Genomic DNA, 118,483 nt, shown 5'->3' with positions numbered 1-118,483 from the left:
TCAGGGTGCTTTGGAAAGTAGTAAGTTTATTTTTAATACCTGTAGATGAACAGATGGTATCCTCTCCCTATCCAACAGTGCAGAGTTCCTCACAGTTAGGATCCCAGCTTCGCTTAGCTGGAAGGGACTGTCAGCTGGAGTGAGAATGAACGTTCCCTGGAAGCCTCCCTGCAAATGGTAATGATATTTGTTATGAGATAGGGCAGTCACTGAGCTAGTCACTTAGGATGTTTTCTTCTTGATTTTCAAGTGGAGCAAACAAGGAAGAAGTATATCCCGCAGACTGATGGTGATTGGCAGCTTTGTGCACATTTTGTACTTCTGCACTTTCAAATTTGGGACCTTATGCAAACCAGAGGAATTTCAGAGCCAAAATTTATTCTTTGGCTGCAGTATTCTACCCCTTAAAAAAGTGAAATTAAGTTTGTTTTGCTTAAGCCTATTTAGATGGTCAGGGAAAAAAAAAATCCAGTGCTATTCACTATACCTCTATAATGCAAATGCATTCTATATTCTATTTCAGAAGTGCAGTATTTGTAGCAACCATAACAACATTGTCATTTTACCTCATCTCTGTCAGTAGCTGTTACTTGAAGAACTTCCATCCCATTTGGGAAATTTTCTGGAATTGAGACATTGTAACTTGATTGTGACAATACCGGAGGATTGTCATTCACATCTTCGATGGTAACCAGTACTGTCGCATCAGCTGTTTTGAAAACATTGTCTTGCTGAGCTGCCTAGAAAACAGAGTTTGTAGCTGTAAGTTCCACATCCTGATAACATTGAGCTATTCCATCTTAACAGGACATGACTGCATATATTCAATGAATTAAGTTTTCCTGTATTTTACATTTGAAATGGCATGCACGATGGAGCCTTGATACTAAAACATTACAATGACAAATACTATTAACAGCAACATGGATTCACACAGTTTACGAACTTAAGGCTTCAGTGTTAACACAGTGAACTGTAAAACAATCACTACCTGAATGCCCACAACAAGGGATGCACATTCCTCTCTGTCAACTGCAGTCTTGACTTCCAACACTCCAGTGTCTGCATTTATTAAAAAGCTGTCGCTATAGGCTGCAGGTTTCACTGAAAAGCAAGAAATTGCAAAGGGTGAATGAGAATGAACCAGAACGGTAAGTCTGATCTGTCCTTTTTATGACAGTTATTTCCTCAGCCATAGCAAAAATGAACAGACATTCCAGATAAAAGGCTTTTTTTTTTTTTTTTCAAATGCTCTATCCTGAAAACAATTATTAGGAAATTCACTTACACTTCAAGTGTATCAAATTATGCATCTCATGAGCTTTTAGCAATTTTCTCATGGGGAGGAAAAACTCTTGATGGAATTGATCTCTCTAGGTGGTCCTGAATGGAAATCCTTCAATCAAATGGAAGCTTCTAAACTGACTCACACTTCAGGAATTGTTCATTGAAGGGAGGTTAAGAACAACTAAAGTTTTTAAAAATAGTTGGACCCTGCTATAAAGACTGAAATCAAGCTGATTTAGCTCATGAGGCAGCACTGTAGTGAAGATGCATGCGGTTAGGACACCTGACTGTATATTGCATTCCCTATTCTCTTCAGTAATACAGACATCATGAATTACTGTGTGAATGTCTACAAGAAAATAAAGGCTCTTACCTAGTTTGATGCTGTAAACGACTTTTTCATTTATACCTGTGTCTCCATCTTGAGCCAATATGTTCTCTGGGAGAATAGCCAGCGGGCCCAACTAGAAAATATATATTAACTTGATTAACTTGAAAAAAAAGACATATAAACTTAAAATTCTTCATTAAGTCACAATTTTGATTAAAGAAACATGTATCTAATCATTGGGATCCAGAAAAAATTCTGTCATACGTGCTTTACAGAGGAAAATGATTGCAAAAATACATGATGGATACACCATGAGAAACAGCAGACTATGAAGAAGTGGTCACTGATGGAATTCATGTTAAGAACATTAAATATTTCAGCTACTTTCCTCTCCTGGAAAACAATACGCAAGTATACACTGCAGCCCTAATGAAAACAGCAATTCGTTGAAAAGATACAAATGTTTTAGAAGATCTGAAATTATTTCTCTCGAACAATTAAAGACAAACTTCTAACAGAAGGGACACCAAAGGTATTACGCCAAAAGATTACGTGGTTTAAAATATGTTAATATGAAGGTAAATAAGTAGGCATAATAAAGAAGGTTGTTAACTATTTTATTTTTAATGGATTACTGTTACAATAATATATAGTGATTTTTTTTTGGTCAATAAATATAGAACCCTGAGTCAACAAAATACATTCCACCCAGAAATTTTCATCCTATATAGAAAAAAAATTACAATATAGCATAAACCACAGTTTACCACTCAGTTTCTTATTTTGCTTACCTGATTATAATGAAGTATGGAGGAATTACACTATTTAAAACCGAAACCAGGCAGCTGACTCCAGGGCTGACGGACAGTCAACTGCCCTTTCAAGTTCACAGTAAAAGCCCTGTTACAACACTTGTTTAAGCCTTTTTTGTTTTCATCAAACACAAAATAATCTGTTTCTGTGGCAGAAAGTTTTATGCTTCATATCATATGTAAACTGTTTAGCTGGTACCTGGATGTCCACAGCTGATAACTTTACAGTTCACCAGTTAGCACAAAAAAACCCCAGCTCTCCATCTTAAGCTGCTCAATATGAAAAACAGTTGAAAGAAAAGCACTTTGGACAGGATTAACCTATATGCATTTGCAGCATTTTACCTGGTTTTCACTGATTTTTCCATCGTACACTGCTTGACTGAAATAGGGGTTCAACGTATCGTAATCTTGTACATTAATTAGCAATGATGCAGTATCACTGTTGTTTCCAAGTCGTTCCTACACCCCAAAAGAAGGAAGGAAATAGAAAACATTGTAATGAAAGAGCTATTTCTCAGTGGAAAATACAGCAGAATATTATTATATGTGCTTTGTAGCATCTAAGCATTTTTAACTGGAGAACTCTCACCCGGTTGGATTTTTCCATTTCTAGAAATCCAGTTCTAGGAATAATACTATCAAATGGTGATTGTTCTTAGCTATTAATTTTATATCAGGCAGGTGATACACAATAGCATGTAGTAAAGGTACATTAGCTGCAGCTGTACTGTTTGCTAGGTACTACAATAAATGTGGTAAATTACTTTTTCTTAGTTCTAAAAGGAATTGAAGGCAAATACATTTCCAGTCTCAAAAAGTGACACATAAGACGACTGCAGGTGGCAAGCTGCAGCAAAAATATGCGAGATTTGCCAGAATGAATAGGTGAATATATATTGCAATGGTGGAGAAAAAAATATGTACAATACAAATACTTAAAGAAATATACACAGAAAGAAACTTGGGCTGGTATTTGAGGGGAAACTTGAACAATAGTTCAAATACTAAGAATGTGCTACTTTATCAAAGTGGTTCCAAAGCATGTTTATTGATATAGTGATAGGTGCTTTATATATATATATATATATATATATGTATTTATATTTATATTTTTATATGTGTGTATATATATTTATCTGTTGTAAATTTGTAGAAACTGGGATGTTACAACGATTGAAGTATTGTAGAACTATGGTGGTTCTCATTCCTCTTTTAATTTATGTTATACCTTTGCTTGGACTGTTAAATTGAAAACGTTGACCTTGTTGTAATCCAATGTTTTATTCACCATGATGTTTCCATCTCCTTCTCTTATGTAGAAGTAATCGGAGTTTGGACCCTATTAAATGAATAAATCACATATTTTTACGTTGTTAACGACGGAATACATTTTCTTTTCTCTTGCCACCTTTATTATTGGACTGTTCTTCATAAAGAACCAAGAATGTCCCAAACACCACTGCAAAGGAAAATGCTGATCCTCTTCTACACATTCTATTGCTTCTCCCATCAGTGCCATTAGATTTTCTGTCTGATTTATCTCAAGCTATGGTCAATAATTAAAGCCTATGGGATGAATGGCATCAGCTTCCCTTTACCAGCTATAAAAGCAGCACAGGCAGCAAGCCCAGATGTAAAGATCTCCACTGCAGACATCTAAAGTTAGTTGAAATGATCTTACTTCAGGTGGTTTATCTATACATCCCTGCAGGACCAGAGATCAACAGCAAATCTTTGTGATATGAACTTTAAAAACAAAGGCCACTCACCCAAAGACTGTAAGTAATGAGGCTAAAGAAAGGTGAAAAGTCATTATCCACTGCTTCCACTTTTATAACTGTGAAATTTATTGCTGATACCTAGAAAAAAAATCAAGATCATCAAATGCTCAGTCACAAGTCCCTTTTGCTGTTGCTCCTAACTTGTGGCAGGAAGGTTGTGCCACCTCTTTAGCATATGCAAATTACTTCTAATTTCCATTTTATGTCAGAGAGATGGATGTTCCTTCTTCACCCCATGCCTGCAGCTGTACGAGCAGCCCAGCCATCACTGCACCCATGCAAAGGTGGAGAAAAGTGCCGTAAAAGTGCATGTACCAACCAAATGAGTGTGGTCACAATAGAACCTCATGTGCTTTGTCCCCCAAAAGTAATTTAAAAATGTCAGAAGAAAAAAAAATATTAATGTTTGCCATAACCCACCTCTGACACTGTAGTGTTATAGTGACTTTGTAGAAATTGCGGAGAATTGTCATTTACATCTTCTAAGATTAAGTCCCGTGGATTCTCTATCTCACTCGTCTTCATAATGGAAGCAAAAGGCAATTAGAAATTAAAGCAGTGAGGTAGCAGCATACTGCTAAACTTTTAATTTCATCAAATAAAATGAAATCTTAAAGAGATACCCCTTCACTTCTAAAAACTATAATGAGAGAGCTAGACTACTGCTTCTAATAATGGAGTAGAAAGTTTTTGAAAATATTCCAAAATTAACTTTTTAAAAATTTACCTTAGGTTTTCTGTGAATAAAACATTTATTTCATTTAGCACATTTAAAATAATATACCTTCCACAAGGTGGTCTTAACTTCCTGCATCTGTAAATTAAATACTATTTCAGAAAACAGTGATTTGTGTTAAACAGACAAAAAAACCACCGTTGCTAAAAACTGCCTTTTACTTACTGTTCCAATCCTTTGGCAAGCAACAGCGTAAAAGAGATGATCACTCTAAAAAATAAATAATATTATCTATGAAGGCCTGATATGGTTGTTAAAGAATGTTTATGTCAAAATTATACAAAACAACTTCTAGCACTTGAATCCTCAGGAGTGCTGTACTAAGTTGACAGTGAGTTGTTCCTTTGATTTAATTACAAGAACACATTTCAGCTATTTCTGTCATTTCAATATGTTGTACCAAAACACACAGTTTATAATAATGTTATAGCAAAGCGATTATAGATTATTCATTGCAAAGTTTATTTGGCTGCCGTTCATCTGCTGCTGGTATCCACCAACCCATCCATGTACCCAACTGTTTTCACCAATGTAAAATTGACAGAGAATGGGAGAATATGTGTAAGAAGCCCAAGAAGTGTTTTAAGCCTTTTGGAAAATATCCCAATGAGAAATGCAAATGTAAAAGTTGTAAATACATTTTCATCAATTCGAAATCTTGATGGTAACGGTGTCTTTTAAAAAATACGCGCGGTTGAATTCTGTCAAGTAGAGTGCTACTCTGAAATAGTACTTGCATAAAAAATAACTTCCATTTAGTCTCTGGAACTTCACCATTTTCATATTCAGGGGCAAATACAGTCAGGAAAAAATATTAGTATTGCTGAATGGCCTAGGAAGAAGGACCTGTCCTTCTGTGCATAAACCACCAGAGCCCAATAGATCTATTCGTGTGTGAAGTTGAACACTTGTATAAATGTTCATATGATTAAGGATTGCCTTCTACCAAATTATATCTGATCAGTCTCACTTTGATGAAATAATTCACGTTTCTGAGAGATGAGCTTTAAGAAAAGTGACAGCTGTCATAACTATGTATTTACAACTTTCATTACAAGTGACAATTAGGAAAGAATCTGACTGTCAGATACGGGATAAGTTTACAGTTGTAGGAAAATGAAGACATTTAACAGATATTACTCAGAGGTAGGTACTGAAGTCTATGCTGCTCTTTCACGAGTCATTTGTATCATGAGAGAACGAGCAATTAAAATTTATGTGTTAGTGCTACTCTTTTTACCTGTCAATAAAACCCATTTATATCTAGGTTTTACATACAGGGGAAAAAATACCTCAATAGAATCAACATCCAGTGGCTTACGAGTCCTCACTGTCGCATTATTAGATCCAGTATCATAAACTAGCTCCACGTATTCTAAGTGTTCAGGGATCAGATATTCTTTTAATCTCAAATTTACATTGGGTGGGATGTTTGTAATCCATTCTATATCACCTGTAAGAGAAAGCGTAATAAATTAGATTGCTTTATGGAAAAGAAATATGGAGGTTCATTTCACAGGTATTTACACCTAGATTGCTGGTTACCTTTTGGTTACTTTTTACATTATTTTGGCATTTTGAGGTAAACAGGGAGATCTGTTAAAGTCTGCTTGAGTACTACGCACAAGTGTACTGATATGTTTTTAAATCACACAAACACACTTTTGCCAATATGTCCACACTGCAACAATATGTCGAGAATTAAAAAACCTGGCATAATTTACATCATTTTCTTGAAATGGCTTTATGCTGCAAAACTTTTATTCACATTTAATGTGAAAATGTAATCAAAGCGTAATCAAAGTCAAGGAACGGAATAAAAATCAGCAAGAGGCTAGTGAGGGTTGCATGGGACGAGTTTCAGTATTTTCCAAACACAAAGGCATTTCATATTTCTAGTTGAATCCATCAATGAGGTAGAATCTGGTGTGAATCTGGATTCAGGCTTGTGGTTGCTTAAATTTTGATTTTGGCACAGAATGGCAAGTGTACGGCCCCTCCTTTAATCTGTTCCTATATGTATAGAACACTAAACTACAAACCAATGTACCCTTTGAAACAATTTGAATATGGATTTCTATAACCCTGCATATAGGAACTATTGTCTTGAAAATATTAAAACTTATTTGTAATTATCATGATTCATATTAGACTCACTATAATTGCAGTACTGAATATATTACTTGCTTGGTTAAACACCAAATCTGTGTTTGAAAGGTGTCATTTTAAACCACCCAGTGTGGCGCCATTAGCGATTTTATTAAATAAAGTTACCTTGGTCATATTATCAAGATATTTGTGTTTATGAAATAATTCTTATCTTCTCATGGCACACATTGTCTGGATTGCAAACACAGTCCCCTTTTCCCCCTAAAATCTTTCCTGAACATCCTAAATATCTTCATGACCTTCAGCTAACTTGCTGGCTGTGTTTCCTCCTTATTCCATCATGTTTGTACTGCACCACTGCTAATTTAGGCCAGTAAAACCTTTCCTAATGGCCCCATCTCTAATCTCCACCCACAAACTTTGTGGTCTTGGTTTCTTGAGCTCTTAAAGGAAGGGAATCTCATCTTCTTCCAAGTGCAGGGAGTGTCTGGAATGTCGTCAGCTACCAGCCCAAAGATACTGGATTGTAATTGCATGTGAGGAGAAAGTCCAGATGCCAGTGAGCACAGAACAACCGGGGCACAGGGCTGTGCGGTGTTATTACATTATTTAGTGTGTGGTGTTGAAGCTGTTGGAAGAAAACATTCTAGGGGAAAAAAAAAGAAAATCGAAAACCCCTCTCTTTGCCTGCTGATAAACTGGATAATCTTCCATCCAGAGCTGGATATATTCAGACAAGAAATATAAAGCAGCTGCATAGAGAATAGTATTGTGTCCAGTGGGGAGAACCTGACAAAAAGGAAGTGCTTGGAAAAATTGAAGCTGGTTGGCCCTCTTGCTTGTTCATTACAGGCAGGTCAGAGGGTACACTCATTTATGTGACGCACGCTTTGTGATAGTCACTCAAAAATTAAATGAAGAAGAATCGGGGTGAAAGGCAATTTTTTTCCTTTCTATCTCCATGCAAGAGTCAGACACAGCAGCTCTGCCCTGTTTCCTTTGCTTGCTCTGTCTATTCAGCCAGTTGGATCAGGGAATTTTGGTTTTTATATTTATTTATTCTACTAAGCAGTATGTCATACATGCAGCTGCTGCATCCAGCCACGAAGACTATTGAAAATCAATTAATAACATGGATTCATTATAAAATACAATGACTATGTGAAGCATTAAAGTTCTATGTGCATTAGGGAGCAAAACAGACAATTCTAAGATAGAATCATGATTTTTACCTGCGTATTCATCCAAAAAGCGTGACAGCGTGACTGTGTTTGGCGTTGTGTCACAATTTATACTTGTGGTTTCTAAAAAGAAATGAAAAGTCATATACAAGTGGCAGATAGGGACTATTTCCAGAAATAGCACAAGGTAGAAAAGCTTACGCTATATAAAACCCAATGCACACACTAGTTCAAATTAAGCTGAAAGACATTTATCGCAGTGGCACCTCGACTTAATTTTCAGGGTTTAAAATAATACAACATTATATTAATACAGAGGAGGCGAACATTGGTGTCTTGCCTCAAAAAAATTCAACGGTGAAGGACTTCACAACTTAAAAAGCAACTACTGAGGTAGGATGTGAAAATGTCTAGCTACAGAATTCTTCCTTTGCACCCTGACCAGACCGAAACTTGGGCTTTATTGCCTGACAATAATGAATCACTATGTGTTAATTTCCTGCTGAAACATTTGTGGAAATCGTAACCGAAACTACCTGCGTGCCCTGGCCTTGGATATGTTTTCTGCTCCCAAGAAAACTGTCAACACAGAGCTATTCACCACTGAAACATTAGCAAGAATCCAAGAGCTGAGGGTAAAGGCACATTGGCAGATCTACCTGGAATTTATTCTCCTTAAACTTTTGTAGAAGTTGGCACTATTGAAGTGCAGCTTTTTCCCTGAGAAGTGGCTTACATTAAGTGGTTTACTGTACCTCAGAGCCCTCTCACTGCATTTTCTCTCTGTGATAAAAAGTGACAGACTTTTTTTTCGTAGATCTGCATATTTTACACACAGAAATCCACCAGATTTTTTCCTCCTTCCCTGACCAGAATCACTCAGCAAAGCTGCCATAGTGCAGTCTATGCTCTTACGGATACCTGTGCAACTTTTGTGGCCTTAGGTGGGTTTGCACCAATGCTAAAGTGTCCCCACTCTTCTCTTTGCCATCCTTATCATCTATTCCAAGTGACAGTTGGGTAAAAGAAGGAGTGGGATATTTTTGCCTGGCTATGCAGATACCTTTGTACTTGCACCCCTGTGCAGGATCCCATTTATAAGTGAGCAACAGACAGATTTCCACACAAGTAGCTGAAGAAACCCTAGAGAATAATTCCGCAATCAGCGGCTGCTTGTTATGGGTCTAATTTGCTGCCTCTGAGTATTCAAAAGCCTATTTTGGAAAGCAGGGCTCTGGGCTACTGAAAAAGATCAAAAAACTGGAAGCTTGGAGGTGGTTGGAATGTTACATCACAGGTGAATAAATGAAATTCAATAATTAAATAAAACCTCTTGTTGCTTTTTCCAAAAGAAAAAACAAATCCCACAGCCCTTCCTGGTGATTCTCCATCAGAGATTCAGCTGTCAGAAGCAAAGGAAAGACACTTGAGCATATTCACCATTGTGAGGATTTTTTAGGAAGGCTGAAGGACCAAAATCATATTAAACCCTCAAATTTCAGCACGCAGACACTGCTCCTACTCACGGATTCAGCTAATGGATGGCACAGTTTGCACTTTCTGGAAGCCCACTCCACAAGCCAACTTTTAATATACTCCTTAGCACTACAACAAATACCACACGTAAATACGTTTAACTCTTCCAATCTAATTTACTAGAATAACAACAGCAAGGAATTCAACTGATCCCAAGTTCAAAACTGTACATCCTCAGACTGAGCTTCAGCCCAGGTGTTTTATTTAATGGCTACTGCAAATATGAAATAACCAAACCCCAAAAAGTTGAAAGAGAACTTGTAAAAACCCACAAGGTCTTCAACTTGTGATCACTGAGCCCTTGAAAGTTCACAGACCACTGCCATAGGCACCAAGAAGATTGAAGATTGCTCATTTAGATGTTGTTTTATCAGGCAACAGATCCATGTATTTTAAACTTCTAGGATTGTGAATTATATGAATTGAATAAACTTAATTTTGTTCAGTTTCTATAAAAGCAGGAACAAACTCACAAGTGTTTATGAAAATAACACTACTTACGTTGTGCATCAAGACGGATGATGGTAACCCAACCGATCAGCGCAAAAACCAGAGATCTAGAAAGCGCCATGGGCACTGCAGAAAAAATACTCCACCGAAGGCAAAAGCAGGTGGTCGTTTCTTATGTACTGTATTTGTAAAGAATCATTTCATTTGTCATAAGTCAGTTGTTATCTTGACAAACGCTTCAGTGACAATGAGTCAAAAGACTGGAATAAGCCTTGGAGAGCGATCCACAAACTATATAACATGCTTATCATTTTCAGCTTGTGAGATCAAAGTCCCCTTTGGGCAATAAACATAACACAAAAAGTGATATTTCCTTGTTGGTTTACAGCACAAATAACAAAGTCTATTTTTATTTTATTACTCAACATAGATATAAGAATAAATAAACTAGCAAGATATCCTGACCAATATAAGAAATATCTACGTATTCCCTGGGAAAGAAAACTAAATTGGGTGTCAAAAGGCAAAGGAACCTGCATAGCTCGTTTTGATCTCATAATGATGCCAGAGTATCTTCTCAGAACCCTGTTCCACAAGGAATAAATACAAAATTCCTATTGCAAAAAACAGTAGCTACAGTTTGACGCGATGAAAGCCGACACCTCTGAAGCATGCCTAGTATTTTACAGATAGTATACACAGAAAATAGGTTTAGCGGGCAGTTAAAACATTTTACTTTAATGAAATTTTCTCCAAAAAACCCCACAAAAGGACACTAAAAGCTTGTAGAGAACTTTCAAAGACTACAAATGAGACAGCTAATTGTGCAGTTTGTTTCAGTCATTTGGAGGTAAATATACCTTTAATTCAAAGCAGGAACTTATTACGCAGTACGGAAACTGCTGCCAGACCAAGGTCTTTTCATGTTTGTGCTGACATGTTTTGTCACCATGGATACTGCAGTAATTACTATAGCTTGAACAGAAATACAAAACATAATAAAACTGCACATAATAACTAGAATTATAATTGCGCTTTCCTAGTCTTAAATAATTGAAATGGAAATGTGGGAGCATTTCAAGTAGAAGTGTTTAAAAAAAAAAACATTAAAAGAAGTTCAAACATGGGTACCACCTCTTTTGAACAAAGGCCACATCCAGCCATGATTACGCACTCAGCGGCATTAGTACTAGAGCCAATCTCAGGGAGCTATTTTTCCTCCCCTGCCTGATTGTTCCCTGTGCCACGATGGCTAGGCCTTAGAAAAGTTATGTGGCAAAATGCAGTTTTCCAGATCTGTGCATAAAATATCTCCTAGAAAGAAAAAAGGAAGAGTTTCCTGATCTTGTCGACTGAACAACATCACATACATTTGAGCTACGTAGCCTCCAGACTGGCTATGATAAGCTGATATTTGTACCAAAAAAGTTGTTCTAGCAACCAATCTTTTTGACTACTGGAAATATTGACATGCTGGAATCTTAATCCACTAATGAAGGTCTACTTTTGGATATTCCAAATTGCAGAGAAGGCAAAACAGCTTCAACCTTTTCTGGGACCTCTGTTAGCAAGAGGCATCCCAGAGGGCTTCAAGGTTAATGATGAGAAGTGGCACAAGACCTGAGAGGATAAAACTCCACAAGGGTCTCCCGCATTATTGATGGTGGGGCAGCCTAGGAGCTGGAAGAGGCTGACCATTTGTGTACACAAATCCAGTGCAAAACCAAATGTCAGTTAAATGTCAATGTCAGGTGTAGAATGAAAACTGCTGCTGGGATGCAGCACAACGCTGTTATCCACTCTAGAAGCTGCAACAGCTGTTTATTTTTATATGTTTTTAGCTGAGAGGGTCCTAGTCCAAGGCTGCTTTGCAGGATGGAGACACACATTGAAGGTGAAATGCTTTGTAACATCAAACAAGCTATAGAACAGGCAAGAATACAACCTGCCAGGAGTGAGGTGGTTGAAACTAACAGCACCTAAAAAATGAGAATTGAAAGCCCTCACAATTCCCAAAGTAAAGAGGCTCACAGAGTCCTGCGCAACTTTGTGTCAGTCGCTGTGGCCTTAGATGGGCTGATGGTTTCATCAACCTCCACCAGCATGATGCTCACAGACGGGATGAGACGGTAACCTCAGGACACAGCCCTTCCGCGCTGTCACTTGGCTCAAGACTGGAAAAGCCTTTGGCTGGTTTTATTTATAGACATAGCCAAGAAGGGATTCAACAGTAAATCTGTTCCTGCAATAAGATAAATTTAACTTGAGTGCAGTAGCCTTTACTTCACAGTTATTAGGAAATAGAGAACAAACTCAGAACACAGTGGTGCAGTTCATGCAGATTAGATTTCACCAAGAACAGCTGCAGGAGGAATGACTGCAGTATATGTCCATGTATACTGCTCTCTTGAATGTCAATAATAACTTAAGGTTTTACATTTGCCCAGGGTGAGAGGGAGGTGCCTAAACGGAAGAAGGGAAATTCAGGTAATGGCTCAAGCGAGCATCTTATGCACAGGAGCAGTTTCCCAAATCAATACAGTATGTTCATGCACTCAACAAGAACAGGATATAATGCTTTTAAAAATAATAGTAATTAAAAAAATCAATGCCCTTCTGGCAAAGAGAAGCATCCTCTCAGTCACGTCAAATATGCCCACACTATTAATAGTTCTGTGTTTATAGACTGGGGCAACCATTTGTCCACGTTTCACCTAACACGTCGTCTTTTTCTCTCGGAGCCATTACTGTGGCTGAATTTAAAATTCTGGCCCTTTCTCCAGGATTTCCAAAGATCAAGCAAATAGGCACAGCGAGTTTAAACACATGTGATAGTAGGACGTCCACTGTAGCCTTCCCAGTATACCAACTACACATATAGAGGTTTATCCATTTAGCAATTTCTAGAAACAGAGTCATGGAAACTCATCTTATTCATAGATTTAACAAACTGTTTAAATTCTATTATCAGCACTGTGGCAGTGGAAGGCAAAGCTAAACATGTTTTTAACATAGCTTAGTTTGACATTTTGCATACTTGGGTCATTTGTAGGGCAGCTCACTCAGGAACTTTTACTGCAGCTTCAAAACTCAATGCAGATAAAACCTCTTTTAAGTTCTCGTAGATTTGGAGTAGCTCTGCATTCAACCATATGCTGTTCTTGACAGATAAAAAGCCTGTACCACAATGCTGCAATTTAATCACAAATACACAAGCGTGATTCAGACCATCAAATAACATTTATGCACTTACTCAGTTCTTACAAGCATCTATAAAAAGAACTCACACGCTTCTTAAATCAATAACATTTATTTCCATTAAACCAAGACAAATTTTCAAAATTAATACAAGATAAAAATTCAAGCTGGTTGGCAAAGGGAAAAAGAAAAGATAGACTGCACATCATGTATGTTATTTTTATATGGTCAAAAATATTTTCAAATAAAATAATACTGGCACGTAGAACTGGCACCTTCCCACAGAACAAAACCAGCAGCATTATCCCCTCTCTTCTAGTCAGTAGTTCTATGAAAACTAAACACACACACATGCAGCCTGCAACTTTCATAGCAACATTTGCCATGGGAATTTGGAACAATCCTCTATCAGAACTCACAAAATTATAGCAAAACACTTATTCAACTGCATTTTCATACCTGGTGAGTTTTATAATACTTCCTCTTTCAACAAAAAGCAATCAGTTTTCCAGTGTTTGCTATAAGTGTTTAAAACTGCATTACTGCTTGCAAACAGGCCTGAGGCATTAATAAAGCCTTATTTATTTTATATAGATTAAAGCACTCCAGCCCAAAATCAAAGCCCTTGAAATCCACAGTTTTGCCTGTTGGTTTCACTTGGCTCCAGAAATTGCTGTAGCATTGGACAAAACACACAATAAACATAATTCACTCTTAATTGTTTCAGTAAAAATCTTTTACCTTGAAAGCAGTTTTTTCAAGTATTGCTATCCTAGTCTTCTAACGCCTACTGAAAATCCTCTAGAAACATGACAAACCCAAAAAAAAGCCTGAATGGAGAGGAGAGTGCATTTAAACAACGATCTCCCTCTCCTTACCCCACCCTCCCACCCAGGATCTTGCTGATTTGATTCCAAACTCACAATTTATTGTACAGCTGTGGCCTGGAATAAGCTTTCCCTGAGCGCTCTTCTCTACCTGTTTCAAAAAGTCAGAATGAGTTTACTTGAAATCAGCCATTATTATTGTCATTATTGCCATTTTCTTTGCTAGTATGCATCATATTTTTCTAGGCATGTTATCACATTTTGCTAGCCCTGGATTTTACACATAGACAAACTTTTATTATATTGCTCCAAATACAGAACTTGAAAGTGCATCTGACTTCTAAACGGTATTATTGAGGCAGGTTTCAGAAAGTAACTAGACCCAAAAGATCTACATGCGCAAATCTTCATAATGACACATCTCTGTTGAAAGATGCAGAATTAACAGCGCATCTGCTCAGAAATTTAGCGGTATAGCAGCATTAAGAGATAGAACTGCTTTGCCTCCTAAGGCCCGGATATTAGAAGGGAACAAAACATTGCATTGTGTAAGAGAAGTAAGATACGGAAAGGGAATTAACACTAATTTTACAGCCAAGTAAAGCAAGCGTTTCACGTGCAAGATGCAATACTGCATCATTCTGACATTTAGAAAATCTTTGGAGGTCTAGTCTCTACCTGCTACCCACCTTCACACGCATGGGAGTTGTGTGATACACAGAAGGAAGCCTCGAAACCGCATTAAAGTTGCCATTAAACTAGTCTAAAGTCACAGGTATTGTCAGATTTTAAATGCAAATCCCCAGAGAAGTGACTTGAAATGTACCATCAAATACTACACGATACAAATACGCTCGGCAACTTGTGTTAATGCTGCCGATCGTATTCAGAATTCAGTAGTTTTGCTTTTTCTTTTTCAGTATTTCTAGCATACTAAAAGGCATATTAATATCTTTCCTCATAAATAAAGTTAGTCTGATAATTTAACTGTGTAGTTTTATAAAATATTTTCTATGCAACTTAACACAATAGCCTAAAAAAAGCAATTAAATTTAAATTTAAGAAACAGTATATTTACAATTAAAATAAGTACAGACCTGATTGGATTTGCATTCGTTTATCGCACAAAATAATTTACAAGGCTTAAAGTAATAAATAAGTCACTGGAAAGCTTTCAGAGATGTGCATTCTCTGTATGCCAGAGTGCAGTACAGTTTCAGGAAGCAGTAATGTATGGATTCTGGCTAAAGTCTTTTCGTGAGTCCTTATGTTGGACGGCCTTGACCAAAACGGGACTTTGACCTGGATTGAGAACACATAAGAGACATATGTACCTTATTTTGAAATCACTAATTCTACAGAAAGTCATGTGCATTTTTGGACAGAAATAAGACCTGTGAGAAATTCCTTTGATGACATATTTGAAGCTTTCAGCCCATCTTTTTAAAGTTTGCCAGTAATTCCAAATTACGACCAGTTCCAGGCTCTACAACCGCACACAGCAGGCAGCTTCTCAGTTCTTTTTTTCATTTTATCCACTTAAGGTGTAGAACACCAATATACGCAGCAATGAAGATTTTTGGTGTGTGTTTTTCTGTTTGTTTTGTTTTTGGAAGAAGGCCAAAGAACAAGCTAAAGAATTGTGGATAACAGTCTTCCAGTTATCCATAATTTCACAGAAAATTACATTGGAGCAGCAACCAGCCTTCCAACATGAAAGCTATAAAGTTGCTCTTCCAACATGGGAACAAGAGTTTCATTCTCTTAGCTCTAGTTTAATTTGACGAAGGAAGCTTTCACATCATGTAAGGTAAACCTGTGAGAAGGGATGTTGATGCAAAAAAAGTGCATGAATCACCGAATCACAGAATTGACTGGGTTGGAAAAGACCTCAGAGATCATCAAGTCCAACCCTTGGTCCAACTCCAGTCCATTGACTAGATCATGGCACTAAGTGCCATGTCCAATCTCAGTTTAAAAACCTCCAGGGACGGTGAGTCCACCACCTCCCTGGGCAGCCATTCCAATGTCTGATCACTCTCTCTGCAAAGAATTGCTTTCTAATATCCAGCCTAAATTTCCCCTGGCAGAGTTGAAGCCCATGCCCCCTTGTCCTATTGCTGACTGCCTGGGAGAAGAGACCAATCCCCACCTGGCTATAACTTCAGGTAGTTATAGAGAGTGATGAGTTCACCTCTAAGCCTCCTCTTCTCCAGACTAAACAACCCCAGGCTGAAACAAGGTGCGTTGTCCTTTAAACACAACCCACCCATCCCCAAACTCCACATCCTGCTTTTTCCTTTTAATATCTTACCTGGCATTCTTCTCAGTGTTGTTTTGTCGTGCGCTGACCTGCGCTGAGGCCCTTATCTGAGCTTCAAGTCTAGAATAAATGCCTCCTGCATACTGGAATCCAGAAAAAAAAATTCTTAAAAAAAAAATCAAGGTTTGACATTATTCCAATTTAATCAGTGACTTTTCAGAAAAATCACTAATATTCAGCAGAACCTATGGAATACTTTGTTTCATTATCACAACCCAGTATTGAAACCTTTTAAACTCATCCTATTTACCATGTCCAGTTTTTAAAGACAGTGAACTTTAAATATTATTTTAAATTATTTTCCTAAAAAAAAAATCATGCTTGGAACAAAATGAAGATTGATAAAATGCAGTTCTTTAAAGTATTGAATATATGGTATTTTCATTTGTGTAAGGTATTTTTATTACCAAGGCTCACTTCCATTCTGTAAATACTACATTGTGACAGGACAAGTCTTACTTCTTTGCTGTCTTTTGACTTGATTCGATCAAGGTCTCCCAGTCTCATTTTTATTAAGTGCCCTGTAATCTCAGACATTCTTCTCTGATCTGTCAGAAATAAGAAAGAATATTTAGAACAAACATTTTCTTTGCTACTGAATACAAAGCAGAATTAGATGCACATTTTAGTGATGTTCTGTTTGTGAAATTAGATTCCAGCTCATAGAAAAAGTCTTCAACCAAGATTCTAGATCCTAGTGCATAATGCAGCTTCAGCAGCATCCTTGGCAGATACCAGGATCAGCCTGAGGCATGACACAAAGATCAAAACCTATGGGAATGGTTTTGAGAAAGAGGTTTTCAAAGCAGCAAAAATGCACAAGAATCTCAGGAGAGATTAAAAAAGATGCAACAAACTAATACAGTTCTGAATATTTCTATTCATTTATTATCCCAGAAAGACTGGGAAAGAGATAGAAGTGAATATTTATCTCTGTTTATCTGCACAACCAATGTGGCACAGGGGATGCAAGAAAAATTATTCACATACTTACACAGTCATCAGATGACACAACTATAATCTCTGTAGGTTATGTACTGACATTCCAAATAAAGAATGTAAACCACACTAACATAGAGTTATAATGCTTTCTTTCTCTGTTTCTCTTGCAAACTTTGAACTCCTTTCCAATATTTTCCAAGACAGCAGGCCCAGTGCTGCCCATTTCTTTTTCAATCTGCATGCAAGACTACAATGTATTGGTTTATATGGTGGATTTTCTTTCCATTTTCCTACCACAAACTTTTTTTCTTGTGTAGAATAGAAGAGATTGCTAATAAATGCCAATCAAATCCTAAAGTAACATTTTCAGAAGGAGTTTTCCTGGCTGTATTAATATTTTTGTACAGGTTAAGAGAGTCTGAGATTGCTGTGTGGTTTGGATACAGCTGATTACCAACAATTAACCCAGTTGAAATCTGTTCTCTTCCAGATGAGGAGCAGCTATTAAAAAAACCAAACTGTAACCAACCAAAAACAAAACACACACCACGGCTACAGCTGAAATTAAACTAAACCTAAAGGCTTTTAAGTAGCTATATTTTAGGACATTAGCCACTTATATGAAAGAATGATTTTATTTGCAAAATATTGACTTTTAAAGTTAAACTCCTGCAAGAACAGACCGTCTTCTCTTTGAGCATCTTGGTTGAATCTCAGTGACCGGGAGGCATCCCACTTGTTCTGCTGCATACTCACACTGGGCGGAAAAGAAAGATGCACACAGCGTCACTGGTAACAGGTTACAACAAGGGATATACCACAATATGTTCTCAAGGACTTCGAAAATGACTCACGTGAACGGAGATGCATCTCGGGAACTTGACTATCAAAGAAAGAAAACCACATTAAGTATGTTTTAAGATCTAGTCTAAAACTTAAGAGAATTCCACATTATTCAACCCAATCAGAAACGTTGGCTTCGCAGCTCTGATTTTACCTTGTCAGATGGCTTCTCCTTTTTCTGAATACTGGGTGAAGAAATCACTTTCTTTGGGTGCTTGTAGGATTTCTTTAATTTCTCCTTTCTCCCTGCTAATGGAAGAAACATCTACTAACACCATCACAGATACTTGGAATTTCTACACAGCTACAAAAGAACTTTTTCCCTTTATTCTTTTACAAAGGGAGTAAACGAACAGGCGGTTTTCCCTTTGTTAGTGTTGAAGACATGCTAATACATGCAGATTACTCAAATGCTTTTCTATTACATGCATACAGGAACTCAAGTATGTATTTAAAATGCAGAGTGGTTACATGTAACAGCACAAGTTTTCTGTTGTAAAATTAAAAGCAAGCTCGCATAAAAGCTAAATCTTCAACCATACGAATTCAATCAACAAGTTCTGAATGATATCAGACCAAACAAGTTTAAAATGTCAAAGTACAAAAATTTTCATTCCGTTTTTCCTTTAAATGTACTGGTGCACTCCAGTCCCTTTGAGCCAAGGCAAAAAGAACAAAGAATTGGCTCTGTGCAAATGGCTCATTACTGGGGTGGAAAGGAGAAGCTGCTTTTTGGCTTCCCATGTCCCTAAATCCCTTATCATATTAAAAAAAATCCTTTCAGATCATATAGAGCTTATCTCTATGCAGACACAATTCTGAGCAGGTTTACTAGTCATTCTACTATGTAAGCAGAAAAATATTCTGAAAAAAAACAACTTGCAAAAATATAGAGTGCAGGTTTGGCTGGGACAGAGTTAGTTTTCATCATAGTAACCAGTGTGGGGCTTTGTTTGGGATTTGTGCTGAAAACAATGAGAGGATGCTCGGAGTGATGGTGTTTGTCTCCCCAAGTTAACCCTGCTGTCCCGGAGATGGCTGAACACCTCCCCACCTATGGGAAGCGGTGAATTATTTTGCCTTTCTTGTGCATGTGGCTTTTGCTTTACCTGTTAAACCGTCTTTATCTCACCCCACAATTTTTTTCACTTTTGCTCTTCTGCTTCTCTCCCCCATCCCACAGAGGCAGGGGAGCGAGCAAAAGGCTGTGTTGTGTTTAGTTGCTGGCTGGGGTTACATCACAACATATGGTCACGTAGCTACTGCCTTTTATTCCAACATTTATCTACGAGAAACTCCATAAAAGTAATTTGATAGTCTTCCCTGCAAAATACACCCTCGATCAACTTTGAGGACATCTCAGGCATGACTAGGTGCAGCTTTCCTCATTTGCCAGTGATTTTTGATGGCACTCAACAGCAGGGTGATTTGCATCTAAACACAGGAAAACTAGAGATAAAATTCAAGTAACATTAATTTTCATTTTCAAAATTCCTGCTGTTTAAAATTCGCTTACAGAAAAATTCTGCTGCCTTGAATCCCTATCTCTAAATTCCAGGGAGGATGACTGTAGAGACTTGTACCTGGTTTCCTGCATACTTCTTCTTCATCTCCCACTTCATCCTCAGTGACCTCTGAGCCAGTGGTATATTCCTCTTCTTCAGATAACAACGACTGCTGTTTCTAATCAAGAGGAGAATGCCACAGATTGTGAGGCTTAATTGCTATTAAATGATACATTAAATCTCGTTCCGTATCTTAGTGGCCTAACTGTGCACACAGGTCTGAAAACATGATTCTCAAATGCTGAGAAAGCAATTTCAAATCTTTGCTTAGAATCTTTTGATAAAGATTGTTATTTATGTTTTTTCCAAGCGGTCTAACATTGTGAGAGGCTGGATATGAACCTGAGCAAAGCGATATATATAGCTTTGAAGTTGAATCTAACTTTGAAGTTAATCCTGCTTTGAGAGCGTGAGGAAATATATAAAATGACCAGAGATCACTTCCATCATATATCATTGTATGATTCAGTGTTCAGTATTCAATGTACTGCTGGCTATATTATTTTTGTAATTAATAGAAGAATTTATGCTACGGTAGCAAATGCTTAAGCTAGCTACGTAATGACAGAATACAGGAATCTACAAGTTTATTTACAGCTCTGTTGAGGCTTGCTGCATCTTGCAAACTGCTTGAAATTGCTGAGATACTCGCTAATTAAATACCACAAAGCACACATATTCCAATGCACTACAAATACATGTAGATGGGCTAACTGCATTAATAACTTATTGCAAGTTGGCCTGGAATATCTGTTTGGCGCTTTTTTTTTTTGTAAACTCACCATAATACTTCATTTTCCAGTCCCCCCCAATCACTTGTACATCATAAATAAACCACCGGCTCCAATATCACAATAGACGGCATCACAGTGAATCGTTCCTAACTAGCAGCACAGGATAATGACAATATTAAGGAAAGTGATGCTTACATTGTTTGAATTTACATGTATCTCTTTTGAAGTGAGGGATAATGGATGCCTTATAATCCCTGAGAAATGCTGAAGCCCAAAGTGGACCGCAAGTTCAAAGAGTTTGCAAAAGGAACAGTCTTACTATAGGACACTAAGGAACATCAGACTCCAAGACAAATCATCAAGAGTGATGGAAGTAAAGTGCTGCTCTCTAGCATTTTCATTTAAAAAAAATAGCAAATCATGGGACATCCTTTGCTTTGGAAGAACAGCTCCCCATCCTCTGCACTTGACTGGGTCCTAAACCCTGAGAAAAACTTTCTGCAATGAAGCAGCAGCATAAAGATGACATGAAGCATCTCAGAGAAGCTGTGAAAGAGACAGACACTCAAAAACACTGACTTTGATGATTTACATTACTGTCAGCCTAATGAACTATTAAGAACTGATGTGTGCATTGCTGGCCTATTGTTTGTCATTTATAAAAACATTATAAAAGGAATTTTTAATGTTTATTCAAGCCAAAGTAGTACTTCATGCATACTTCATACTTTACTGTAAAAAAACTGTTGCTGTACTGCAAGATCCAAAGCAAAGCAAAAGAAAATGCATTTTCCTCCAAATTAGTTAGAATATAAGACAAAAATCAAAGATGTATCTGCCAGCGCAGAAGAGCAGATATTTAAAATTATGAACAAAATATTTTACTAACCAGTTGTAAAGCCCAGTTCTTCAGAGAAAGAAACTGTAGTCAAAAAAAGAAAGACATAAGTTAAAGAACTCATAATAATTAGAAGAAAAAAACCCAAACATCTGAATGGAATTTTAGAAAAGGAGTGGTAAGTTATAGTACATCAGGCTACACTAGTAACTCCTCAAAGGCCTTCTCTCATCTTTAACTAGAAATTTTGATGGAACCACTAAGTGTGCAAACAGGCTGGGAACTACCAATCAATTCAATGCAGTGAATTCATAACCATATTTTAACTTGCCTAACCTTGCCATTATGAATATTTACAGCTTATTTTAATCACAAAAGCAGTCAGGGTGGGGCAGCTATGTACCAGGTGGTTATGGAGTTGAAGTTTAATAGCCTCTCACATTTGTTGTGAAAGAGCTTCTGACAGTGTTTGAAATTCTCACAGAATCAGCAGCATCACGTTATCATCAGGATCGTTGAGTTGCCAGAAGCTCCGCGATGGGTGCAGAACTTCAAAAATGCACCTTTGCGTGAAAGTTCTTTTTAAACTGGAGGTAGTATTATAAACAGTCTATAAACTTGGCTTAGAAAGTATCTCTGTTGACCTGACATATTAACACACATAGTAACGTACACGCCTCACAGTTCAGGAAAGTAACATCCTCCATGTCTTGGGGAAAAATTAAAAGAAAGAAAAAACAAACCAAAGCAAACCTAAACCTCCACAAAAAAAACCCCCACAACCAATCAACACACACACACACACACACACACACACACACACAAAAAAAAACCAAACAACCCAAGTTACTATTCTTCATTTATGGGCTTGCAAAAGTCACATGGACATACCCAGACACATCAGCAGACAAAATGAAAGCAGGAATTATTTACATATTTGCCACATGATGTATTTTAAACTGTGACTGGATCCTTAAATAGCATCAGTTTAAGAATGGAGCGGAAAGCACAGACATATGAGGAATTGCCTGATATACAGAAATATTTCTGGCAGACATGGTATAAGTTTTGCCCCTGTGCTACCCTGCAATGATCAGCAGTAACTTCTTCCTCCTAAAAGGTGGGGGGGGGGCGTGTTGTTTTTATTAAAAGTTGACTAATGAATTCTTCAAAGTACCCTAGTAAGAATCTTCATCAGAAAGAAGGGGCAGAAAAACATTAGCAGTCACTCACAGCATTGATTTCTCCAGTTTTGGGACCCCAAGGCGTGTTTGGTTCTACAAGCACATCACATTCGATGCCTTTTTCATCACAGAGCCCAATGCCAGAATCACTGAAAGAGATCGATGTGAAGGAAAAATAAATTTTACTATTTCATAACTTCAGAATCAGTCTCTATTCATCACGTACCAAGAGATGACAGACATCCGAGTCAGCCACATAGTGCTTTGATAACAACGCATTTAAAATATAAAGATAGGGGTGAATGCTTATGGGGGTGAATGACTAAATGTCTGCTTGAAATAGAAAAGGAAAAAGTACTTGTTCTTCTCATTTTCCAAATAAACAATAAAAAATAAGTTACCTTTAAAAAGGCCTGTGTCATCTGTTTTAAGATGACAGAGAAATCAAACAGAATGTGTACATGTATTAAGCGTCGAAGGTTAAGTTATTTCAGTAACACAATATGATGTTCTTACCTATTCTCATCCTTAGTGAAAGGAACAACAATAACATCTCTATGATGGAGCAGATCATTCAATATTTTAGTAGTCTGAGATGGCAAAGCATCCCCATCTTCATTTCCTGAAGGTAAATCAACCGTGTGATCCCTCACTTTGCAGCCCTACGATACATACACACAACAGATCAAATACTTGAGTTAACGGGAAGAACAGATTTCAGTAAGTACAATAACACAAGTTCAGTTTTGTGTCCCTGGGTGCCCTGGGACACCGCAAAAATTTACAGTCCTTATTTCATAACACTGTCATCTCTCCCACCATGTATTGTGCTCTTTTAAAAGAAGTGAGCTAGTCTTGAAGTACCTTTGGGAGGGTCGTAGGATCAAATCGAAGCACTTTTTGGTTACAGCAGGGATATACTCCTGTCGCAGTTGAGCCCAGAGCACTTGCTACACCTGGATAAAGAACTGACTGCGAATGGTACTGGCAGTGGGAGAATTCAGTACACAGGAAAGACTGCATTAGAATAAAAAGAGAGATAACGAGAGGTGAGATTACCTATAGACATCAAAATTTTGCACTATGAAGAACGTATACCCAGCTTTATCGCCATATATTTTCCAAACTGCTTTCATCCCTGCCTCACCCCTCAAAAGTCACCCACAGACAAACTAGTGAAAGGGAAAAATCTACTAACTTGGTTACATCTTGAGCAGGTCAACCAATTGACGGTCCCCCAAAGACGCCAATAAACATCCCGCCAAGATTTCAGTTCCTCGTGAAGGCCGATTAAGTACTCGTGGACTTCCCAGGTTTTGTCTCTGAAAAAGCAAAAGGTCCAGTTGCAGACAGAGTTGTAACTCAGTTTGGATCCTGCCACCAGAAAGGTGAAGTGGAGAAGGAGCAGAACAACATATGCTCCACTGCTGAAAAGCCTCCAGGAGAGTTTAGAACAGGAAAGACACAACGAGGGACAATCGTTACTGAATTTAGAGCATGACAGAAGAGTCTATAATCCTTCACAACATCCTAATAACAAAGAATTACAGCTTGATTGATCTCAAGCGCCATATACTGCAAATCTGAAAGCTAAGGTAAATATCAAGCCTTTTGGAAAGCAGGAAAACCACAAAGCAGAGGAAAACCCAGTACACAGACCAGAAGAAATCAAAATACGCACATGCAAACAAGTTCAGTCATATTGCAGTTTTCTGTCTGTAAAGTAATATGTTGTGCAACAGAAGTGAAATGCTGTCATTCTATTTTATTTATTTTAAAAGCCAACATAACATGTTTCTTAGGTATTTGCAATGCACCAGCAATTAATCAGTTAAGAATTAAATTTTGAAAACATCAGACCACAGTTTTTTGATGAATATATGTATCTGAGACTTCTAGTCTTAAAAATGTAGATTTGTTACTTCCTAGTGCTAAAATGACACATGCCTCTTCAGAATTTGAAAGAAAATACACAACTTACACTAACGCATGTTATTTTCAGAAAAAAAGTAGATACGGTTTTCCCACAATTCTAAGCCCTGGCATGAACCGTTTTATATTATATACATGTCTAACCTAGACTAAGCAAGCAGTACTTCCAACTGGAATTTACTTCTAGGCACCACCAGAGGACCAATAAATATAAACCTATTTTTAAATCATTAAAGATAGGTTCGTATTAGCTCCTAAGCCTGAACTCATTAGTGGCCAGCGTCACTTCACCTAAGGAACAGTAAACGGATTCTGTGTAGAAAAGCAGTCACAAGTACAACCAGGCAAATAATCAGAACCTAAATAATCCTCTGAGAAACTTTAAAACCGTGTGTATTTATATGTTAGGAATTGCACAGCAGCTACATACAGCCAGCTTAAGCGAAGTAATACAATTAATGAATTTTATGTGGCTAATCACCTAATCCTAATAGGTCAGGACAGGGTCACAAGGTTTGGTTCTATTTAGGCTGTAAGGCAGAACCTGATCCACGCCTTGGAATTACTCATGGCAGGTAACACTACACAAGTGTTACCTTTGGAGTTGACAATGAACCATATTTCGGTTGTTCTAAACCTATTAGATCTGATGAGAGAGGTCTCCTGTCACTAATTTACCACCACCTTCATTAAAGGCGGCACGTAGAGAGGGAGGGAACTGCAGCTGATCCCGCACCGACCTCCATTAAGAAGAGAATCCAGCTGTTCACAAACACGGATCACACAGACAGACTTGAATTAAACATTTGTGCCAAAAGAATAAGGCCTACATACAGAAAAGGTCCCAGAGGCTCCACTGACAAATGCTTGAGAACAGAAAAACAACTGGCAAAGTCTATTTATAGCAGTCCTTATGCAGCCTGAGTATTTGATTTGTCAGTATAAAATCAGTCTGGAAAATAATCTTTAGCGTTTCTCTGCTGGCAGAGGCAAATCTCTCACTCCCTAACAAACCCTGTAGAAATGCGACCTTTAAATTAATTTGTCATCGACTACACATATCTTAAAACCATTTGATGAAAGAATTAGCTGAAAAGTTTCTATTTAAGGCAGCACAACCCAGAATAGCCCTCCCAGTAACTGTGGCTGTAGTATTTCCACTTCCATTCAGCAGCAGCACTGCTGAATCCATTTCAGAAGCACATCATCATAATCACTCTTTTTTTTTTTAAATTGGTAATATAAGAAGTTGAGATGATTCACACTGCTCTTCACCTACGGCTTTGTCTTGTAATGTAAGTACCTGATAATTCCTAAAAATGTATTCTGTAAAATCACCCAAAATCATGTAGTTCAAGGAATATTTTTAAATACATAAATTAACTACCTTATATGAACGTAGACAATATTTCCATGTTGATCTATGTTGATTTTTCCCGGTACACAAGGAATTCTTCTTTCAGTTTCTTTAGTTAGCAGCTTTTTACATAAACAACACCTGAACATATTAAAAAAGGGGGAAAAAAAGAGAAAAAAAACACAGAAAAAAATTAAAAAGAAAAAAAAAAGAAAGTACTGGAGTCAGAGCAGGACTTTGACCCACAGGAACCGTCCTTGCAACTGAAGCGGTAATATAAAAGGACCTTACCTGTACAATGTTGCTGCATTTCCTCGAGAATCTGGATTTAGATGCTCTGGATCAAACAGTCTCTCAATCTTCTTGCAGAAAAGTTTACTATTAATGACAGCAACACAGCTTACCCATTAGAAAAAACTGACAATTTTTTAATGTATAGTGAGACTAACAATGATATTTTGATTATACCCATAGACACCATATTTCTTTCAGAATCCAGCTTTTAAATGTGATTTTCCTTTAAAATAATCTGTTTGGATAACTGATTCCTGACTTGGTCATCTCTTATTTTTACAAAGATTTAAGGAAAAAGATCTCTCTGTTTTTCTTCTCTTTATGTTTTTTGTTTGTCAATATAAACTGCCAGCTTCTAATTTGACTAAAAGATGTTTTATTAATCAATACTTTAACTTCCATTCTAAAAATTGCATGTCTTAATTCCTACTGATTAAAATACCCTCTTAGTCCATCAGTCTTCTCTCCAATAACTGGCCCTTATCTTGATACAGACTAAACTGGAGTCTTTTTGCATGAAACATTATTCCATCACAACTATTCAGCCTTCCAGCCATCCCAAATTCTATGTCTAAACAGAGTTCACAGGATGCTGAAACTGAACTATTCTCTACGGATTAGGAGCATGTCATCCCATAAAAGATTCCTTACCCTAATGCTGGCTCCCATTTGAGAATTCATGAATAATCTGTCCATGTTAGACTCCTACTGTGGCCTTTCCTTTTGCCCATCTCCTATAAAAAGCTCTTTCCTTTTGCTCATAATTTTAATATAAAATTCTGAAGTCACTTCATGATATTCTGTGGTAAAGATACATTATTTGAGAATGTAAATTGTGTGTGTGTGTATCTATCTCTCTCTCTCACTTCAAACCACTAGTACCTTAGCTGTTGTGAGAAATAATCCAAAAGCCCTACAGCACTTCAGTGATTTATTATAGAGCAAAAAGTTACCTCTTAAATTTGTCTCTTTTGTCCTTCAGCTCTTCCACTTCATTGTGCGTGAAGAGATCGGCAATGTGCGTGACCAGATTAGCATTGATGCAATTCATGTTACATGGCGTGGCTACAATAGCATTCATATTTTTGTGGCAATAATGAATGCATTTTTCTACCTAAGAAAAACAGAAATGTTAAAATAACTTAAGGAATTCTAGGCAAAGACATCTCAAAAGATGTACTAAATGCTTCAAGATCTTTATTTATTTCTTTTTTTTTTTTTTTTAAGTGTGGTGCTTTGGAAAACTATTTCAGATCAACTTAAGAATAAAACACAACAAGTCTCAGATTTCTCTAAAGCAGACTCTGAATTAACGTGACTCTGAGTTAGTTTGTGTTCTCCTCCAAAAGGTTTCTACGGACTAGAAAACAGCTCCACAAATGTTACATCTTCAACCTTCCAATTGCTTGTAAAAAGAGAACCACAGTACACATTACCCATAATGCCTGGATCTCAACTTAAACAGCTACGTTTACTGTGTATTTAATTGCGGGTCAGCCCAACAGCAGAACTTTCGACAAACCTTTTATCAAATGAGTCAGTAGATATTACTTACACAGAGGTGGAGAACCAGATCCTAAATTGCAGAAGTGTTATTCGTGTAAAAAGGATATAAACCAAGGGTATGCATTGATTTAATAATCCTTTCTGATAGAGCCCATCAGAAGTCAGATACTCATATTACTCTAGATCAGTCACGAGAAGGCAAATCCAAGATCCCACTATCACACTTAGAAATAACTTAGAGTAAGTTTTCTTGCACTGAGTTTCTGCAAATATTAGATTACTGCATTGAATAAAAAAGGTGCTAAAAATCTCAAAATGTTCTCACCGTATCAGCTGTTTATGTAACAAACAAGCTGTTAGAAAATCTCTGCCATAAGGGCATAGTTAATTACCAGGTGTCTTTCTTAATACTTACTAATGAATCCATCTTCAAAAACTCAGAAGAAATAAGAATTGATATGACATTTGATGGTTCTAAAAGGCAACAAAAAAAAGGTTTGTTTTTACATTAAATCTTTTGATATTTTCATTTCACATCCCTCCCTCTGCATATTTAGTATGTTTTAGTCACTATTTTGCCAATCAACCTGTCATTCCATCTTCCAATACGCAGAGCAATTTCCATCTTAATAAATAAATTTCTGTTTTATCATTTAGGTGACCGGAGAACAACTATAACAAACTGGCATTTATAAAAGCTGGAAAAGGTGGATTCATAGGGATACAATGACTAAACAATTACACAAGATTAACTTCCATCTGCAGGCATCACGCCCAGCTGAGATTTTGCTTAATATAACTCTATTCTCTTGGTTTGTTTATATTTTTAAAATGGTAGCAAAGGCTCATAAAAAGATTAGAAACCTGCCTCAAATTCATGAAGGCAAAAGTTGTTCTACCATTATATCAGAGTACATAGAAATTTTACAAAATACTGCAAATGTACCGATGGGGAGCAGAGGGGAAGCAAAACAAAACCCAACAATCATCAGTATTTTAAAATGACCACTCTGCTCTTGTTCAGAAGAAGCTTGAAGAATCTTAATTAAAAACACCAGATCCCAAAATATATTAGACCTTTTTCACTGCTTCGCCTCTCAGGATGTTTCCTCAAAACTGTCAGCGCTGACAAATCAGAGACATCTTCTATAATGACCAGAGGCAAAGTTTTTTCTAACAAATGACAACAGATTGGAGCTGAACTGTATCAAAAGCATTTGCCGTCCATCAGTACAGAACAGAAAGAATATACAATAAATAACCTACACACTTTCTTTTACCTAAAGTGGGCATTTCATTAGCTTCAGAATCTTTAGCGTTCCTTTTAACGTATCTTATGAGCCAGTCAAAGATGTGAACGTCACAGTGCACTGAAATGTCCACCTCTTCCCAGCGCTGGGCATCCACTGACAGATATTCCGCAAAGTATTTCATTTCTGAAATCAAAAGGTCTCGCGGACACACAAAATCTTCTTTGAGGTTTTTGGCTTCGTCGCACACGTGGATCACCATGTTTGGCCTCAAAAAGAAAACAAGCCACAAACCAAATTAGGACCATAAGCCAATTAGAACATCGAAACCAATCAACAAAGATCTCCTCTTCAAGTCTGGATCACACACTGCAACACTATGTCAACAACAGGTTTTACTAACAGAAAGAAAACAAATTGAAGTTATTAGCTATTAACACAAACTATTAATATAAGTTATTGTCTGGTGAAGAACAGAAATGCATATTCTCTGACACATAATCAGCCTGAATTGCTAAGTTAAGGGACTGAAGAAAGAAAATTTCCAGCTTAAGTCACCAATTTTGTCTCCAGTTTGTTCTGGGATTCTACCTGAATTACAGAGAGAACTTATTTGTTCTCTCTTTATAATTTTATTGATAAAATAGGCAGAGATATATGCCTAAGTCACTGAGGTGCCAAGGACAATAGCGCACAACAGCAATTTTCATCTGTGGAAATTAAAATTGTTTTATTGTATATTAAAACGTCTATTTCTGAAGAAAAGGTGAAAGTTAGAATCAGTAAATGCTGGCTCTACAAAAAGATGGTTACCATTAGGTTTCAAACGCACACATTCTTCTACGTGCACTTGTCTACTACAGAAAACAGGGATGTGATAGCACGAAAAACAGTGACACGCATAGCTATTTGAACTCAGTAAAATTTTTATTTGCACTTTTCATTTAGGGCTTTCTTTTCCCATTTTTACATAGGATAAATCTATGTTCACAGAATGTTTGGGGTTTGGTGATTTTTTTTTTTTTTTTTTTTTTTTTTTAATTAAAGTGCTATTGAGCATCAATCTTGTTCCATTCCTTTTTAAAAAGAGGTTACGTCTCCCGTTCTCACCACAACAGTGATCAGTCACTCAGAGGAACACTATGGACAGATTTATAAATAAGTTATCCCTGTTGCACAGAAGAAAATCTCAAACCAACCCCTTGTATTTCTATAGCAATGTAAGGTTTTAAAACTTTTTTATTCGGATGTTCTCAGCTGTTTTCTTTCTGATAGTAGAAAGCTATGAGCAATTTAGACGTCTTTCTGCTGGTTCTATAATCCCCTAGATGACAAACACACAAAGATCTTACCCCTGGCTTTCATCAGTGCCTTCTCCACCTTTGTGTGCAGGACCTTCAGATTCTGAAGAACTCCTTGTGGAGGTTGTGCTGGGCCTTCCTTAAATGTAAAAAAAAAAAAGCTGCATTAGAGCAAAAATGCCTGACCTTTTGCTCTTCAGCATCTTGGAAACGCAGCTGAAGTATAGATGGAACAACATTACACTTCTAGGAACAAATCTGTGCTACCATTAGGGCTACTATATATACTAATATATTAGTATACAAATATACCAATGGCAACTCCTGCTCTGAATGCCATGCACTGGAAACTCAGCCCAGCAGCATTGCTGGGTTGCTCAGACACTTGGCTGCAGACCCAGATTAGTCTTTTCTCAATATTAATATAAAGCAGTAGGATTAATGCATTATCGAGTCCTCAGCAATCCCATTCCTCTGGCTCTCCTTGTCTGCGCTGTGGGATGTGGGTCTTATGACTCTGTCACGTCAAAACTCCTGTTTTCAGGAAGCTTTGCTGCCAGGATATGACACCTTGAGATTGAAGTCACTTCTCATCCATAACTTGTTTGCCCTGGAAATAAGGTGCTTCCAAACAGAAGTCTCTTAAACTGTGTTTTTGCCAAGTTTCTCAAACTCACGGCTTAAAGGAACGGACTGATGGTCTGCTTTCTTTGAGCACTGTTTTACACAGATCGCCTAGTCCTAGAACATATAGCTTATTCCAGGAATAAAGAACAGCTGCACTTTAACTCAAATAGGTTTCCTTCACCAATGCACTACAAGCAGTGAAACCTGGACACAAAACCCAGTGAAGCCCAGGAGGTCTTGTCATCAAATCCAATTTTGGGTCAAGGGTTAAGACAACCCCAGCACTGAGACATCAAATAACTTCTTCAACTGTGATGAATAGATCACTACAATCTGAAACTTCAATAATCTTGTTTATAAGTCAAAGATTTTTTTTTTTTAATAATGGAAGGGCACGTGTCTGTCTTTCACTGATGAAAACCCATAAGGTTGTGATTTTCCATAACTGCTCCCTACTCTCAGGAAAAAATAGTTCTAGAAGCCTCTTCTCCCTCTTGTGTAATATAAGAGGCTGTACTCTTCTAACGAAGACTAAAGATAGACCTTTTCATCTTGTGGCTAAATAACCATAGCAGACTCACACCAAAAATGATGTGGAAGCTCTGTGCAGTTCAGAACACAGCAGTTAATGTCCTTCAGGAAAGTAAACAAAACTTTCGCCAAAGATAAAGCCTAAGGCCTTGCACAGTTAAGCCCTAGTAAGGCCATACTAGGAGGCACATAGTTAATGAAAGGGGAATATTTACCAGACAGACCTGAGTAAAACCAAGGAAAGGGCTGGGTCAGCCACAGCCTCAGGGTTTTTTCTTCCTGTTACTCATGTCTACAAACAAATCGAAACAATCCTAACAATAAGCAGATGTGAATAAATCCACTAGAGAGTAATTTAAAAAAATCCAAACATTTACAAATTCCCAATCCTGAAATATACAAGCACCTCACAAATATTAAGGTGAGCATGCTACAAGCCTGTGAGAGAAACATTAATTATCCTCATTTCATATCAACAAATTATATACAAACAGGGAAAATTATTTATCCGAAGTCACAAAGGTAAGAGATAAAAATCTTGGGCTACAATCTTGTACTAGGAAAATTAGAGTACTTAACTGCATTAATACTTATTACATGTGTTACATTGTTAAAAAGAAAACATGCACTAATTGTCTAAAGAGTTTTACAAGCAGAGTTAGCTTGTTAACTGCCTACTGGGAAGCTACTAATCTTATAAGTAGCCACCTGTGGGTGCAAGAAGCATTTATTCCACATCATGCATACATGCAACAAGTACATAATTGAAAGCTGACTAGAAGCATTTTCAGCCTAGATACTCCATATACAGTTTTCAAACATTATACCTTGTTTAGAGTTATTAAAAGCATTTTATTTGTTCTCCGGCAAAGGTCAAACAGCTATTTGTCTTTTGCAAAGAGAACAGTGACCGGAAAGCTGCAGCTCAGAACTGTGAAGAACATTGTAACAGAGATCATTTTGTTTAAACACTTCACTGTCTTAATTTTTAACACAGAAACTGTTTACTCTTTACTGTAGCAAATTTCTCATGCCACACATCTACCAAGTCCTATGAGGTGCTGAAATCATCTCAGTCTACAATGAAAACTACAAAATAACGATCATACAGTTAATTACAACTTCTTACATGAGAAATAGTTAAAGAGAGGTTGACAATATTTAATTGAGCTGTGATTGAAATACAACTATTAAGACCATTTTTCTTCTGCCAAATTACTACTGGGATACACAATTGACTAAGACACACCACATGTCAAGACTGTCTTGCATTAAGAAGTCGCTAGATCATGCTCCAAGTCCTATGTAGCCATCTTGCCACCGAGCAGCACGACAATCACGGGGCTTTTTTGCTGAGAGAGAAAGGTCTGACCTCAAGGGATCACCTTCTCAGCTTTTCTACAAAAAATTTCTGGTTATTTTAATAATGCAACTTAAGGTGATTGCAAATAGCTGTAGGTTTAACAGTTCAACGCTAGGGATACAGAACAGGAGAGTAATCCTCTCCCCACCAAAAATCCTAAACAGAAGATTTAGCGTAGGGATTTATGTGCCTTTTGGAAGGACAAGCTATTAAAAATACCCAAACAAACATCAATTCTTAATCTAAACTTATTGCAAGTGACTTCACGTATGTGTTATATTTATACTTAAATTTATTTTTCAAAGATGAACAAGTCCTGTTCCTGGATGGACTTACCACTCAGGACAGGCAAGCATGCACATGCTGATTATAAGCAAAGCCAATATATTTCAGAATGACTAAAAACATACCAGTTATAGTAATGGAATCCTGCCCAATAGCAGGCTCCTGAAACTCTGTCTGTGTATCGAGCAAGGAGGATTTGATGTACGTAGCTAAAGTTTCCACAGGACTCCCACCAGCGGCCATCAGGGGATTATACTGGTTGTCAACAGGTGAACTTCCACTGCTTTTTAGTTCATCAAACCTTTTTGCACACTGTCACAAGATTAAACAATAGGACAATGAAGCAGGAGCTTTCAGTACATTTTTAATAGCTATAATTTGAGATGGATATTGTATTTCATTGTATCTTCTGCATGTGAACAGTTAGTTATAGTAAACTTATAATGCTTCCTATTTAGTTAGCGGTATCAGGAAAATACATAAATATACAGTAAAATAATAACACCTACCATAATTAAACACTAACAGAAAGAGAAAAATAAGATGGAACCTGTTTCAACCTTTCTTTCCTTAAACCCCATGATTTTAAGCCTGATCTTCAAAAGGGAAAGTTATGGAGTTTAAGTTTTCTTTCTGTAACTAGCTCTTTTACCATAAACATTGTGAAATATTATTAGACGTAGCTGTAGTTATTGGTGCATAATTATTATTCTTTTACTTTATGGCTGCCATTCTGACTTGGACAGAAGCGACTGGTGAATTCCACTGCAGTTCTATTAACTTCCCATTCTATGTTTTGATGAACTAGAAAGTGTTTCCATTTGGTAAACTTGTACTAATACAGTGACAATTACAGGATTGGTTCAGTAGAATCCTACACACAGGTAATTTACACATACAAAATAAATCTACTTAATTCTATAGGTGATCCTCTCGTGACACAGCTCATCAGGCTCTATTTGAGCAGCTGTTTTTATTTATTGATGTTGGATTGAGTTAACTGAAAACTGCTGCTTGCCACCTGCCCATTGGGAGAGGTGCACACAGCTACATCTTTCTGATAGCGATGTAGTGTTTCAAATCTGTAAGGATGCCAAGCTAATATATACAACAGATACATAAAAGCACAGGTATGCATTTACTTAATTGCCTTAAACAGGGACTCCACCTATTTGAGGCACTTTGTTCTTTTAAAACAGAGTAACCAGGCATGTATCAGTTAATCATATCTTAATTAATGAGGAGAGAGCTCACCAATACTTTAATAATTATTTTATTTGCTTAATGTGCACAGTACTGTCTGCAACTTGAAAGGTAAACAAGTTGGGACCCCCCCACAAGTGCTTTGCCAAGCACTTGAAAGGCAGCAAAGTTCCACAGAAGCTTCTACTCCCAATCATTCACTGTTATGTTCTAAATACAAGGTTACAGGGATGCCCAATAGCAACACTATCAATGTTAGCTGACACATTTGATTAAGTTTCCAAGAAAATAAAGACGGGTGTTTTTTTTCCAGCTTTGCTGAATCATAAGGGCAAAAGATATTTTCCTCTTTTAGTTTACTTCCCCTCAGAGCTGGAAAATTCAAAATTATTATTAGAAAAACGCATTTCAACAGGATATCCAGCAATCCAGAGAGATTAAGTATATGGAGGTACTAAGTTCTTCCAACTTTATTCCAATCAAAGACAGAAAACTCCACATCTGTAGGATGAAGGCAATTAATTACCTTCTCTCTTAATTAGCTAATGGCAATGTGTAACTCATAATGCCTTAGAATTGTAATGACAAGCATAGGAAGTCATCCGGTTTGCTAGTAAGTACCTACAACCTACACAAGGTTAGTGGGTACTGCCATCCTTTCCATTAAAATCTTAGTTATGTAATTTGAAATATATTAGCACAACACTTCCTTTTTTAATTCAATTTTCAAATTTTTTCTTTCCAGTAACTTTTGTTCTTATTCTATATGAGCTCTCACTTAACATTTTTGATTCTTCAGGTATAAATTACTTCAGGAAAAAAAAAAAAAATCAATTCACTTAAATTCCACCCACCCCCCAGATGTTTTCTTCTTCATAAAATACTGCTTAAAGTATACGAATTCTTTTATTAGTGAATTCACCTCTTTGGATGTATATCCTGGAACCAGCCTTGCCACGCTGTCCCAGTTGATAGGCTGAGGCACACCAATCAGGGAACACAGGATCATATCCAAAACCATTTGATTGTTATCATAAGGAAAGTTATTGTTTTCTGAAAATCCACGACTCATCTTCAGCTATGTTAAGCCTAGAAGAGGAAAAGGTTATTTAGCAAGTCTCACTGCATGGTTTGCTAAAGCTTGATCTACGTTAACTGTATCACTCCACAAGTTATCACAGTGTTACAGTCAAATATTAATGCTTTATTTGACAAAGTTTACATATTCATATCTGCAACCTCAAAACCTTGGAGGGAGAAGCAGATGTGCAAAACCCACCAAAACCAACCCAAAAGCAGCCAGCACGATCCACCATCCCTTTGAGACGTCCGTTTCCAGGAAGGATTCACACCACTGATCCCTCCAACAGAAAAAAAAGCCTCCTACAAACTCAGAATAAACAGCCTAAGCAACAGAAAGACATGTTAATTTAAATTTACTTACATTGAAAAACACTTGCCTGTTCCCCCACACTTTCTAGTGCTTAACCTCAGCCTCCTCTTGTTCTGCACACCTGAGCTTCATTATATAGGAGCCAACCCAGGGCAGCAGGCTGAGGGCAATCAATAAGAATTCAGAGCCAGGAAACACAACACCTGGATGTCTTTCAGCTCTCATTCTGAAAACCTGACTTTTGAGTTGTCCTAAGGCATTCGTAACTCCTGACGAGCTGGGATTATCAGGGCCAAGGAACCTCGTTCCTTCAGCTTCAGGCTGAATAGAACAAAGCATATAAGGACAGCACCAAACACTTTAAAAAGGCGGCTATAATTAGGAAAAAAAAGTGTACATTTAGGGTATATTTTTCCAAATTAATTTTATGTATAGTACCAGGGAACATAGTAAAAGTTCAAAGCACTGTTTTAGCATATGCTGGGAGAAATCTGTAGGCATTAATCAAGACTTTCATATTCAAGGAACGCACAGCCAAAGAGCTTAGTAAGGACTCATATTTGGAAAGCACTTTGGACCTTTTCCAAAGTACCTTAAACACATCACATAAATAACAGAACTCATGAGTCAGAATTCTGTATGTGACTGTTAAAGCAAGGATTACAGAGATTATCAGAGAGGCAGTAGATTTAACTGATCACTTGTTACTAAAAGTACACTACACATAGATGTTTCTTTTGCATCACCCTCTTTCCATGCAGCTAAAAGAAAAGATGCTTAAAATATACAAAATAGCACTGATTTTCTTTCTGACTCTAGAAGCTATTCCAGCACTTTTTGTTTGTTTTGTTGGTAGAAACCAAAAACACAATAGAAGGTAACTATCAGCTTTCCTCCTCTCAAAAAAGCAGCTGAACAAAATCATCAGAAAGAAAAAAAAAGCCAGAACCTACCAAGATAATTCTTAGGTTTCATGTATTAATGAGATTTAAATTGGAAAAAAAAAAAAAGCCACAAACACAACACAAAACATAAATCCAATAGGAAGAGTCATAGCAGTTTAGGAATTCTATCTAAATGGAATCTATTGCCAAATAACCAGTTTTAAAGGACAAACGTCCTTCACAGGTTAAATGAACCCAAACTTTCCAACTAAGATGCCCCGAAAGGTAAAGGTAGATCCGTCCCTTCAGTCATTGAGTCCTTATCCCTCATCCTGATAGTACTACCAACTGGTGTCAACTGTGGTAATTCTACAGTGGAGACTTCTCGCTGTCAGTGCACAGACAGATGTCAGTATCAATTGTATTTAAGCCAGTGAGCATGTACCATATCTGCTATTATAAAAGAAATAACTGGGCCAGAACAGGTCAGCACCAGTGGCAAACCTGGGTGGTTATAAAATATAAAGCTGACTTCTTGTGCTACCTTGTACACACGTAGCAGTAGGTTTAAAATCATATTTGAATAAGGTAAGTAAATGATGGAGTATCAGGATGCCTTAGTCTTGAGCTATAAAACGTGCTTAATGAAAGTAAAATTACTAGCAGCATCAATATTCCATAAATCACCGTTTTAAGGACTAGTTCTATGGTATGATTACACTGGGTAATCAAACAAAGGAAAGCAGTTATTTTGAAATAGTTGGAGTCTATAATTGAAAGTAAAAAAAATGTTGAGTATTGCTGGTCACAAGTTAACATTCACATCAGCACTGCGCTGTGGAACACGAAGCAACCCGACCATGAAGGGATGACAGGTACTCTGAAATGTAATGACACATTCAGAAGGGATGAAGCCTTTTCCCCTCAAATACTTTTTATTCATTTATTCTGTACACTGAAATCACAGGTTTGTATATGCTCATTACTGCAAAGATAAATGAAAGAGCATCCGTAATTACAAGCATACAGAAGTTAAGTCTTTTCTGGAAAGAGCACGGGACTCCTCTTTGTGGCTTAACACATGATATTTAACATTTGACTTTCTGCCCTTTAGGAAATCCTGTCAGTAGTTAAAGACATGCCCAAGATTCCACCTCATGCAAGAATGGTGCACTCCCTACAACGAGCAACAGAAAGCCTGTAACAAATAATATTTTAAGAGAGAAAAGGCGACTCTCTCCAGGTTGTTACTGCAAGTAAAGCTCAAGTTAACCCTCCCCTCAACCGTGGAAACTGGGAAAAAAGTTTCAGAATTATTTAATTCTGACCAACTCACTTGATGTGCAAAATATAGAAAGACATGCGACAAAAGGAATTTTTAGTCCAACTTAGAATTTTAAATTAAATGGTGCAAAGGATTCCAGACATTTCATATTTCATAAAACGGATATGATTTGAAAAATTAATTACACAGGAAGTTGGTTTACATTATGGAAATGTACACCCTCACTTAAGCCTGATTTTTTTCTTTAATTTAAAGCAAAGAATCAATCTAGAAATGAATAATTACCACCCCCTTACACGTGCATGACCCTCAGGAAGGTGAAGATGGTGGGATGGGCGTGAGGTCTCACACAGAACCTTAAATGCCACCAAGTGATGGTGCAGGATGAGACGGGTGACAGAAATAACCGCAACTCTCCTTGCCGTTCGCCCACATTCCAGTCAAAATAAAATACCGAATTACCTGGCGGGCTCCCAGGCGAGCGGTCGGCGGGACGGGGCGGGTAGTGACTCCTCCTGAGGGGACGAGCGGAGCCGAGGAGCTCAGTAAAGCCACCCCAGGGCTCCCCAGCGCGGCGGGACCCGCGGGTCGTCCCCGTCGCCACCTGCCGTGCCCGAAGCGCGGGAGCCCGGCGCCCTCACACACCGGCTCCCTCACACACACACAGCGGCACCGCCCGGCCACACCCTCTCGAGGCGGGGGAGCCCCGTGAGGGGCGTGGCAGCCCGCCAATCAGCGCCGGGCGTGGGGTGAGACCCCGCCCCCTCCCGCCAGCGCTAGCCAATAGGATGGCCGAACGGGAAAAAATGCGCCGTGTTGCGGCGCTCCCGCCCGCCCCGCCTTGTCGCAGTGCAGCGGCGGCGGCAGCGCCCCCTCCCGCCGCGCCACCGGCGTCGGGTCGCCAAGCAACACGCCGCCAAGGGGGGGTGGGGGGGTGCGGCTCTCCCCCCTCCGAGTGACGTAGCCGTGACGTCAGACTGCGCCTCCACGTCGTCATCGTGTAATCCACGATGACGTTCCCATGTACAAAAATGAGAATGGGAAAGAAAAGCGCGCGCAGCCCTGGCACATGGAATTCTTAGCACCTGACAAAATAATGCACCGGATATAGCAATTAACCAGACAGCAAGCAAATTAATTAAGCCGGAATTTGTGTTAAAGCACTCTATTAAAGACTGCATGGTACCCACAAAAAGGCTGACCAAAGATAAACACCAGAATTTGAACCTTACCCAGGTTTTGAGCTGAATAAATATTTGATACACTTGAAACTCTAATTAAAAAACCCACATAATTTAGAGCTAATTACATAGCCCAATCACTCGGTGCCATTCCAGGCTCCTCTTAGGCCAGGTATTCTGCAAATCCAGCTATTTCATCCATTGTTGCTTTGTTTCCTACTGCGTGTCTGCTACTACATCAAATCTTCCCAAACATTTTATTTCCCTGATACTCTTTTCCTATGTGCAACATACAATAATCCTTCCCCAAAATCCCACTTTTCTCCCTGCCTCTAATACCCACTGTATCATGTTGTGCAACTTCTGTTCCTCCTCAGCATTTTTTAGCAGGAATCACTGAGAGAATCATGGCCACACAGATATTAAGCGTTTTCTTCCAAAAAAACCCCACCCCTAAACCCTGAAATAAGACACTAAGGACACAGAATGAAATAAAAGGCACAGAAAAATTCAGGTAAAGGATTGTAGCCATCTAGGAAAGTATATGAAATCGGAATTCTTTAAGTCAGTGTGAAGCTTCCTTTGGGTTTTGGCTAAAGTAGAAAACACTCATTTCACATGGTCGCCCAGCAATCCATAGAATGAGCTAATGCTGCTATATTGCTATATTATTATGACATTACTTTATGACATTATAAATGCAGGCTTGATGGTATGTCAGAGAACAGGCAACACACTTTTTGAATTAACATGTGCTGTTAGGCAGAGCTTCAGTCCCTCCTTTTTGTTTTTGATAGGGAAAAAAACACCAATAGCAGTATTTGAGAAAAAAAAACCCTCAATATCACAAATTTTACTCATTTGATAGTCTAGAGACTATGCATGTTCAGTACCAATAATACAAAGACAGTGGAACTAGCGGTTTGCACTTAAAGCATTTTCACTTCTAAAATACACAAAAACCTGCAAAGATCCCCTTTTACAGTATAAATAAAACATGTCATTTGCTCAAGGCTTAGAGTTTTGTAGCTACTGTGAAATTTAGGGAACATTAGGATCACAAACTAGCATTAAAAATTGCAGATAAGAAAAATCCAGGGGTGCCTCGCAATGACATCATTCCTATATTACCAGTTAAACCAGTTACACCAGTACGTTTGTTTCAAGGAGGGATTATCCAGCTACTTAAAGGCTTTTCCACATGCACACAGAACCCAGGAAACAGATTTATCGTCCCAAACCTGCCTCAAATCAGGCTGCAGAAGAACCAGTCCCAGGATGCAAGGGTGGAAATAAATAAGTGTATTACCAGTGGACACACACAATTACTACCTGTCATTACAGGTCAAAAACGTTGCCCAATTCCAACATACGACCACACCTGCATAGATAAAAAACTACTTAAAAACATCTGTGTTTCGTAAAATAAGTGCAGTTGCACTCCTGTTGCGGACCAGATTGTTTCTACAATGGCTGTGGTGCACCAAGAAAATCACTGTTAGTTTCTCAGTTTGTACTTCTGGAAAATTTTCATTGTGAACAGATCATATTTATAAGAAACTGCATTTCCTTTGCACTTGCCTGACTGGCAAATTTCACCAAGATCTCACCAAATAAGTGAGAACAATCTTCCTAGCTCAGTTGCAGTCTAGCTCCACAGAAAGAAAAGGTTTTGAACCTGTGCAAAAGAAGCAGAGAATTTGATTAAGTACTACTAGGCAAAAAGAGGGTTTTAACTTTATTTTTCAGAAACCTGAATGCGGGCATGTTCATGTACTGCTAGCACCCAGAGAACCAGGCAAATCTGCCATCTGTCATTACTTTGGAGATTACTCAAGCATAAAACGGTTGGTGTACTGCACAGTATCAAAAAGATTAAAGTAAGATCAATCTAAAGTCTCATATAAACAAATGTCATGGGTCTGTTACAGACTTCTAGGTCTGCTACAGGTGTACAAGCAGCTTCAGAGAACAACATAAAAGTAACCCAGTATGTACAGATATTGAAATAAGAGTTAATTGCCTATATGCAGAAGTTTAGCAGTATTTCAGCAGCATCTTTTCTGACCTCCTCTTCTACACACTCCAGTTGCAGCCACACCTGCTCCTTTCGGTCTTGTCACCTTTCCAAAGTTGTGCACGTCTCAAGCAGCCTGTCAACCAGCCTCCCTTTATCAATCAGATGATGTTTTTCCTGACAGAAACATAGACAACGAAATTGCAGGACTCACATTTTTTCCTGATGCTAGTTCGTGCATTAAAAGAAAAAAAAAATCAAAATCTTAAAGCACAGTAGAATTTTTCTTCATTAAATTTTAATACCCTTCTGCAATCAGTACAATTAATTGTGAGTTAAGTAACTTCATTTCCTCAGAGCCTTCTTTTCCCATTAATGTAATCACAAGATTGAAAGGATCAAAATTCTTGTCAAGATTCAGCAGACACAGTTATGACAGTTAGCAACTGGTAGACTAAGTCAAACTACCATAAAGACAAGCCTGTTATTAATAACCTATCTTCCTACAAAAAGAATTATTTTCAAAATAGTATGACCTGAAAGTAAAATTAAACTCCTCTTTCTAAAAATTAGGAGGATTTAAAGATTCTAACAAACATCATGGTACCGTCTTCCCAACTTGTGCTGAGCAGGAAAATAGAAATCTACTTGAATGGATACTCTACAAAAAGTTTGGGGTTTATTTACTCACTAACTTAAGAGACTATTCCTCTGATTGAAATCTTTCACTGACAGAAGAGAAGGTGAAAGTCCATTAATTAGATCTCACATAGTAAATTAATTCCCTCTATGAACACACACTGTAAGTAGAACTGTACACTTGATACCTCCTCTCCTTTTTTCCTCTCTATATTTTATATTTCAGGATTGTTTGCTATTTTGATTTCAACAACAGATGTCATTTCCAAATACAGATAATTTTCTTCAATGCCCTGGTACACAGGGAAACGTCTCAAGAACCTGTTCTGCTTTAAACATAGCAAGCCTTGTTTCAAGTTTCTCATTTGCCCTTTAAGTACTCCCTCCTTTTCCTCTGCACTTCAAGATCTAACAATCCAGTAAAATTATTCTTTGCACCATGTCCCAATACCTGAGCACCACCACTCAAATTCTTGCTCTAATTATCTACCACAGGCATTCAGAGATTACTTTAAAATCCAAGGTTCCAGAATAATATCCGTCTTTTCAGCCACTCTACCTCAAAAAAACTGTGCTCACTTCATTTTTTCTTTTCAGAGTTTTGATGTGGCGAGCAGAATTCTAAGAGCTCAAGGTCAGCAAATGCAATTAAAGTAAAAATACTGAAAGCTTTGCTAACACATAATGGGTGTTGAAGATCTCTGTAGAAACACTCAAACTGAAACTACTGCATCAATTAAGCAAAGGCACATGCTCTACTTTTACTAATACTTTTCAATACCTTTAAAATAAAAAAGAAAAGCTATTTTAATCAATAAGACAAGCTTTAGTTATTTTACCCATTGCTCTAACCTTCAGAAGCTCAACATGTTATACATATATACTACAAGGAAGAAAGTTTTCATTATCTTTGCTTCATTAAAAAAAACAAACAGAAACAAAAACCCAAATAGTACTTCAATATAGAACTCTCGAACACCAATATGAAGAAAATACTAAATACTCTGAACAGTCTTAATGTTTTTATGGCTTTTGATAAACCAGAGCCCTCCAATTTTATGGACAGGTGCAAAGTTTACCACCTGAAAGGCAGTATAAAGAGGTAACTCCAAGACCTCTGCTGAGACAATTAAGCAAGAAATGTTACTTTTTCGTTGCCACTCAAATGAGGTTAAACTGCCCCCAGGCCATCGCTTTCCTACTGCACTAAAAGGCAGGATAGATATTTTGACATTCATATAATAACAATAAAGAACAGAAGTACGTTGAGATGCAGACGGGAGTTGGTAAACTATTGATAGGCAGTTAACGAGCTACAATAACAAAATAGCTAGGAGTGACGCAAAATTATGTGACCACGGAAGAAAACAGCAATTGATAAGTGTGCTGGAAAAGTGCCTGACTGCAGGATACCCTTTATTCAAATGTTGTTTTAATAAACAAAAGAGAATTGGTTAGAACTACTGCTGAAGCCTCACTGCTCTTCCTTTGTAAACTGTATTTCTTTCCTCTTTCTTGCAAGTCCTATTTTTGTAAGAGCTAAGGTCTTTTTGACAGAAGCCCTACTTCTCACAAAAAGCAAGCAACAGTTTATCTCCTTAACAAACACAGGTTGGCAGCCCCTATTCACTTTTGTTTGCTTTGTTATAAATGCCTCAATTCTTCTCATCTTGGGATCTTAGAGCTGCTGCCAGGTGGTTGGGTAGAGTCACTAATGTACAGCCTCAGGTAGGTCAAAAATAAATACTACAAATTTGAGCAATCATTTCTTCATCCCTTCACCAGTCAGGAGCAGCAAGAACTGGTACAGACCCATCAGTGTTCCACTACAACACAGATTTTCAACAAACCCTAAGTTTTATCAATAAAGCAGAGTTCAGTTGCTTTGTTGATCAAAGTGCATTAGAGTTCCTGTTTCTCTCCACTAACCACGGTGGAGTCAGATGCAACAGGAACTTTACTACTTGCAGCAAAAACAGAATCAAAAGCAGCTTCCTGCTCCTCTAACGTCGCAGCAGCGGTGGATCCTCTAGCAGACGTGCTGGTAAACGCTGGCGGTTGCTCTGTAATCCTTTCCAGATCCACTGTTTTCCTACCTCTTCTTTTGCCCAGGATTTTGATGTAATTAGCTGGCACGAGTCCTGTTGTCTGGCCGTCGTAACTGGCCAAAAGCCAACCACGGATTTTGGGTTGTTGTTCTGAAGAAGAAAAGGCCAATGCGTTAAGTTACAAAACAATTCAAAACACATTGCAGTTGAGGCACAGAAACACCAGTAGGCAGATAAAGAACAGCTCATCAGGCAGAGAAAATAACCCTGTAATAAAAGGCGAAAACAAATTACTCCACAAGAGAAATGACTCAGCTCACATGAGGAAAAGGTAACCACAAAGCACTCCCTGAGTAACTTTAGGATGGTCATATCTCAGGGAAATTGAACAAACCTACTCAATAAGTTTTATTACAACACAAGTAATAACTTATGGAAAAAAAAAATCAGTGTGGATGAGGAGTTTGGTCAAATAAGGTATAGCATTCTTTTTGTTTTCATTTTCAGACTCTAACAATACAACTACACATGTGATTAGAAAATAAATACAAAATCAAAAGTTTACCTTTGGGTGCTAATTTTAGCATGTCACCAGCACGGAAAGAAATTTCTTCTTCGGAGAGAGCACTGAAATCATATTCTGCTCTTCCAACTACGTGATCGTCTTCTCCACTCGCCCAGTTACTAGATACTGTTTCCAAAAAGAAATTAAAAGTTTATCTGCTTTGAATTATAAAGTTGCTTGTTTTTTTCAAAAGGAAAATGAAGAAAACACTTTGTCGTCCTTGCTAAAACTTTTCCAATAGCGCACTCACAAGAGTAACACACAAAGCATGATTTGTTGAGTCATTCCAACCCATACTTTATCCCCCATCCCAACTGCCACAGCTACTAGAAAGGAGAAATAGAAAGCAACCATGATTTTGGAATCACACAAAGCTTACCATGAAACTACAACCTAATTCAACAACAGGATACTTAAACAGGCTGATACTTTTATCACATGCCTAAAATTTAGTATTCTACCTCAGTATCTATTAACTTCTATTACTGTAGTATAATATTAATCGTTGCACATTGATAACAAAAGGAACAATATATGCTGCACTTCTCTTGTGCTGCAGACCATCTTTACCTGTTTCTTCATCGCTGTACGTAGAAAGCAGTTTCCAAATCAGATAGGGACCTCCCATTATAACAGCAAAGAACAAGAAAATGGGCCAAGACTTTGCAGAGTTGGCCGCCTTGTCTTCAAGGCCAACACGAGCTACCGTCCCCTCACTTTCAGCCCACAAATCCTCATTCTCAGAGCTCTTCCGCAGACCTAGTAATTGTTGTAGGCGCTGGTAGAGAAACCTTATAGTTCTCACTAAAGCAAAAGCTGAAAACACCTTTGTGAAGTGTACTTTGAGGCGGGAGAAGTGATTCGCTACATCCAACACAGCTCTGAAACTGTTGTACACCGCTGAAAAGGTGGCATCCATCATCATGCTGACCGAGGCAAACGCGTGCACGATACTCTCAATGGACTGAAATGCTCCTCTGCTGCTCTCTTCAGCCTGCTGAACAAACCTGCTGGGAGGAATATCATCCGTACGAAAGCGGTTATAACCCAAACCGCCGTATCCGTAACTGTAAGGACTATAGCTTCCATAAAAAGAGGTTCCATATGAACCATAGCCCGGAGAAAACGAACTACTATATGCTGGCCTGAAAGTGCTCAGGCTACTGCTTCCCGTTTGGTGGGATGGTCTTGGCAAAATAGGTGGAGGTATCCGTGCAACTGTGGGTTGTCCAGGCCTGGTCAGTACGTTGTCACCCAAGTCAGGAGACCTAAACAAGTTCAGACAAACAAGATCAGTACTCAAAAAGGAATAGATCTTTGCATTTCCCCAGAGTTCTTGGCTAACTATATAAATATGACAGTGTGTTTCAGTAGGGAACCTGGTAGCCAATCGCTCAGTACCTTGCACAATGTTTGTGAAAAGTAAAAATTCTAGTCAGGAAATACAGGTCTTTTGAGGAAAAAAAAAAAATGAACACCATAATGGGATATTCAGTGTAAATGTGGAACCACAGCATATCCGAAACATATACCTGGAAAAATGTTCAGTTTATTTATTGTATTGACCAAGAAAGCATCAAACACTACATCCATGCTGGATCCATCAAACCTGAGCTTCTCATGTGCACGACCAAGAATATCTACGAACTTTGCAATCTGAAGTATTTATTTCCAATATTTGTTCTCAGCTCTTCTATATAACGAGCCAATGCTACAGCAGGACAGAAGCCTGAGAGCTCCTTTGAATCCACCCTTAGAGAAAAGAGTGAGCGACCTATTTGAGAATCCAAGGAATTACACAGCAACATATGCAAGGGCTTTGGGTCCCCTAATTTCCCCTCTCCCCAAAGTATCTAATTACCTTTACATAGCACATCTAGGGATAGAATCTATTACCATTAATAGTTGGAAGAAAGAGGCATTGTGAGTCAACTATTTGTTTTCAATTTAGTGAACTTTTATTCCTTCATATGCCTGAAGGTTTAAGTCATTTTACCTATGCTCGTCGTAATAACACCCTTCAAGTACTGAAATTTTAATTCTGACAAGTAGCTGTCCAACGTTTGCTGTTTCATTAATAATCTAATCACATATTATCATCCTAAAAGCCAAACATTTTGGTCATTTCCCATGCTTACTGCCTCATCCCATGACTTCCCACTCTGTAGTCCATTAAATTCACAGGAAAAAAAACCAAAACCAGAAGAAGTCAGGTTTGAATTGCTACAGAGCTGCTGCTTTCTGCTCTGCTTTCAATGTGAAGGATCCCTGCTATACTAGTTCTGTATAAGGGAGGGAACGAATGCCTCTTAGCAAAACAGGTTTCCACAGTAAAGAATAATATTTACATCTTTACACTGTTCATTTTTTCCATCATAGCCTTTAACTTTTAGCAGTTAAAAACAGAAGCAAAAAAAAATTGTTATCACAGAAAATAGAGGTACCATAACATATTAAGTTGCACTACACTTCCATCCCCAATAGACAACTTAGGACACCTCACTTTAAAGCTGCTTGAAGCAATTTAAAATGAGCCAGAAACCCCACCAAGAAGAATTAACATCAGACTTCTTGCTCTGTCAGCTTCATCCTGCAGCGAAAGCTGCAAAGTTTCCGATGAATGCTGAGTCTCGGGCCAACCTTTTGCCCAGTTTCAGCTCGGTCTAATTGCAATCGCAAGCACCAAGCGAAAAACAAGAGCAATCATCAACCACCACGCTTTCCTCTTTCTCTGGTAAAAAAGAAGGAGCTCACAAACGCTTTCTGTACCACATCAGGTTGGATTTTCTGGAAAAAGCGACACACACATGTAGCTTTTCCAGTTCCTGGGGAGGTCACACAGCTTCTCCCCCACTCACACACCTACACCACCCCTAGGAACGGGCATTCCACCGCATTAAACACGAGCTTTCCACAGACACACGCAGGTGGGTTTCCAGAAGCCTCTCACTCCCTCTCCTCACTGAGAAGGGGAATTACCACAAATCCCCCAACAAGGCAATTCAGACAATTAAATTAGACAGTATTCCCTAAAAATAAAACAAACAGCTTCAGAACAACTATGAGGCCTTGGTAGTTATTTTTAAAATGTTCTTTAAGCTCCAACGATTGTTTGCTGCTACCTTAACTACAGTCATGCTGAACAAAGCTATAGCTAAATGGAAAGTTAAATGTATTCACGAGGTGTCAATGTCTACATCTTGTTGTTTGCAGTCTCTCAGAGAAAGCCAAAGTAACTACAAATAGCGCGATGCCAGAAACTGGCCACAAACCACCCCAGGAATAACCCACCCCCCTGGGCCACCCAAACCAACCCCCCCCCGGCTCCGCTCGGCCCCGGCGCTGCCCGGCCGGGCCCGACCTTTGAGCTCGCCTCAGGGGAGCAGGCCCGGGCGGGAGGCCCGGCCGCCCTGAGCGGGGCGAACACCCAAGCCCGCCACAGAGACTCACTGGAAGGCCGGCGCCACGGTGCCCGCCATCCGCCGGTTCTCCCAGGGCTTGGGAGGCGGCGGCTGCGACGCCATGTCCGCCTGGCTGCGGGCCCCGCTGTGCCCGGCCCGGCCCGGCCCGGCCCGGCCCGCCGCGCTCCTCCGCCCGCCCGCCCACCGGCAGGCGCGACACGGGAGCGCCGAGCTATCCAATCACGCGGCGCTGGGGCACGGCTGCGCGCCGCGCCCCCTCATCGATGCGCTCCGCCTCGCCGCTGAGCGCGTCTGTGCCGGCTCCGCACGCCGCTCGGGACGGGGGGCGAGGCCCCGAGTGCGCGCCGTGAGGTGATCGCGGCTCCCGGGGAGCGGGGCGGGGGAGGGGCGGCATCCCGGGGCCCATCCGCGGCGCCTCCGCTCTCCTGCGGGAGGGCAGCGCTGTGCTTGAGCGATCCCCGTTCTCCCCTCCCGATCTCCCCGGTTCATCCCGCGCGCGGCGCCTCAGTGAGGGGCCGTAACGGTTCTAACGGTCGCGGCGCAAGTTTGTGTGTGTGGGGGGGTATGGGGTTCCCTCCCCGAGACCTGAGGTGGCCGGGCCGGGAGCGGGGGTGCTGAGCTCCCCCTGCGCGCCGGGCCGGGCAGCGCTGCCCCGTGGCTGTCGCGACATGACGTGCCTGTTGTCGCGACATGACGTGCCTGTTGTCGCGACATGACGTGCCCGTTGTCGCGACATGACGTGCCCGTTGTCGCGGGGGTGGCGGGAATCGCGTCACCTCCCGGGGAAGCGGCTCCGTGGGCACCGGTGCCGTCCCGGCCGGGCTGCGGGCGTTCAGCGCCCCGGAACCGGCCTTAAATCCGTTTTCTTAAGAGTTTTTTTAATTATGCTTTTTTTTCCTTAAATCTCTTGGCTCAGACCATGGTACCGTGAAACATCTTGGCAATATTTAAGTCTCCTGAAGCCGAATCGAGCTAACAGTGACTTAAAATTACATTTATCTGTTTGCAGGAGCTAAGCCCCAAACAATATCAAGTGGTTCATCCGTCATTGGTAGGTGTTTTGGAATTCTGTGTGGAGTTCCTTACCGAAGGATGTAAAGGCAAAAGAATTTTCAAAGAGACACTGGAGAAGGATTGGAGGAAAGATCTGTCAAGTTTTACCTGACACAAAAACCACACCTGGTCAAAGAAATCCCCCAAACCAGAAATAACTGGAGACAGAAAGGTATATGTCCCGCACACACTTATTTTCCTGTGTATCCCCGCTTTGGGTGACAGTAGAATAGTGGAACCTTTGTTATGAAGAGCTGTGGTTATTCCTATGTGCCTCCTAAATTTTGCCAGAGCACCTCTCTCTTTTTCCGTATTTTTTAAAAATTCAGGAACTTAAGTTTGTTGAGAGTTCATTATTAAATTTCAGCCAAATAAATTAGTCTCCTCGAAAGTTCTGGGCAGAGAGAGCAACAGGAAACCAAATGAGCCATAATCTTTTGTGAAAACAAACAAACAAACCAACCAAAAACCCCCACATTATGAGATCTCTCAGTCCTATATTTGAGATAGGAAGTAAGAAATCTCAAAAAAATGAAGGGGCCAAGGGATAGAAGAGAATTAGTTTGTCTATAGGGCTTCGTATGACAAAAGAAGACGGCATCTGGGTTTTTGTTTTGGTTTGTTTTTTTCCTGTGATTTTAACAGATTGATTTATTTAGTTGCTGCAATATTGGAAGGAATTTCCATTTTACGTTGAGATTGCTACATTTTAGCTCCACCCACATTCTCCATTCGGCAAAAAATAACATGGCATGTAATGCACTTTATCTAAGATAAAACTCTGGGTAAAAGCTGAGCATACCTTTGCGGAACTCTTGACCTCAGCTTTTTCTAAGAAGTACAGAAGTCAGTGGTCTTTTTAGGTTGGTCTGCCAATTCTGTTGTGCTTTTCATCTATGACAAACACATATCCTAAACTTTCTCTGGAGGACAAAACTGAATCCAGTGATTCTAAATACGGCACAGTTGAGTGAGTTCTTTTATTGTGGAATTGCTGAGTTCTGTCTATTCTAAGCAATTTTTTCTTTTAATTTTAGAGCTATCCAGCATGTCTTCGCTAACAGAAAAGGACAGACCCATTGTTCAGCTGTTACTGAACACTGGCACTTGCCCACGATGTATTTTGAGGTTCTGCTGCGTGGGATCACAGATGCTGTATAGACGTCCATACAAGGTTTGTTCTTTGTATTTGTATTAGAATGTGTGAACATATGGATGCAGTGTGGTTTGTGCTACCTTGGAGGAGAAGGTTGTTGCATTCTTGTGCTCTTTGCTTGGGAGGAAAATGCTTTGCAAAATGAGTTATGAAAAATGCTGCCACACTGTGCAATGTTGAGAAGCTGCAAGAATTATATAATATAGCAATTGTGAGTTAAATGTTAAGTTTGACTGCAAAAGTTGCTATGTATTCCCTGAAAACACCAGAATGCGTTAGCTTTCTGCACATGGCTCTATCACTTTTGAAGCAGAGCAGCTATGATTATTTCTTCCGTTCTTTTTCCTTTAATGTAATAAGTAGTAAAGGGGTGCAGGCAGTGCAGCTCTTGCAAGGGAGGAACCATCTATGCTACAACATTTTGCCTTATCCTTCTTTCAGTAGGGTTGGCAGGGGAACATAACTGAAGAATTACGGAGCACATGTTGAGGATAAATCTTCCTTTTTCAATCAGTCAAACACAGTGCTATTAAGCATCCTTCTTACCTGACTTTAGTGCTGAAATTCAGTGTTCTTCAAACTTTTCCTAGCTGTGCACAATCATTCTTGCCTTTGTTCTTGTATTTGATACTCCTCTCATTGTGTAGGTTAAACAAACATCCCCATTTACCTGGTCTAACTCCTTCTCTTTATTCTTGCATCTTCTGGTGTCTGTCCCAATTGTTTCAACTTCGTTCCAGTTTAGACTCTCCCAAATTAATTTTTAATATCTTTGTTCTTGATCCTTTTCCGTTTGCTGTCAATCATTTGAGAAGTGTTCATTCTGCATGCCATTTTTTATTCTTTTGCATCTCTACCTAATTTTCCTCTGAGTTGCAACAACACAGCAACTGCTGTCTTTGTGACCAAAGACCTTTTAATAAATCTTTCTTTCTGAACTATGTCTAGCTTTTGTCCCTCATCCATCCTAAAATTCAGAGATGTGCAATTAATTCTTCTCTTTCCTCACCAGCACATCCTTTAATTTTTGTAGGCTTCTCTTTTTATATGAAGTTCTTCCTTTATATATTCAATTTCACTGTCAATTGTATCTGCTCTCATTTTCTTCTCATAGTACACTAGCCAAATTTCTTCCTAGTTGTCTGGGATAACAGAGTTGGAGGAATTAAATTCTAACCATCTAAATGACAAAAAGACAATAAACATATTTTCATTGAATAGTAATGGGGTCAAAGATAAATGCATTTCTGCAAATCAGGTCTGTAAAATGTTTTCACTATTCTGGAGTGTCAAAGCAGTCTGTTCAGCAAAATTCAGTTTCTCTGGATAGTATTTTGAGAGAAATACAGCTTGGAGCTTTTTAATTGTGTAGATGTCTTTTGGCAGAAACTCCAGGTTATTAATTACATAAACTAAGGCTAAACTGGAATGGTTAGTACTGCCTTTTAGAATGGCGTTCGGAAGTGCTAGTTACAGCGTTAGAGAAAGAAGCAGTAACAGTATGATTCCTCTGTTTGTGTTAGGATTTGATGAAGGATTTAAAAGAATTTCTGAAAAATAGTCAAGAAAAAGAAGATACAGTTTGTTTTGACGCAGTTGACCCACCTTGTAAGAGAATCAGACTTGAACACGCGAAAGAAGGGCCTGACGATCTGAACAACAATGGAGCACTCCGGCAGATTCCTTCGGGTAACGGTGACAATAACGCAACGGAGAACTCGGCTGTGAAGGTTTGCAATGTGTGTTTGGGAATTCTTCAGGAGTTCTGTGAGGCTGACTTTGTTAAAAAGGTAACTAACCAGTATTTAAGCTTTATGTGTACTTTTGTCGGAGATCGTGTATGTTGGGGCCTCAGATTAAAAAACACTATGCAGTTAAACAATTGAAAGAGACTGGAAAACAAAAGGAAAAAAATACCTATTTTGAATATTTGAAATGTAGATGGCGCCACTCAACTACATACTGCTCCTTCACAATGTGCAGGTACCTCCTGTGCAGCTGGAAAAAACATTTGTCAGTGTCACCATATTCTCCCCAGGCCTTGTCATAATGTAACTTTTTAAAAAAGAGCAGTACAGGTGCAATGGAATGACTGCTAGGAGCACATTTTCCAAAGGAAAGGTCTACCTGATACGTAGTTACGTGAATTTAGGAGATAACCTGAGGTTCAGCTGCTTAGATGACCAGGAAAACCTCACTGTAAATGGTGACTTTTTCTAGATGAAGGGAAAAGAAGGAGGCATCAAATGCTGTGCTCCTCAGCTTAACTACACGTTGCTAATATAGCATGAGTCTTTACCGTGTGCTACTGAGAAAGCCACAGGGGAAGAAAATGTTTTTGATACAACAGACTGTAAATAATGGAGAATATACGACTTAGGAGAGAATATGGGCATAATGAGTGTTGCAAATATAATCTCTGAGCAATAAAATTGCTTATGTGACAAGCTGAAATATCGGCTGCAAAAATCACGCTTGTGTTTGAGATGTTTAACAGAATTGGTTTAATAGTGTGAATATATTTAAAAATGGGACTAAACAAAGCATAGTATATAGTTTCTGCGTTGTGGTGCATGAGGTTTCTTTTTTGTTTCTGTTAGCAGAGTATATAAATCTTTGCAGAATCCACTTGTAAGACTTGTTTCAGAGTTACATTCTTGAGTAGCAATGGAAAATCTGACAGCGTTTGTTAAGGCACCACAAAAAAGTGCTTATTTTATAAAGAAATTTCATTATCTGAGATGCTGATTTCACCTCAAAAGCTCAGAGTCAGGCTTTGTTAACATTCACATGGATTTGCAGTGATAACACTAGAATGAAGAATATCCTAAAAGGTTATCGACTCAGTTCCATTGCTTTGTTTTAATATATAATATTTAATATTAATTTCTCTTACAGGTGTGCCAAAAGGTTACATCTGCTGACTACCAGTTCACTAGTTTTGTATTTTCTGTGTCACTACCCCCACAGCTGTCTGTCAGGGAGGTAAGTGTTTACAGATATTTCTTCATACCTTAAATGCTTATTATAGAAAATAACTGTGGAATTTACAAGCTGGAGGTGGTTTGATTTTTAATTACTATTGTTTAAAAAAGCCAAAACCACGTGCCAGAAGCGAAATCTCCTTTTTGGTATTATTTTAATTAATAAAGTGTCTGAGTCACTTCAGTTTTCAGTTAGCCCAGGAGTTACTTTACATCTGAAATTCTAAAAGGAGTTTCTTTAAACCCTCGGTGTATTGTTCCCTTTGGTACAGATGCCAGCTCTGCTTTGTGGATCTTCTCGGAGAGGAAACTGCACAGCTGGTGCCTTTCCTGAAATAAATGATAATTGGTAGTGCAGAATACAAATGAAGGAATTTGAAGATGAACTCTTTAACTGTTCAGCATTTTAAATGAGGTGAAAATATACATTTTAATAGTCACCTGTCTTGGGCGTTGTTGAAAGTCTAGAATTGTAAAACTAGAGTTCATAGCAGTTGTAAAACCAGTGATTTTGACAGCAATTTTAATCAAACTTAAATTGTTTACATTTCGGTCGTTTAATTACAGAGGATAATGATAATATGGAGGAGTGTATAACCCTGTTTTTTTTAATGGAGGGAGAATACTAAGCATAGTGTAACTTGATCAATGAAATGACAATTTTTGCTTAGTTGTGAGATGTTTTACGATGTTCCCCTGCCTTCTGATATAAAGTAATGCAAAAATACTATTTTCAAGTGCAATGTGTAAGTCTTTACGATAGATGCCTACTATGGTAAGATGTAGAATCTTCACTGAACGTGGCAGAAACAAGTGTAGGTCTTCTTGGATTTATATATAGACCTATGATGTGGTCTGTTCTCATCTCACGTGGTTTGGTTGTTAAATAAGCTACTACACTTTTAGTGTTGATTTGTACTGTTAGTTCTGGCATCTTGAGCAAATGCGTTACGCTAACTTATATCCTTCTTCTAAGTCTTCTCCAAAGTAAGATTCTCTACTTCCCATCTGAAATTAAGCATAGTCAGTGTGTTTGCTTCAGCTGCCACTATGTCTGGTAAAATAATATCAGAACAAATTTTTTGTTGTCATCCAAAAAATGATATATGTCAAAAAACACGCTTTCAGGCTAGGTGAAGTATATAGATGCATGCATGTGTGCCCATAATGTTCTGTAAAACTCCAAATGTAGGTCAGACTTACTCCAACTTTATGCCTGGTATAAGCTTAGATGCTTTAAAAAAAGAGGATTCACCTTATTTTTAGGGTACTATTGATCAGTTCTTCTCTTTTGCCAGTCTACCTTTGCTCGTCATTACTGAGACCTCCCCTACTCCATTCATTAGAGCCTCGATGAGCAAAACCAGAGTCACGCACGGAATCTTTTGGCTCGAGTCCCAGCTGCAATTCCCATGTTATCAGGCTCTTAATACATTTCCATTATGCATCTTTAGCTTGACAGCTATAGTTTATCTAGCTTAAAAATATCTTTTTTTTTTTCCCATAGTACAGCTATATAACAATGAAGATGAGGAAAGAAAAATTGGATGCTACTGTTCTTTCTTACTCTCCTTGTGGGTCTTTGCCAGAAAGCCTCGGTAGAGGGTGTTATTGCATTGCAGTTCTAACTCAGCTACGTTCTCACACTAATCTGAGCAAGCAGGACAAGTGGTGCTGTCTGCTTTTGAGGCAGCCTTGGCTATAAATGGAAGCAAAAATAATAGTTTGCTTCAGAGAGTTCCTCTTGCTGATTGAAATATTGATGGTACACTGAGACTGTGTGGCCTGGGAAAACTGACTCGGCAAATGCAGTTGGTAGAAACCCAGATTTATTACTTTATAGTAATGTTGTCTTCTGAGTGCAATAAATTATTCGTTTGGTAAGAGGGATGAGATGTAGCTTTTAACCTGTCCATCTGCTTCATTCAAACTATCTTGTCCTTATGTTAAAGCAAACAAACAATATTACACTGCTTGGTACAAGCAAGGGAATAAAAGTTGTGGTGTGGGTCCAGAAACAAATAGGTGGAATGAGGTGAATGAGCAGGAAGCTCCAAAAACAAATCTGTTCTCTTTGGAAAGAGTTTTAGTTCGTCTGGGGAGCAGGTCTGCATTAGGAAATTCCTGCCGTCCCTTCTATTCCATCCCTTCAGTCTTGCCAAATGCTAAACCAGCTGTTTTGAAGAGGTGAAAATGGGTGATAGTGGAGAAAGCAGCTCTTATAAATCATGGGGGTTTATTTACCACCTACCCGTTGATCACTTCAGAAAATAATTGGTAAAAAGAGGTCCTGTTTTACAGTTACAGAAAGGCAGCAAGTAATATAGTATGTCAAAACATCTCCGATATCCCAAAACGCTTGGTGTTGAAAAGATGTCTTGTTAAATTCTGCTTTTAATTCTTTGAACTGCACTGTACAAGACCATATGTAATTTTTTCATAAAAGGACACCCCAAAGACAGCTTCCCTTCCATTGACCTTTTGTAGGACACACAGATTTCCTCCGACTTCTTTTTAACAAAAAAATCGGAAACTGCCTCTTAATATTTCCTTCAACTAATTTAATTATGACAGTTGTCATCCTGCCAAGTCTAAAATGTACGGTAGGAGCTGAAGAAGAGTGGGATATAAAATTTACATTTGCCTAGTATTTGTATCTGTGATGCAAAGAAGCTATCGCCTCTTTCCACAAGTAGGATATTTGATTAAAATAAATCATAAATACAGGAGTCCCAAGTTTATGTCAGACAGCTATATTAGAATATGAAGTGAGTCGTGCCCTTCAAAAGGGTGAGTGTTAGCTCTGTCTCTAGTCTCAGTTGTGATCCATCATCCTGGTACTTGCTACAAGGACATTGATGCAAATAGCATCTGTAGTCATTACTCCCTGTAGGACTGTGTACACCTCATCATGGAATTCCCCATCTCGAAGCTCTTTTCTAATACAGTGAAAAAATGCTGTGGCTGGGATTGCACATGGTGCTTCAACTGTTGCCACTGTGAGATCCCTCAGATAGCATTAGAATAATATCCTGCAGCTTGTAATCAATATAGTGCCTGAGCTAGTGTATTTCGGAAATATATTTGCTGTTAAGCATTGCCCTGCAGGCTTGAGCTCTGTAATGAGCATTTTTCATTTTCAAAGCACTTCACAAACATAAAGTAATTACGAAGTAGAGGGATCTGATCCCCTGCTTCACATACAGCTGGGAGAGATTAGAGCAGGGGAATGGAGGCCTAGGAGTAGAGGGGTTTGGCTGGCTTGGTGGTTGAATGTGATTTGGAATTTGGGATCTTTTGGCTTCTGTGCTCACAGTACCCTAATCTATTGTTTCCTCTTAATTGAAGGGGGAAAGTAATTTCTTTAGTTCTCTTTCAATTTTGAGGTCAAGAGAGAGGAGACAAAATTTGACCTGTGGTCTCATTTTAGCATAGTTACTTGCATGCAGAAGTTTTTCTGTATTCTGTAATTGTACCCCCATAAATCAGGGGAAAGGAGTGAGGTTCGCCAGCCACCCGAGTACCCAACCTACATGTGCTTTAAATCAAGGCATATGAGATTTTTTGAATTGGCATTTGTCAAATGCAGATTTCGAGACCTGGTTCCATAGTTGTCATATTCTCTAGTTCAGAATTATGTTCAAGGAATTTCAATTGGAAACTATTTTTATTTATGATTTTATCTGGGTTATTATGCAAACAAGATTACAATATCCTTCATGGTGTTTTGTGAAGCAGTCTTACTCATACTGTCGACATATGCAGTATAATGAATCACAGTGAATTTGAGTAAACAGTATTCTGTCAATACAACTGTATTTATTTTGTTCAGTAGTGTGCTGTATCGTGTATCTAACAAAGTTTGTGTTCTCTCTCTGCCATCCCTCTTTCCCATTAGTACATCTAGCACTTTTTTTAGGTCTCCCTCATTCTTTAGATTTGCCTAAGAAAGGATAATAGACTTTTTTGATGGAGTTCCTCTGTCAGTATGTAAAAGAGATCTATGATGTGGTTCCTCCTGATATCAATGAAAAGGCGACACGATACTGGCTCTGCTCCTTTAAGTTTGATACATGTTTTCAAACCTCTTCATTAGAATTATTTCCTTGAGATGAGATAGTTGTTCTTTCAACAGGGTTTGGGGGGAGGTCATTCTTAAAGCACCATTTATGAAGAATTAAAGACGTGTAAGGGGTCTAAAATTCTGAAGAATTTAGATCAGTAGTGTTCACTGCTTTTGAGACACCAGCTCTTCGGGACATTGCATGTGTGTATATGGTTGTATGACAAGCGTATGGAGCCACTTTTTTCTGCCACTTTACTAATAATCTGCAGTCCGCAGATTAAAAACTACTAATTTTTACTTTTTTCATTGCAGTTTTTTTGAGGGGCTTTTCTTATTCATTGCTTTTGCACTGATAGGCATTCTGTTGAAATGGAAATTGTACACGTCTTCTGAATGCCTGTATTCCAACATCACTTTTTTTTCCCCTCTTAATTAAAGACCTAATAGAAAGGCTGTTTGAGGTCAAAGTTAAAATTCTGGTTAACTGTAATGCGCTTTAGTTTAGTGAGGTGTGTTTTCATTGTGGTGCAGAGAATGGCAGTCACATGGAGGCAAAATTTAAAGCCTAAAGCACTGAACAATTACCACACTGAAGTAATGGATCATCTTGAAGAATCTGTCTGTCAGTACAAAGAGAAGTGAGACTGCAGAGAGATGCGCCTCTCAAATGTTTGGCTGCTCAGAGCAGAGTGTGGGAAAGATGCTTTTGGAAGCTTTTGACATCGCAATGTTGTTTGGAAGTCTACAGTTTCTTGATCCCTTTAAATTTGGTTCAAGTCTGTTAGTGTTGTGCTGTTTTGATGGCCGTTGCTCCTTTGTGCTTACTTTTGTATTTTTCTATTGTCCATTCATACCACTGGTAATTTTAATTCTGCTTTTCATCTTTGTTATAACCATTGTTAATTCTTCTACTGCTGCGTTCCATCTTTTTTTTTTTAAGGCCAGATAGAATTTGAGGTGAATTGCAAAATGATGTCTTACAAATAAAACCAAACACTGGTTCTATCTTTCCACTTCTAGAGCAACAGCTAAATTAAAATCCTAACGCTTCCTTTTTGTCCTGAGTTTTGAAATGGTCTCTCAAATTGTTGGAGTTTTGAGCCTTAATTTCACTTGCTTTTTTTCTTTCTCTTCTTCCTGGGCACGGCTGGTGACCTATAGTGTGCTGCTTGGCTGCTGGTAAAGCAGGAAATGGGGTGAGTAATTTATTTTGGCAACCATCATACCGCTGCTACTAGAGATTCCTCCAGATTTAGAGAAAGGCAGGACACTCTTACTATAACTTTCTTCCAGCATAGTAGAAATGAGAAACCACATAATGCAGTGGACCTGCTGAGACAGGCACGTTAGGAGAAAATTTTAACCAGGCAATTAATGCTGTATTTTCAAGGTCAAGGCAGTTGCTTTCATATAATGTTATTTATGCTAACAGTTGTGGAATATGTAGACGCACTTCCTAGTCTTTGACCAAGATTTTAAATTACTTTATACCTTCAAAATTAATCATAAGGAAATTCAGAACTGAGATGTGCTGTCATTTTTGTTTGTTTTGTTTTGGTTGGTTGGTTGTTTATTTTTAATTATTATTTTTTATTGTCCATAGCATTTACTATCTGCCCGACAAGAACTCTTTTATATAGACACCATTTGTCTATATAAAAGTTGAGCAGGCAAGAAGATAATTTCATAGTCTTGTCCAGTTTACTTGATGCTTATGAAGGATAAGATGGCAGCTGGTTTTACTATTTGTGGGGGTTTTTGTTTGTTTTTACCTGGTTTAGGGGTTTATTATTGGGGTTTATTATCTCTTTTGCCTCATAGTGTGATTATAGCTAGGACATGGCATTTCAACCTGGAGTGCAGGCAGTCTGTCCAGCTGTACAGCTTTCAGTTAGTGTAATGGTCCTGAGAGGTGCCACGATGCCATCTGTGAGCCAGAATCTTCTTGTACATGGAAGACAAAATGAAATACAGACCTTTTCATTTTGCCTGCAGATCAGGTTTAGTTTACATGAATAATAACTGAAAATTGTTACTCAGATGATGGTGAAAAGTTAGTAGTGTAGTGAGAAATATATTAGAGCAGTGGGTGCAAGTTGGATTTGACTCCTCTTTTTTATACCTCAGTGTTTTGAAATCAATTTAAACATTTGATTCTTTGTGTGCCCCAGGACACTACCTCTCCAGCCCCAAAAAAAAACAGAAAAGAAGCATCTATTTTTAAATGTTAGTGAAAAAGAACACTAGAGAATAGAAACTGGGCAGAACAAGATGTTTCTTAGGGTGGAAGCTGGACAGGAGGCTCTTAGCAAGTACCAGAGATGCTGCCCTGCAGGATCCAGATACTCAGTTTGTTGATTTACTATCAGAAGGATCTTGCCCCTATTTGCATGTACCTTCTGTCTTTCTTGTCTTAACGTAAATGCTTATGTGACCACCCGCAGAGCCGATCATCTCACTGATCTGGCTGAAAAACAAAGCTTTTTTTGGTGGAGTAGGGTTTGCTTTAAATGGGCTCAACGGGCTGGTGTTACTCAGCATGCTGTGCAGCGTCAGCATGCAAGTGCTGGCAAGAAAGTGTGGCCAGAGGCAGGGAGGAGGCAACAGAGTCCTAAATTGGTTCGAGCTGACTGTAGTTACACCTTTAGCTACTCCCTGCCAAACCCTTATGTGTTTATTGAGAAGCATCTTATCTAAAACCCTAGTCTGGCCTTCATGTTTCCTCAGCACTTTGTTAATTCAATACAAAGATTCAGTGCAATTACAGGAAGCCTTGGAACAGCCTTCCATTCTTTCATGCCATGGTCTGTATGCTTAATACTCTTGTCCTTTTTCATTCGTGCGTTGTCTGTTTACTTGGGACTAGTTACTGAAGTTTGTCTTGAAATACTATCTGTCATGTATCTGTCTTTGACAGACTCCTGTGCAAGTTATTATTTCTTTGTGTATGTGATTCAGAAAACTGGGCCTTTCCTTGGCAAAGGATGACATTGTTCAGCTGAAAGAAGCTTATAAGTGGATTATTCATCCCCAGTTGTCGGAAGAATTGGGTGTTCCTGCTGATGGAAAGGTGTTGTATAAATAAGAAAACACTTCTTTTCTCTGGGTGTTTTTTATATATATATATATATATATAGTTTGTGTGTGTATATATATAGTTATACGCTTCTATGTATTGGGGGAAAATATATATACTATTTTTCCCCTATTAAGAGATAAACAAATTATACTGCTCATATATTCATTATAGAGAAGAGCAAGGGGAAGTTTTAACCAGAAATCTCCAAGTCTCAATACTGACAGGTCCAGTCTTCATTTGTGTACACACAGATCATTGCGTCTTCTGAAACCATCGTAGTCTTTTGCTGAATCTCTTGTGCTTGGGTTGCCATCCTTTTATCAATGAGACTTTTTCAGTTTTCTCGTTTTCCAGGATCTCTCTTTTCCAAAGCCTGAGGAATGCTCACACATTCCTCCTTTGCTCTCCTATTACTGCCAACACAGTTACTGCTCTGTGAAATAAATTGTTCAGGTTGTTAGCATGTTAAATTCTATGGATAAAATACATTTCTGACATGTTCTGAAAGAGGAAAGACTGGTCCTTGTTCACTTCAATGAATGCTAAAGATAGGCATGCTGGAACCTGTAATACCTGTAAGTAGGCGATAGAATTGTTTTTTCAAACCCCGTTTTCAGCTTTCAGATTCTGACTAACATTCTTAAAATGTTTCTGAAATGCATTGACTGAACATGACATTCAGGTGTTGCCAGACAGATTCAGAAACACCATCACCTTGAATGGAAAATCTCTGCAAACATGGCTACAGTTCATGCTGAGGACAAAGCAATCTGCAGTTTTGACTCAGAAACAGCGACAGGACTGACCCCAGGACTAGACTCACTTAGTCTGTACTTTGGTTTCTCAGCTTCCGTAATAATTACAGCTTGTCTTTTCCCAGGGGAGCTAATTGAAAACATCCCCTTTGTCTTCATGAAGAAAGAAATGCTCAGCTACTCTGAAGATGATCCAAGAACAAACAAACTTCTTACATACCAAGTTAGCAAAAGCTCTACAAGCACTGAGCCACTCCAGACATCATTGTACCATAAAGTTCCTTGTCTAGTGCTCTTTATCTACAAGGCACTCAAAAATTAGCCAGTCTTTTCAATAGCCCTCTTGAGGTATCCTGGTTTCTGAATAACAGAAGTAATGACTGTTGTTTGCCCAAGGCCAAAGAGGGAATTGGGGGTAGAACTGAGATTACACTAGAGTTTCTGGTCTAGCTGTCAATCCACTAGGAAGTGTTGCCTTTCTTTGCCCCAAGGCCATCCAGTCATTGCAGACGAAGCCCCTGACAAAATTTTACAGTGGTGACTACTACAGGGTTTTTTATCTTTATTCCACGCTACGCACGGCTCTCCCAGAAGGTTTGTGAAGTTTAGTGACCGTAATAGGCTTTGAGCATACGCTGCCTCTGAGTCAGTTCCCTCTGCGCAAAATGGGGCCGGTGTCTATGATGTGGAGGTCACTCATGTTTCTGAGTGCCCGCGGATCATCTTTGGTTACTTCAGAAATGCAAATGCTATTGTGACACAGGTTTTAATGTCTTTAGATGATGTTGTTGAATAAAAGTGTGACTTTCTCTTTTGCCTACCTCTAATACTACAATATTACCTAATATTACGATAAGGATGCTTGAAAGTATCTTTCCTGTTTGTTTAAAAAACTATTACCTTCCTTTTTTTCTTTTAATTTAGAGTTTGTTTGAAGTTAGTGTCATCTTTGCTCACCCAGAAACAGAGGAGGAGTGCCATTTCCTGTAAGTTTTTATATAAATAACAAAAGATCCTTATCTAAATATTGTGCAACCTTGTTGGATTGGATTTGCTACAGATGAGAATATGCAATGTTTATAAACCAGAATGGGGCCTGCATCTGAGCTTCCTCATATTCAGACAGAGTTGCAGAGCTTGAAGTTGTGCCATCTCTGGTTAATTCTGTGCTTTAAAGCCAATAAACAAAGTCATCCAGAATTTTGATTTGAACTGGAAAGAGAACATCCAGATAAGTTGTTCAATTGCAGCCTTTTCAAAGTCCATGTAGCCATATCATTTTACAAAATAAATTCAGACCACGTAGTTGCAGGTGGAAGAATCTTTTGAGTTCGTGCCTGGGTTTTCCTGCTCTTACAGGAGACATGGATGGGAGGGAAGGCTTTGAAACGGGTTAATCCCACTGAGCTGGTTGATTAAAACAAACAGAAGTTCCCATAGTTTTTGGTCTGGCCCAGTAGAGCAGCTGCTCTACACAAAGAAGCAAAATATTTCTGTGACTTTAGCTAGCATTTAATCTGATTTCTCAAAATCTAGCAGTTTTATATTCTGGATAATTAGGTTCACTCTTCCTGTTTGCTGATTTAAAATTTGCTTAGTTTTATCACTTGTGTTCCTACTGCAAATTAAATATTAGCGTAGAAAGAGGCTCAGCATAGAATTTCTAACTTCCCTGTTGTGTAGTGACTTCATCGCTTGAGACCAGAGATTTCCTTTGCAGCCTTTATGTATTGCCCTAATTTTGCCCCTTCTGGCAATTTGTGATCTTTGTTTGAATGCCCAGGCTGCCACCTTCTTGGTTTTCAACAACTGCATCCTTATTTGTCTTTGGGGTGAGGGAACGTGTGCTTGGTGACAAGCAATTGATTACCAGTATCTGCTGAGCTTCTTTCCTTTCAAGCTTCTTCAAGACTTGGCAAAAGGTGGAATAAGCAGCAGGGCCACACTGCTGTTCTTAATAACATTACCTGCAATCTTGTAAAAGTTCAGAAGTTTCTGGGTCCTGCACCCTTTTATTCTTATTTATTTAATCTCACTTGATCCGTTCTTGTTTTCTGTACCGCGCTTCCTTCCTCTGAAAACTCTCAGCTCTTATTTTCAGCCCATCCTTCCATCATTTTTGTGGTGTTGAGTATGTTATGGAGCCAATGCTAGCGCTCCAAGCAGAGTAGCTGTAGAGGTGAAAGCTCTAAAGTAGGAGGAGTCCTCCAGGTCTGCTTTTGGGTGGCATTTCCAGGCATGGAATCTGCAATTTCTCACCTCCCAAGCTGTTCTTACACAACTACGTGTAGGTAGGTGTGCTAAAATGACCCTTGGTTTGACATGGAAGACTGAATTGGCTTCTGTTAGTTTATATTTGGAGATTTATGTTTAAAAGTAAGGTGATATTTACATTCTGGAAGAGGGAAGTTGTGATGCTTTGTATCACAAACTGGCCAGGCAAGTTGCTTGTATAGAAGCTGCAAGAGGTCAGACCTGCTTCCGTGTAGCTTGAAGTAGTTACAGAGGTGTTGAAAAGCACCAGCAAGAAATGATAAATTGTGTTGTCGTCTGGAAATCATCTCTAACTGCATACATAGAAATCCACTCATAGGAACAGCAACTTCCTCTACAGTACTCAGAAAAAATGTTTCACTGACTTGGCTTTCACTTTCGTGAAACAACCAATAGTTTCCTTTTGAAGAGGCAGAGCACAAATGGTATCGAACACCTGGGGTTACTTTTTCTGTGCTAAATTGAATTTTCCTATCCAGAAGCAGCAATTTGAATCGCTGGTGTGTAGGGTGCGTTGTCTAAGAACAGCAAGATGTTAGCAAATCTCACAGAGAACTTAAACGTTAATTGTGACCTGTATTGAGAAGGATTGGGAAGGACTGAAAGCCAAACTTCTTGGGCGCTTTTCCATCCGCCTCTAGATCTTTAGATCAAGCAGTGCACACCTTCCACCATTTGTGGTTTAGGATAAAGTTAATTTTCAAATCTGCTCTGTGCTAAGCTGTGGAAGTGAGATACTGATACATTGGTACAAAAACCATGTACATGCTGTGCTTATAAGTCTGTCTGTTTATTTCTTTTTCTGTAAGAGTAGCAGCTAATTTTGATTTCTGTATTTAGAGCTACAGCCTGTCCAGACTGCTTCAAACCAGCGAAGAACAAACAGGTAGGATCTCTCATTGTTGCATTTCTTTTCTGGCATTCAGAATTTCACAGCAGTAGCTACAATGAAGAACTTATCTGGGTATTCAGTCAGTGTTTAATGTCTGCTTTTCTTTCATCAGAAATCTCTCTGGTTTTCAGTTGTCTGAAAATAAAATTCTCTCCTTTATTCACTAAACACTTCTCTGCTCAGGAAAGCTGAGCGCTTAGTGCTTTTCTTTGGGTCATTCATTTTCCAGACTGTCTAAAGGCCATAATTTTAGGAACGTTCTCTGTAAATACCTCCCTTAAGATCCAGGAATTTGATTGTCATGCATTAAAAGTAGCATAAAAGATGATCCTCAAGCTCTCTGTGGGTAAAACAGTTCAGGTAAGTCACATCGTGAAGATGAGACTCCGCAGCCAAAAGAGAAATGATCACACTGCACTTTTCATGTCCTCTGATCCAAATGAAAGACACAATCCACACAGGATGGTTTTATCCCGTCTGCCTCTGGACGAGGGGGAGGAAACAAAAGGGACCTTGCCACTTGTTGCAGGCCCTGAGCGCACACAATCATTGATGGAAAAGAGGACATGGAAGAATAAAAGCAGTTGGAGAGAAACCGATATAAGTAGGACAGTGGGTGTGATCAGAAGGAGAACAAGTAACTTCTATCAGGAGCCTATGCAAGGCCTTTTATTCTTTCTGGTGAAGAGTCTACCGACGTTTGGCAGAGCAGTCTGACCTGGGAATTCTGCCTACTCTACTCCACCTGACCAATAAATGCAAGTCTTTTTTTAGCAGGATTGTATTGTTAGAACTCACTGCTTGCTGCATGGCTTTCCTTTAAAAGGGGGGAAATCCCCTATGAGGAGTTAAACCAGCAGGGCCCGGCTGTTAGAACCACATGGGCAACAAGATGTAGGGGAATCTAAAGGAAAAAATGCCGACTTTGAAGAGCCGTCAGAGGTTCAGCCTCAAAAGAAGCTGTGCTTGAAGCTCAGCTTCAAGGGCTGCGTTAATCAGAGAACTAGTGTAAAAACTGGCTTCTGAGTGAAAATTTCTGTGTCATCTGCTGTAGATACGTATTTAAACCTGCTGCTAGTTTAAGGGGTTTCCAGCTCATCTGTTCTGTGAGGAAGGGAAGTGCTATTCTCTCCAGTTAATGCCTAGAAAGAGAAAGATCAGCTTTCCTGAAGGCATCCGGGCACTCTGCGTTAGAGCGAATTGTCCCAGCTGTTCCCAGCCGAGGTAGGATTCCACCTCACTTGTTACCACATTTGTTTCTCCTGTTCTAGAAACCTAAATTCTCTGTTTTCTGCCTCATTTAATTTCCAGAGATGTGCTTAGCCTTTGTTTCAGCCAACCAAAAGGCAGGATATCCTAAGGAGCTGGAGTAGGTTTATTGGGATAGTGTGACAGTAACTTTAGACCTGCTGAAAGCCAGTGGCACTTGGTATTTTTTACCTGTGTGAAAACACAGTGAGGAAACGTGCTATTGTTGGTACATGTCTGCTAGAAACAAGCTACTTGATAAATCTTAATTCTACAACTAAATAACGGTTACATACCAATCTGCCATCTGTGCTAATTGTGCTGCTTTCATGTTGTGCGTAAAGTTACTTGATTAAATTTTGGCAAAATTACCTGCTGCTCTTTGTTGCCCTTTTCAAGTTAGGGCTGAGATCACGGTGAATTTTTGCTGATACAGAGTTGCTTTTAGGTGTAAGAAAACACAGAACACAAGTGAAAAAAACTATATAGTGAGAAGTGTAGCGTGTGTATGTTTTAGGGTTTTTTTTCTTGCTTAGGCATATCCTTTCTTAGCTTCTCTTCTTGACTCATTCTTTTATTTCACTGTGCAGTCTGTTTTCACTAGAATGGCAGTTATAAAAGCTCTAGAGAAGATCAAAGAAGAGGATTTTCTCAAGTAAGTATATACTGAAACTAGTTCTTAGTATTGTGCTTTTGTATAGAATTAGGCTGGAGGGGAAAATATTAGGTGGGTAAAGGAGTGGTTGTTTAAATTCTGCTAGTTTACTGGTTATAAACGTGTTGCATTTTCTATTCTCCTGGTAATAAAATGTCATTCCAGATCTTTTATTTAAGGAGTCATCTTAAAAAGCTTGAATTGAGCCACAGAGGATGGAAAACTGGACATGACACACATGATGGTCTTTTTCCCATGAGTAAAAGTGCTTCGATTCTCTCGGGAGCAGCCCAGGGGAGAAATTGTGGGGCAGAGCTGCAGTTCTGCTCTCTGCTTTCGGCTTTACGTCACTGCAGATCTCGGGGCTGGCATGGGATTTAGGATGGTTAGAAGTGAAAACAGTTTGCTGTAGCGTCGCCCATCATTTACATTCAAAAATCTTTATGTACATCCCCCAAACCACAGCAGAGATTTAGAAATTGTGGAACTTCCTGCTGTGTTTTGAAGCTTAGAGTTTGTAAAGCAAACTTCTCATGACAAGAAAGACTTTTTCCCGTATTTCCAAAATGTTGGGAGCTCAGTTTTAAGAAAACACCAAGTGCTGTAACACGGTAAAAATGACAAGCAGTGGAAGACATCTAGAGACATTTTCTCTGTTGTTCATTGCCCTGTTTTCTTCGATTTCCAGCAAATATTTACTGATAGATCCTGATGATAGTTTTCAGGAAGTATTTAGTTTCATTATTGCTACATCTATAGTGTGGTACATCTTATTAATCACACTTTGGAGTGGTAGCCTCCGATAATGTTTGATGACAGGTTGGCAAAAGTATTTGCAATGCAGTATTCTTGATTTGCTTAAAGTTTATCCATTTCTTGGTGTTCCAGCTTGCAATGGGAATACTGAGTTTACACTGGCGCTGCATTTTGTGTAACTGAATCATCATCTTTCACGCCATTATTGCTATGGTGATGCTCCATCGTGTTCTGATATTACTAATATTTTTAAATCTCTTTTTATACAGGCATTTTCCATGTCCCCCAAGTTCACCAAAGAACCTCTGCGTCGCTCTGGAAATTCAGTGCAATAATGGTGCAGTTTTTGTGGCTGGTAAATTGATTCATTTATTTGCCGCTGTGTTGTCTTGAAAGTAACTTTAAAATACTGTCACAATATCCACTGTTTCATTTTAGGTTGCTGTGCTGGATGGTTTTATCAGAATTGATCTGTATGGAGAAAGAGACAGAGGGGTAGCTTTCTGCATGTGATTTAATACTGGTTTTGTGATTTATAGTTTATAGCTCGTTCCAACCAAAAACCAACCAAACAAATGAAAAAAAACAACCAAACAACCACAACCCCCCAGGCAGAATATTGTCTTTAATTTTTAAAGAATTAAATCCAGAGTAGAATAATTTATTGCATGCAGTGCAGTTATTTTGCTATTACAGTAACTGAAATGAGACAAGATCTTAATTTGTAAGCAGTTTGAATTGGTATTGTCCTCTTGACCTTATCTGTGGTGTTCACTGATCGCATGTGTAGAGTCTTGCATCTGGGCAGGAACAACCCCAGGTTCCAGTGTAAGTTGGGGAATGACCTGTTAGAGAGCAGCGTAGGGGAAAGGGACATGGGGGTCCTGGGGACAGCAGGATGACCATGAGCCAGCACTGGGCCCTTGTGGCCAGGAAGGCCAATGGTACCTGGGGTGGATTAGAAGGGGGTGGTCAGTAGGTCAGAGAGGTTCTCCTGCCCCTCTACTCTGCCCTGGGGAGACCACACCTGGAATACTGTGTCCAGTTCTGGGCCCCTCAGTTCCAGCAGGACAGGGAACTGCTGGAGAGAGTCCAGCGCAGGGCAACAAAGATGCTGAAGGGAGTGGAGCATCTCCCGGGTGAGGAAAGGCTGAGGGAGCTGGGGCTCTGGAGCTGGAGAAGAGGAGACTGAGGGGTGACCTCATTCATGTTTACAGACATAAAAAGGGTGAGTGTCAGGAGGATGGAGCCAGGCTCTTCTCGGTGACAACCAATGGTAGGACAAGGGGTAATGGGTTCAAACTGGAACACAGGAGGTTCCACTTAAATTGGAGAAGAAACTTCTCAGTGAGGGTGGCAGAGCCTGGCCCAGGCTGCCCAGGGGGGTTGTGGAGTCTCCTTCTGTGCAGACATTCCAACCCGCCTGGACACCTTCCTGTGTAACCTCAGCTGGTTGTTCCTGCTCCATGGGGGGATTGCACTGGATGAGCTTTGAGGTCCCTTTCAAACCCTGACACTCTGGGATTCTGTGATTCCCCCCAGCTTTTTTAAAAGTTTCAGGAGAAGCTGTTAAACCAAGAAAACACCTGGTTTGGTGTTTTTTAACCCACTCTTGTTCACATTGAAAGCTCAAATTATTAGAACAGGGAGTTGAGAGAAAAAAAAAATATCATTTTCCTTTTTCCATTTTATGGAAAGAGAATTTAGCAGTGAGAAGCTGACTTCTGAATGATTAGTCATAGTACTTGCATTATATGCCCCAGTGAAACAGTATTAGTCAGTTCCCCCATTTGTTTGTGTGGGTTTTCCTGCCGATCAAAATGCAAGAAGGAAACATTATTAGAAATAGGAAAATATGATACTGAAAACCAAAAAGAAGAGACGACAGAGGCGCTGTATTATACGCGTGGCTACTTCGAACTAATTTTATTTCTCTATGCAAAGTTTCAGATTGAAACTTGTTTGTGCAGGGGGGTTACTTGTTATTTATGAATGAGTTCCTTGATTTGTGCATATTTTCACTTCTTATAAAAACCTGTCAATAAGAAAGCTCATCTTGGTTATCTGGATCAGCCTTGTTCTTGGCTTATCGCAGTCGTGTCACGGGAGATGAGACGCTCGTGTGACATAACACGAGACCGTGACCGGAGTCTCTTTGCACAGCAGCTTTTCAAGGTTCTTGAAATTCCTATTGGTTTATTTCTGAGATGTTTTGCTCGCCTGGTTTTCCTTGTAACACACCAAAGCACTTTAGTTCAGGTTTCTTTGTTGAACGTTCAGGCAATGGCAGAATTTGGATTGGAACCTGAACTACTCAATACAGGGAGGTGTGGGAACTTCTTCGCTTGGGACACGTATACATTGGCGGACAGGTGTATGTATAACACTGGTTCGGTGTACGCGAAGCTGGTTAAAGACCATGCCCTGATTCAAAATCATCATTTTTCCATTCAGAATTAAGTAGACTCAGAATAAGCACTTGAACCTCTGGGTTTTCATTCCCAGTTGAGTCCAACCACTCCCAGTTGTGTTGCTAAGGCTGGACCTGGAGGTCTCACTGCAGGAACAGGCTCTCCAGGGCCACCTTTCATCTCGATACCAAAACTCTGGTCGGTGCAGCAGCATCAGTTTCATCCCATTGCTCTAAAGCTCTTGTCTTAAAAAAAGTTTAAGCCTGAAACTTTATTTTCGCTCCAATGAAAGTTAAATGCGTCGCGCTGTGCAATACTGGAGGTTTTGTACATTGCTTTAGGATGATTACAGGTAACACAGTTGTTTTTTACAGGAAGATATAATAAATATTCGAGGAACTTACCTCAGACTCCCTGGATTATTGACGGGGAGCGGAAGCTGGAATCTTCCGTCGAAGAACTGATTTCAGAGCATCTAATAGCAGAATTCAAAGCAGATAGTGAGTATCTAGGAGATCTTTTACCGTATATATTTCTTGTCATTACTAGAATATTTTTTCTTTGTAGCTACTCACTTAATACAAGAATATAAGGGGAAAAAACGATGGTTTTTTATCCCACTCTTATCCTTCCAAGTCAAAGCTTGTAAACTTTTCCTATTTATGATCTGAGTAATTAGATGACTGCTTTATTTTATACAGTGTCTTTTATCCTTCTAAAATATCTCCTCGGTTGATCTGATGATGCAAATATAATGGTTTTATGTAGTAGTATTTCTGCCGAGCTGTACTTCTTAACGGCCGGCAATTCATAAAGTGACTTATAATGATGTTTTTGCCATCAGTGTTGCATAATATCTATCCAGCCTTCGACCACTTCATGTTCCTTCCCGTCATTCATTTATTTTCTTCAGCGCATAGAGTTCCACAAGTTAAATGCTTACCCAGGAATTACCCAGATGAAATAATCGCTGCCTGTAATTTGTTGTGTCCTAGACATATGATCATAGAAGATGATTAGGTCGTTGCCATAATACGACCAGAGAAATAAGAGAGAATAAAAACTGAGGAAAACTTTACACTCCGTATGTTCCCTATGGAGGAAGAAATGGAAATCTTGGAAAGCATTGGGTGTATTTGGGATAAAAAGTTGTGTTTTGGAGGAAGACAGCTCAGTTTGATTTTTATTCGTAGACTTGAGTTAGCTGGGTAAGAAATGAACACAATTAATTAGTAAGTAGAATTCCTTTAGGATGGTACTGGGGTTTTTTTGGACCTTTTCAGGGTTATAACATTCAAGCCAAAGAAGTGGGAACGTTCTTAAAGAAACTTGTGAACCTGATGCAATGAACAATAACTATCCCAGATTTGTTTAAATACCATGTAGGCTTCATTGTTTAATGATGTCTCTTTGAAGCAGGTTTGCAAACAAGTTTAGAAAGAAAGTATTTCACCTTTTAAGCTGTAGAGAGTATTAATGTAAAATAAAACCTTACCTCCTTTGTTCAAATCTGTTACAGGCTTTAATTTTTCTTCCTCTGGAAGAGAAGATGTGGATGTAAGAACCCTGGGCAATGGTAAGGCTTGGAACATCCCTTCTGAAACACACAAACGAACACAATGGTCAACCAAAGCTCCCCTAAAAGATCTTGCCGAGTGCACAAGCGTGTGACTGACTGGGCACGCTTTGACATTTTATCATGGAAACATTTTAATGATACTTAATCTATTCATTCCCAAAGACGTTCCATAAAACCAACTGAAAGAGGAGCCCTTTTTCAGTGTCCTTGGCTGCACGGACACCCGCAGCCACATAGCTTGTTAGGAGTGGTTATTTTATTCGCTTCCTATTTTTAAGCCATATATGTCAGACTAATTCCTCTCTTGTTTTCTGCTGGGTCCTACTTTGTCTCACTGTCACTGAGGAGCGGGGAAGCCTTCTTTTCTTTTTGAACCTTTATGAAGGTCAGTTGCTTTCCAATACGCTGAAGCTCCAATAGCCAAAGGAGGAGGGGAAAGAAAATGTACAAATTAACAATGATGCGTTCCAGTTGCTGCCTGATTTATAGTGTATTTTTTGTCATTGCTTATACTGGGGATCATCCCTGGCCCCGAGGACAGAAAGTGCGGCGATTGCAACAGATGTTTAGCTGAGGGAGCGGGATTTAACATCATCTTGCACCTGGGCATTGCTGTAGGTGACAGAAAATAAGCTAATTAACTTTTTTTTCTGATTTTATTTTTTAATTAGCACAGACTTGTACAAGATGTCTACTGGGAAGTTGTAATTTGCACTTATTGCTGATACTGGGGTTTAGTAGCCAAAAAAAGTCCCACGTTTCTTTCCTTCCATCTGATGCTACATCCCTAAACCCGCAAGTCCTCTCCCTGTTCTCATAACAGTCTTCACACCTTCCAACCTTACCACATCAATCCAAACGTTCATTTAGAACAACATGTTCTTTATGTTTTATGCCTGCGCATGTTGCCAGGAAGGCCCTTTGCAATCGAGCTTGTGAATCCTCGTAGAATACACTTCACTGCGGAGGAAATGAAGGGGCTTCAGCAGGTAAATCATTTGCACCTCATGGAACTCATCAAGCATGTGTTTCATCCCTAACTGAGCAGTTCTGCTAACTGATTCTGTTTTAAATATCGCAGACAATTAATAACTCTTCAGACAAAATACAAGTTCGAGATTTACAGCTTGTCACCAGGTCAGTATTTATCAGCGCTGGCAAGGGATTTCCAAGCGATGCTCTGGGAGTTCTGCGCGCGTTCTTGCTCACAGTGTCATATAATTATGCTTATATTATGTGAGTAATTAATTTCTTTTGTTTAGAGAGGCAATTGGTCGCATGAAGGAAGGTGAAGAGGAAAAGACAAAGACCTACAGTGCCTTAATATGGACAGACAAAGCAATACAGAAAGAAGATATCGCATTTCTAGATGATATCAAGGTATCTGCAGCTCTTTGTGCTGATTTATATAGCACCTGTCCTGGTGCCCTAGGGGAGAGTTTATATACGTGGAGCCACGGACGCCTCTCTGTGTTATTTTGGCTGGTTTTTAGGTTTTGGGGTTTTTTAATGAGGGTTCTTTTTGCTATAGGGACTTTCGTACCTCCTGATCCCCTTCTCACGCTTCCGTACTTGCCCACTGCCAACACCACAAATTATTGGATAATGTCGGCCTTCCGGTAGACCAAACAACATTATAAAAAGCAATGAATGGGAGAGGAGGAAATCTGGCACCCGCACCCCTTTCTATCCCTTAGATCATGTTCCGCGTAAGGAGTGGAGATGATCTTTTATTCCGCAAGCTCTGAAGCCCTTCCACAGCCACAGCGACTTGGAGCTTGGAACGTTGATGGAAAATAAGGCAAAGAGGCCGTACGAAGTGCTCGCTGGAACAAGCACGCTGCGCTCATGAGACCTTTCTCCAAATAATGGAGAAGCGTGATCAGTTTTTGTTGTGCCGCGCTATTTCCTGAGGGCCTTGCCCATGCAGTCCTTCTCAGAGTTGTTACAGTTCACAGAGACAACAGTTGTAAATGTTATTTTTTAGCGTGCCCGCTCACTGCCTGGAGAGTTGCCATTCAAACGGCTGCATCTCATTTGGGAAAGGGGGTGGGAAACGAACTTTCTAAAAGGCTGTTACAAGATCTAATCTCATTGCTTTTCCCTGACTTTTATTTCTAGGTTGTAGTTTAGACAAAGCGTTTCGTGGGTGGGATTGGTTTGTTTTTGATTGCCCCGAGGCTCTCGGTGAGCTTCCAAATCCTGGAGTCATTCCAGCGAAGGACTATGGAGATTTCAAGGTTATTCCTCTGTATTTGTGATGCCATTAGCTTGTGTTCATATGAGGCCTCCTCATTTAGACTCTGAGATGGTTTTCCTTTTTCCCTTTGATAAACATGGCAAAAATGAGTCTTGCCTCAAGATTACTCAGCTACCGTAACACAATATAAAAAAGATGTGACTGCTTCACAATACATACGAGTCTCACAATCTGTGCGGCGTGTTGCACATTTCCTTCCCCTTTTATTTTGTTACCTTCTTGCGACAGGAATTAAAACTGGACCAGAAGACGCCTCTGCGGGTTCTTCACCGGAGGCCCCTCGCTGTGAGGTGTCGCATCATTCACACCATGAAATCCCAGTACATAGACGAGCATCATTTTCGCCTCCACCTGAAGACTCAAGCGGGAACGTATCCTTAGATACCGTTAGACAACACGTTTACGAAACAGGGCGCTGATTAGAGTCATTCGGGTAATGAGAAGCTTCCTGCTTTTATCACTGCGGTGTTTCTAAATCCCTGCTCTTCAGCAGCCACGTGTTGCTGCATAATATTTGCTTTTATGTCAGAATTTCACATTCGGGCCTTCCTTTAAAATTGCCACCACTGTGATAAAGTACATGATAGCAATAAGATGTACTGGTTAAAGATACACTTAAGCTTTTTCTAATTTAACTGATAACTTTTCACCTTCGAAAAGAAGCTTTTCCGCATTATTTAATGTGCTGCAATGCGTACTGTAGCTTCCTGCTGCTTACAAGGTAGGAGTCTTGTCACAGAATCACCACTCATTTTGGAATAAAAGAGAAAATACAGGTCAATAGCGCAGTTTTTTGGCATTTGAGTTAGAAGCCAAGAATTGGGAAATCTTTTAAAGATGTGTATTGGCTTTACAGGACATTCACTGCAAATTGGCTATTTTTTGCTTTGAGTGTTTTCCACCATAATCTTTCATTTTACCATTTGATTTCTTTGTGTTAAAATCCCCCTTTCCTTAGCCTGTATTTCCAGCTACATTAAAGAATTTGTGCATGGAGACTTTGGAAGAACAAAGCCCAATATTGGCTCCCTACTGAACAGAACCGCCGACATTCTGGAGCTGGATGTAGAAGTAAGTTGGTCGCTGTTTCTCTTTCCTGGAAATCAGTAACGTGGTTGCGTTTGTGAGATGGTTTCTCCAACCAAATCAACATTCCTTCCCACAGTTAATAGAAAAATGGATGTTAATGCAAAACTTGTGGTTTGTACCACACGTGACAGGCGTCCTCTGCTGAATTTGTGTTGCGGAGGAATGGAAAAACGTCAAATTAATTGATGACAATTATTATTAGCACCCACTGAGCGATGTTACATGTACCACATCGTTTCTTTTCAAAACCGAGTCAGATAAAAATAGTAGAAGCTCAAACTTCCTCCTTCAGTGCTGGTTCAAACCCAGCAAGAAATTACATCTATTTGCTTGCTGGAGCCAGATGAAAAAAACCCTCCATTTGTTGTGGTTAAAAGAAGGTACATAGAGATACGGATTTAATATTTAACGTAGCGGTTTGGCGAGGTTGATTTAAAAATGGCTTTTCATTTCAAGCAGCCAATGATCAGCGTGCTTGTTGTCGTATATTTCTGGAAAACTGCCCACGTGTTACATTTGGCAGAGCAACCACGGAGGGTTTTTTGTGTATTTTTAGTAGGATAATGCAGAAAAAGAAGTTGCAGAGGGCACTGAAGTGACAGCTGGAAACAGGGCTGATAAGCATCGCTCTGGTATGGTTTGGTGTCGCTGCGATCAGCCATAACTGTCAAAGATGTCTAGGGACTTGAAAATAATTAGTCACCTTGCTAATAACGTGTTTTAGCTCAGCCTAAGAGCCTAATCCTTCGCTGAAGCTGGAGATTAGGCAAGGAGTAGCTGTGCTTAGCGCAGGCAGCGCTGAGCCAAGGCGGTAACGTTGCGATGGCAAAGGGCGATACTGTGGTAGCGCAGGGTGTGCTGCTTTTGGAAGAGCATGAGCAACAAGTTCATGGCCAAAGGGAACCAGAGATGTGGCCTCAGGGAGGAAAGACGTAATCCAAGTTGTAATAATTACGACATTTCCTTCTATTAAGGTGTCGGGTGTGTTCTGTCCCTTTTGATTAACAGTTAACGACGTTGCCTGGATAACTCTTGCACGTAATACTTAACAGCTTATTCTTTAGGTCTAGTCTTGCTCAGGAGGCCGGTTTAGGGACAGGTGATGGTTTTCTACTCAAGCCTTGCCTGCACTGCCCAATACCCCAATAATTCTGTGGCATTAATTAAGTCAGTTGTTTCACATTGTAAAGGCCCATCTGCAGGATGGATAGAAGGTGATTCACTTTTTTATATGTATGTAAAATAGCAAGTCTGCTGATTTTTGCCTGTTTTTTTCCCCTGCTCTTCTAGTCCGTTGACGTTGATTGGCCTCCAACCCTGGATAATTAACTTCTCCAGCTGGGACGAGGGAGAAGCGGCTCCTCTGGTTCCTGAACACTTTACAGCTCTACCGGTTGGGTGCAAAGTGTTTCTCTTGAACATTTGGATCATGTTGATCTGCCCGGTTGATTCTTACTTTGAATCAACTTTAAACACTCTGGGAGAGGTCAGGGTCGTTCAGTCTCTAGCCTTATTTTTAGTGCTTCTGTGCATAAGAACAATTGATAATTGATAATTTTTAAAAATAATTAAGAAAAAGTTAAATGGCGTAACGTGCAAATGGTGTACGGAGCAAGTACATCAAATATGCTTTCTGCGGTAGTTTAAAATGTTTTAATCAAAAATAGCCCTCCCTCAAGCCAGGTTTTCTTAACCTCTTTTTATATGGGACGCTGCAGCCTGCTTGAGATGCGACAAAAAGTACTTTTAAAAAGGGAAAAAAACCCCAGTTTTCAGAGGAAAACTTTGCATGTAAACCCAAGTTTTTCTCATTTAAAAACATGAGCGATGCTTCCTGGAAGCAGCAGTTGAGGTTCCTGAGGCCTGAGCAGCCCTTGGCCCTGCTGAGAGTCCTGTTCAGGCACAGGGTTTCCCCACTGAGTCACCACATGTAAAAAGATTGGGAACTCCTTGCTCTGAAGAAAAATAGGAATACCAAGAACCTCACGGTACAGACAAATACAAAATGTACCAAAGAATTGAGAGAACAAGACAGATAATAAGCTTTAGGTTGTAGCATAATACATTTTTTCTAGTCAAACACCACCTGGGAACTTGCCTTTAATAGGGACAACCTGAGTTTTCCTCTTTGCTTGCGTGATCTTCAATGTTTCCTGCAAAGCAACACCTACATCTCTAAGGAAAAGCCGCTTGGATGCCTGTACCACATTAATCCATTAGGAAGCTGCTTCTGCTGACCTGAAGTACAGAAGAGACTTCAACTATTGACAATAAATTAAGGTTTGGAATTGAAGGGCTCTGCGTTAATTAACATTTCAGAAATAAAGAGGTAATATTTGCCAAGACAAAGCACTGTTTGGGGACTCAGGATGACTGAGATGTCTTACCTTCCATTCACTGCTGCCAGGAGCTCACAGAAAACAGCTGCATGAAAACTGAAGGCTCAAAAAAGGCATTAACGAAACGTTTTCAAGGAGCTGCTAAAAACTGAGCTTGAAAAATGAGTCTAAATATTACACACTCTGCCTGGGATGGGCTGTCAAAACTTGACTCTCATCATTTGTTTCCCTGGTCCACTCGAATATAGTTCAGAAGCTCCTGGTTTTCTGACACAAAAATAATAGGGACATGATTCAGACAGCAATAGTTTGTTGTTTTTAATCTTAAAGCTGTTATGAGCAACAGATTCCAGGAGCAGTCGTCTCAGATAATAATCTGTACCCAGAAAGGAAGTGTCGTGAATGATGGAAAACTTAAGAAACTGAATGCAGAAAACAAACAAAAGAGAATTTCAGTCTCGTCTCCGAGTTCTTGAAACTCCAAGCGAGCTAAAATATGATTATAAATTCCAATATAAGGGCAACGAGGCCGAAGCAGCAAGCAGAGCAGCTCTTGTGCACGGTACATTATCGTGGTGACAGTGGCGATCACGTTAAGAGGCAAAGTGCAGCTATTCAAGGCTATAAATATCACACTAAATGCGCTGAGCCCGATCCCTTGTCCACACAACATAGAGAGGTCCACCAAAAACTCCCAGATTGCTTATTTTTACAATAAATGTGAAGCATCCAAATGAGGGGGGGGGGGAAAGCTGATGATGCAAATATCTCTTTAGTTATTGTCTGGTGATCATGTGAAAAAATGATGTGATCTGTTCTCCTTGAACTTTGCTTGAAGTCTGCGGATACAGGGTAAACACCTTGACCGATCAATCTGTAACGAATATTGCAGCAACAATGTTGTACTTCGGCTTTCACCTTCTTTTTTAAAAGTGAAACACCTTTGTGAGTCCTCAAATAGGATGTTTTGGGAGAATAAGATTTAACTTTGTCCCCTCGGCCCTTCCTTATCCTTATCCCAGGATAACGAACCCGTAACCCACCTTGTGCCACCGCTCCAGCTTTGCTGCGCCGAGGGACGTCTCCGATCTCGGGCCGCACAAGCTGAGCACTTGGCATAACCAGTTTTTTAATTACCAAACCGACTCGTTTACAAAGGAAAACAGAACTTTGAAAATATTTAATTATACAGTAAAAACAAATTGTGCTATTGAGAGCTTACTATGAAGTGAGTAAAATGTTTACATTTACTATGCTTACAATTGAGAACTTCAAAAATAAAACTGAATAAACAACACATTTCAAGCTTCCTTTGTATTTCTTTGGCCTTTCAATTACTCAAGGCAGCAGAGGAGCTCCAGAAAAAGGGACGTGTGATGCAGGAGTGAGGAGAAACCGCTTTAAGACACAGAGATTTAATTCTTTGCCTTGTGCGCCGGGACCTCAGGGAAGCACTTTGCCAAAATTCCCATGGTCTAAGGAGCACGTTCCGTCCAACCTGGGGAGCCGGTGTCACCACCTTATTGCTTCGAATGCGACGAATTCCTGCGGTTAGAGAGTCGCTGCTTTCCTAGAAACCAGCGTTTTTTTGGAGCTCCTTTCTGCTTTGCGGAGAACTGTACGTCTCAAGTGGCTTTTTTGATGTGGGGTCGTGTTTTTTATACCCAACTGTGCTTTTTTGATTGCTTCATTCCATGGGGCAGCTTTATGTTGGCAAACAGTAACGATTAGATTCTTCAGCCTTGTCTGCGATATAAAACATCTGTATAACTTAAGAAATACACTCTCATATTGCTCGCTGTGTTGCTTCTTAAAATAATATTAATAATAATAATAATACTAGAATGGCCAAGCCCTATAATGCAGAGTGTCTTACCCAGCCAGTTACGTCCAGGCGAGTCGCGACCAAACATCTCGCAACTCAGGCTAAGGATGAAAACTGGAAATGGAAGGAAGTTCCGGCTTCTGACACAGAGAGGAGTGTTTTTAGTTAGTGCTGACGCCCTAAAGTTGTTAATAAATGTTACCTGGGGGTCGCCCCCAGAGCTTTTTTGCAAGGAGGCAGAGCATGAGCCTTTCTTTCTATTTTTAAGCAGTCACTTGCATAGCAGGAAACTGCCGGGTACCTGAGGAAACAGGGAGATGCTTCGCCTCAACGTATTTCTGCAGTTCAGAATATTATACATCCACACAAAAACAACGTGCAGAGAAATAAGAGCGTGTGCTCCCTTCCTAAAGCAACAGGGGTTTATCGTCTCAAACAGTGCAGAGAAGTCCGTCTTTCTGGTCATTCTCTTGTGCAGTGATTCATTTACAACAGACTATTTAAAACAACAAACAAACAAACCTCAAACCTTCCGGTCTTTTAAAATATATCTAACAATGACATAGTCATTAAAAAAATTTTAAGAGTAAATTTGCCGTCAAAGCAAATGGAGTCTGGTGAAAACGTGAAAAAAAAAAACCATCAATGTATGATCTTCTTTTACTAGAAGAATATTGTATATGGAAGAGCGTAAGAAACCTAAACCTTTCAAGGAAGTTGAGCAAAACTGAGTCGTTAGGTGAGTCTGAGCAACAGTGCCCACGTGCAGGGTTTTTTCCTAATTTCTGTCCTAGCAAAATTCCATTTCCGTAACAATTTTAACCCTGTGAAGATGTGAAATTTAACCCTTCTGAAGAAGCTTTTACAGTCCCCAAAGGCGAGCAAGATTTAAGTGTTAACAGTTCCCTTTCCCGACAGCGTAAAAAACCCACATACAACATACTTTTAAGGTACAGAACCCCAAAGCTCACTCCCAACCTCTCGTCTTTACGCGCACCAGTCTTTAAGCTGCAATATGTAACCTCAAGTTGTATCATAAAACTTGCATAGTAGCATTTAGAAGGAGAAAGCAGGGACTCCAGAAGAGTAAGTTCCTCCTCTTCACACAGGTGAAAAGCTCTACGTACCCAGTTCCTCAGGGGTTGTAACTCTGTAAGATGCTTTCGAGTTGGTAGGACTGATAGAGCTCGTCGGTGTGGACACCCTCGGTGTCGTAGAACTGGTTGTCTGCAATGCTGTTCTGGTGGGTTTGGAACGGGTTGGTGGAGAGTCTCGAGTCGCTTAAAACTTGGTCTATAAAACCGTAAACTCCTGGATCGGCTACGTTAGGCTGAGGATTAACAGCTGTGCTGCCCGGGGCTGCTCCAGGCACCTGGTGCAGCTGCTGCCTGGGGTTGCTGGTGTTTAACACCAGATTGTATTTGTCAAAGTTGATGCTGGTGCAGTTCATGTCATCGGTCTCCATGCTGGTGGCGGAGACGCTGCCGGGCCCGATGCCGTTACCAGAAACGCTCTGCACGTCCGCGCTCGCCACCGCCGCCGCTCCCAGCCCGTTGGCGCCGCCGAAATTCTGGTAGAAACCCGGATCCTTCTCATCAGGCCAGCTGAGAGGGTTGTCGTGGAAAGTGGCGAGCGAGCCACCGGCCGTGGCCGCGGGCTGAGCCAGCTCGAAGCTGCTCTGGGGGTGCGTGGCCAGCAGGCCGCCCGGAGCCGGGGTGCTGCACCAGTGCTGCCAGCACGAGGGGAGCGGCTCCTGCTTCCCCGCGCCCGCGGGCTGGTTGGGCAGCGGGTTGTAGAGCTGGCTGGTGTTGGACAGGGTTCCCAGCCCCGGCAGCAGCAGCGCGGGTGAAAAGAGGTTTGGTTCTATGGAAAGATAGGACTGCGTTTTAATGCCATTTTTAAAAATGTTTTTAAAATTATAAACGGTAAAAAAGCAAAGCAAAACCGGTGCGATATTAGTAAGAGATGATAACACAGAACGTCAGGGGTTGAAAGGGACCTCAAAAGCTCATCCAGTGCAATCCCCCCATGGAGCAGGAACACCCAGCTGAGGTTACACAGGAAGGTGTCCAGGCAGGTTGGAATGTCTGCAGAGTAGGAGACTCCACAACCCCCCTGGGCAGCCTGGGCCAGGCTCTGGCACCCTCACTGAGAAGAAGTTTCTTCTCAAATTTACATGGAACCTCTTGTGTTCCAGTTTGAACCCATTACCCCTTGTCCTACCATTGGCTGTCACTGAGAAGAGCCTGGCTCCATCCTCCTGACACTCACCCTTTTTATGTCTGTAAACATTAATGAGGTCACCCCTCAGTCTCCTCTTCTCCAAGCTAACAAGACCCAGCTCCTTCAGCCTTTCAAATGTTCATTTGCACTTTTGTACTTGCTCAACTGGGTGTACCCCAGATTTCTGGGCAGCAGCAGGACAGCTATTCCACCCACTCACCCCCTCTGCGGGCGACAGCTCCGTGGAACTAAAGAACTGATGGGTTTAGCGTGCAGACTCAAAAGCAGCAGCGTCTTACAGGAAGAAACCCTCAAAGAATATTAGAATTTCAAGGAAAGAGGCAGGAGGGCTGGCAACTGAGGGTACATCTGAACGTACCCTCTGAACACAGAGAAAAATCAGTCATTACTTAAATTAAGGCTGCAAGCCAGCAAAGCTTAACGATGGAGAAGGTGTAGCCCTCTCCTGTGCCAAGGGGAAGCTGCCGTGGCTGAGGCTTTGAGAAGAATCTGGAGGAAGAGGAGGGGGGAAGTAAGAGAGCGGAATTCCTGCTGCCTTGGGAGCCTTAGTGCCCCCCACAAACGCCCTTCCCGCAGCAATCGAGCAGGATTTGTGTCAAACCGCTGTCAATCGGGACACGCAAAAACCCACCTTTCTTAATCATCTTCCCTTCAGGAGCCACAGTGGGGAATGGAGCTACTTTGGGCCTCTCTGTCGCGTTTGATCCTGCGAGGGAAGAAAGCACGAATGTTTGCTTTTGTATTCAATAACTCCATCTAAATCTGAGTTCGCTCGAACAAAAGAAAGACAAATAGTTTCCTTACCACAGTCCTGTATGAGCTTTTGCCAAGCCAACGTTGATCTTTGCCTTTTGGCTTTGTTGCCATACGGGTCTACAGAGAAAAGGAGCAGAAGGAAGAAGTGTCAAGTTTCTCTTTGATATAATTAGTAAAGAAACTTTCTAAAACTTACACTAGTGGCCTCTAGTTGTACTAAAATACATTTAAAGAAAAATATTTCAGACATGACAGCACTAACTAAGCCAATGTTATTAACAGTGTACATATGCACATTGAAAGAGGGAGCAAATTGACTAGTGTTATTTTTAAAAATAAAAATCGACTTTGTAGCAGTAGTGTGGTAGAATTCTTACTAATTAAGCTACTGTTTGTTATCAACACGAGTTCTGCCCCGCTACTGGCTTTTCAGAAAACTGGACCATACCCTTTTCATCTGGCAGGTATCTGAAATCCATCGGTTCGCTGACTTCCTGGTCTGAAGGTCTTCGCAGCTGCATCTTCACCGTGACGGGCTCGCTGATGTCCCTGAGAAACGGCGGCGTCCTGAACACTATCGCAACTTGACGGTGAACGTCGGCTTGGGAGAAGGAACCTTTGGCCTCCCAGTTGTCCAAGACAAACCTGACTTCTATGTCATCTGCTCCACGAGAAACACAAGATGCTTGTTAAGCTGAAGGACTGAAAACTTGCAGCGGAAAAAAAGGGGAAAGGGGAATAAAAATAGGAATCCGACTCAAGATTCAGATGAAAAGTGACTTTAAAGGCACTGAGTATCTTTTGGAGGTGCTGAGAGCCCTCAAAGCTCTTCTGCCCAGCAATAAAACCAAACCACTTACACACGAGTGTGGTGAAGGGCTTCAGCTCTCCGGCCAGAAAGTGGCAGCGTCAGCCATTTGGGACAAAGGGAACGAAATAAAGAGTCAAGATTACCTTTCTGAACCTTGTCACACAGCAGAAATATTTCATCTCCTCCTTTTACACTCCCACAGTTCTTGTTCACGCGACAAATTCTCAATTCTGCGGTGTTGGGAGCTCCTGGAGAGGAACAGATAATAAAGAGTTACTGTAACTCAATGGGAAGGGAAGGGAAGGGAAGGGAAGGGAAGGGAAGGGAAGGGAAGGGAAGGGAAGGGAAGGGAAGGGAAGGGAAGGGAAGGGAAGGGAAGGGAAGGGAAGGGAAGGGAAGGGAAGGGAAGGGAAGGGAAGGGAAGGGAAGGGAAGGGAAGGGAAGGGAAGGGAAGGGAAGGGAAGGGAAGGGAAGGGAAGGGAAGGGAAGGGAAGGGAAGGGAAGGGAAGGGAAGGGAAGGGAAGGGAAGGGAAGGGAAGGGAAGGGAAGAACTGGAGGAATGTGACACAACCCCAAATCCACCCCATACCAGTTGCTCCATGCAGGAAATTCAGAAATTCAGATGTTCTGTGGTCCTACAGCTCTTGGCACCTCCAGACTCAAGATACCAGTGCAGCTGTGCCACTTACTCCCTAAATATTCTAGAGTAGTCTTAAAATACACCTGAATGAAGTTATTGTGCTCAATGCTGCTGCCCTTTGAGCTGTAGAATTCAAAGCAGTTCATTGAGGGGCAAATTACCTGGTACCAGTGCTAGCGAGTCAAGAAAATTCTCTTATTTGAGCATCAGACATGTTTGGTCATCAACCCTCTCCTCTGTTGCCCTCTCTAGGCGTTTGAAAACAGGTCTACAGAGTTTAACTGTCACTCCTTTACTCAGAAGAGCAGATTTCATCCCCAAATGCTCAAATTTCAAGTCCAAACTGGCTGTATGTGGATGTTTTGGAGGCAGAGCTGCCCTGGGGTAGCATCGTATGTCACAATAAATGAAGCACCAGCCAAATCTGCACAGTGCACCCCAGCAACCCGACGACCACAGGGAATCGTGTGGGATGGACAAAAGCTGCCAGCACCAACAGCCCCCTCGGAGCTTTGTGGGCTGCGGGACCATTTCTTTAAAAGGGCACTAATGGCACAAGATAGTGATTCAGAAGTGACAAAGAGCAACAAAAAAAACCCAAAACAAACAGAATGGAAAAAAACATCTAGAATTTCAAGTTCACCCCCTGTGCCTATAGGTTGCGTCGATAGTTTTAAGTACATGAGCGCAGACCAATTTTAAGCCCCTGTCTTCATTTAACATATGAAGTAACTGATGCTCGTTTTTCTGCTGTCTGTGCCTACATTCACTGCACCTTCTTCCACTCCTCAAAGTCCAACAAAGCAAAACTACCCCGTGCCATGATGTTCTCTCATCTCCTTTTATCAAGATGTGCTCCAGATGTGTTTAAAACATCTGGGAGGATCCGGCTGGCACCTAAAAATGGATCCTCACGCTGCCACAGAGACGTGAGGCCGCACCACCACGCGCTCCCCGTTCCGGGCACGGAGATGAAATACAAAACCAAAGCTCATGGTGTCGCCCTTCAAAAAAACCCAACAAATTAAGCTACTTTATACTCTTCTATACTCTCAGTTTGAGTCAATTCCTGCCCGGTCGCTCAGGGTACAGTACAGGTACACTGTAGAACAACACACGCTACACTTGAACCAGAGCTCCCGGTAACCTCAGCCCCCAGTGACGTAGTTACTATCTGCAGCTATTACTATCACTACTATTAGGAGAAGCAGCTGCTACAGCCTCATTTACTACATGACATAGGCCACTTCGTTTGCTGAATGAATCAGAAACTTCGAAGGGAGGGGAAACAAAACAAACCCAGAAACAGCGCAGCATCATATGACTGGCAGCGTCACTGTGTGTCTTTCACAGGAAGGGTAAATTAAGAATTGCAAGAAACGACCTAATTTTACCTTTGTTTCACTTCTGTATGCTCAAACAGCACTTGGTGTCTTTTTAACAAGTTTTTGGGAAGGGCTCCTAGGCCAGAGTTTGTTCTTTTATCTTTAGACAAGGAATTGGGAAGGCGCAATGAATAAAGTGTGTGTCGGGGCAGGAACGCTGCGATCGGCACCAGCCTCGGAGGGACACGCTCCCCGTGGCCTCTTCTTCCCCCATCACCTCCACTCCTGCCCAATTCCCGCTCCTTGTTCCCCAAAAGCACATCCCTGGTAACAAATTCCTAGAAAAACAAGCTTCTCACCAAAAATCCCGTCATTTTCAACAAGGGCAGAACAATGTTCTCCCGAACCGCGTTTCTCAGAAACGGCAAAGCCGCTTTATCTGACTCTTCCCAAGAGATTTCAGCGTGGTAAGTTAACGCAACTTGGGAAATTTCTCTTCAAAACCAGTCAACATCAGACACAACTGAAAACAGAAGCTGCCTGTAATACTGAATTTTATAAATCTGCAGGCTCTGCCTTGGTATTACATTCATATTATTCTTATGTATCTCTACTATAGCAGGTACAAAGTCCTAGAAAGTTAAGAAAATACTGGATTTAAAACATGCAAGCTCCGAATACCTTGTTGTGCCTATAATACTGGATTTTATAAACCTGCAGGCTCTGCCTTGGTATTACATTCATATTATTCTTATGTATCTCTACTACAGCAGGTACAAAGTCCTAGAAAGTTAAGAAAATACTGGATTTAAAACATGCAAGCTCCAAATAACTTGTTGTGCCTGATCTGGCCAGATTTGTGGAAGCCTGATATCCAATTTGCAAGCCTGTTGTACTGCACAGTTTTATCTTTTATCTCCAGTTCCAACCTGACCTTACCCAGCCCCGTGTGACAGCGCAGGTTTAAAAGGCCAACATTTTAAAGAGAAGTTCAGATCCAGGCAAGAGCCGCGTAACTTTTATGATTTGTGGTCGCAGCTAAGCGCTGTTTTATTTACACCGCTGCTATGTTACGTGGAGGATTTTAGAAACCTATAGTATATCAGCAGCTGCCCACACACTCCCCCGCTGAAAAACCAAAAGCTTCCCCCACCACGCAGCGATCTGTCATCTCAGCAGCTTAGCAAAGGCTGACGTCAAGCAACGCAGACGAGTAATCATGATTTGGCACATTTCTAAATGGCAGCTGAGGCGTAGCTGCAAATCTCCTACATCGATTTGATCTCAACCCTCATTACTCCGGCACTACAAGGGTTCTCACTAACACAATGCACACAGGTACGAGTTCTGGGTAATTCTAGAAGAGACTCTAAAAATACCAAGAAGGCCCTGAGTTCGTGTTCAACGTTTTCATAGCGACGCAATTCTAACGTTGACTTTATCAACTGGAGACCTCATTTTATTCAGTAGCTTCTGCTAAAGTAATGACCTTAAGTATTTAACGTGGACATAATTTCACTGCAGAAATAAAAACAACTGCCAGGAAGTTTCCAATTATTAAAATAGTTCTGCTGTTCTGCTCCAGGAGGAAAGTCTGAGGGATAAATCCTGCTAAAGCCGTTCAGACACCCAGTTTTGTGGAAAACGGTGCCAAGAAGGAGCGTTTTGCTCCTGCACTCTACAGAACATGATCAAGCGTTCCCTCCTTACCTGAAATACACTGAAAATAGCAACGACCAGAATGCAAAAGGGACATATAAAAGCACTAAAGCCGTTTCCCATTGGGACAAATCTTGAGAAAGTGCCACAGAAGTGACCCAGAGACCTCGGAAACTGAAATTTTTCATCCCAAGCAAAAAGAGAAAAACAAAAGGGAGGAAAGAAATACCACGCGTTTGACTGAGTTGGTACTCACTGTTGTCATAGATGGGGTTGGAAATCAAAGGAGGAAGAGCTATGGTGTAGTTGCCGTGTTCGTCGGGGAGGAAGGCCTGGAAGCAGAGGCGGACGACGTTGAGATCGTACTCGTCGATGTTGTGCAGCTGTTCTTCGGGCACTGAACGGCAGAGGGAAAGACAAGACAAGTCACCAAAACCAGCAGTAATTCCTCGACAAACTGGGGGGGAATCTCCACCGGTAAAAGACGGCTTCACAGGGGCTGCATGAAAAAATTCCTGGTACGCAGTAAATGATACAGGAACCTTTTAATGCTTTCCCTTCATCAAACAAGGCGAAACTGTCCCAGATCTCCAGCGGTTTCTGGTGTCTCGTTTCCTCACCTTGCCTTCCAGAGCAGTTTCATGCATCTACGGTTTAGAAGTCATGCCCTGGACACGCTTCTCTCTCACTTGTGCACGATCGAATTTACAAAATGAATGCTGCTGCCAAACAGAGATCCTTCAATACAAATAATCCTAAGATATAGCTCAAGATTTTCAGCAACAGTGAGAGATTTCTGCTACATGAAATCATCGTTTTCCTCTAGTAACCAAGACAGAAAAACAATCAGAAGGCAGTTTTTGGGGGCAAGAACGAAGACGAAACAACACAAACTATCTCCTCCCGTCCCATCAACATCTCAGTAGCTTTCAGAATACTGATTAATGGCGTCATTATGATATAATCTCATAATACAACAAGCAAACCCTTGCTGGAAAGGATCCATTTCCTTAGTGTAAAACATTAATAGCATAACCCAAGCTCAGCATTTCAGTTTTGTTCATTTCTTCACTTACTTTAGTTTCAAGACGCAGGACCTCGGATATAATCATTGAACATTTCACATACTTGTAGCTTAACAGGTGACTCTGGGATCAGCAGCCCTCTCTGAATTCAAAGTTTCCTTTAAGGTCTGACATTAACTATTATATTGGCATTCAATGAAAAACCCATTTAATTTCATTTACGTAGAAGTACCGATAATTAAAATAATTTAAAGTGGCTCTCTTTTCCAATTCCCTACAGTGACCGAGTCCATGGGTCACAACCTCTCGGTTTCACTCCTTCCCCTGCCCTTTCAAAGGCCTCTTACAAGAATAAAAGATGAAAGGTGCCAGCGATAAGAAGCCGGGGGATCACCCGGTGCCGATTAGATTGCAGCGCTCCCACCTTTATGGTTTATCAGCGGGTCGGTCTCCACCGCGCCACCAGTGGGGTTCCACAGGGCCCACCTGAATGGTTTATTCCTTTCACCGTCTGATGGTGTGAAATAATAAACGCACCCAGCTCAGAATATCTTCCACGGGCGTTTTTAGTCTTTCTTGTGGCCTGGATAACTCAGTTTCTCCTGGTCTCTATTGTAAAGATAAAATAAATCACCTTTCCCTTTTCAAAGTCCATGATCTGATGTATTTCAAGGCAAATACACCAGCGAGTACCAAACTAAGCAGCAATTACAGATGTAACTTCAGAAACGATGCTGCCCAGGGGAGTTCTGCCACTGTATCACCAGATATGCAAAGTTCTATAATTTAAGGTGTTTCATTAATAATAACTCAATAAAAACAGGATCTTTAGGAAACAGGTTGGGCCCATACAGCTGTTCAGCCTCACACAGCTTTGGCAAGAAACAAATCGCTGCGTCCAGCTCGTTGTGTTACAGCAATAAAAACCGACCGCTTCTAATTTGACTTTTCTTATAAATGATTTAATACAATTAAAAAAACCAATCTGGAGTTTGAAAGAGGAAGCGCTCAGTCAAGACTGATTCCTCTCGGGTTATTTTTAACCAGATGAGAAGAACATAACAGAGCAAAAAAAAAAAGGAGAACAAGACAGCTGCAACTCCATCTTGTGACGACACAATTGAAAATAGAGAGGCTACATTCCGCCTTCCTGTACATTTCAAACCATGTTGCATTCCCGCCTAAAAGACAATCACGCAAACGAAATAAAATGTTGTTATGCGGGCTGACACCTTCAGAATATTAAAAATAAACAAAAACGAGGCGGACAAACAGCCTGAGTAACGCCCGGAGCGTGGCCGTATGGAGGATGCTCGCGTTATTTCACCGACTTCTGCAGGGAAGGACAACAGATGGGGTTAAACCTGACAAACCTGAATTTATTCTAGTTGGGAAAAGACCGGAGGAGAAAAGCAGCTGCTCCATCAACCCCTGCGAGCTCGGCGGTGAAACCGGTGACGTGACACACGTGGAGTTAAAAAAGCGTCGCAGGATGCGGCGTGTCGAGGGCAGATACGGTAGAAAGAGGCTCCAAGGCGACACACGAATAAAAGGAAGAAGAGCTGTGTTTTTGGCGAGGGTTCAACTTCCTCCTCTGAGTGCAGCACCACACCTTGTGTGTCTTCGTATGAACCCAACCGAAAGAGCTGGAATCCAACCAACAAGCTGCGTTTGCTTCTGTGACGGCCCAATCTAATAAAAAACTGGCCTTAACCCGGCGGAAATTCATTTTCCGTAGTTGTCTATGCAAACAGGAGCATGTGAAGGAACGTTTGTACGCGCAAGTGGAGCTTTCGAAAGTAACGCTCAGCAACTCAAACACAGGGAGATAAACATATTATTCCAAAATCATTAAACATTTTTAAATAATTCAAATTCTAACTATTATGGATGCAAAAAAATATATCCATAAAAACACCACCAGTGCAATGGAAAAAGGAAACTAACTCCGCTCACCAAGATTCTTGCAATAGGATTTAAAAAATGGTATCTAGATTTATAATCAAACCTGGGGAGTATTTATGAATTGTTCAACCTGAAAGGGGCTACAATAACTAGTAAATTCCCTTTCTTTATAAATCTGTTTATAACTCTTCTGAAAGAAACACTGATTCCCCAATTTAAAAAATAATTACCTTTGAAATAATTCTCTAAACCAATACCCACTATCATGGGAAGAGACTGATACAGTCGCGGTGTGGGCACAAAACAAGTTAAACCATCGATCTTTCCAACCTGAGGTGGCTGATCTGAGCAGCCCCCGCAACACAGGCCTGAGGTTTGGGTTGTCCCCACCTCAGACATTTGTGTCACTAAAGCCCAGAGATGCCCCCAATGCGTTTCTACCAAACAAGATAAATCCTATAAAACACAATCGGAGACTTTCTGTGTCCGACCCACCAAAACGCAATTCCAACTTTGGGCACAAAGTTGAAGACGCCAATAATATCAGGCATCCTGTTAACAGTCTTCAGCATCCAGAAAGGATAATAAAATACCACTGATCTGATGAAATTCAGGGGGGATTAAGGGCTCTGGTGTTTACTCATAAGGTGATGCTACAGGGAAAGTGAAAGGTGTTTTTTTTTCTGAGCACTGAAATGATGAAGTGTTTGGTTTTTTTGACTGATAACACGATACCTGATTAAACAGCACCCTCCTCACACCCAGCTTCGAGACCAATGATGTCAGAAACTTCTGAAGTGGGTAGAGCTGGAGGCACTTGAGCATCTAATCTTAACCTGCGTGGAAACTTCCAGGGCAGATGATGTGTTGTGACACACTCGGCGAGGGCTGGGTGACAATACACCCGATTCACCCCGCAAAGGGACGTCTTGTGACCTTCCCTTCCCACCGCGGGGCCAGCCGAGCCCCAGCAGATCTCACACAAAGAGAACGACCTCCTGCAAAACAAAAACCAACAAACCACGGCACCAAGACGACCGCTCGGGAACGCACATCGTTAATAATCGCCGATGAGCTGCCTTTTACGCAGATGATGGTTTTTAATTTAGGGATATAGGCTGGGAGCTCGGTTTCATTTAAGCGATGACACAGAAGGTGGTTTGCCTCAAGCATTTTGCTCCTGGAGCACAAAGATACCCCCCTTTTAGCCCTGATACACCAGTTTAACCCAGCCTACGCCAGAGGTTTTGCTGGAAAAGGCCGGTTCTTGCTGGGAGGTAGACGCTGGGAACAAGGGGAGGAAAAGGCCGTGGCAGCGCTACGTTTCTTGTGATGCACCCATGTTTATACCTCTGTAATGCATGAAAAGGGAAGTTACAATCAATTCTGTAGAAAAAAAAAGACACTTTTCCATGTACCTATAAACAGAACATGCATCAGCAACGCTCGCATTTAAAAAGCAAAAACATGGTTAGTGCAAATGACTGGAAAATTCAGATGCTAATCTACAGTCAATAAATAAAAGCTACTATGGTTACATGTCCCTCATGCATCTTCAACACATGGAAGTGGCATCACCCCTGTTTTACAGAAGGAAGCACAGGGAAGGCGAATGACCTGGCCCGATACAAAAGCCAAGGGAATAACTGAAAATACAAATTAAAACTTTGGAAACTCAGTTCTTGTTTTGTCCAGACATTTCCCTGAATCTGCGTTCAAGTCCAATCTAAAAAATCAAAGGTAAAAATGGACCAGATTTAAGCCAACACATCCAGCAGCACCTGGATGTTTCTAAGGCCTTTTTTAGCGGTTTCTGTTTATAGCACAAAAATAAGAAGTCAGCAGTTTTTGTGCCTCTACTTGGTAATTTTCCTTTTCATTTTTAAACAACTTGCAAAGGGGTCATCCTTTAGGTTAACATACAAACTTCAGCACGAACAGCAAGAAGCATTTGCACGAGGAACAAAAGGCTTTCCAAAGGTAAAACCTAAAGTCATGTAACGATCAGGACACTAAGCTTTCCCCAACTAGATTTGCTCTTAAGTCTCACTCAACAACATTTTCAGCTTGAGAATTTATTGGGAGGGGGTTTAAATATTTAAGGACAAAGGTTTCAGTTTCTTTCAACACCTAAGGGATTTATTACAGAGGACTCTGATGCTTTCTGCTTTCAAACCAACTTGCTAAGAGCCTTCTTTTGATTCATAATACTTTGATTACTGGCTCGATTAATCAGCGCCCCTCCCCATAAAGCAGCACGTGGGGTGGAGAGGGGGGATCTGGGTGAACTTGGGTGAGCGGTGTCAGAAGAAAGGGGGGTCCTGGGGGCGGCAGGGGAAGCTGCGGGGACGGTGACGGCGCGCGGGGGCGGGGAGCGAGTGTCAGCGGCGTGGGGACCAGCCCCGGCGCGGGGCGGAGGCGTGTGGGGTGTCGTGGAGACTGTGACGAGCGCGAAGCCGCCGCCGGGTCAGCGGCTGGCGGGCGGAAAGGGGAAACGGCGAAAGGAAAGAACCGCGGAGGCAAACGGAGCAGAGCTGGTTGTGGGCTACGGGGGAGAGCCTAAAAATTAATTTAATGGCTCTTAGCAAGAGCGATTGCAAAGGGAGAGGAACCTTAAGCATACGTCAAGCGCCAGGGAAAGCTTATTTATACACTCCTGATAAATGACCCGAAATTTGGCAATTCTCCGGGTTTCTCACTTAGGGTCTTCCTGCTGTCATCCATTTGGCTAGAAGAAAGTTAGTCCCCTGCAACACTTTGCCAAGCACAGTTTTTCCCCTAAATGTAAAGAACACTTTTAGGGCTTTTCCTCGTTGATAATTAACTCGAGCTGTTATTAACTCAATTGTTGTCTCTCTGTCAAGTCACACCCACCCACAAAAGCTCTTAACTGAAGACTGGTTCTTCTTTTAATTTGAGTTGGCTGTACATCAGACAGTCCACGGGAAGACAGGGACACGGCACAACTCAACAGCTACTAAAAGAAAACAAACACCCTCGAAAGCAGACGTGGACCAGCTCCACTGGAGGAGTAACTCTGCTCCTCGGATGTTGTGCTACTTACATCATCATCACGCAGAGGAGTCCTAGTTACCTGCGCACCATTGCCCTGGTGTGCTCCGGAGTAAGAGACAAGTGATTTCTAGAGTTGTTTAGCTTATTAAAGGAGAAAAATAAATAGGATGCACCTTGTGAACGCAGCGGATCACGAACACGTTCAGGGAGGGTGTGGGAACAGCGACTCTCTCAGTAACACAAGAGGAGCAACCCGAGCGCAAATCATCCCACTCGCATCCGAGCGAGCGCAGGCGATTTGTACAGGACGCACTGAACTCAAGGAGTGATAAGTGCTGCCAGCTGATGGTGAGGAATTCACCGTGAAACAGCCTCAGAGGCAACGCTTGCGGGGCAATCAGGTGCAGACGGCACACAGCATCATCTTCCCACCATCCAGGAGTTTGGAGTTAGACATCAGTTGCTTTAACATCACAGGTTGGAGAAAATTATCTTAAAAATAACATAAATCTTGACCAAGCAGTTTCCTACTGCTGGTGATTACAACCCTTATTCAGTATGTGACCATATTATGTGCCAGAAGGAGGGATGACCCCACCAGAGAGTTTGTCTTTGGGCTCACCCTATCTTCTCCATCCCAGTTGCCTGTGGCACTTGGGCTTCCCTGGAAGACAACGTCCCCTTTACACAAAGATGTTTGGAATGCAATGTTGTGGACCCACGCCTTGCTATTGCTTCATCCCTTACTGCCGAGACAAGTCATACGTATGCTGACAGGCTGGAGGCATTTCGCATCTGTTAATAGGGTCAATACTGATCCTCTGCCCTGCAAGGAGACTGGGGACAGGGACTGCTTGTTCCAGAAGACGGCGGGAAAGAAAAAGAACCAAAAAACAACTCACAAACACCCTGAAGGCTGGTTTTCAGCTCCATGAAGTTTCTTTTATGACGTTCAGACAATAAGTGAGTAACACTAACTTGCGACTTGCTTAAAGGATGTACCTAACTCCAAAACTTCTCTGAACAGAAAACTCAGATGCCTTTCTGAAGACAAATAACTAAAGCACAATGCAGGATGGATCCAATACAGCCTGTGGAGAACGCAGTGATACTCTGCTGACCTTAAAAGCCAAACTAAATCCTTACACAAAACTTTCAGTCTTATGGAGCAGCAAACATTGCGGTGACTGCTAATGAAACCGTGCTTTGATCAATTCAGTACACATATCAAAATATTTCTGTTGCTACCCCTGCTTTATTAGACCTTGGTCCTTTGCCTTTCTGGGCTCTGCTTAGCACGGGACTAAGCTGGAGCCCAGTCTCAAGGCAGCTCTGCTTTGTGCTGACACATTAACAAGTGCCGAAAAGCGATTTTGCTGCCAAGCACAACCTGCTGCAATCACCCCAAAATCATTAGGAAATTTGGAGTTACGTGCCAACTCTTGTCAAAATCTGCTGTCAGATGATTTTTAAAGATGTCTTCATCACAGCAGCACTAGGAACAGAGCTAAACATGCAGTTGCTAAAGTTTCTTTGGTGATATAAAGGTACAAAAAGGGATTTTATCAGGTTCTTTTACTGCATGACATCAAGAGAAAACAACAAGAGGGCCGAACACAAGATTTCCCCTTTTTTGTTCAAAATCAAGGGAGAACTGGCTAAGCCAACGTAACATAATTAAAACACTGTTTAAATTGTGCTGATGGACTAAACCCACATCAAAACAGATGCTGTTGTGTACACAAATCACCAGAACCAGGATAATTGTTTCGATGGACCATTAGGACCAGTCAGAAATGTAACTCTCACCTCTCTAAGGGTCTTACCTGAATTTAGCCGGACTTCTGTGGATATTTAAAAATGAAAAGATTTTGAGAAATCTCCAAGCTGTTGCCACACTTAAGCAAATACATAACTGTACTAATAATAACGCTTAGAAAATAGATTGTGGGGTTTATGTTTTTTATCTAATCCCCCCCAGTTGTGGCCGCACGCTGAAAGTGTCGGTCCCGCTCCAGTTGGCCTTAGATTTGCTGCTCTGTGCATTGAACTCAGCTGTGAGATTAATGGGTTTAGCAAGTTGATCTGAGGGGAAACCACTCTTTTCGGTTTATTTCTTGCAAGTTGGTTTTCCATCGGAGCAACTTGCCGAGTCAGCTCACCGCGTAGCCACGGCGCCTCTGTACCTGGTGTGAGTAAAGTGGTAGGAGTGTGTGAGTAGGGATGGAGGGAAGGGCAGGACGACTCTTGGTGAGAGCGGCTGTCAGATAAAGTTTCCAGATAAACTGTCTGATAAAGTTTCGAGGGAAGCTTCTATCAAAAAATAAAGAGGTTTTGGGAAAAAATAAAGCTCACCGCAAAAGCAAAGGCAGGAAAAACAAAAGCCCGCCCCTCTGCAAAGTGAACCAGCCAGCTGAGTTCTACTCACCGTTGAAAGGGTTAATCTTCTTCGAGATCCGTAAAGCAATCGATTCCTTCAGGTCTTTCTTCTTCACACACTGAATGCCCAGATTCTGAAAACTGAAGCATATGTGGCAGGATTTCAGCAATTAATGAAATCTTCAGTGTAGAATATGAAATAAACTGGTTTATGTTGACTAGTGTGATAACATACAGTATAAGAAATGGGGAAAGAAAAGCTTATTTGGCGGATGTAAAAGATCCGAAAAAGCAGGGATGACAGGTTTTTTAAAATAAGTAACAGAAGTGAAAAATACCAAAATAAAATTCTACAGAATGTCTTTATTAAGAATATATATTTCTATATTAAGAACTTACTCTGCAGGAAGCCTATAGTGATTTAGAAGTTAAATACTCAATATAAAGTGACAACGTTATCAATAAGCGCTAGTTAAGGTTTTGCCTTCCTGTTTTTCTCAGGGAATGTAACTTTCAACCACTATTTTAGAGGGTGGTTTTTTTTTTTGTCTTTTAAACCAGTACAAACAGGTTTTTAAATCTCCTGTAGTTATGGAAAAGTTCTGAAGAGCTGCAGCTCCTGATTTGCATACGAGCGCAGGTCACCCCAACGCAGGAGGTGGGGGGAGTCCCGACCGAGCTGACTCTTTCCCACATGGAAAAACCATGACATCATCAAAGCTGAGTGGATGTAAAGCAGGAAGTAAAAAAAAACACAACAGAAATAAATTATTAAAAGAAAAAAATAAGCCATGTTTCACGCTGTTACAATAAGCTCATGCCAACAATCATCCTTCTCCAGAAGGACCAGCAATTTCCCTTCCTTTGAAACTCCCAACCAAAGTTCTGTGCTTTAGTTGTGTCTAAACAAAACCACCTTAATGCACCTAAAGTTCCTGGCAGCACCTTCAGGAGCAATCCTGCATTTCCCTGCTCTCAACAACACTCCTGGCATGATGTTAAGGTTAATTTTCTTTGCTAGATTCGTTCTGTTCCGAGGTTCCCAAACTGTCTGTGATCAGGTTCCGCTCCCAGAACCTTTGTCCACCGGAGGAACGCACGAGTTTCCTTTTGAACCTGAACTTGAGATGGTGACACAGAGGAAAATAAAACCCAGGAGCATCTCCTCATTCACTAAAACACTGTGCCTTCATATTCTGCCTGCTGACATTCAAGATTTGTACTGTACATTGATGAGCAATCCTATTTTTATCTCTTCTTGTGGCTAGTGCTTTATTTAGGGCTTGATCACAGCCAATATTACTTTTTTCCCCCCCAGAATACCTGCTGTACCCCACAGATTGAGTCTGAAGCACACTTCAAGCTCAGCAACAGGTCTTGTTCTGTATTATTTCCACCCAGGCTCTCCAGCCATCCCCTATAAATTATCAAAGCCCATATGCAGTGCTGGTCTTGAAGAAAAGCTCTACCCATCTAAGCAAGGACATCACCACCCCTTTCGATCAGTGCAAACAAAGCTTCGTATGGAAAACAAAAACAGGCTTTTAAGCACCCTGTAATTCTCAGATTATAAACATATAGTTAAAGGCGCTGTCCCAGTGAAAGTGTCTGTTTTTGCTCAACAAAGGGCCGGACCGGAGGAGAAACTGTTGAGAGGGCCGCGGGGTTTCACATCAAGGCGAGCTGACAGGAAGCCAGCGAGATAACGAGAAGAGAGAGGGAGAAGTAGGAAGAGAGACCAAAAAATGAAAGGCGCGGAGAAAAAAAACCTATGATATCATCCATGTAGAGAGACAGCGAACTAGGAAGTAAAGATCTGAATATACAGGCAAGTCGCACATGCTCCAGCGTTCGTGTTTTTGCCTTGATGTCTTGGCCGGGGAGGGCTCCCATCGAGTTTAGGCAGCGGCACAAAGATCATTAAACCACAAGCGGAACAAAACGTTTTGTTCAACCGGAACTACAGGGGGAACTTTAAACAGGCAGAAGGCGGAGTAATTACTCAGAGCAGCCCCAAACCTGGGATTAATAATTCCACTCCTAAAAATTAAAAAAAAATAACACATTTTTGCTCCATTTGGGATGATCAGCAAGAGCAAACAGCCAGAACTATTACCAAGAGAGGATGTGTCCTGCTCACTAGTATTGTACGAGGCTTTTCTCCAACGTGGCCTCAAAGAGAAGAATGGGGAGACTGAGTCACCAGCCACAAAAAGGAAAATGACTTTAAACATCCAGATCCAATTACGGATCGTACTGTTCTTTCATCTTAAAGCAACCAATGATTTGTTAAAAAAAAAAAAAATTAAAAATTAGTGTACCGATGCTGGAAACATTTCAAAGAGAATGTTTTGAGCCTCCTCACACCAGGATCTCCAATGTCAAGCTCAACCGGAGCTCAGAGATTTGCATTATCAGTAAAACAAAAGTAGCCCACTTGCTATTTTGTATTAAATTGAGAGGCTTATAACCTAACAATATGGAGAAAAACGGATGGATATAGCAAACAATCATGAGTGCCTTTAATGGGAGACATGGCATGATGTTCAAGAACAGGATTTGATGCACACATTCATGGAGACAAAACCAAAATTCGCATATAATTTGCAGAGCATCCCAGTGCTTTTTGGCATCACACCCCGCAACAGCCTCTCTGCGGACTTGCCTTGCGCTTACACACTTAACTCTTGTGCAACAAAATGCCAAGAGGAAAAACAATCATCAGTGTCTCCCTGTATCCGGTGAACAGTCACATATAACCAGAAAAGGTGTGAAGCAATTGGGTTTCTGCTTTTTGTTTTTTAATTGCTTTGGGTCAGCACGCACAGAGCTGAGAGCAGGAAGTGGGACGGGCTGGAGGGACAGACGCCCTTCAACTTCGCGTGAAGAACCTTGATTTGAGAAGACCAAGTGGAAGCTGCTGAACAGATGGTCAGAGGAAGGTGCAAGGACCCAGAACAGTGCGAGATACTCACAGCTGCCTTTTAGACAAGGTTACTTGCAGGGAAGGCGACAGGACTGAGGTTACGACAATCAAGATGGGAGGTAAGCACCTGAAGGGACAGCCCTACCTTTCTAAAGAGGTGTCACAATGGGGAAAAAATTAGAGGAATTACATTTACTAATCCTTTCCTACCATTTGCCAATTAGGACGGCATTGTGAACAGAGCTAAAAACCATAAACTAATAAAACCGTTAGCATCCGTACCAGCAAGACAGTACATTCAACACGCCACGTGCCAGCTGAATCCATCTGCAGCACGTTCACGATCACTGGAGCCTGGGCTGGATGTTGAAGCAGCTTCTCCACTGTTACAACACTTTATTTCACCATCGAGCAACCATCATCTTCAAACAGACTATGTGCCTTCAGTTCTCTCCTTTAATAGCGTTCTACTGTCTAAATCCACGTAAGTGTGGAGTAATATCACTAACATCAACAGAATCCCATCAGCCTGAGAGCAGTGTGTAACAGCTAGTTATATGCTGAAATACTGACCTCATCTTCTTCCCAGTTCAGTTATGTTTACCCCAAAGCCTACTTGCAAATTTACTACATCGCAAACTGTGAACCACAGGCAGCTTATCAACTGTAAATTCCCCTCTCTAGCAATAATCACTCGGCTTTTGTTGGCAGTTTACTCTGCTTTTGCTTCATTACATAAGACTTGGTAAACTCAGAGGAAACACAATCAAATACAACGGTATTGTAGATATTCTTAATATCCCGCTGAATAGCACTGAGAACTGCATCTCGTACAGAGCCTGAATTTTTCCTTAGCATCCACGAGTAAATCCTTCCCTAGTATCCTTGCTCCACAAAATTGGGCTTGAGCAGAATCTGGATTTTGACTCAAAAAAACCCCCAACCTAAACAAATAGCAACACCAGTAACAACTACCAACACGTTTTGAGATGTGTCACAGCCATTATCTTCTTGATGACGTGACGCTCAGCCACTTTCTCCACCACTTTCCAGAAAGTCCAAATAGAATTCCCAGGGAAGATGTGAACTTCCCTAAATCTCTCATCACCGTGACGTACTAATTCTAAGGTTGTTGTTACCCATTCTATTACTCATCAGTTTCACATGTAGGAGAGAGTCATGCTCAAGAGTAAGAAGGGTTACTGAACAAGGCTAAAAAAAGGAAACAAGTGGGAGAAAGGAAAAGGAGGGACACTGGGAGAATGAAAAAATAAAGAAAGGAGAGAAAAGGGTGATCGGAAAAGGACCAAAGATGAGTGTGTTGAGTATTGAAAAAGAAGAAAATACTTCAAAGAGAAGTTGGCCTCTCTCTGAGATGGATTAGCAAACCTCAAAGGCAGCATACTAATTGCCCTTTTAGTCACTATTCAGAGTTTTAAAACATAAGATTAGCAAATCACTTGCATAATTAATCGAACTCCCAAGCAACGCCCATTACTCACGACAGGACTCGGCGTTCCGGCCCAAACTCGGCTTCGTAGTAGCCATCTCTGCAGTCTTTGCCAACCAGATCGTGAGGGTGCGGCTTGTAGGGCTCGTTCTTCGTCACCAATGTCGTTCTGATTTTGACTTTTCCAAAATAGTTCAGAATCTGCAAAAAATGTGGGATATTTTCTAGATTTTAGATACTGGGGCTAGTAAACTACCCACACGTAACTGAAAATGCATTTTATCCTAAAATGTTCTATGGGAGAAATACCACAGCTAAGAAAATGCCATTATTGTTTCATAAAAGTTTCGTTCATTCCATTTCAGTTCTGTTCATTTCACACTAAAAATACAAACAAAACAACCCAAAAAAACCCAACTATTTGGCAAAATAGTGAAAAGTGATTTTTTTTTCCGTAAGTATATCTCATCTATTTCAGAAAATCAAACAACACACTTCACCTGCTAGTTTTGCCAAAGCAGCTGGTTATTCATGACAATAAAATTTTGTTAGTGCCAGCATTTCACATTCAATCCGTTCAGTTCTCTTAAATTACCCTCCTGCCGGAACGGGAAGGAAGTCTGAATGGCTCTAAAGCATCTTTTGTGTTTGTTTTTGTTTTGAGGTTGGAGATCTATTGCTTCACCATCTTACCAGTTGAATTCATCCCCGTGCAAAAGGGCAGGGTAATACAGAAGCTTAGACCTAAAACAGCTCGTAATGTTGCGAGACAAAATGCTAACAGGACATATTTCATTACAATGGAAGATGCAAAACTCTGCGTAGGTGACCACATACAAATGCATATTGAAGGACAGGCCTAGCTCCAAAGATCTTGGGATAAAAACTCCTAAAGCCTCAGGGATAAGGATGTTAACCTGTGCATGGAACTCTAAATACGGAAAGAGGATCTTAACAGATAGAGCATGCCATAATCTTCTAGGAAGTCTTTCTTTAATTCTCAGATGTATATTGAATCTTATATTCAAGAGGGGTGCTAACCCTTCATAGAAATCACCGGCTTAATTCAATGCAGGTTTCTCAGGTGCATGAAAGTCTTTCCTCATGCTGACGGCTACCAGTGAAGTCACCAAGGGTTGCGTGGGCGAGTGAAAAAAAAACACAGTTTGGCCTAAATTGTTTGAAGTGTAACAACTTGAAAGCAAATACTGGCTCAGGCACACAATTGTGCAGAGGCGAGCTCTCCTCCTCCACTTCCCCTGCCCTGGAACCAAATGTTCCTCTCCTCCTTCAGCCCTTTCTCTCTTTCCTCCTGAGACTCCAAGGACCTTCTTCAGCTGAGACCTCAAGCCTTTGACTTGACCCATGCTCTTCTAGCTTCCATCATCTGCTAGCTTCTTCAGCCTCCCATTTGCTTCCTTTCTCAGCCTTCATACAAGCCACCGCTAGTTTTCACCCTTAAAATAAAGCCTCCACTGCTCCTTCACCTTCTCCAACTATTACATCATTTGTCCCTCATTTCACGCCCCGTCCCTTGAACCCGAAGCCTGAGCTGGCCACTTCTGATTCTCCAGTTCCTCCTTGATGTTCTTCAGCACAACCACACCACAAAATTCAATCTCTTCCTGGCCCCTCTGTTCTCATCCTCATTGATGTTTCCACCTCTAGAGGGGACTCCCCTAGTAGCTCATCAGCACTAAATCCTCCTACGGGCTTCAGGGAGGCAGGAATTCACCTAGAAATCACCTGCTATCGTTAACAATCAGCTCTGTCATCAACAGTCACCTTTAAAAAAATAACAGACTACAGCCAGGATGGGTCACCTACCGTGTCCCGTCTTCCCTTTGGGTTCTGGCTGCACCTTCACGTGCAGCACAGCCCAGAATAAAAGGAATCAAAGCCTTACACTGTCTGTTCAACTTCTGCCCTGACACAGCCTTAGGCTGAGAGTTTGAAAGGATTTACTCTTGCCAGTAGCCTACGTAGTTCCTTGTTCAACTGCTAAGAGTGCTGTGAAAAGAAAAAAAAAGTCTGGCAAGATCTCTATTTCCTGCATTCCTTAACTAAATCTGGCACAGTGATAGTCAAGGGGAGGACCTTGTTTGCTTCTTCCCTCAGTAATTCTGGCTTGAGGGCTAGACCAGCTTCCAAAGGTGCTTTATGTAGCAGAGGCTCGCTCTGCCGCACAACACAACTGCCAACATTACCTTTCTCAGACTCTCCCTCTTCTTATACAACTTTTATTCCTCAGCCTAAAATGTCGCATATTTTTCAGATTCCATGTCCTCTGCATCTGTTCTTTTTCTGCTGTGATTCCAGAGACTCTGTCTTTGGCTCTGCTTATTTTTTTAATACTTGCACGCACCGCAAACGCAGATACACATCTTCTGCTCCTGGGCACTGTGATGCACTGCAAGATGGCAAGTACTTCTAACTGCCCATTTAGATTTGAGCTTTCTCTTCTAATCTCACCTCTGAAAGATCTTCTCCAAACTGAAAGGGCTTAAGGAAACCCTAGCAACTTAAACTTCAAATAGGAGACATTCCTTTGTCCCACAGATGAAAACTACTGCCAAAGCACTTCCACCCCAGCTCCACCATTTGTATCTTTGTCCCTGCTTTGATCAGAGCGGCTACGGCTGCCCCGAGTCCCTTCATTCTGGGATTCCCAACCTATCCATACCGCGACCACCCAACCTGGCTTCATTGCAGGTGTTCTGACCACATAATTCCCCTTTCTCAGCTCATTTTTAAGTTCTGTATCCCGTTCTGACTTCACGTACTCCATAGCAGTTTCTTTTGCAGAGCCTAATCGCCAATCACTGGCTGCAAATCACTTTCTTTCTTTGCTCACTTGTACAAAGTTGCGCCCAGCAGCTTTTCAAATTTTGTACACAAACTCCTTCAGAGCTCTTCCAAAATTCATACCGCAGCCCAAACAGTAAAAACAAAGCCAAGTCACATAACTAAGAAAGCAGAACAAATGTGCATACAGAAAAAGCTAATAATGAATGGTTCCCAGACAATGAGTAAGTTCACTGAGTTCCCTCTCTACCAGCACTTGTTAACTACCTGTACACCTTCTCCTCTTCTTCTAAATTTGAACAAAATCTTTAATGACTAGGAGCAATGAACTCTTTTTTCCACTCTGTTGCAACAGCATTTGCATGTCAAGGAAAGAATAACAGAACATGAAATTAAAAAAGTATTTTATTTACTGCACCAAGTCCAACGCATGGCTACACCACACTGTTAATGTGGGCAATGGTAATTCATGGATAAAAGCAATATTTACCTGGATGGAAGGGAACGTCTTATTGTTTTCAGTGCTGTGTTCTCCCGGAATGCTGCCTGCCGATCTTCCCTCGCATTTGTATCTGAAACGCATCCCCCTCTGCCTGGGTTGTTCAAATATTTCAATGTAGGGCTCAGGGCCACCTTAAAAACAAAACGTTTTCAATATTAGCATGCAGCAGATGTAAGGATTAGACGATCTACACTCTTTGATTGGTATTACCATCTTTCCACTCAGTCTGCCTTTTCAGGCAATCAACTCCTTATGTACATGCACACATTGAAGGTGGGGGGCAAGGGGAGGGAACAGATTTTAAATGAAGCCTCAGGAATCAGTGCCATCCAACTCATTAGCAAAGGGTGCTCTCGCCCCCATCTCACCTACAACTTAACTTCTTTTAGCTATTAGAGAGCATGTGTCTGATGAAAGGGGATTTTATACAACAGGAAACAAATCATTATTTTGCGGGAAAGGTTGATATTTTAATGATAAGACACTTTTAGGAATGGTTGTCTTCTCAAAATACAGGTACTGCCAAAACGATGATCTCTTAAATGTCCTCTGAAAGGGAAGATGTTTCATCAGAATTGATTGATTCAGTTCCTCTTATAGTGAAGCAGCAACTATGCAAATTATGAAAAAAAACCCAACCCTACCAGGTTAAATATTTATCACTGTGGGCTCAGAAAATACCCAGTTGTTGGTATTGAATTCTCCATCTTGAGCTGCCCACCTCCCACAGGACCAGCTTCTAGTTACAGTACCTCCCCAGACAACGAAACCTCAGTAGAAACTATTAGGCAGTTGTCCAAAAAAAGAGGTTTTCAGGAAACATGAGTGATAGACAAGAATAAGAGACAGCAGAACTCTTAAATGGAGAGGGTTAGAAAGACACTAACTTTGCAAGAGTGTAAGTACTGCTCAAGTTACTTTTTATTACCAGACAGTAACAAGCTATTTAATATATCTCACTGAGAACATCAAACAGGATAGTCAATCAGTGACAACATTGGGATGGCATGTGAAAAGCAAATAATAGAGGGTAAGTAAATATTGTAGATGTTGAATCATCATGGTGTTGCACGATCAGAAGAACATAGCTTATGGAAATGTCTACTGAGCTCTCTGTCATCTTCATATAATAGCATCTTCCTCGAGCGAGGCTGAGCATCACAAACAAGAATGACAGGCAGCATGCTGTGGCACAGCACTGAAAAAAGTGTTTGGATTTCAACATAATAAACAAAATAGTTATTAAATATATTGAAAGCGCTAAAGGGGTAAAAGATCCCCTACTTCCTTTTGGCCAAGCTCTAGACAGCCTCAGGTCCACAGCATATAATTTTGGCAAAGAGGTGGATTCCAATTTGAACTCCAGAACAGAAGTTTCTCTTCTGTTGGCCCTGCAATGACTTGGGTACAACCTGCCAACACAAGGCTTTAACTTTAAGCAGGGGATTTGTTGAAGGCAAAACATTTCCAGTGCTGCAGCAGTTCATCCTCAAAGTAGGAGAAGATTATAACCTAAATGATGAAGTAATTAAGAGAAGGGATGGAAAGAACTGCATCTCTGAGATGTCTGTTGGAATTGCCTTCAACAACACGTGCCTTTTCAAAACCTCAATGCCATTTAAAAAGGCACAATGCATTTCAACTCCAGGCTATATTTGCTGCCAAACATTTGAGAACTATGGTTTAGGACTCTCTATATTCCTTTCTAACAATTTATCAAAATGCAGTATCTAAACCAATCACCTCCCATCAAGTAGATTTTAAATAATTTTCTGAAAATAGTCCATGAGCTATCATGTTAAATAGACATGAGCCACTACTCTAGGTCCAGTTACTTACAAGGATGGTCCCCTTCCCAGATACTTGCCATATCTCACCCAACCCTCCTTTAGGTAAGCTTTGCATATTTTCTATTTCTGGAAAATAAACAAGTCCATCAAAAGGGAGGGGAGACAGATATTGATAACAAAAAAGCCTAGAAATGATGTAAAGCTGGTTTCAAAGAGAACGCAGAAGCCTGAGCTGCTCACAAAGCCAAGCCTGCACACCAGCATATGGCTACTTAACTTTCACATTTAAATTCACTTACATGACTGTATTTACCAGCCCAGTGGACCAGACAACAGATGACTTCTGCCAGCAGTGATGAGCAGCTGCTGCAGATCGGTCAGCCTCCCATTGCCATCATGCAATTGAGTAGAGAACCTCACCTTTCCCTTCCTACGTAACGCAGCAGGCCACAAACACCGGCACGTACCTATATACTAAATTAGAACTCTATTTTAGAAGGTATAATGACAAAATTGCAGCAAAGTGCCTACTAATCATCTCACTTTGGAGGTGCACACGCTTACATAGGTGCTAACCAGACGCACAGGACACCCACGTATATTACGTATGTCAAAACCAGCCAGAGCCTTGCTGTTCGAAACTACTATAGAACACAATCACTTCAAGCCTTGAACTCTCTCTGCTTTAACCAATAATTTCCCTTCACGCTCTATCAACGCTTGCTTAGGAGGATTTTTTTCTCACCTATTAAGAGCACTTTATTTTAAAACTCTGCGCTCCGTGATCTTTACAGGGCTGTGGCCGAAATAAGTGGCATTGAAGGCAAAGCCGCTGCCTAACAGCAGGTGTGTTTGTGGGAAAGTAAAGCTCAATGACGCGGCTGCCTCCAGAGATTAAACATTAAACTTCATTTTATCTCGCTTCTCTCTCACTCTATTTAACAATCACGTTATCATCTCTACCCCGATTATCAATGCCATCATGTTTTGTGTAGAGAGGAAACACATCAAAGTGTTTTGTGCGAACTAAAGGTATTATCAGCGCTCTGCAGCAAAGAAGGGGGCTGTTCAGTGTTCCCCATTTCTGTAAACCAGCAACGCGCTTCTGAAGCGACCGGGCTTAACTATTTCCCAATCTGCTCTCACACAGAGGTCTGGTGGCTCCCACGCTGTCGCTAACGACCTGTCCTCATCAGGTCGCGCCCTGTTTGTCAAACAAACACGAGCTACGGCAAAACACAAACTCTCTTTCGCTAATTCTGGCAGAGAAACGCACAGCTACTCCTATTACCTACCTGCCCACAACTACTCGGAGAAGCATCTGAAATGGAAGAAAGGCAAAAAATGTAGCTAATCCTTCATCTAAGTGCTTAAGAGTCTAATTTGCATTTGTAATTGGTTATAATTGCCTATACGCTGCTAGCAATAGAAACATTACACTACAGATTACAACCTGCCTCTTGTTCTTTTTGTTATAAAATTGTTTATTCCCGCCATGCCCTGAATAATGCACTAACTAATTTAAAAGAGAATCCAGTAGATCGAGTGTCCCAATTACAAATCCAAAAAAAACCCCAGTAACAGTCCAAGAGTTCAGGCACCTTATACTCATTCAAGAACTGAAGGTTGGTTTATTTTAAGCCATTCTGGGCAATACAAAAAGGAACAAAAGGACAACCCCAAACAACACTTCCATCAGACCTCTCCGTGATGAGAAATCTGGGCTGGTTCAGAGACACGGCCTGTGCCATTAGGGGAGGAAGTGTGACACGCGCTGTCACCGAGCAAAGCGACAATAGGATCAAGGGTTTGGGATCCAGGGTTTGACAGTGGGACCAAGGGTTTGTACGTTTTGTCGTGTCCCTTTGCCCAAAGAAAAGGGGCTCTGGAGGGACTACACAAGTTGTAACTTTCTTGCTCAACTGGAAGCACCCTGTGAACAGACTCGCCAGCAACATCTGCATGTGAAAGCGAAGCAGCTGTGGGGCTTTGTGGAAGATGTGAAAGTATCACCGAAACCCTCCGGCCCCAGACACAGATGGGAGAAGCGCTGCCCTTGCACTTGGACGTCACTGCTGACCCTACGTTGTCCGCAGCAACCGCCGCTTCTGAAAAGCCAGAGCAAACATCTACACGCTTATAACCCCCTGCAACACCTCAGGCAAGACAGACGATGGTGGAAGATTTGTTACATGGCATGTTCTAGCTCAGTCTATAATAATTAAAGCATAAATTCTTAATTTAGAAAGAGTAATCTACCTAGGACTCCGTAAACCGTACAGATTCTAACAGGGAGACAAAACTGCTCATGAACTTCCTCTTTACTATCGTATTACACTACAGAACAGTAACCAGAAGAGGAAAAAAAAGAAAAGCAACTACGAAAGCTAGCTAGTACCAGGAAGTTATGAACTTCCCCTACTGAAAAATTCCTTATCTGGTTCCTAATTACACTGAAAATACATTAAGACTTGAAAAAAGAAAATAAATAATAAGGTGCTATCTCCTGCTTCAGTTTTGCCACTCTAAACCACGTAACATTTAAACGACACCTTTGTACAAATCCGGTTGTTTTCTCTCTCTGTTGATAGCACACATGTATTTAACGGGAGTAAAGTTCATACTTTGCTAAGTGGTAACAGAACACACACACCTAAGTTTTGAGGCTGGAAAGCATCTTTCCCCAGAAATGCTGTTCTAATTAATGCTGCCAAGGCTGAAGTTTTGGAACTTTTTTTTTTAAACCCTAAGAAAGATACCAGAGAGACACCTTCTGAAAGGATGACAAATTCAATTTAATTTAGCCTAATGAAACTTAATTCTGCTTTTTTTTTTCTGTAATTACTCACTGCATGACCCCTTATCTATACTACTCTGCATTTATGCCACCTCTGTTTCTTATTAATTTGCGTTCTCATTGGCAAGTTCCTGTGCGAGGAGGATCCTGCTGAGCATCAGTCTTTGGCCTGTTGATATCTCCTGCCCAGATACAAGACCCATGTGCTTATTTAACACCCAGACATTTTAATAACACAACTCTAAGGCTTAAAAGATCCAGGTGTTTAAAAGACTAAGCCTAAAAGATCCAGGTGTTTAAAAGAATGTAGATGAGGTTCTTAGGGACAAAGTTTAGAGGCGGACTTGACAGTGTTAGATTAACGCTTGAACTCAATCTTAAAGGTCGTTTACAACCAAAAGGGTTCTATGATTTTATAACAGCCTTGGTGCAAACAACCCCATGATGTTTCTTCATTAACTTTTTTCATAAGCCTAGTTGACAAGCTACACAGACACGGATTTAATATCGCAAGCAGATGCCGGGATGACAGGGTAGGGGCACTGTCACCCTTTTTCGCGCTGTTACTCACCTCCCCCTGCCTATGGGCGGAAACCAACAGGGAGACAGAATCATAAAGTCATTTTGCTCAGAACAGACCCCAGGATCACCGAGTCCATTAACCTAACCAGGAGATGGTGGCAGATGGCGAAATGGTGGCAGAGGCGCCGCAAACCCTCCCTCCCAGCGCAAAAACACAAAACTCCGCGTTTCCCCTAAACCAGCAGCCGCTTTTTCGGCACCGCGGTTTGAGTAACACAAGGAGCAGGAAGGGCGGAGGGGTCTCCGGCTTCCCGCGGGGCACCGGGAGAAACGGGGCCGCTCCCCGGCCTCCCAAACCCATTCCCTGTCCCGTCCGCCCACCCCGTCCCGTCTCCCCGCTCACCGGCCATGCTGACAGCTCCGCGCCGCCGCTCCGGCCCTCCCCGCCCGGGCCCCGCACACCTCGGACGGACGGACCGACAGACAGATGAATACTGGCTCGGAGGGACGGCCGGGCCCGACTGACTCCCTCCCCTCCCGCTTGCGCTGCCGCGCCCCAGGGCCGCCCTTTTCAGGGGGAATTTCCCGGCGGGCGGACGTGCGCGGTGCCGCCCCCCGCCCCGGCCCGTCCCGCCGCCCGCCCCCGGGCCCGCCCGCACCGGAGCCTCGGCACAAATATCACCCCCCCCCGCCCCGCTTTTTCTCCGCGCACACGCAGTCGGTATTAACAGAAAACTTCATTTAGTGGTGTGTTAATAACAGTGGAGGAAAACCCATCAGCAACAAGGGGGTTAAAGCGCAGCGCGTCACTTAAAACTCTCGCAGAGTTTTCAGAGCATCGCGGACCCGAATGGGAAATGCAGCGGGGAGCTTGGAGCCGACACAGAAACATCGGGGAAAGGGGGTGGACACTGTGGGAACAGCCCCACAGCCCCAAATTCGGATGGGGTGGAGGAGTCAGTCAGGAACAAGCAAACCTAAGGGATAAAAAACACCTGTAAAGAGGGGGAGGCAAAGGAACAGCAAGCCCGCACGCAGCTGTGGTACAGGCTGCATTGAGCTAGCAATGATTTTAAATCTTAAAAAAAAAAATGTTAATTTCTGTCTTAAATCTTTACCACCACATGTAAAAATGCAGTTAAAGGAGTGGGTATTCTTGAAAATGACGCATTAATAAAATAACAAGAAAAGCCTCAAAGAGCACTCAAAATACATAACTGCTTGGGGTTTTTTAACTTTTTCCTCACTCTCCTTTCTTAAAGCAGAGATTATTGGGATGTATAGAAATGAACCACAGCAGAAGACGCTGTTCTTTAATCTGCAAATCCATACACTAACGCAGGTCGTTAAGCAGAAGAAACTGCCCAATGTTTGTTATTCTTCCTGCTCTGTGGCCCGTCTCAGCAGGACTTTGCTTTATAACCTTAATTTTGTCTGACTGTCATCACCGATAGTTATATATTTCCTATAAACAGAAATTATCTTTCTCCATCCTGCAAGTAAAACTTTTCTTATTTAAGATTCACAGTTCAGCATCTAAATAGAAATATTATGAGGATGGGTTTTAGAAAATGAAGCCATGAAGCTTGACTGATATACAGAGCCAGATGCTTAAGAGGACCCTGGGAAGAACAATACATGGTGTATATTCCTGGCACTGTTAAAACAATAGGATTGTTACACCCCTATCAAATCTATAACCAAAATCAGAATCTGAAGAATCCTACAGGGCACACCGAATAATCAAAATGTCCATGACATTAGCTCTAGAAGATTAAAGGGAAGAACAGCTACATGATTATATTTAGAGAGTATGCTGAAATAATTGTACAGTTGTGGGTTAGTTTCTCGCCAGAAGAATATGATTTTCTCATTGTATTTCCCACAGAAAGAAAAAAACAACAAAGGTACAAACCAGCAGTGCCCTAGAACTATGAGAAGTTAGGGCTAGATCTTTATGTCTTCAGGGATTTCTTGGATTCCCTGTGACTGATGGTATAAAATGAAGCAGGAAAGCAGTTCCATTATTATAACTGAAACTTAGATTGTACCTACACATGCACACACAACCAGAAAACATGCATCAACAAGGAGACCTCAAACAAAACATTCTTCAAGGTGGCAGCTGGGGATTGAGGTGAGGATAGATGCTTTTTTTTCTCTTGCATTTTAAGCAATGGGGTTGGGAGATGCCAAGGGGACAGCACGTTAACATGGCGGGTGCTCAGAGCTCAGCGCCTCATTGCTTGTGCTGCTCCACAGTAAAAGAAGCAAAGCAGCAAATAGAGAGAAATCCAAGGTGTGTATTCTCCTAAGTGCCAGTGTCCAAACACATTTAGCTCATAAACATCTAATATTAGAAGCTATTTCTGGTTTTTAATTGATCACCTGGCTGTGGCTCGACAGCTTTGGACAGCCTTGGTTCACAAGGTTGAATAGCTGGAGAAATGCTCCCAATTTAAGGGCATCCCTGCAGGTCACAGGAGCGATCTGGACAGGATTTTAAGAGGGAAGGGGTGCTACTCCTCTCCAAAAAGCCCTGGAAAGCTATTATCCAGGAGCTGGAGTGTAGATGTGAGTTTTGGATGTAAAGCAAGCTGTGGGTACAGGCATATGAAGTGACTAAACACCTTTTCCTTATCTTCAGGCTGGTTTGCAAAGTCTCAGACAGTAAAGGGTGGCCTTTGAACAAGAATGAATTTAGGTGCTTCCCTAAATACCGTTTGTATCCCTGGTTCCCACCTACTTCTCTAGACCATGACACTACTGAATAGACACAGAACAAGTCACCTGGGAAACTCTATGGCTCAAAACAGAAGTGCCTACTCATTTCTTCAGAAGGAAAATCTTATTGTGGGGTATTCATTCTAAACCGATGTGAAATTAAGGGCAATATTCCAGGCAATACGAATACCATGTTATGACTAAAACACCAATAAACATTCCCTATTTTTCCCCAGCTCTTTTGAACTCTAACTCTTAGGGCTTGCAGGAACAGGCTACTCAAAGATAATCCTTAAGACTACACGTTAGAAATTGAGAAATCTCACAGACAAGTGTCTATGGTACAAACTGCTTCTTGATACTATTTTTAAGGAGATGATGAGTGGGTTGCAAAAACTTCAACTCTATCCCTACGCCTTCCCTAAAATGAAAACGACTTATAATAAAATTAGAGGTAAACCAACCAAATGTAGTGTTTCACTGTATAAGATCTATATGCTCACATCACCTGGATACATAGAGACAAGATTTGGCTCACAAAGTCCTTGAACAATGTTACTCAAGGAAGGACAGTGTCGGTGGAGATATTTTCTTGACAGATTTTCAAAATGATCCTTTAGTCTAAGCCCAGCGTGGCTGTTTTATAATACATTCATGTTCCTAAACTAGGGACAAGTTCTAGTAAGCCGATAAGCCTTCCCAAGTAAAAGGCAAAAATCTGAAAAAATTAAAGAGGTCTTACTTAAAATCATGCAAGCATATAGATAGATAGATAGATCTCTCTATTCCTGCGGCTACCCTGTGTGCAATTTTGTTCTGCTGTGATGTGAATCTATGGCACAGGGATCATCCTGTGAGAGTGATCTGAGCTAGAGAATCGCAGCACTGGTAATTACAGAAACCTGGTCGGCGACTGACACGAAGCAAAAGAACGTGTCATAACTTTGGGCATATGCAGATCTTTGCAAAAAGCAGGACGGAATTCCCCTCCTGGAGCATTGCATAACAAAAGCCAGGTGCATCACTATTATTTTTGTCAGCTGACTTTGGCTATAGCCAGGGGGGAGATACCAGAATTCTTAGACCAGTTTGATCCAGTGCTTCACTTCCTGTCTTCCAGTTAAAGCCAGGGGTTTAAGATCCCATTTTTCTCCACTTATCAAGTCCAAAGACAAGTGCTCCCGCCTACTTTTCACTGGCTGCTGCACTACCACAGTTAACACCGAGGTTGCTGTAAGGAATGAAGCTTCCTGCTGTGGCAGGGAATGTCACGGGACAAGCAAGATGAGAAAAGGGTAGAAAGGGGAAAAAATAAATACATAAAAACCAAACAGGAAACACAAACAACACACCAACAAAACTTGCAACAGCAAAGGATTGAGTGTTTGACATGGTATTTGTCAAGCCTCGGATGATAGCTCTTTAGTGGTGCTTAGCACAGGCATTGCCCAATAAAGTCTGCTGTGATATAAGAGAAACAGGCAAACGGTTAAGTCTTTATTTCCTGTTCCCAGCTATCTGCCTTAGATCAAAGATAAGCCACTTGTCACTGGCCTGGTTAAGCAGCCAAGCAGGCACTAAGGTACTTTTAGAATATGGCTCTCCTAATAAGGTACATCATAACAGGAATAAAAATAATAGTAAAATCATTCCCTTATTTCCATATGGAATAAAGCTAAGTCCTGTTCCCTTGTTCACTGTATCTCAAACCTTACAGACTCCCCAATTAGTAATTTCCAATCCTCTGTGCCTTAAGAAACCTTCTGTTGTTTGAAGCATGTTTTTTAATCTCTCCGAGGCCTCTTATTTAAACACTCTCAGACCTTTCAAGTTTTTGTGGTTATTGGTCTTGAGGAAGGTTCTAATGCAGAAGCCATTCCAAGAAAAGTCATGGCTTCCAGGTTAATGATAAACTCAAAGGTTGTTCAAGCCCTTCTGCTGGAAGCTGGAGTTTGTTTGACATAGAACAATGCTGCTGTGCCTCCTCTCAAAACAGGGTGGAGAGAAAGGAAATGTTAATAGAGAAAGGTTGGTCTTGTGGATAAGGCGCAAGGCTGTGATTCAGGAGACTGGAATTTGGCTCTTGGCAAGTCAGCCCTTCTGCTCTTAGGCAAGTTGTTTAATTCTCTGAGCCTTAATTTCCCCAAGAGAAATCAGAGAAGATACTTCCTTGCTCCCACACTTCTACCTTATTCACTGATGATGCAACTTCTTCGGGGGATGAGCCACTCGGATGAAAGTGCCGAGGACAATAAAATGATAGATAGTTCCCTGGATGCTTTAGGCTGCAGTAGAGTCAGAAAAAGGCAGCTTCTTCCCCCTTTCTCTCCTTAACCTCCAGGCAACTCAGCTCTTATGTTGCCGCAAGCACTTCTTGGGCGATACGGGAGCTTGCTTGAAAGTAACCTGGGGGGAAACAAAAAGATTGTTTTTCTGCTGGTTCAGGTTTTTACTGAGCCAATTCCATGTGCAATCACAGAAATTACTCAGCAAGGAATGTGGTGGCACCAAGGCCAGAAGAAGTGTCCAGAAGGCAGATTTGGGCAGAGGTGCCAGTTCCTGACAGGGTGTTTAGCTTCATGAAACTCTAGCATTAACACCATTTTTAGCTTGAGAAATTGATAAATCTCTCTGAAGTTTGTAATTTGCAATCCTTCCTTCTCAGGGAGAGTTTCCAGTGCAGAAGTTCTCAGGCAGCTTCTCCCCCAGCCCTCTCAAGTGATTCCTGTTCCTTTCTCCTCATCCCACTGCTGCAAACACATACCACAGTTCGGGAGTTGCTGCATTATTTTAATAGAGAAAAATCTTTCACATTTGTTGGCAGGCAAAGAAAAAGACTTGAGGAGTGTTTTCTTTTTCCACTGCACTACATAAAAGCCTCACATAACAGTGAAGCTGATCTGGTGACCTCCGAAATGGGCAAACTGCAAACTTCTTCCTTAGTCCCCTACCAAGATTAATCTGATGCAGTAGTGCTGTGGTGAGAGGACTTCGGGAAGAGATGAGCTCAGGCTGAGCATAAGGGGCTAAATCAGTAGAAAACAACCTTTTTCTGCCCGGAATGTTTTTATTCAAATAGATTAGATCTACAAGCCAGACCACTATTGCTAATACAAAGGGAAGCAATAGAATTACTCTGGCTGCAGCTGTAAAAAAGAATTAGAGAAGCAGAAGGAAGGATGGGAACCGTCCCTTTAGCAACAGCAAGCTACTGAAATACCTTAGTTGTAATGTGAAAACTACATACTGAAAAAGAATAGGCAATGTATGCTCATATTAATTCTCCTGTTCCCCAAAACCCCAGCACATACCAGCCATTATGCTGCGAATCCACCTACAGAGGTTAACAATTGCTCATCCAGATTTTTATTACAAGACTTCCCTTTTTCCTCAGGGCTTGCAAGGAGTTAAAGCTACTTAGCATCACCTTGAGTTTCAAGAGTCTCAGAAGACCGCATCTGCAGTCAATAATAAAGAGATAACAAGGCACATTGTTTCAGTACAGCCCCACCAGATATATCTCCTTTTAATTTGAAGTCTTACACCTTATTTTAAAATCTCTAGCCCAATGACTCATGTAGTTCTGACTTGGACAGTTAAAGGATTACACAGGAATCACAGAAAGTGACACCTCTCTTGAGGCCGAACATAAACACAGAACACCTTCTGGGGCCACTTTATGCATAAGTCCTCCTACATATGCAAAGTATATCTAGGATTTGTAAATTGGCCAGCTACTCATCTTATCTGCATCTGCATGAGCCCTTTTTACAGCCTGCCTGGGGCTGTGTGTCACAGGGCCACCTCAACGTGCAAAGTCTTACCGGCAATAGTAAGTCATGATCAACACCGCTGCTTCACCACACTTGAATAATTCATCTCCAGGGGGTCTATTTACGCTTTGTGCGCACATATACATCTGATTTACTCATACGCTGCAATAAAATAATTTAGATTTACTAAAGAGGTCGACATTCTAGTAATGCTACGATTATTAGTCTGAGCTTTCTTAATTACAAGGTTGAAACTCCTTGCTTTCTCACACCGAACAGTGATGGATTTTGCTGTTTCAGAGTCTTGTTCATTTGGCAGTCGCTGCATGACTTAATGGTTTTGATTTTAGGACGTTTGGGGAAAGTTTGACATCCTTTTTGTAATCAATGTGGTGGTTAACCTCTCACGTAACAATACATTCGATAAATACTCATTCATCCGCACAGCAATGCCACTTATGAACCTTAATATTACTGAAAACAGATAAAATCCAAATAACATCCTCCGGGTTTTCAGTATGAAATATTGTGCCTTAGCTATAGTAAACGCGTCATCTGCCATGAGACTCAGAACATTTTCAGGTGCCTGGAAAAAGTACTTTCCTCTATATGAGTAAAGAATATACATATCAATTGTATTTTGTTTTTGATTAAAAGGAGCCAGGAAAACGAGTAATTCTTCAAGACACTTGTTGCACAATACACAGAGAAAAAGGAACTGAATGGATTCTTTGCCCTGTGCAGCACAAGAAACAGATCTGGACACAGAGCCTGTTGAATGGAAACTAAAGGGACGTGAAGGAAGAATTGCCACCACAAGCTTCTTCTGGCAAGCAAATGCAGGAACTCTCATCGAATCAAAGACTTCAGGTTGGAAAGGACCTTTAAAGGTCATCTAGTCCAACCCCCCTGCAATGAGAGGGACAGAGCTAGAGGAAGAAGGCCTAATCTAGGAAAGTTACGACGGAAACGAGCTGGTGGTAAGAAGGATTAATTAGAACAAGGCCTAGAGCTGGCTAAAAGGGCAATGTCATATATAAAGTTGAATATTAAAAAAAAAAAAATGCTTAATGGAAAGGTTCCTTAACATGCAGATATAGAAAAGATTAATTATATATAGGTAAAGCCACCCATATCCTAGCTCCACTTCTGATTAGACTCCAGTGAGAAAATCAGCCTGTTGAATTATCTACTTCAAAGGCTAAAACACATAAATGCCAGCTAAAACCTTCCATTGCACTCACCCCTTCCATTGCACTACTGAGATAAACGTTACACGTTCCAATATCGAATGAGTAGGAACAGAGAGGTAGTTGGATTTGGAATAAAATGCCTGATTACTGTCCTACTGGCCTTACTCCTGGCTGTCACAACAATTTATCCTTTAAGGGACTTAATACCACCCCCCACAGTGATGATGAGTAACACAGTTGGGTTTGTGGTGTCTTGATAAAATGCCCTCTCGTGGTCACGGCAATGACTTCCTGAAAGGGCACGCAAACAAATGCCTTCCCACTACATCTCACGACATCTGCTTCTGAGTGCTCGTCACACTTGTGTGGTTTCATGCTTACAAGAAGGTAAAGATCTACGTGCATGAAGCCGAGAGTTTTAGTCTCGGTGATATCTCGAGCTCTCATCTCCAAGAAAGGGAGCCAAAGGTAGCTGACTCTGCCTTTTCCAGGAGCTTCCGTTAAAGGAAACCTGCATAAATAATGATCTGCATAAGAGAAAATAAATGGAGACCAAAGTTCTCACTTGAATTTGTGAAGTATTTCTGTGAATCCACATAGTTATTTGCCCTAAAAAAAAGGCTAAAAAAAGACATATCTATAGGCCTACTTGAAAAAGTTTACTTTTTAAAAATTAGCACAGCTGTTTCAGTTTGTTACCACCTTCTCTTACCCTGTTAAAAACAAGAAAACAATGAGTAAACCAACTCAGATTTAATACCACTTCAAAGCTTTTGTGAGACTAGAGACTCATGGTTCAATCTGTTCCCAATGGCACAGATGCTGCAGTAAGAAATAATCCAGGAGACTCATAGAAATGGCAGAGAGACTTGCCTAAAGTACAATTAACTACTACATTTAATTAATATTCACTATGGTCCACTCTCACCTATGAACAATCTGAAGAGACTGTTGCAGTTCAGAAATTGGTACTGAGAGCTGATTCACTTCTGGATACTTTTACTACTGAAAGTCTTTCAAACTTATCTGGCCAACCAAGTAGACTACAGGTCCCACGAGGAAGGTCTTGCTGAAAAATAAAACAACAAAAAAAGCACTTTAATTCCAGCTTTCTGTACAGATGGTGATGAGCTTGCAGACAGATATTGTCTTTTAAGTTGCTCGTGCTACCCTGTTTCACCACCTTCACCTGTTCTCTTCATCTGTTTTTAGGCTGTGAGGGTTTGGGGCAATTTGGTGGGATTTATCATCCTGCTCGGACAGCAAACAGGGTGGTCGAAGACTACAGCTCCTTGACTACATGGCAGCACCATGGTCAATCTAATCTCTTACATGTTTAGACAACTCCATGGGATACTATCTACATATTGCTATACAGCCTCTCTGCTTCATGAGTATATATTGTGTTTACTCTGTCTCATACTTAGCAACCAGGTCTACAGGCCAGGAACTATTTTGTTTCACAGTGATTCATCCACTGATCCACTTGATTTCTTTTTGGGCTTGTGCTACTGCTACTATTAATAATTATCTTTCTCCAACAGTGGGCAGCTCTTAGGGTGCAAAGAGCCCATTAAGAAGTAGTAAACCTGAAATAATGACAGTATTTCTTCAAAAATCCATGCTATTTAGTAGCTAGATTATTTAAAACTAGAATCTATATTCCTTTTACATATCCTAGTTACACATAGTGTTGTTTCTGCTTCCTGTACATGCATCTTCAAGCTTCAATGCCAACATAAATACTGGCACAGACGTGCAATTAAAGCACTTTTGCTTCTGCAAATATTCCCATGACCTGCATCACAAAAAACAAAACAAAACAAAAAAAACACCTCTGTGGCAGGTGACCCAGTTACTACAGACTTGGTCAGTTCAGGACTTCACACTTGCAACACAGTTAAAACCTTATTTGCAAAATAGCACTGCTGGTCAAGTGGAAACCATGTGATCTGACATGTTTTTAATTGTAGTGTAGACAGAATTTTTCACTTCCATAGCCAAGGACTAACATATAGTTCTGTTCCAATGCCAGAGGACACCAGAAATGTGGGAAGTGAAAAAAGGAAAGAAGGCTGCTAGGATAATTTACTCAGACAATTATTGTCTCATCATTACTATCCCTGCTTGGAAGAATGTGTGCTAGCACCCCTAGAATAAGAATGGGAAAATAAAATTAAATATATAGTTGAATGGAACCACAGAATAAATTACATTTAGCATAGCAATTACAGTTTCTCCCAGACTATATGTATTATGAACAACCTATATTTGTGTGGTCAGCAACCCTGCCTCATAAACATCCCTGTAATTAATTTGAAATAATAAAAACCAGGGATAAATAAATGTAATGTTATTTTTGCTCCTTTTAACAGAGCGTTTGGCTCCTTAGCTATAAACAGAGAGTTGATTCACCACAGCCGATGAAGCAGAAGTCTCCAAGTAGGAAAGGAGGACTAGAGTGTGCCGGGAATGAAGGCGGCGGCAAGAACCTCCTAAAGTGATAAAAACAAACTGATTATGGCTTATGAAGACAAACAGTAAAGCAGCTACTGCTTAACAGACTAAAGTGACTTGCCCCTCGCCCCCTTAATAGAAATCATAGCTATGTTATTCTCTAGCAATCCTGTCCAGTTCTGTTTTCTTTTGCAATATCTTCCCCTTCATAAGCCTCTACCCAACAATTCTTTCGTCTTGTGAAAGACCCTGGCTGTCTTCCAACACAGAGCTTTCTAACGCAGCGTGCAGAGCAGCGATTTACCAACAGAAGTTTGGTGTCTTCATGAATTCCTGTTCTGGCTCAGGAAGATGGGAGGGGAGCCAGAATTCTCTGTGGTTCCCTTTACAAGAGCGTCTCCATCTTTGCTCGTAACACGCTCAAGCAGCAGAGACTGATCAACAGCTTAATTCAGGAAATTTGGGAAGATTCGCACTCCTAAAGCTGGAGAAAAGGGCTATGTCAACTCTCATCAATTTGAGTGTTTCTTCTACCTTCATTTGAGGGGTTTTAAGCAACAGCACATTCTTGGGCCCTGGAAATGTTCTCATTGTGCTTGTTGACTGCACTGAACAAGCACTGATTATGGAAATAAATTATTAAATTTTGGGGCCACGCAATAACACATTCATAGCCACACAGTACAGTTTGGAGTCAAGAACCCGCTCACGCACCTCTCTTACAGGCAAAGCTTCCACTTGGCTTGACTGGGATGTTGTCTGGCTGATGAAAATACGCAGCCCTGCAAACAGCTTTCGTTTAAGTATAGTAAGGGAGATGGCTACCAGCAACTTGCTGCAAACTCATTCATTCATTAACACGTAACAATATACCAGTTCACATACGTGACATTCATAATTCAGCCTACTCAACTCAGTAGCTACAACTCTTTCCTAAATAAAAGCATTCGTCTTCTACTGAAGCAAAGAGGAATTTTTAACAATGAATCTAAAGGGAGGCAACCTTGGGCCTAAAATGCACAATAATAAAGTCTGATATCATAGCTGTGAGTTGGAGGCAAACCCATGGCGATACCAAGGTCCTACACTGCCTAGGTTTGCAGTACTTAACACACAACTTAGGAGCAACAGAGCCCCTCCAATTCCTACAGTTCCTCAGTAATTATTTTGCGATACATAAGGTCTTTGTGGCATTACCACACAACCGTAAGCAAGGAGCCTCCTATGTTGAAATGGTATCGCGGGATATCCAGTTTTTCATAACAGTTGACATGACACTTCTGCAAAGATTTACTCAATCATTTCAGAGCTACATTGGTCGTCCTCACAGAAACTGTGGTTGGATGCTGCAGCAAGTGTTCAGCAGCAGAAAAAGGCACCTCTCAGTGTCTAATCAAGAATCTTGATGAAAGCTATGTAAAAGGCCACCTGCTATTTGGACAGTTAGAACTCTAGTATTTTTGCCTTTTTTTTTTAAAGGATATACACTTCACATCCATTCATCTTCAGTAGGAACTAGTAATAACTCCTTAGAAAATGTCACACTCTGTTTTTTTTTAAATAACTCTATTCTCAGGAATTACAGGATTCCCCCTTACCAT

The 118,483-nt window shown here is 40.7% G+C and overlaps 4 protein-coding genes across 9 annotated transcripts; 1 reads left to right on the top strand and 3 right to left on the bottom strand.

Moving 5' to 3' along the window:
* Window positions 1-14,328: 14,328 nt before the first annotated feature.
* Window positions 14,329-38,838, bottom strand: SANBR (SANT and BTB domain regulator of CSR). 3 transcript variants are annotated; one of them, XM_082047729.1, is made up of 21 exons: window positions 38,354-38,838; window positions 35,252-35,418; window positions 33,252-33,438; window positions 30,372-30,459; window positions 29,050-29,288; window positions 28,185-28,243; window positions 27,217-27,377; window positions 26,261-26,347; window positions 26,000-26,110; window positions 23,879-24,002; window positions 23,545-23,697; window positions 23,197-23,342; window positions 22,730-22,829; window positions 21,548-21,580; window positions 19,943-20,042; window positions 18,514-18,608; window positions 18,371-18,399; window positions 18,200-18,273; window positions 17,034-17,122; window positions 16,566-16,657; window positions 14,329-15,553 (listed from the first exon to the last, which is right to left on the bottom strand). In XM_082047729.1, exons 2-21 carry the CDS (start codon window positions 35,399-35,401, stop codon window positions 15,517-15,519), a joined length of 2,154 nt encoding a protein of 717 aa, XP_081903855.1. In that variant the 5' UTR covers window positions 35,402-35,418; window positions 38,354-38,838; the 3' UTR covers window positions 14,329-15,516. The 3 variants fall into 3 exon arrangements, with proteins under 3 accessions (XP_081903855.1, XP_081903856.1, XP_081903857.1); XM_082047730.1 differs by lacking the exons at window positions 33,252-33,438; window positions 38,354-38,838 and having other exon boundaries at window positions 35,252-35,391; XM_082047731.1 differs by lacking the exons at window positions 33,252-33,438; window positions 35,252-35,418; window positions 38,354-38,838 and adding an exon at window positions 32,306-32,340.
* A 1,521-nt stretch (window positions 38,839-40,359) lies between these two features.
* Window positions 40,360-47,952, bottom strand: PEX13 (peroxisomal biogenesis factor 13). Of its 2 annotated transcripts, XM_082047736.1 has the most exons (5): window positions 47,792-47,952; window positions 44,912-45,609; window positions 44,342-44,467; window positions 43,825-43,926; window positions 40,360-41,266 (listed from the first exon to the last, which is right to left on the bottom strand). In XM_082047736.1, exons 1-5 carry the CDS (start codon window positions 47,863-47,865, stop codon window positions 41,247-41,249), a joined length of 1,020 nt encoding a protein of 339 aa, XP_081903862.1. In that variant the 5' UTR covers window positions 47,866-47,952; the 3' UTR covers window positions 40,360-41,246. The 2 variants fall into 2 exon arrangements, with proteins under 2 accessions (XP_081903862.1, XP_081903861.1); XM_082047735.1 differs by having other exon boundaries at window positions 40,360-43,926; window positions 47,792-47,951.
* A 142-nt stretch (window positions 47,953-48,094) lies between these two features.
* Window positions 48,095-75,698, top strand: PUS10 (pseudouridine synthase 10). Of its 2 annotated transcripts, none has more exons than XM_082047734.1 (19): window positions 48,095-48,114; window positions 48,773-48,988; window positions 49,854-49,990; window positions 51,496-51,762; window positions 52,871-52,957; window positions 58,184-58,218; window positions 59,981-60,092; window positions 61,781-61,842; window positions 63,971-64,016; window positions 65,861-65,925; window positions 66,951-67,036; window positions 69,467-69,592; window positions 70,612-70,668; window positions 71,584-71,660; window positions 71,753-71,808; window positions 71,934-72,051; window positions 73,160-73,302; window positions 73,903-74,002; window positions 75,311-75,698. In XM_082047734.1, exons 3-19 carry the CDS (start codon window positions 49,865-49,867, stop codon window positions 75,347-75,349), a joined length of 1,602 nt encoding a protein of 533 aa, XP_081903860.1. In that variant the 5' UTR covers window positions 48,095-48,114; window positions 48,773-48,988; window positions 49,854-49,864; the 3' UTR covers window positions 75,350-75,698. The 2 variants fall into 2 exon arrangements, with proteins under 2 accessions (XP_081903860.1, XP_081903859.1); XM_082047733.1 differs by lacking the exon at window positions 48,095-48,114 and adding an exon at window positions 48,250-48,270.
* REL (REL proto-oncogene, NF-kB subunit) lies at window positions 69,532-107,294 on the bottom strand. 2 transcript variants are annotated; one of them, XR_014183541.1, is made up of 12 exons: window positions 107,139-107,294; window positions 101,615-101,757; window positions 98,372-98,520; window positions 93,993-94,084; window positions 85,876-86,016; window positions 82,139-82,243; window positions 81,633-81,845; window positions 81,233-81,301; window positions 81,060-81,134; window positions 79,312-80,047; window positions 70,588-70,689; window positions 69,532-69,567 (listed from the first exon to the last, which is right to left on the bottom strand). XR_014183541.1 is itself a non-coding variant. In XM_082047732.1 (10 exons), exons 1-10 carry the CDS (start codon window positions 107,143-107,145, stop codon window positions 79,320-79,322), a joined length of 1,722 nt encoding a protein of 573 aa, XP_081903858.1. In that variant the 5' UTR covers window positions 107,146-107,294; the 3' UTR covers window positions 77,521-79,319. The 2 variants fall into 2 exon arrangements, 1 of the variants encoding a protein (XP_081903858.1); XM_082047732.1 differs by lacking the exons at window positions 69,532-69,567; window positions 70,588-70,689 and having other exon boundaries at window positions 77,521-80,047.
* Between the last annotated feature and the right edge of the window lie 11,189 nt (window positions 107,295-118,483).

This window comes from Streptopelia decaocto, assembly GCF_964273445.1.
Source record: "Streptopelia decaocto genome assembly, chromosome: 3".
NCBI classification, from domain to species: domain Eukaryota; kingdom Metazoa; phylum Chordata; class Aves; order Columbiformes; family Columbidae; genus Streptopelia; species Streptopelia decaocto.
Note: the sequence above shows the minus strand (reverse complement) of the source record. Positions and strands in the feature narration are given on the sequence as shown.

What these genes read in the sequence shown, in the direction of transcription:
- PEX13 (XM_082047735.1), bottom strand. Translation starts at nt 47,865, where the DNA reads ATGGCGTCGCAGCCGCCGCCTCCCAAGCCCTGGGAGAACCGGCGGATG. An exon ending in ACCGTGGCGCCGGCCTTCCA is followed by an intron (nt 45,610 to 47,791) that starts GTGAGTCTCTGT and finishes GAACTTGTTTAG; the next exon opens with GTCTCCTGACTTGGGTGACA. An exon ending in GTACAGCGATGAAGAAACAG is followed by an intron (nt 44,468 to 44,911) that starts GTAAAGATGGTC and finishes TTTTGGAAACAG; the next exon opens with TATCTAGTAACTGGGCGAGT.
- PUS10 (XM_082047734.1), top strand. Translation starts at nt 49,865, where the DNA reads ATGTCTTCGCTAACAGAAAAGGACAGACCCATTGTTCAGCTGTTACTG. An exon ending in AAATGAAGGGGCTTCAGCAG is followed by an intron (nt 71,661 to 71,752) that starts GTAAATCATTTG and finishes TAAATATCGCAG; the next exon opens with ACAATTAATAACTCTTCAGA. An exon ending in CATTTCTAGATGATATCAAG is followed by an intron (nt 72,052 to 73,159) that starts GTATCTGCAGCT and finishes TTCTTGCGACAG; the next exon opens with GAATTAAAACTGGACCAGAA.
- SANBR (XM_082047729.1), bottom strand. Translation starts at nt 35,401, where the DNA reads ATGAGTCGTGGATTTTCAGAAAACAATAACTTTCCTTATGATAACAAT. An exon ending in CCTGCTCAAGATGTAACCAA is followed by an intron (nt 23,698 to 23,878) that starts GTTAGTAGATTT and finishes ATTCTAATGCAG; the next exon opens with TCTTTCCTGTGTACTGAATT. An exon ending in AACACTGAGAAGAATGCCAG is followed by an intron (nt 15,554 to 16,565) that starts GTAAGATATTAA and finishes TTCTCAATCCAG; the next exon opens with GTCAAAGTCCCGTTTTGGTC.
- REL (XM_082047732.1), bottom strand. An exon ending in GTGTGACAAGGTTCAGAAAG is followed by an intron (nt 81,846 to 82,138) that starts GTAATCTTGACT and finishes CTCGTGGAGCAG; the next exon opens with ATGACATAGAAGTCAGGTTT. An exon ending in ATACCTGCCAGATGAAAAGG is followed by an intron (nt 81,302 to 81,632) that starts GTATGGTCCAGT and finishes TTTTCTCTGTAG; the next exon opens with ACCCGTATGGCAACAAAGCC.